Source organism: Microtus pennsylvanicus, chromosome 10, assembly GCF_037038515.1.
Source record: "Microtus pennsylvanicus isolate mMicPen1 chromosome 10, mMicPen1.hap1, whole genome shotgun sequence".
NCBI classification, from domain to species: domain Eukaryota; kingdom Metazoa; phylum Chordata; class Mammalia; order Rodentia; family Cricetidae; genus Microtus; species Microtus pennsylvanicus.
Window position 1 is genome coordinate 23,159,690 of NC_134588.1, and position 114,465 is coordinate 23,274,154.

Genomic DNA, 114,465 nt, shown 5'->3' on the forward strand with positions numbered 1-114,465 from the left:
TCATCTTAAGTCAAAATGAAAGGAATGTTAAAAATATAAATAAAACTACCTCTAGGCAAGGTAGACAGGCAGACAGACACCCTATTGTTTGTATGTATAAAGGTTGGATATACAAGCATATATGTACACGTATATGCAAATGTCATTTAAAAGGGTATGTATGCATATGCCTACTTGTCTGTATATGTATCATGTATGTTCAGGTGCTCAAAAAGGCCAGAAGAGGGTATCAGAGTGCCAGGAGTTGGAATTCGAGGCAATCATGAGCCACCTGATAATGGATGCTGGGAACTGCAAAAAGGACAGATGTTCTTAATCTCCAAGCCATCTCTCCAGCTCTAAAATATGGCATAATGTTTTTAAATACAAAACACTGCTGATCTTTAGCAATTGGACAAAAGCTACTCAGTCTGTATACTCAATATTATTTACCCTCTAAATTTCTCAAAGTCAAAGTGAATACAGTGGATTCAAGGAAGCTCAGTTAATATCTCAGTACTTAGCCCTATGTTCTCTCTTGAGCAGAGCAGAGCAGAGCAAGTTTATATGCATGTAAATATATATTTCTTAGTTCTTAGTTCTCCAGATGCATATACATGACTAGCATACAAATATAGTTGTATATTGTGTACAAGATACGGTTTCTCTATATATTTCAAACTGGCTTCAAAATTGCTGTCATGTAGCATTTGAAGTGCTAGGATTATAGATAGGCACCCACAACTCTTATTTTATACATGTGTGTTATAAAATGGGATGCATCATATAGTATTATAAATATGTCGCATTAAATGATCTTATGTAAATCTGATTTATATAGTTATACATCATTTTGTTATATGATTTGCATATTTTCTGATGTGTTTATATGTCTACATGTAGCTAATATAAATCTCTAATTGTACATTTATATAATATGCATGCAGGAAATAAAAGTCAAGGTTTGTTAAGATTTATGTGGTAATTGTGAGGAGCCATGAACTCCTAAAATCATATGGTCTCTGAGTCTGCATGTGGGAGGAAACCCCTGTGCTAGTGCTATGGCAGACTAGAAAGCCCTTCGTTTTTAGTGAGGTTTTCTAAGAATTTGTTGTGGTCTAAATTGCTACTTTATCTGGTCTGTTAATTGGTGCTTACTTAGTCTGTTATTTTTAACTTTTATTGTTTACTTATTTTCAAATACTCCAAGTAATGTGTGGCTGATGTCTACACACTAGCAGACACTCCCACAGATGCTACACACTGTGATTTCCAGGTGGTTTTTGTTGTTGTTCACCAAAACAGGGTCTCATATAGTCCAGATGGAACTTGAGCTCTGTGTGTAGTTGAAAGTGACTTTCAACTTCTGATTTTCCTTCCTCCCCCTCACAGCCACACCTGTGTCTGGGTATGGAATGCTGTCTACCAACTGAGTTACATCCCCAGCCCAGACTTGTCTTCAGAATAAACAGTGACCTACAATAACTGAGCATATGATATCTTAGATTTCCACACAGGGTGACCCGGGGGAAGTAACAGAGCATTGTATTGTCCTAGTACTTTTATAGTACTGCAGACATGAGCAACAACAAAAATTGAACAGTGAATGAAAGTTATAGTACAAAAGAAATTTACTAAGTATTGACTACAAAACGAGGCATAGCTAGAAATATGAAGTGAAGTCTTTTTAAAAATTGAAACATTACACCCTTTCCATTCGTTCAGCTTGCAGCCCTAGGAAGCTGAGCCAATATGGCAGCTCAGTTTTTCTTGTGGTGATGAATCTCTGGATACAGCAAGCAGCTGAGGATTGTTTGTGTTAAGCAGCAGCCCCTCACGTACTTTATAGGGTTGGTAATGGCTGTTTTGAAACTATTTGTTACTAAAATCTAAACTGCTCTTTTGTTTTGTTTTCAAGACAGGGTTTCTCTGTAGCTTTGGAGTCTGTCCTGGAACTAGGACTTGTAAACCACCAGGCTGGCCTCAAACTCACAGAGATCCTCCTACCTCTACCACCGCCCCACCAGTAAACTGCTCTTTTACCAAAAGGAGAAACAAAACCTTTTGAGTCCCCCACCTAGTGTGATCCTTAGAGATGCTGCCTTGAGCAAGGGCTTTGTTTTTATTTTTTTAGAAAAAATGTAGTTGACAATTTAAGTAAAGGTAGCAGCACATTAAAAGTTATAAAACAGAGTGTTTGCCAGTTGTTGCATATTTGATAATTTTATAAAAGAAACTTGATGCATGAGAAAAGGAATATCTTTACTCTCCTCTTCATTTCATCCTTTTGTTCTAGTCTGTCCATCTTTCCATAACTGTATATTCTATTTCCCCTTCCTCGGGAGAGCCTCAGCTCTTACCTAGACCTTTATTCACCTAACCGCCATGATTATATGGATTATAGCACGCCTATCGAAGAATTAAGAACTAACATCTATATTTAAGGGAATATATACTATATTTCTCTTTCTGTGTCTAGGTTGCCTCTCATGTGGTTTTTTTTCCTAGCTCCATTCATTTACCTGCAAATTTCATGATTTTGTGGGATTTTTGTGTGTGTGTGTTTTTGTTTTTGAAACAGGGTTTCTCTGTGTAATAGCCCTAGATGTCCTGGAACCCACTTTGTAGATGATGCTGGCCTTGAACTCAGAGCAATCCACCTGCCTCTGCCTCCCAAGTGCTGGGATTAAACACACGCACCACCACTGCCCAGGAGGTTTATTGTTTTTAATGACTGAATTATATTCCATTGTGTAAATTACCACATTTTCTTTATTCATTTATTTGCTGATCCATATATGTCTAGGAGTTTCTGGCTATTATGACTGAAGAGAGCACCAATGAACATGGATGAGGGAGTGTCTGTGTAGTACAATGTAGAGTCCTTTGGGGTTCCAAGGGTGGTATAGTTGGGTCTTGAGGTAGCTCTATTCCTAGCTTCCTGAATAACTGCTATATGACTTCTATAGTGACTGTACAAGTTTGTACTTTTACCAGCAATGGAAGAGTGTTCCAATTACCCTACATTGTTGTCAGCAGGAGCTGTCATTTGTCCTATTGATCTTGGCCATTCTGGCTGATGTATAATGAAATTTCAGGGTAATTTTGGTTTGCATAAATGCTTCTTTTTGAAGAGTTTGTATAAGATGTAAATTGTTATGTCATGCATGCACAACTGTGTTACCATTAGTGCTCTTTGTATTAGATCTCATTGTGCTCAGTTGTTTTACCTAAAATTATATTATTCTTTGTATCTGAGTATTGTTAAAGGAAATTGGAAGAGCCATGTGATCTTTTTCAGTGTTCTTTTCTTGCTTAATAACTTTCACTTGCACCAAACAAAATAAAACTGACTTTAAAAATACATGGGAGCCCACACTGGAGCACTGGACTGAGCTCCCAAGGTCCCAATGAGGGGCAGAAGGAGGGAGAAGATGAGCAAGGAAGTCAGGACCACGAGGGGTACACCCACCCACTGAGACAATGGGGCTGATCTATTGGGACCTCACCAAGGCTAGCTGGACTGTGACTGAAAAAGTATGGGATAAAACCGGACTCTCTGAACATGGCGAACAATGAGGACTGATGAGAAGCCAAGGACAATGGCACGGAGTTTTGACCCTACTTCATGTTCTGGCTTTGTGGGAGCCTAGCCAGTTTGGATGTTCACCTTCCTAGACATGGACGGAGGGGGGCGGACCTTGGACTTTCCACAGGGCAGGGAACCCTGACTGCTCTTTGGACTGGAGAGGAAGGGGAAGAGGAGTTTGGGGTAGGGGGAGAAGGGTGGGAGGAGGGGGAGGGAAATGGGAGGCTGGGAGGAGGCGGATACTTTTTTTTTCCTTTTCTCAATAAAAAAAAAAAAGAAAGAAAAAAATACATGGGAGGGCTGGTGAGATGTAAAGTGAGTAAAGGCAGGAAGCCTGGCAACCCCTGGAACTCACCTGGAGGAAAGAGATACCCTGTTCCTGCAGTTGTCCTCTGATCTCTGGAGGTGTGTGCCGCGCCACACATTACAATCACCACTATCCTAAATAATTTTTAAAAATGTTTTAAATACAATATGGTGAGAATTTTGGGTATTGATTTTTTATAGATGTCACTAAAACTCATTCCACCCTTTATATATACATTTTCTTTTATCAGGCACAATGGAATTCTTTGGGAACGTTAAGTGGATTATTACAACTTTCTTTTTTTAAAGCTCCAAGATATACTATTGTTATCCTGAATTACAGTCTTGGATCCGTAGTTAGAGTTGTAGGTGAAAGCCGAGCTCTTGGACTTACAGTGACTGATAAAGTAGGGCTGCCGTCCTCCCTGCTGCACGAACCATGTTGTGTACTTGTTGCTTCCTCTTCTCTCCCCTCTGCCTTTTAGATCAGCTCTGTTGTCTCCGATGACTTCTTCCTTATACCTCAGAATTAGTCATAAACATTCTGACCCTGGTTTAGAAAGTAATGTGATCTTCAACAATAGCTTTTTAATTTCTAAGTAACTGTAGAGTGTTCCATGTTCCTGTCCTGTTTGTTTATTTATTTTAGTTTTTTAATGTTTTTTGTTTTTCTTGTAGGCCACTGGAAGGTATGATATATTTGATCCAAGACAGTCCATTTCAGCCCAGGAATCTACAGTGGTGACAAGGACATGGGACTCCTCTCGCGAGATTACTGTTGGTTCAATACAATTGACATCCTGGCTGACAACTGTGAAAAGGAACATTGGGCTATTTTATTTTATTTTTGTGGAACACCACAATCCCAGATCCATAGGACACATCAGGTAATGTTCTTCTATGTCTTTGGGTAGCCTGTATTCTTTACAGTTCATTCAGAAGGAAATGAAGGGCTTGAATATCTTTCTTAGCCAATTTACCTTCTCTCTACTTTGCAACCTGAATTGTTTTCAGAATGAGCTAATGAACTTCTGGTTTGGGATCAAATTACAGATGACATTTTGGTTGCTTGTTTGCTTGCTGGCTTGTTAGAGTACCCCAAAATATTGCCAAACTTATCTTACTACAGGTGAGTCAGCCCCTCCCTCTCACAGGTGCTGCACTGCAACCCTGTCTAAATAAGATGCGGCTTTGTTTTTATTTTTCTAATTCAGTTAGTCTATGATTTTATGAATTATTATTTCTTTTTCAGTTTTCAAATGTATTTATCTGTTAAGGCTTTTGTTGGGGGGGGGGGGCTTTTAGTTTTCCAGTTTGTTAAAGAGAAGACAAATTTACTGAAGTTTTTTTTTTTTTTGGTCGTGACTTAATTATAAAAACTGTCAAAATTATAATACAAAAAAATAATTACAGTGTGTCTCATAAACCAACCATTCCTTTGTTTTGTAGTTGACCGTTTCCATACCAGTTTCACCCCATTTTCCATGTGTCTCTGCCTCTAGTTTTTGCTTAATCTCTGATGCATTCCTGTTCCTGATATCTGGGATGAAATTCCGACTTTTTCTCTTAGATTCACCAGTTACATGAAATATGCTAATGTCTGTGTCTGATCTCTCAGAAAGCTCATTTCTTTCCTTTTTATTTTCTCATATATTACATCCTGTTTGCAGTTTCCCCTCCCTTTCCTACCCAACTTTCCATTGCCCCTACCTCTCCACCTCCTCCCTCTGTCTCTGCTCAGAAAAGAACAGGTCCCCCCAGGGACAGCAACCAAACATGACATAATATACTACAATAAAACCGGGCTGGATGAAGTAACTCACTAGGAGGAAAACAGTTCCATAAGTAGACAAAAGAGTAAGCTACCTCCCCTGTTCCCACTGTTCCATTAGAACATCAAACTCTTCAGCCATAACAAATATGCAGAGGACCTAGGTCAGACCCCTACAGGCTCACCATCTCTGCCTGCCTCCATGAGTCCCAGTCACTTGATTCTCAGGAAGTTCATTTTCTAGAGTGTATGATTATACATGTTTTTTGGCATTGAATCACATGAATCAAAAGACATTAATGCTTTGTTTACATTATAAAACAGAATTGTTAGCCCAGACTCACAAATGTGTTTTATATAGAATATTTGCTTTTCATTTTTATGATTAAATCAGGGCAGTTTTTTTTCCTTTTTGTTTTGTTTGTTTTTTGATACAGGGTTTCTTTGTGGCTATCTTTGAACTGCTCTGTAGACCAGGTTAGCTTTGAACTCACAGGATCTGCTTGCCTCTGCACCACTGCTGCCTGACCAGGAAAATTTTTAAAGCTTGCAATTTTAGGAATCAAGGTGTAAACTGTGACGGGAAAATGCATTTACTATATGGGAATAGTGAATACTCAGAGTAGAGGAGGATGTGGGGAAATGTTGATAGTATTTCTTAAGGAAGGATACTTTAATGTTATCTAAGTATATTTAAGTAATCATTTCAGCCACTTCTCATCTTGATCTAGCTCAGGTCTCTTCTCACTGTATTGTAACATTTTTAAGGAATATCTACCTTGAAGGTAGGAATTTTGCTTTTGCTTCTGTGCATTCAGCATTGTTCTTGGAAATCAGAAGTCTTTAGTTAATATTATGTAGTAACTGAATATAAAGAATGTTTCAAACTAAATTAAGATTACTTTTCTTTTTTGCCAAGGCTTCAAGTTCCCTGTAGAATTCTAAAATAACCTTTGCTAATGAGGATGTCTGATATTGTTATTATAAAAGATGAAACTGAAACAATGAAGGATTTGGAGGCAGAAGTGAAAGATACAACCAGAGTTGAAAATCTTATTAAATCAGAAAACTATGGGAAGATTTTGGCAGAGAAGAATGAACATTGTATTGACAACAATATTGATTTGCAGGTAAACAGAGTTTTCTCCATGGCTAAAATTACCTAATATTCATTGTATAGTGTGCTTCTTTTTGTATCGAACTCACTTTTCACATCCTTTTTTTTTTTCCTCTTTTGGTTTCTCGAGACAGAATTTCTCTGTGTAGCTCTGCCTGTACTGGATGGAACTAGCTCTGTAGACCAGGCTGACCTCGATTTCTGAGATCAGTCTGCCTCTGCCTTCTGAGTTAAGGTGTGGGCCACCACTCCCTGGCCACTTTTAACAATTCTAAAAGGGCCAGTTCACTCTTCAGCTGACATATTTACTAGCTTATTTTTTGAGTTATCTTGACAGCTTGCTGAGTCTTAGGTCTTTGATTAGCTTATATGTTTCACATGGTATGATTCTTTACATTCGTGTGTAGCCAGTATGTTTTCATTGGCTTTCTACGTTCGCACTTCACTTCTCTTCCTGTGCTGTAATTGATCAGAATTTAACCTAAGAACTCTTAGAGGAGAGAGAAACATAGTGATCAAACCTGCAGAAGATTTACTCTGAGTAAAGAAGCTTGTGGGGAAGGGGCAGATTTTACCTAATGGTTTTGTTGCTGTGCATGCATGATAATTTAGAACCAACCGTTGAGAAGGTTTTTATTTTCAGGTAGAGACTAAAAATTTAAGTTTGAGGAAATACTCCTCTGATTTTTTTTTGCTTAACCTTTCTCTTTCCTTTTTTATTATCTGTTATTTATTTTTGAGCGTTCATTACTCACCTCTCTACTTATAGTATAATTTTTTTGTGGGGTCCCTCAACATACTGTACACCTGGCTACGCTTTTGTGTGTTTTGGAGTTCACCTCTTGCCCCACGTTGGGTACCATATGTCGGGGACCAGCCTCAACAAAAACACTTCTTGCCAGGATAAGGGTATGGGGATTTAGAAATATTAGTAAGGAATATAAAGACAAGTGAAAAATAATAAAACAAAAACCGTAGAATAGTACTGGGAGGGCATTCCAATGAATACTGAATTGTCTGCATTTAAGTTTCCATGTGCTTTTATACCTCATTATAAAAAAGGGTGAGAAAAGGCAACCAAAATATTTCTTTAACATGGTACAAAGGACAAAGTGTTAATGCTTTAACACTTTAAGGCATCAAGTCATTAGCATTCTGTTATTTAGGCAGTAAAGCCACTCTAGACCAAGTGTCCTAAAGGAAGCCATTCCCCAGGTAACCCCATATTACAAAAAAAGGAACAAAAGTACATTTGCATATCCTGACTGTCTGTCGGGATGGAATGGATTTACTTGTATGAGCCATCAAAAACAAAACAAAACAACAACAACAAAAAAAAACCAAAACCACATCCTGAGTCAGAATGTGTAGCTACACTTGTCAGCCATTTTGAGCAACCTCCAAACCCTCTGACCATCAGATAAGGTAAAAATAGGCTCACATTTTTGGGCCTCTACCATTAAAGTTGAAAGTTAAGATTAATCATCAGGAGCTGGGGAAATTGCTCAATTGGTTAAGTGTCTCTTGCACAAATTGAGGTCCTGGACCTGAGTTCATGTCTTCAGCACCATTGTAGAAGCCAAGTGTGGAGGCAGTGTGGAAGCAAACAAGAAAACCGCTAGAGCTTGCTGGCCAGCCAGTTTATCCAGTTCATTGAGAGATCCTGACTCAAAATGTAAGATGGAAAGTATAGAGCACCTGACATTCATATGTGCGCACATGCAGTACACGCACAGAGGTACTCATCATACTTATGAATAGGGTATCCTACTTGAGAAAATACTGTCATTTGTATGTGTGTCCATGATGTATGTGGGCAGGTATGCCACTATGCACTAGTGTAGTTCAGAGGATAACCTTTTAGTCTTTGTTCTCTCTGTCCACCTTCATGTGGGCTCTAGGTATTCAACTCAGGTCGCCAGACTTTAGAAACAAACTGGGACATCTTTCCAGCTCTATTCTGTCATTCTTAAAATAACCAGAGGACTTTAGCCAAATGCAGTTTCATGTGCCAATTATGCCAGCATTTGGGAGACTGAGGTAGGATGGTAAGTTCTAGGGTAGCCTGGGCAACATTCTGATATCCTGTCTCAAAACAATGAAAAATCATGAACACATCAAAGAAAAACAGACCTTGACGGCTACTTGCCAAAGGTTATTGTTTCACTTCATTTCTGTTATTGCTCAGTAAAGTTCCTTTAAAGGGTGCCTCATTCTTGTGTTTCTTCATTCATTCTTAAGTTTTGTATTTCATACCACATGTCTGACACCAAGGTAGACAATGATGTTAATGCCTACGGCTTTAAAAAACATTTAGGGTTTTAAACTGTTTTCCATTAAGTATAATCAAAGGGTAATCTTTTTCTCTTTTTCCTTCTTCCTCCTACCCCTCTTTTTCTCCCTGCCCTCCCCCCCCCCCCGTTTGTTTTAAGATATCAAGTCACGTAGTCTAAGCAAGGCTTAAATTCACTGTGGCCCAGTCTGCCCGTTAATTCCTGACCCTTCCTCTGCCTCTAAGTGGCACCATGCCTAGCTTAAATGGTAATGTTCTAAGAAATCAGGAGACGCTACATTTTTCCCATTTTTAAACTCTTTAAAACAAGAAAATTACCTTCTCTAATCAGTATGCTCTTTAGCAGTGCGCCACTATTCTGATTTCATTAGAAGAAAGTTTACAAAAAAGCTTTTGCAATTGGGATTAAAATAATAAGGATTTGGCCTGGGAAGATGACACTTGCTGCTTTTCCAGAGACCTGAGGTTCTGTTCCCAGTACCCAAATGGTTGCTCACAACAGGATATTTGTCAGTCTTTCTAGCCTCTGTAAGTACCAGGGATGCACATGGTACATACCTGCATATAGGCAAAACATACATACATACACATAACTTTTTAATTAAATAATGTCTTTAGTACAGTCTCTGTTCTGCATCTTATATGCATTCTCATGCTTATCCTTATCAGTAAGTCTGAGTAATCAGCTCAGACTACTGCATTCTACCGTGTCTCTGCTTGCTCTGAGAAATAATCTCAGGAACATTCCTGAATAACACCAAGGCTCAGTTAGACTTCAAGAAAAACCTATGGTTTTGTATGTACTAGGCAAGCACTCTACCACCTCCAAACCAATACAAGTATTTATTAAAAGACTACTTATTCTTTGTACTGAATGAACATGTTCTTTACCATATGTACTACATAGTTTATTGACTGTAAAGAGGAAAGTATACATGGAATTCATTTTATTTTAATCCACCAAAGTCTCTATAAACCATGTCTTCAAATGTTTTCTTAGAAGTTATTCTATATAAGAATACTGACCTTTTTTTTTTTAACTTTTAAGACCAGGTACCTGACAAAAAACTTATTACAGTTGAAATAACTTGTACAGAAAATACATAAGTAGTAGGAACACTAGAAAGTAATCTATCCTGTTTATATTAAGTATCAGTAAGAAATAATGGCTCTGTTTTAAGAAGAGTGATTGGGCTGGAGAGAGGACACAGCTACTAAAGTCTAGCTCACAACCAAAAAGCTAAGAATAGTGGTTAATTGTCTATCTTAAGATGATCACAATAAAAAAAATAGCCTAAACTATACAGTGAGACCTGTCTTAAAATAATAGTGTGGCTATTTCCATATTTTGTTAGTAACTATTATGGGGTAAAAGAGAATGGTTTTTGTTAACACATGGTATTTTGGTACCTGAAGAGAAAAACTCCTTAAAAGCCTGAATAAGTCAGTATCTGATGGGACTGTACCAAGCAGACTAGGGGGAAGTATCCTTAGCTTCACTTGGTTTGAGTTCTTTTTTTTTTTTAAGATTTATTTAGTTAGTAGTATGACTACAATGTTTTGCCTGCATATATGCTTGCACACCAAAAGAAGGCATATTTCATTATACTCATTATAGATGGTTGTGAGCCACCTTGTGGTTGCTGGGAATTGAACTCTGGACCTCTGGAAGAGCAGCCAGTGCTCTTAACCTCTGAGCCATCTCTTCAGCACCTGGTTTAGTTTTTAAGAGCAAAAAAAAAAATTGCTTTTAGTTTTTAAAGGCACTTGTGACATATACAGAAAAGCAGCTTTGGCGGTCTTCAACAAACAAACATTGTTTACAGAAGCAGCAAGATAGTAGTTAGTCAAACAGTTAACCTTAATGTAGAGTCACATTGTATAGGAGTTTAGGGCTGTTCCAGAGACCAGTTTTATCCAAGGTAGTTTTAGCACTTAAAGTCTTTTTGGAACATTTTCATGAGATGGCATAACTATAGTTCATACTACAATTGACCTGTTTTCAGGGTACATAAATTTTTATCTGATGTGTATGATTTTTTCCCACACATAGTATCAATTAAACTAGGTAGTTAGTATAGTTTACTTCTAGTAAACCATTTGATGAGACTCCGACATTGTACTTCTGAATTACTTGCAATGCTTTCCTTCAAAGGGGATTGAGGGAATAGAAGCCATTCTGAAGTAGGAGGATGTGCTGGTCCATGTCATCTTGGTTACATTTGAAGTTCAAGTCTATTATAGGGTAATCCTATATTGGGGGTGGTGGAGAAAGTAAAACACATCAGGGCATGCCTGAGAGTGGTTGAATAGGCAACAGATTTCTTAACTGATAAAACAAATGCAAAGTATAGTATTTGTCTGATCAAGTCCAAAAGAAACTGGCTATCTGTGGTACCTATTAGTGTACCAAAGCTTGTACTAACCTTCAGTACTACTTTGATTTCTTCTGTGGACTATTCCACTTGCCTCTGGCTCATATCTATAAGAAAAACCTTACCCTTAACCGTAGCTCAGTTTATACAATATTATCTTTATAATCTTGCTATTATCAATTACTAAAAACACAACTACACAGTTTCTCAAATTTCTCCCTTCCTTGTCATACAAGATAGTTTCTTCTTCAACAATAAAGCTTGTTTTTTAACACCTTCCCAAAATTGCAATTTCAACACAACTTTAGTCTTTTGGTTTTTCGAGACAGGGTTTCTCTGTGGTTTTGGAGCCTGTCCTGGAACTAGCTCTTGTAGACCAGGCTGGTCTCGAACTCACAGAGATCCGCCTGCCTCTACCTCCCAAGTGCTGGGATTAAAGGCGTGCGCCACCACCGACCGGCACAACTTTAGTCTTTTAAGCCTATTTATCGGTTTGCTTTTATTGAATTTTATAAACATTAAATAAGTTTAACAACTTTGAAAACTTAGAATTCACTTTCCAAAACAATACATTATTATTTAAAATTATTTCTAGAATTTGTCATTCTCAATTGATCTTGAGTCATATACAAATAATGGTGATGGCATTTATAAGCATGGAGATAAAGAAATACTTGAGTATAGTTTTTTACATTGAATAATTTTTGTATATTCACCGTTATAATGGAGAATTCTTGTCTTCATTTAAGATGTGGAATAATTATGTGACTGTGATGAGTTTTCTTGGGACTTGTTTAAATATCTAAGATAGACCTTTGGATTTTAACCTCATAGTCTATGGCTGAAAGGATTAAGTGGTAACATTAAATTGGTGATTGCATTTGGCTTGTTGATTTATTGACTTTCTTTTTCCATCTCTCTTAAGAAAACATTGTTTTCATTTTGATAGGAATTGTCAGCCTGGCATTGGTTGTTTTCACTCCTATTTTTATCTTTAGCTAAGTACTGAATTCATTCTATTCTTTCACATAATTACTCTTAATCCTTACTGTTGTACAGAAATGCAGTGCAAATTAGTAACCTGCAAGGTGTGGTCTGTCTTAGTAAAAACGTTTCAAATATTACAGTTCATTTTGTTAATTGAATGAAAAAATAAAAAGGAAAGGACATGGCTGCTTCTAGGTATGATGGAGGAGAAAGCTAATGGAAATGTAAGAGAGCACAGTCAGAGGCAGGGACATCTGCGAGAGTTCAGAGTGGGCGTGACCTGAGTGAGCTGGGCCACGTGGGAAAGGGGGGAGGGAGAGGAAGAGGCGAGAGGGGAACCAGGTGCAGCAGATTATGTAGGGAAGGGAACAGTTAGGGACTGGGGGAAGTTGGGAGAACCTGGCAGCCAGGTCTGCTTTGATATGTTAAGTAGGCACCTCAGCCATTTGTCCTGGGTTTGAACCTAACAATAAAATTACTGGTTATAAATAAGAATGACTCCCTTCATGAAATAAGTTGGATTTCCTCTAAATTGAATGATACTGGATTGGCAAATAGTCTGTGCTAGCACACAGTATAAACATGAAGATTACTTGGATCTTCCTCAGTTTATCTCCAAACTCTAGTAACTGGTGTCTCTGCCAGTGTGTTATCAGTTTAAAACTAAGACTTCATTAAGAATGTTCTATAGTATGTACCCATTTGTTGATTTAGTTTCTGTTTGTTCTTTGTTATAAACAAGATAAACTATATAAATTGGGGCTTGCCCTTCAGCTTTCTAAATTCTAATTCACTCAGTATTTCTCACTGCTAGTAAGAGACTTAAAAGAGTTGCTATATTTTTACTGTCAAAATAAGGTTCTACTAAAAGTGAAACATGTGCTCCAAATAAATAAAATCCACGTTACAAAATGATTGTAAATCAAACTGTAAGAATTGCTATTCAAAGCCAAGTCAAACTGGCAGCAGAATAAAAATAAATAAATGAGGAACGTCTACTTTTATAAGCAGAAATTATTTTCTCTGCTCTATTGTGCGTGCTGGTGCATATGGCAGATTTTCTAGTATATTTTATACAGTATGTATCTTCTATTTGAGATGGAAAGAAATAAATAATTTTATGTAATAATGCCTCTTTGGCACTTTACTTACATTATTAGTATATTTGTTTCCTCTTGCTGCATATCAGAACCTTAGAGACTCACGGTGACTCCCCATTAGGAGTGTACAGTAGATTATATCCGGGTTTTCTGCTTAAAGTTTTACAGAGCCAAAGTCAAGAGCCACCCTGATTCTCTTTGGAAGGGTTTGGGAAGAATAGGCATCAAGGTACATTCCTTTTTCAGCAGACCTCAGTTCCAAAGTTGGTATAAGGTTTATGTTTCCTGGGTAGGCTTTTTATCTTCAAAGCAACAGTGCATTTGAATCTTTTAAATCTCTCAGACTTGACAGTTTTATCTCAACCAAAGAAAACTCTTTTAAGAGGCTCACTGATGGGTTAGAGCTACTTCAGTTGTGACTTGGCGATCAACTACTTCTGTAAAATCCCTTCACAGCAGAGCCCAGCTTTGCATATCCTTTAATTATCAAAAGGATGGGAAATCATTCTTGGGAAATGTCTTTGGATTTCTATCTCCCGTATCTGTATATTTGTCACATACGTGTATAGGTGGAATGTGAGGTTACTATACTGAGATTCAGAAGCACTTAGGTTGAGTTTAACTAATTTGTAACTGTTTCTGGACTGTGAGACCTTAAGAGCAGGCAGGAACTGTGTCTTTCTTATTTCCATGTGACTAACTAAAAGTCCACTCTTCACTCTCTGTTAGTCACATGGAAATAAAGGGAAGAGGAGACCAAGTTGAAATTAATACATCGATGCTAGGTTCCTCTTAGGGCAGTACTTTCCTGTGCAAACATGTTCAGACTGCTTTTCCTACATAAGCAGTAGGTCTTTTTTCTTTTCTCTGTCTCTTCAGTCTTGGTTTTCTGTTTCTTAGGTTTTATTGTTAACTTGATGGTCTAGAGTCAAAATTTTAGGAATATGGTGTTTTAATCTTTTAAAGGCCTTAAGATCCAAAATAGAGGTTTTAACATTTTCATACTCTGGCCTGTATTTCTATTGGCCTCACGAACCAGTCTTTTGGGATGTTCGTACACAAAATGTCTTTCTCCATTTTTTAAAATGTAAAGCTTACTATCCTGAGGATTAGCTTGAAGATGTATTGTGTTTGATGCCTAATTGGCTCCCTACTACTATTGAGAATAGATGTTTGGTCCCTGCCCTGTGGGGAGCCAGGTGTGAAATGATGGATAGGAAGGAGGCAGAAGGAAGGAGTTTAAAATTTGTCTGGTTTTGAGTTACACTATAGGTTCTGAGTTACACTATAAGCTTTATAGGCTCAAGCACAGACTACAGCTAGTGCTTCTGTGAGCTCTCTGATGGTGTGACTAATGATCTGACTATTTTGCTAACTACCTTTATTGAAGTCGGCCTTCTTTCTTTCCTTCCGGGCTCATTGCCTTACCCAAAACCCAGTGAATAGCTTTCATTACTAAAACTGGTGGTGTGTTCTTCATGTTTACTGAAAAGGCTCAGCAGTTGAAAGATGAAAGCAATATAAACTCTGACTCTTTGGACTATTCAAACATTTTTGTTAGTGAGGTTGAACCTTTCTAATTTCAACTAATAGAAGTTGCTGAATGGTTTGGTCTGTCCACTTACCGCAACAATAATAAAATACTGAAGAAACGTACTTTATTTTGCTATGAAAAAGTCACCTTCAAAGTTCCGTATAATGTTCATTTAATACAAAAATTTGCTGATTTAAAGAAAATGCCAGTCCACAGAGGGGTTTAGTAACTTTTCCCAGTGTGTGTCTGGAGGAATCAATACTTTTCCCCTGAATCATCTTTGATTTCCTCGTTTAGCAAATTCTGAGGTTTAGGTGTATGAATTAAGAAGCAATTTTTCTGTTTGAGTGTGAAATTTAATAAAATCTTTCTTATTGTATATTTAGCGGCCCCTGCAGTCATTTGGACAGACAGGAAAAAGGTCTAAGGTATAGTAACTAACTATTTGGTGTGCTGGCATGCGAAGGCCTTCCTTCATGCTTGATGAATTCTTGTTTTCATACAGCACTACATTCAGTTTAGTTTTTTTTTCATCTTTTGTTTGGGGCAGAAAGCTTCTTTTGTTTTATTTGGGTTTTTTTGTCTTGCCTAGTTGCTTTTGTGCATTGCTTTTAATTATCCTTGGTGGGGTTTTTGTTGTTGTTCTTTTTTTTAACTATAGAGGAAAAAGTGCTTTCTCACCATTTGTTGAATTTGAAATTGGAATTATTCTCGTTCTTGCTATTGCTATAATTTTTAAGACCAGTTGTTTATATTCACTTTCAGGGGTTTTAGTGCTATTTAATGATATATCTAACTTACACATTTCATCTACTTTTCATTCATGGCGGAAACTAAAAAGAAATTTAGACACTCTAAGGGGCTTTTGAATATGCCCTAATTCATGAAATGTAGTGTTAATTTTAAATACTTCTCTTTAGTCAAGCTCAAAGTTAAAGCTAGTTCGGAGCCTTGCAGTATGTGAAGAATCTCCACCACCCCCTGCAGCAGAGATTTCACAGGAGACCCAGGTAAACAACAATAAAGCAAAACAAAAATTATCTGGAGCCATTTTTTGATATAGGTCAATAAAAGTTGAGTGTGAATATATTCTTTCATTTCTAGTAAATGAAACTGATTTGATAATACTTGTTAATGAGAATCCAGATGAGTTAAGAAAATTCTTTAGTTCAGTGTGAGACTTACAGTAGACATTCTTCTTTTGGGAAACCCTTTGAGATTATATGATTATCTAGGAATGTGACTTTTAAGAAAGCTAGAGGGCGGTGGTGGTGCACACCTTTAATCCTAGCACTTTGGAGGCAGAGGCAGGCGGATCTGTGTGAGAAGGAGGCCAGCCTGGTCTACAAGAGCAAGTTCCAGGACAGCCAGGACTACATAGAAAGATTCTATCTTGAAATAAAGGAGGAGAAAGTTATAAGTTATTATTCAAAAGTATTCAGTAGTAAAGTACTTTCAGTGGTTATAATTATGATATAATTCCCCTTTCAATTTTGGGCTTGGGTGAGGAATTTGTTGTGTTATTGTTGCTTCTTTGGGAACTACCCTGACTTCTGCTTACTAATTTGGTTAGCTTGAGTACACAGTAAAGCCAGTATCCACTTTGTATGGGTCTTTAGTAGTTGTCTAATACTTTTCTGTTTGTTCTTATAAAACATAAGGTAGTGAGATTTAAGCAAACTACTGAGTTTGAAACCTATACTCTTTTTAATATTTTGATTTTTTTTAATATTAATCATAACTGCAGATGGGCTTTGAATAGTACTTTCAGCTTCGCTGATGATTATCAATGTGATAACTAGGGCTACCAGAGAATGGCTTCTATTTCATAAGAGGGTTTTAAGCAACTTAAAATTAAGTTTCTAAAGAAGCAAGACAACTGGTACTTATTTAAGAAACCAGGTGAATTTTTTTTTTAAAGAGAAGGTCATGACATACTGTACATCTTTTTTAAAATATGAAATGCCATGCAGGAGGAGTGGGATACACCTTTAATTCAAGCACCCTGGAGGCAGAAGCAGGTGGATCTTTTTGAGTAGGCTGCCCTGGTCTATATAGCAAGTTCCAGACCACCCAGGGATAAACAGTGAGTCCTGTCTCCAATTTAAAAAAAAAAAAACACAACACTTTTGCCTTTAAAAAAAAATGCTTTTGAAGCAAATGTCAGTTGTACAGTTGTTGATTCAAGCAAACCTTTTCTGCTTTCCCATGGCTTAAGCAATGGTCCTGAAGAAATAATGAAGATGCCTAATAAGCTAGTTTTGACATGCTTATACTGTGTCTTACGTTTACAAATTATTGTTATTATTATTATTATTATTATTTGGATTTTCGAGACAGGGTTTCTCTGTACTTTTCGGTGCCTGTCCTGGAACTAGCTCTTGTAGACCAGTCTGGCCTCGAGATCCGCCTGCCTCTGCCTCCCAAGTGCTAGGATTAAAGGCGTGTGCCACCACCGCCTGGCACGTTTACAAATTATTATATTTTATTTCTAAGATGCAAGAAAGGGGAAATTTTAAATAATTTGTAGGTAATAATAAACTTTAAAAAAAATTTGGTAGTTCAGATATTCAGAATTCATTTGATTTTTTTTTTTTTTTTACACAATGTAGTTGTTTTATATGAAGCATTCCATGGCTGATTGTTAGTAAAGCTAGTGAGTTATGGCATAATCTGGAAAGAAAAAAAAAAACAATAAAATTGTTCTTTGGAATAGCAGTTTTTAAAAGTTCTCTTATGGACTGGAAAAATAGCTCATCATTTAAGAGCACTGGCTGCTTTTCCAGGGAGGGGACCCATATTTGATTCCCAGTACCTACATGCAGCAAGCACATCTGTAACTCCAGTTCCAAGGGATCTGATACCTCTTCTGGTTTCCATGGCACCAGGCATGTATGTGGTACAGAGATGCACATCTAAAACACTCATACACTTAGAAATAAGTTAAACAAAGAAAAAAAAAATTTTTTTTTTTGAATTTTTGAGACAGGGTTTCTCTGTAGCTTTTTGGTTCCTGTCCTAGAACTAGCTCTTGTAGACCAGGCTGGCCTCGAACTCACAGAGATCCGCCTGTCTCTGCCTCCCCAGTGCTGGGATTAAAGGCGTGCGCCACCACTGCCCGGCAACAAAAATATTAAAGGAATTTCTTCTTTGCTGTTTTTTGTTTGGTTTGGTTTTGCTTTTTGCTGTTTTTTTTTTTTCAAGACAGGGTTTCCCTGTAGCTTTTGGAGCATGCCTTGGCACTCACTTTGAAGATCAATATGTGCTGGTCTCAGACTCAAGAGATCCACCTACCTCTACCTCCCGAGTGCTGGGATTAAAGTTGTGTGCCACCACTGCTCAGGTTGGAATTTTTTTTTAAGATTTATTTATTTATTATATACACAGTATTCAGCCTCCATGTATGCCTGCAGGCCAGAAGAGGGAACCAGTCTCATTACAGATGGATGTGAGCCACCAAATGGCTGCTGGGAATTAAACTCAGGACTTCCGGAAGAGCAGTCAGTGCTCTTAACCTCTGAGCCATCTCTCCAGCCCCCAGAAATTTCTTTTATAAGTTAGAAATGTATACCTTCTGAGAAAAACCATTGTAATCTTGGTTTTTTTTTTTTTTCGAGACAGGATTTCTCTGTGGCTTTGGAGCCTGTCCTGGAACTAGCTCTGTAGACCAGGCTGGTCTCGAACTCACAGAGATCCGCCTGTGAGATCCGCCTGCCTCTGCCTCCCAAGTGCTGGGATTAAAGGCGTGCGCCACCATCGCCTGGCCCTGTAATCTTGGTTTTTAATTTTCCATTTATTTTATGTTATGTGAAAAATGTTGGGGGCAGTGGGGATTGTCTTATACTACAGAAACCTACATAGTGAAAATTCTTTTGAAAAATATTTACTAGGATATGTGTCAGCTATTAGTATGTATATTGGTCATAGATAGTGTATTTTCAAAAGAGTTATACCATCTGTATAAGATGTTATTCAGAATTCAGTTATTCCACTTATTATGTTGTTTCTCAGTTTCTCTTAAACATAATCATTTTTGTTTGGATAATAATGCCTTTTGTCTCTCTGAATAAAAGATACTTTTTTAAAGTAGAAACCTTTTATTCATGCCTTAAATTGACTAAAATGCGCCTGAAAAGGAACTAGAAGATAAGTGTTCTGCTCTCTGTTCTCCTCCTTGATACAGTTTTCAACAATTTTTCCCATGGTGTAGTAATTTTTGATGATTTAATATGGCATAAAACTCGTAAAAAAAAAAGTTGAGAAACAATTACAAGAGAGATGTCACTTGTGTGATGAGAGTTTGTAATAGAAAAATGACCTTAATCACAGATGTTATAAATGTCATAGTAAAGAATAAGGTGATTGCAGTTTCTTGTGTACATGTTCCCATTATTTATAGTTAGAAGAGTTTACATTGCAACTCAGCATTCCAAAAGGGTTTTCTTTATTCATGCACTGAAAACAGAGTCAGCTGATGACAAGACACCAGCCTTCTCTACTAGAATTGCAAAATATAGTTTAACTTGATTAAGTAATTTAATATCTATAAACAGATATCTATGATTCAGAGAAAATAATTTAGAAGTGAAATCTGCTAGTCACTAGAAGCACATTTTAGTGAGGGTTTAAGAATTCAGTGTGGAGTCTTTTTCCCCTACATACATTTTACTGGACTATCCACCTGAGTAGTAAGAAGCTTCAAAGAAAAGCACTCCTAAATGTTCTCTTACAATATAATTCTATAACCATTTATAAATATCTGAAAAGTATGGTAAGAATAGAAACAGAAAAAGGCTTAAAAAATAAATCAAAGTCACAGTATGTACAACATCCTGTGTTTGGAAAGCAAGTTCTCATCATCCTCGTAGGAACTTGCAGTGGGTAGTGTTTGCTGTGTGTTCTGAGTATGATTGTGCCACTGAGCAGATCCCCAGGCCCTGAAATTGGAATACAGATGGAATGGAAGAAAAAACAAAAGAGAAGAAAACTTTAGCAAATTATGTTACTTAATATATGTATAATTCTGTACACATAACAAGTTCTAGTAACAGCCGTTTTGAAAATAATTTTATGTGTGGTGGAAAGAAGTTTAAAAGAAATTCTCTGGCAGTAAGTTTGAGAATCCTGATGTTTGTATACTCTGTATTGCTGACCACTTCTGCCACTACTGCCCAGAAAGGTTAAGTAATGTACAACAGTATAATTTAGTCTAAGAATGGGCCACACTTTTATCTTTTGTTGATATGGCCTGGAGTTTATTGTATATTTCTTGTAATTTTGCCTGAATAAACATAGCTCAACGTAATCTTTGCCTTTCAGGGTATGTAAGTTAATTTCCTAGTAATCTCTGCTGGCTCTAAAATTGCTTTAATGACATTATTTTCAACATAAGTATTCTCCATTTTGATTTGAGATGGTATTACTACTTTATAGTTCTTACATATCAGGAAGAAACAATGTTATTTGATATCTTTCTAAAACAGCTGTGTGATAATTAAAGGAGGCACAGTGATACATAAACCTCAAGTGAGAAAACAGGTACCACAATTTTGAAAACTTTTCTGCTTACATTTTTCTCTTTCAAGAGAAAGAATGGAGTGTGCTTATATGGGATACTCAAAAAACTAAACCTGGGCTAGGGATGTAGCTCAGTTTGTAAAGTGCTTGTAGCATTCACAAAACCCTGGATTCCATCCCTAGCACCATATGAATTAGATGTAGTTTGCACACTTGTAATCCCAGCACTTGGGAGCTGGAGGCAAAAAAATGAGACATTCAGGGTCATTCTCGTCTATATAGCAAACCCGAAGTGAGCCTAGCATGCATTAGATACCATCTCAAAAAGAAGCTGAATTTTCTTAATTATTTTCCTGATACCAACATATTTCTGTTGTCATGGTTGATAATTGTGAGCATCTCCACTGGAACAATAATAGGTCAAGAAGACCTGAGTTCTGACCTCTAGGGTGTTTGTAAATAAATGTACTAAAACTGTAATGGTAAACATTTCTTTTCTCCAAAACAATTATAAAGGTCTGCTTTAATTGATACCTTCAGATGAACATATTAGGTGTAGTTTTGGTATTGTGCACCACCATCCCTGACTGAACAAACTGTTTTAACCTTTTTCTCAAGACATTTTTTAAGTGTCTTTTTTTTTGTTTGTTTGTTTTGAGGTGGGGTTTCACAGTGTTGACCAAGCTGGCCTTGAATTCACAGTATTCATAGATTTGCCTATCTCTGCCTGTGAGTGCTGATATTAAAGGCCTGTACCACCTTTTTCTTCTCCTTTTTGTCCTTCATACAGTTTTGAGTTAACTCGGGAAATACCAATAATTATTTTGAATTAGTTTTTATAATTTCATGGAGTAACTAATTTTTTCTTCCAACAGGAAAAAATTCAAATCCAGTTAACACAATCATTTGAAAAAGAGGAAAAGCCCTCAAAAGATGAAACAGATAAAGAAAAAGCCAGTGATAAGTTGCCCAAAAAAATGTTATCAAGAGGTTAGTAATTTATTTTTTTTTTAGTTTTTAAATAAAAGTTTAGTTTCATTATTAATAATTCTTTGCCCCTTGAATAATGTGTCACATAAATATATTGAAAATGCCATAACTGACTGGAGAAATAAAGTCATATTTAGTCATCTGGTTTATCGTGGTTATGTATAATATTAAGATTCTCCAGGCAAAAATTATAACATAAATCTCAGTTACTAAAGAATATAGTCATCAAAGTCAGTTCAAGTCTCACTCATATTCAAATGCCAGAATCATAGTTTGTGTTATATTATTCATTACAAGAAATCGGTATTATATTAAGAATATTGTTGAAAACCCCAGAATATTTGTCTTCGTAAAAAGTTTTGAGGATTTTCATTATTGAATACAAGAGTTCAATAAAAATGTTAAGCTTATAAATTCTGTCATGTTGACCATTATTACCAGGACATTCCATTTATGGGGATAAATACACATGAGTATTTGTAAAATATTTTTAAAGCAAACCTTTGGCACTGAATTTCAAGAATCTTGAATAAATAATGTTAGAACTAAAAATTTTTCCAAAGTACTGTTTCTGCTCATATACATTCAGATGAATTGAACTCTTTAAATTTGCTACAATAGAAATACTTATCAAAATCATTCTTTTTTTTTTCATCTAAGAAAACATGTTTGAACATGAGAATATGATGAGTACATGAGGATCATTAAGGAAATCAGGATAAGTTTAGTCTGACATTAAATTTAAGAATGTGTATGTACATTTGTACATGCAGTTAGATTAACCCATGTCTTGAAAAATGCATGCAAGTTGAAAAATAGTAAGCATCTGCCTTCTTCATAAATTTCCTTTTCTTACTTTGTCATTTTTTTTTCTCTTTTTCTTGGGGCATCTCATTTTATTTAAGATAGATAGAATATATAAAAGGGAAAGGGATTTGTGTTCAAACAACTTTATGCTGGTTTTTGTGTTGTTTTTTAGATTCCAGTCAAGAATACACTGATTCAACTGGCATAGATCTACATGAATTTTTAGTGAATACATTAAAAAACAATCCCAGGTAAAAATTAAACTTATAAGATTTACATTGTTTCTAGTACCATAATCTCGCTATATATGTTTTCATTATTGAATTTGAGTTTTAAGGTAAGATTATAGCTATATGCATTATAACAAAAACACTTTAGTTTCTTAGGACTAAGATGTTGTTCTTCTAAATGCAGATATATAAATATCTTTGCATTATGCATGTTATAATAATATGCAGATCATTCCTATTCTTTAGGAATTTCTAGAAGTACAGGTCACCAATATATTTAGACTCTGAATTGGGATTAAGAGAGAGATTTATTCATGCGTGTCTTTCCATAATATCCTCCATCCACGTAAGAACTCTATAACTTATTATGTGTAAATCTTGTTCTTTCTTGCTTAGTTTATAAACTTCCAATCAAAAGCCTTTTACACTGTTCATTTGAGTCAATACTTAAATTGTGAAATCTATTTTGCCTAACGTAGAAGGTGATTGATTACTTTTAAATTTCTGGCAGGGACCTTTAAAGACCCACAAAAAGGCTATATATACACAGTGCACTTCAGCAGCACTTTCATGGGGAAAATGTACCAAGGCTGAGAACCTTTCCTCCAGTTATTAGCTTCACAATGTGGTAGTCACATAACCATGGAATAAAGATGAGACTGTCAGTAGGAAGGAGCAGCTGGGAGGTGATGTGAGTAGTGTCTTTAGTGTCTCTGGGACTTTGTTCAATTGTGCTCCAGCATGATTGTTGACTATTGCTCTCATTCAAATTTGCTATGTCTACTACTCACTTAATTTTCAGTTTTGTACTTAGCCTCTGAAGGAGATCTACCACAACCAAAGATGGTCTCCTTTGCTATGAATTTGAAAGAAAACAAGGAAGGCTATAAAGGAAAGATTGAATGGAGGAAAGGGAAGGAGGAAATGATGTAATTATATTACTATCAAAAAAATAAATTTTTTTTTAAATATTTATTTATTTATTTATTTACTATGTATACAGCTAGCCAGAAGAGGGTACCAGATCTCATTACAGATGGTTGTGAGCCACCATGTGGTTGCTGGGAATCGAACTCAGGACCTTTGGAAGAGCAGGCAATGCTCTTAACCACTGAGCCATCTCTCCAGCCCCCCAAAAAAATAATTTTTAAAGAATGGTCTTATGGGATTGTGCAGGGGGGTTCACACCTTTAATCCCAGTATGAGGTAGAGACAGGGGGATGTCTGAGTTCAAGGCCAACCTGGTCTACAAGAGCTAGTTCCAGGCCAGCCAGGACTTTTATAGAGAGAAACTCTATGTCTTGAAAAACCAAACGGGGGGCGGGGGGGGGGGGGAGAAAGAAAGAAAGAAAGAAAGAAAGAAAGAAAGAAAGAAAGAAAGAAGAAAAGAAAAGAGGTCTTATTTCAATGATGAGACCTGAAGGACTATAGGTCTGAAGTGATCAAGAAATTTTGTGAAGGAGGTTGCTTCGGCTGCTATAAAAAACAAAGGGAGGGGTTAGGGAATGGCTCAGCTGTTAAGAGCACTTGCTCCTCTTCCAGAGGACCCAAGTTCGGTTCCCAGTACCCACCCTCATCAGGCAGCTCACAACTGCCTGTAATGTAACTCTTGCTTCTAGGGATCTGACATCCTCTTCTGACCTCCATGGGCACCCACATTTATGATATATACACAATCATACACACATACATATATAATAAAATAAAAATCTTAAGCAGGGCATTGTCATTGACATACACTTGTTTGTTTGGTTTTGTTCTTCTATACATAGGATTTTTCCTTGCAGTCCTGGCCATCTGAAACTCAACTCTGTAGAGTAGGCTGACCTTGAACTCAAAGATCCAACTGCCTCTGCTCCCTGGATGCTGAAATTAAAGGCGTGTGTTACCTCTGCATGTTCAACACTTTAAGACTGAAGAAGGAGGATTACTGAAAGTTACAGGGCTACAAAATATCCTGTCTCAAAATATAAAATGAAACACAAACAAACAGCAAAGGACCCAACCTGTGGTTTTTTGTGTGTTGTTGTTGTTTGTTTGCTTGTTTGTATGTCCCAGTAGGCCATCAGGGGTGTTTAAAGAGACCTGTGAACATAATAGTGATCAATGAAAACTGTCCTCCTTGAATGCCAGTTATGTGAATTGCTGAAGAATTACTTAGTATGGCATGCTAACTTGAGTAATTGCCATATTTTAAACAGAATAATACCATATAATGAGATTGGTTTTCTTTTTTTAAGAACTTTGGGGGGGGGGGCATTTAGAGAGATTTCTCTGTCACAAAATATCATAAAGAAAGAAAGTGGCTAGAAATCAGCAAATAGAGAGGTACTACCAGGCTTGCTAGTACAGTTCTGGAGGTCTCAGCTACCCTGGAGACTGAGATCCATAGACCATAAGTTCAAAGCTATCTGGGAAGCCTTAAAATCTCAATATAAAGAAAAAAGGGGCTGGGAGTATAACTCAGTTTTAGAATACTTGACTAATATATATAAGGCCCAAGTTTCAATGCCTAGTATGAGGTTAGAGACAGGGAAGCAAGTTTGAAAGATACTCAAAAAATAACCATGTTAGTAATTGATTATTTGAATATGGAATGCTACTGAGACTAGCAGGTAGGTTCCTGACAGAGCTAATAGCCAGTCTCACGACTGAGTTACGAGGCAGGCAAGAATAGGACAGGATGGACAATTTAAAGGCTCCAGTTATCAAGGCCATGAGTCAACATTGAGTTACAGATTGTGAAGTCCTCAGTAAAGATAAAGCTTAATTGGGGGTGAGTTTACCAAGGGGTAAACAGATGATAAGGACAGAATTTTCTTAAAATGCTAAGTTTAAAGGGTAGACATGAAGGGAAGGACTTGATCTCAAAAACTGACAGAAGAATCCTGAGGGTATTTGGTTTAGGTGTCAGCCAGAGTGTTATAGAAATAATCTGCCTTCCCAGTGAGAAATCACTTAGAGACGAATAAAGGAAACCTCTTTACTGAAAAAGCTGTCTGGCTGTGGCTAATGCCCAAAGAAGTTGGCCTTGAATAGAAGCTTTTGCTAACTTATATACGGTTAGACTAATGCATTTACATATACTGTCATCCTTACATCTCTTAGGTCTCGACCCCAGGTTACACTTTAAACAGCTTAAACCGAGACAGGAGATTCCATGTCTGGCCACTAGATTTACACAGCACAGATAATGCCAGAATTATGTTTTAAGTACACCAGTGTTGTTCTTTTAAAATAGTTATTACCTGGGGTCAACTTACCCATCTGGCAGAATTTTGCTTTTCTCAAGAAGAGAAATGGGGCCTTTATGGCAGGACAGGACTTAACAGTGGCATCCTTGTGCTGCCCCCTTGAGCTTCCTGTTAGATCAGTAGTTCTCAACCTTTCTGATGTTGCAGCCTTTTAATACAGATCTTCATGTTGTGGTGACAACTATTTTCGTTGCTACTAAATAAATGTAATTTTGCTACCATTATCGTTCATAATGTAAATATCTGATATGTGGTATCTGATATGTGACATCTGTGAAGGAATCATTCTACCCCAAAGGGGTTGCAACCCACAGGTTGAAAGCCATTGTTAGAAGTATGCATGCTCTTTGAGGACTGGAGCATCTCCATCCTGCCATTGTAAATTTTGCTTATCTAACAGACTACTTACCTTTGGGATGTTTGGAGGGATGGCTAGCTACATTTTACTTTGTGTGAGTTAATGTCTCCTAAGTAAATTTATTGGTACATCCTTTATTATGTTAATTATATTATTTTTAGTTTCTTCTACATCAAGAGAACAGTTTCACAGAAGATAAAACAACAAAGAGCCAAATAGATGTACCCAAAGTATCCCATTGGAATAGGAAATTAGAAAGCTACTGACTACTTCAGCATGTTTTTCTTGAGGAACTGAGTGGTTCCAGGAATAAATGAGAAAATAGGAGATTCTTAGCTAGTCTGAGTAAGATCCAAATGGGTAAAACTTTCCTCTTAGTCTTTATCAAGTACAACCAAACAAAACCCAGCAAGCGACATTTTCTGTTCTGTGATTCTGTTTCTGTTTACAAATATAATAGCTTTTTAATTATCTTCTTGTCCTTTATAATGTGTGACTTAATGCTTTTAGTATATCCACAGGTATTTGTTGCTGTAAAAGAAAGTTTTGAGAGCTTTTTGTTGACATCTTTTTATAAAAACAACCGTTAGCTGTCAATGTGCTTTCTGGACCTATGTTTTTTCCTCCTCTGGACCATCATTTTAATCATCTTACCAAATACATGGGTCTGTAGCACAATTAATGAAAACCCAGAGACAAATATTGGGGTTCAACCTGAAGCCCAGAAAAGCAAAGCAGTCAGCTACTAGCTCTTACTTTTACCTCAGTCCCAAAATGGTGATCCTGCCTCCAGGAATTCTCAGAATGGAACCTGTTTTATATTCCTCTCTAGTGCTGGGATTAAAGGCATTCACCACTATACCCAGTTTCTATGGCAAACTAATGTGGCTACTGGGATTAAAGGTGTCTGCCACCACAGCCTGGTCTGTATCGCTGATCAGTGCAACTGTTTTACTTTCTGATCTTCATGGCAAGCTTTATTTTATTAACATACAAATGAAATATCACTACAGTGGTCTTCATTTAGTACTTTGTCCATTGCTCACCCATTGCAGCTTTATCAGTGTGTTATTTCTTCTGTGTATGTAGTTCTATTTAAGCTAACAAATGGGTGAATAATTCATTTAATGCCTGGTATATAAATTATTACTAATGTCATTGTGTTGTAGGGATTTAATTTTTTGCTAAATCACTGAACTCTCAAGCAGATGATTATTACTTGATACACAATTAAGTACAGATGATTTTTACTAAAGGTTTCAGGATTTGGTATGTCCTAGAGAATTCTACTAGATGCCAAATATATTTGTCCAATTATTACATTTATTAATACATTTGTTTATTCATTTTGAGTGCGTGTATGTGGGTGGGTGTGCCTTCCATTGTGACTATGTATAGGTCACAGGACAACTTTTCCAAGTATGTGCTCTGCCTCCACCACAGGGATCCGACCAGGTCATTCGACTTGTCAGCAAGCTCTTTCACCTACTGAGCTATTTCACTAGCACTATACTTTTAGATTGAACAGTGGGCCTCATGCGTACTAAGCTGACTTATAGCCCCAACCTTTTGATTTTGTTCCTTTATATCGTTAAATCTTTGTTTTAATTCTCAGATTATTAAACTTAATTTGAAATCGTAAATAATGAAATATTTAGAATTTCTGTTTGCAAGAAATATTTTCTATGTGTTTGACAGAGTTACATATACTGACATAATCTTACACCTTGTTGGTTTTATAGCTTAAGTTTAATTTTTTTATTTTATTTCATGTGCATTGGTGTTTTGCCTGCATTTATTTCTACATGGAGTCCGACCTCCTGGAACTGGAGTTACAATTGTGAGCCGCCATGTGGGTGCTGGGAATTGAACCTGGGTCCTGTGGAAGAGCAACCTGTCTGTCTGTCTTTCTTTCTTTCTTTTGGGGTTTTTCAAGGCAGAGTTTGTCTGTAACTTGCAAGCCTGCCCTGGAACTTGCTCCATAGACCAGGCTGGCCTTGAACTCACAGAGATCCATCTGTGCTGTGATTAAAGGCACGCGCCACCACTGCCTGGCCAAGCAGCCAATATTCTTAACTACTGAACCAGCCCCCAATATTTGAATTTAATAGGTAGAAAAGTGTTACAAGTAGCTATATTGTGTAAAATAGTGGAGGAAGAAGCAAGACCATGGATTAATCGTGGTAATTTTTTTAATTAATATTTTTTAAATAATTTAGGCTTGCTCATATTTAGCTATGTGTTTTTGTAAAATACACCTAAAAATTACTTTGATTGGAGTAATGTTACATCACTGTTACAAGCCCCTCTGCACTGCATCAAGCCTGGGCATAGTATCCCATCATAGGGAATAGGTTCCAAAAAGCCAGCTCATGTAACAGGGATAAATCCTGGTCCCTCTTCCAGGGGCCCCTCAAACAGACTAAGCTACACAGCTGTCAACACATGCAGAAGGCCTACTTTGGCCCCATGCAGGCTCCCCAGCTGTCAGTCCACAGTCCATGAACTCCCAGCTCGGGTCAGCCGTCTCTGTGTTTCCCTGTCTTGATCTTGACCCCCTCCTCCCAATTCATATTATCCCTCCTCCTCCTCCTCTTCAACTGGACTTCAGCAGCCCGGACCAGTGCTTAACTGTGGATCTCTGAATCTGCTTCCATCTGTAAATGGATGAAGGTTCTGTTGACAGACAGCTGGGACTGCTGAAAACCCACATATTATTGCTCCTTTATTTAAGTAGTTTTATGTCATTTTGATTGAAATCCTTGATTTTATGTGTTTAATGATAGCATATATTAGTTCATTTTTTTAGCTTATGTCTATTATTAAAATATTTATAACCTTGCTTATAGATGTGAAAACTTAGGATCTTAGACTACCACAGTGATTAAAAAGTCAAGTGTGTAGACTTAAGATCTTAGGAAACTTACTGCTCCTTATGTTTCTAGTACATTCTACTAACAATGGGGAAAATTATTTAAAATGATTAGGTATGATAATGATAGAAAAATCGCCTGCAATCAGTAGGTTACAGTTTTAGGTAAGAAACACCTGACTTTCTATCGTGGCTGATAGAATCACATTCAACACAAAGAACATTTGAAATATCTTTCATCAGCGATTTATATCCTATACAGAAAACCAATTTAAGTGCACTGCTCTCTGTGAATTCTATTAAATAAAGTGCTGCTTCATAGTTTCTTATTCAATAAGAGTTTATAAAACTGGAAAAATTGGTGAAAATTATATCGTCTCAATTTGACCCCAAAAGTTCGTATGGAAAAGATCTAGGGTCTGGAATGATGCCTCATTGCTTAAAAACAAGCCTTCCCTAACTCCAGTTCCACAGGATTTGATGACGCCTGTCCTCCACAGGTTCCAGGCACACCTGCACAGATACATACAGGCAAAACACTTGCATCAAATAAAGTAAATAAGTCTAAAAGTACAAAGAAATTTAAAGAAAAATAAGACCTAACCTTTAAGAGGATAAATCTGTTTCATGGGGCAGATTCTATGGAAGAAAAAGTTCTTTATCTTTTCCAAAATTTAATGGAAGAAGATTATGTAAGGACTTTATGAAATAGTTTTATTTATCCCATGCAAAACGTAACTTGTTTAGAACCTTTATATTATATATAATCCATATATTTATATAATGATAACTATGATATATGCTTTTAAAATACGAACGAATTTTAAGAGAATATAAAAGGCTGTTCTGGGCAAACAGCTTAAGGAACAAGGTAGTCCAAAAGTTCCATAGGGAACTAGAACAGAGGTAGTCCCGATGATGAGACTTTTGTGAGTTCTAAAAATGAAGCTTAGCTTGTAGGAACATTACAGAATTTGACTTCTTTTTTTTTTTTTTTAAAGAGTTTGTTTATTTATTATGTATACAACGTTCTGTCTCCATGTGTGCCCACATGCCAGGAGAGGGCGCCAGATCTCAGTACAGATGGTTGTGAGCCACCATGTGGGTGCTGGGAATTGAACTCGGGACCTCTGGAAGAGCAGCCAGTGCTCTTAACCACTGAGCCATCTCTCCAGCCCCCAGAATTTGACTTCTAAGAGCAATGGGAAACCTCTCACAGATTCAACCAAAGGAATGCTGTGATTACATAAGTACTTTTACAAGACTATTATGCATGTTCCACATAGAACAGGTTAGACCATCACAAGAAAAATGTTGAAATCCTGATTGCTGGGACACAGGAGCATTGCAGTAAAACCAAAGAAGGTAGATAAAATTTGCAGCAATAGTTAACTCAATAGGAGAATTACCTTGAGGATTGTGTGGGATGTGATGATGTGTACCTTTAGTCTGAGAATTCAGGAGGCCAAGGTAAGAGACTTAAATTTGAAGGAAGACAGGATTACATAACAAGACTATGTTTAAAAACAAAACCACAAGAAAAAATTGGGGCCTAATGATTCTGCAGTAGCACCTACTCAGAGGGCTGAGAGGCAGGAAAATCACAAATTCAGTAATTTTCTGGATCTCATCTTGAGTTCAAGGCCAGCCTGGACAAGTCATTAAGATCTTGTCTTTTAAAAAGAATGAAAGAAATCTGTAGGAAAAAAAATGGGACTGGAGAGATTGATTGCTCAGTAGGAAAAGTATTTGTCACACAGATATGATGATCGACATTTAGATCCCAGCATTCATATGAAAAGCTAAGCTTAGGCGCTGCAGTAACAGCACCATGTAACCTTGTCTATCTTTGATCTCGCTCTGTAGACCAGGCTGGTCTTGAACTCACAGAAATCCACCTGCCTCTACCTCCTGGGTGCTGGGTTAAAGGCGTGTACCACCATGTCTGGAATAAAATCTTTTAAAAATAAAAGCTGGGCATGCCTATAGTCTCAGTGCTGAGAGATGGATACAGGATAATTTTAGGGGCTCAGTAGCCAGCCAGTCTAACAAGTCTGAGTTTCAGGTTCAGTGAAAGACCCTGTCTTTAAAAACGGAAATAATACAGAAAGTCATCAAGAAAGACAACCCAGCTTAAACTCACTCTGCATGTTTATATGTATGTGCATGCCCACATGAACAAATACACATACTCTCATGCTTCCCTGTCATACACAGACACAAAGGATGTAATTAACATAAAATTCTTGTTCTGTCATATCACAGTAAATAGAAGGTGGTACCATTTATTAAGATGACAAATAGCAAAAAAGAATCAGGTCAGAGGGGGCAAAATTGAATGTTACTAGAATTTGCATTAAAATGTACTCTTGTTTTTGGATTTGGGTTTGAAATTGTTGAAGCATAATTTTCTCTTTTTGTACATATTGTAAATATATACAGTAACTTTTTGTTGAATAAATGAATAAACTAAAAGGTATTCTGTTTGTGGGGCTTGTTTTGCAGTGCATGGGGAGTGTCAAACACAGTATTTATGCACAGACTTTTAGGTGACTCAAGAATCAACTCCAGCTCTTGTGTTAAATTTTAGGAGTTTCTTCTCTGTAGTGTTTATTTTAGAGAACTTTTTGGGCCATACTATTCGTGAACTTAAAATCTTTAGAAAACAATCTGTAAAGCTATTTCTAACTTTAAGTTTCTCTGAGGTTTTTTGTTTTGTTTCCCACATTATCATGAAATCTGCAGTGAGTAGAGGAAAGCCGTAGAGCCATATTTTCAATGTATATGAACCAAGAGGAGACGGGCAGTGGTGGCACATGCCTTTAATCCAAGTAGGCAGAGGCAGGCGGATCTCTGTAAATTTAAAATCTGCCTGCTTGGTCTATTGAGTGAGTTCCAGGACATCCAGGGCTGTTAAACAGAGAAACCCTGTCTCAAAACAAAACAAAAGAACCAAGAGGAATGACTCCATTGACTTTTAGAGCCTAAATGCCCTGCGTAGGACCCTAGTCATCTAAAGGGGCACATGCAGAAACTCACTTGAGACTGATTCATTTTAGATGGTGGATGTATTTGCTTCATTTTGTGAGGAATTTTCTCAAGATCTTAGATACACATAGTAGCAGCTTACAGAATGAGAAGTAAGAGCATTGACTTGCCATAAGTGTGTTTGTTACTATGAACAGAATCCCATGTTCTTTAGAGCATTGTTTCTGAGGAGCTAAAGATAACATAGTTGGGCTCTTAGAGTGTACCCCGTCCTGTCTATATTTTTTTTTTTTTTTGTGTGTGTGTGTGTGTGTGTGTGTGTGTGAGAGAGAGAGAGAGAGAGAGAGAGAGAGAGAGAGAGAGAGAGAGAGAGAGAGAGAGAGAGAGAAACTACCTTAAAAAGTTACACCAAAAAATTTTTTTCATTCTCTTAACTCTTCTTTTTTAGGGAGCTTATAAATACACTAGCATCAAGCTTGTACTATCTCTGAGCGTGTTCTTTTTAGGGGGGAATTAGTAAATTTCATAACCTGTTGACATTTATGATTACTTCCGTGCTAAGTTTACATGTAAGGGTCTCCATCCTTTCTTTCAGGGACAGAATGATGCTGCTGAAATTGGAACAAGAAATTTTAGATTTCATTGGTAATAATGAGTAAGTTCTGACATTTAACAAGAAAAGGAATTGTCATTGTAGTTCTCCTTGAGTTATTAAATTAGCTATTCTCTTCCTTCAGGTCCCCACGTAAGAAGTTTCCCCCAATGACATCTTACCACAGGATGCTGTTACACAGAGTGGCTGCCTACTTTGGATTAGACCACAATGTTGATCAGAGTGGAAAGTCTGTCATAGTGAACAAAACTAGCAACACAAGAATGTAAGTGTTCAGTTATACTGTCTGTGAACTAATACTTGCCTTCCTACAGCACCTTCCATTTGTGGTAAATTCCATAATAACTTTGTGTGATGAAGCCAAAAAGTACATTTATCTCGCTGTGAACAAAATGCAAACCTGGATTCAGATGAGGAAGATGAGCCTTGCTTAGGTACAGCTACAACAAACACCTTGGAGAACATATTATCAACCTTGTTTGACAGCTACTCTCTTAATGAATTTTTAAAGTTAATTTAGGTGTCCATGGCCACCATTAGGCGATTTGTTTAAATAATTTAAAAAAAGAAAAAGCGTTTCAGATTTTGCCATCCTCACATCGTCTACCACTTTGTTATTTCCAAAATCTTGTTTCATTTTGTTGGTTTGTTTTGGTTTTTTTCCTTTTTCTGTGTCAAATATGAAGAAACTGAAACTCCAGTCTTCCATACTGCTATGTTGTTTCTTGGGCCATATCTAATTTACTGAGGAAAGTTTTTAAATGGTTAAAAGGAACCCTTTGCTTTAAAAGTAATTGCTTTTTGAAAGCCCTTTAAAAGGCTGGGCTTACAGCTCAAAGGTACAACACATGACTATGCTCAAGGATCTGCACTCAATCCCTTGAATTATAAAAAAGTCCTCTAGTCTCATTCTCTGTAGCACTGGGATTATAGGTCTGTGCCAGCATACATGGTGCAATAGTATTCTCTTTATCATTTTCAATAATGGTAGAAAGAGACTTAAGACCTAAGTAGCAATCAATTTCAAGTGCCATGAATAATGTTCTTCACTTCATTATTTTTTCTGCTTTTCCTCAGGTCAAATAACTCCCAGAGTCTTATCTGTACCATTCATTTTTACATGGTTATATTTAATTCATCTAGTCCCTTCAATTACCATAGTCTTTGCCAGTATAGGTGCCATATTGCTTGATGAAGCAAAATTAGGGCTCCTCAATTTCAGATAGTCTTTATCAACTAGATAGGTGTATTTCATATTTTAAATGACTATTCCTACAACAAAAAATAATAAATTGCCTTGGGCAGAAAGTCCTTATTAATTTCTGGGGATTATTAGAAAATACAAATCTGATTTAGTTTCATCATGTCTATTCATTAATCTTATTGAAACAGCTTTTATCAGTTAATCTTTTTCCAGTTAATTATATAATGACTAAAACAGGATAGTATTTAGTAAGATGTAGGTGAATTGAAAGTGCTAGAAATTACTCTCTTTAACCAGTACCCTTCAACCTTACTTAGAGCTGCTGGATGCCCAAACACATGAACATTAGCAGGCATTTTGACTAACATTTTGACTGACAACTCTCTAAGGTTTTCAATACAGTGTAACTTCAGTTATTTGAATTCTATAAATGATGTCAGAAAAGTTTTTAGGGTTCTATTTGTAAAAAAGTAATCAAAAATTTAGTTAAGCAGAGATATTTACAAAGTATGGGTTAATGTAATTATAACTGTTTCAGATCATTGAAGTTACACTGTATTCTTACTGGGATCTGAAGAAGGTTGTAAATCAGAAAACCTTAGAGATCTGCTCCACATTGAATAAAAACAAACTTACCTTTTCCTCATAGGGAGATTACCCGCTCCAGCCTTGAACCAGTGGTGTTGTGGATGTCAACAACCGGGTGTCCACTGGGGTGTCTCAATGGAGCGGGAAGTTGCCGATTGCAGGGCAGTAAATTCAGGCATCTTTAAAAGAAAGAGGTAAGACAGTCTTAAGGTTAGCTGAAATGCCTGCCATATTTTGTGTGGGAATCCAGCTGTTCTTAGAAAAGTTGCCAGGGCCTTGGTTAAACTGTAGAGCTCACTTTAGAATAAGAGTCTCTCATTCAAATACAGATGCCTCAAGTAAGAACATGTGACTTTACACAGCTACAGCTATAGGTAATAATAGTAAACACATCAGTTCTGTGACAAACGGCGTACCATCATGGTCAGTACTAAATACATGACTTTTAAAACTCGGAAGGAAACGGACTCTCATCATTTGGTCATGAAGCGTTGTACTCTCACCTTTTTTACTTTGATATGGATTTTTTTTTTAACTGCTCTGTTTCATTCGTCATTTTACAATACAATTTTTTCATCTTGTCTAGATAATTTTCATCTTTAATTCTCCCTTTGTGTAATGTAGAGGAGTCAACTACAGTGTTTTATTAAAAATTGGTGAATTGATCTGAGTGTGGTGGCACATGACTTTAATCGTAGGTCTTACTGAGTAGAGGCAGGGGAATCTCTGCCTTTCTGGTCAGCCTGGTTTACATAGCAAGTTCCAGACCAGTGAGACCCTATCAGAAAAACAAAAATTAGTCGCTAAACTGAAACAAATGTTTATGCATGTGTTTTGGATTCTATTTATAATGAAATGTCTGGTCTTGGTTTGCTGAAACGTCATTGCTTGAGTTTATGATTAAAATTTACTGATTGCTAGGCATGGTGATGCACACCTTTAATCCCAGCACTTAGGAAGCAGAGACAGGTAGACTCTGGGAGTTAAGGTCAGCCTGGTCTACAAAGCAAGTTCTGGGCTAACCAGAGCTACACAGTGAGACACCGTCTCAAAGAAATGAAATTTTATTCATGGTGTTCTCGTATTGCTTATATTATATATATACATGTAGATATGTATTTGAACTATATAGAAAATATATATTGTATTGTTTATGTAACTGTATAGGGAATTTATTAGATTTTCTTTAAATATATTAAAATGTTTAGTGTTATATTTCAAAACAGTAATTACAATGTAAAATGGTAATAAGTTGTACAATATTAGTTGAATTAACTTGTTGGAGCTCAGAATATATTGTCAGAGGTCAATTTTAACATAAGTTGAATGTCTAAGGCCCATGATTATTTATCTGTCTTCCAGGTTTATTGAAGCTTCTAACATTCCTAATCTGGAAAAACTATTATGTTACAGAAGTCGTACTAAACTCCACAGTCATTGCTTTGGTTTCCAGTGTTAATCTCTACATAAGAGCTTACCTTTTCTAACCTGTTTAAGTTAGTGCAAAACAAAGTTATGCTCTGATGTAATTTAGAATTTTGGGCAACTTGAAAACATTTTCAAGTAGTTTCTTAGGTTTTTAGTTAATTCAGTACAAGATCCTTGATTGCTTTCATTCTATGGCATGAAGACTGTAGGAGTATAATGCGTGTGATACAGTACTTAGCTTTTTTTTTTGTCTGTGCATAGACAACATAGTCAGGATCTCAGCCTGGGAGTGTGGTCCCATGTGCTCCACCTGTGGCATTGTCATGTGCTTACCTGACTTCCACAGGTGCTTTACCCTCTTGAAGCCCAGTTTTCTCAGGGTTTATTATAATGACAAGTTCTTCTGGGTGCTCTTTCTTTACTGTTCATTTCAACTTAGAACAACCCTGTAAAGTAGATAAATGCATTATATAATTCTCGTCTTACATTTGAGAAAATGGGAATAAAATATTTAATAATTATGCATATCTTAAAGCCAGTACTATGTTCAAAAGCTAGACTTGAACCCAAACTGTATGACCCCAGAACCTCTGCTGTTTTTGAAAAGCCTCTACACTCTCCCGTAGAGTGGCGTTTACTCAGAGGAGTCTTACTATGATGAACTGAGGTAATAGTGGTGTGTCTTAAGCAGCACTGATAAATAACAATATTACTTTTTTATTAACTTGCATATATTGCTTTACTTTTTTGTAAATACAGTGCATTAAATTTTTTGTTCCTTTGTCTTGTTTCTTTTTTTCAGACCTGATCAGAAATTTAATGAACACATTAAGGATGATAGGGGTGAAGACTTTCAGAAACGATACATCCTTAAGAGAGATAACTCTAGCTTTGACAAAGATGATAGCCAGGTAATCTTGAGAAAAATGCTACATTCTTTTTAAGTGCGAGCTTTAATTATATCAACAGTTTATTTTCCTAATAATCATTTTTGCCTCTTTAGATGAGAATACGTTTAAGAGATGACAGAAGAAGCAAATCTATAGAAGAAAGAGAAGAAGAATACCAGAGAGCTAGAGATCGAATATTTTCCCAAGATGTATGTGCAAACTTACCCTTAGGACTTTATCTAACAACATTATAGCCCCCCCCCCAAGCTATTGATCACATTATTTTTAACCATATCATATCAGGTCGTGTTTTTGAAGTAAGCATATTATTCCTCTTAATTTGATATAGTACAGTGGAACAATACTATAAAGTTTTGCCAATATTGAAAACAGGTGGACTACAGGACTCAATAGAGGATGGGAATGAGTTGGCTATTTTTATAACTTTTTTAAAGCTTATAACAAATGAGGTTTTTACAACATCAGTAACTATAAATCTTACATTGTTTGCAGTGTCTTTAATCTTAATAAATAATTAAATAAGGAAACCAAGGCAACAGAAAGCTATGCAAAGTAGCCAGAATAAAAATACTTAGAAAATGGCTAAGTAGGAATTTTAATCCAAATCTGCTGAACTCAACATCTATATTAGATTAATGATTTTCAGTATTTTATAAGTTCGATGGCATACTGCTGTTGACAGGTTGACAGGTAATACGGTGTATGAATCACGGAGACACGTGAAAGTGTAATACAGTCACAGTAGACAGAGAAGTACTACAAAGTTGAACTGGGGAGGAGATAGGAAAGTAAGCTTCTGAGAGCCCAAAGTTCAAGTAGGAAATCAGTATTTGCAGAGGCTCACAGGAAGAATCGAATGATTTAGAGTAGCCAGAACATAGCCTGGCAGGCAGCATAAATAAGGAAGTTTTAGACTGGAGAATATCAGGAACTCGGCCCTAAACCTTTAATATGGCAGCTGAACTTCAGGTGTGGGTTTTGTTTTGTTTTTCTATAAAAGGCCATGTGATCGATATTTTAGGCATCTTGAGCCACACATGTATATCTGGCAAAACTGACTCTGATATGACAGCCACCATAATACACAGTCATGGTTGTGTTCCATTAAATCTTTATTCATTGAAACAGGTGGTTGGCCATGTTCCTGATCCTTGTACCAAGGAGCCATGAAAGATGGAAGAATTACATTTTAGAGAGCTTGCTTTGGCTGATCTATAAAGTGAATGAGTAGGGCAAGTTTAGAAGACTGTCGCAATAATGCAAACAGAAGTGACTCAGAGTGACAGCACTGGAGAAATTTGGCTAGAGGTGCTTGAGACCTGTCTGCTTATTCTCTGCTTTATCCATATTTGCTGTGTGTTAACTACTTCCACAAAGAGAAACGGCCACTGTGTTACAGTGAATTAATTAGCCTTTGCTTTTTACATTTATTATTTGTATGTGTATACACGTGCATGAGAAAGAAGGTCAGAAGACAGCTAAGTCATAACTAAGGTCATAAGTTCTTTTACCATGTGGCTTGAACTGAGGCCTTCTGGCTTGGCATCAGGTGTCTTTACTTTTAGAACCATTTTCCTAGGCCCTCTATTAGCTTTTGATTACTGCTAATCAAATAATTTGTGAATAAGAGAGAATCTGTAGACTTTAAATATATAAGTGAAACTTGAATTCACCCCCATTTAAGAAGACTTTTATTTAAATTTCAAATCCATTTTGACAATAAATGACTTCTAAGATAGGTATCTATTAAAAATAATCATCATATCTCCAAGTCATGATAAATTCCATTATCATTTATTGGATCTTTTTGGAGGTATACTCTTATATTTTTAGTTGTAAGCCTAGCCTTTAGCTGCTAAGCCATCTCTCCAGCCCTTGGGTATACTCTTAAGTTACTGTATATGATTTTTGTTGTTACCATTAATATACAAAAGACCATGTATTTGACAAACTTTATGCCTTTCTTTCTTTCCAGTCCCTGTGTTCCCAAGAAAACTATATTATTGACAAAAGGTAAGGAAATCTTTAATATCTCTTCTGGTTGTTATCTAATGGAAGCTAATAACAATTTGCGTGTCTTATTAAAATGCCAACAGAATCCAAGATGAGGACACTAGTGGTACCCAGCAGAGGCGCCAGATATTTAGGTATTGGAATGTTTTCCAGTCAGTGCTAAAAAAAATTGCATATTTTTTCTTTTTCCCCCTATTAGCTTTTCAATGTTTTATTTCTAAATTACAGAGTTAATAAAGATGCTTCAGGAAGATCAACCAATAGCCATCAGAGCAGCACTGAAAATGAGTTGAAATACTCAGAGCCACGACCCTGGAGCAGCACAGATTCAGACAGCTCCTTCCGGAACCTGAAACCTGCTGTAACCAAAGCCAGCAGCTTTAGTGGAATCTCGGTCCTGACAAGAGGTGATAGTTCTGGAAGCAGCAGAAGCATAGGCAGGCTTTCAAAAACAGGTATAAGTATCTACCTAGAACTGTACAGTCAAAATGTTACTTTGGGTATAAGTATCTACCGAGAACTGTAGAGTCAAAATGTTACTTTGCCTAAAGTCTTAGCTTCTCATCACATGATGCTGATTATCCCACAATGAAATGTTACCTTTAGCTTAGTTACCTACAAAGCACAGAAGGAGTGATGGCCACAGCGACTTTAAGATTCATTTGTTCCTGGAGATAAAAATTACAAACTGAAGTAAAGCACCTTGGCTGTTGCTATATAAACTTAATCTCATAGTTAAGGGATTTATTTCTTGTGTAGAGGAGGGGACATGGCTTCTCACCCAGGATTGTTTGACATTAGGTGTTTCTCATACTGCCAAATGTTGATTGCACTCTTCATGACTTACCCTATAACAAATGAATAAGATTGCTGAGAAATTTTTGAGGAACTTTAAAACCAAAGGAAAATAATGTATCTACAACTATTATAAATAGAAATTTAAATAATCTGTTGATTCTTTTGACTGCTTTGTACTTTTATCTTGTACAGAATTTATTGTGTCTTAGGACTTTTGTATATCTTTATTTATTTATTTTATCTCAAAATAAAGATGGAAGAGAGAAATGGCCATTTCTCCCTAACCTGTTTAGATTAGGTTAAACATACAGTTAGTTTGGGCAACTACTTTTGGAAGGTATATTAAGGCAGCAAAAATTTTTAATATAATATATGCTTTAAATTGCTAATATATGTGAATTACAGTTCTAGCCTTAAAATATAAATCTATTGAAAACTTCCTAGTGGATATGATAACATTGCTAAAGACAATAAATTTTTTGAATGTTTTTGAAATTTGTATACTTATCTGTGTATACTGCAATTTGGTCATAACTGAAGGAAAATAAATCTCTATTGTGAGAAAGTCATTTAGAGAGTGCAAAATTCAAGCTTCTGCCTTCTGGGTGCTGGGATTAAAGATGTATACCCCCATGCCTGGCCTAATTTAAAACATTTTAATAACTTGGGACCACTGAGGTTGCCCAGTCAGTCAGTATACTGTACAAATCTGATGGCCTGAGTTTAGATACCCTAGTAGAACTAATTCTCGAAAGTTGTTTTCTGAGCTCCACATGTTACACACATGTGTGCACACACACACACACAAATAAGGAAAAACTAAAAATAACTTGTGCTATCTTATTTTAAGAGACAATGTATGTTTTAATCCTTTAATAGGTAAAAGTGATAGTGTGTCATCCCCTCACACACACACACACACACACACACACACACACACACACACACACACACCCAGTAGTGCACACCTTCAATCCCAGCACTCTGGAGGCAGAGGCAGGTTGATCTCTGAATTCCAGGACAACCAGTGCTACATAAGAGAAACCCTGTCTCGTAAAAAGAGAAAAAGAAAGAAAGCAAAGTGGTAAAGTTCACATGTCATTTTTATATGACTTGTTCTTCAGAAGGCAGTCTGTATAGTGTATCATAATTATTCATTACATTCATTAGAACCTTCATCCCAGAGTCAGCTCCCGTAGTAACAACCTAACTAAACTACAAGTACTGTCTGAATCTGTATATTTCGTTGTCTCATTGTCCACCTCAGTCATTGTGCTTTAAATGTGAGTAACAGTTTCAACCCTGTCCCTGTGAAATAGACTGTAGGCTTGAAAGTAGCTAAAATTAAAGTTTTAAATAAAGTAAGAAATAAATTTTAAGGTGGTCCTAACATAAATACTTGGGATGCTTTTCATACTGTTTATGTCACTAATTAAAAGAGAAAGGTAGTTGAGTTTTTATTATAGGAGGATGCTGATTTTCAAGATGAAATTGTATAGTAAAACAGCGTTGCTTCTTTCAGCAGATAATTTATTATTTATATTGTTTCCCATACCATTCTTAATCTTTCTGTGTTCTTATAGATATAGATACGTGAGGTTTGGGACATTTGACTGTGCTAAATTCCTTTTCCTGGGGAAATTGTAATCTGTATATTCTTAAGTGTTAAAACGTGTCCTTTTGAAAGTGTCAGTAGTACACTTTGTTGGCTGTCTGTGACTTGTGTTACTGTAAACTTGGTAAATTGCATGATTCGGCTATGACTTTTCTGACAATTTCTGTTATGCTACTTGTTGCACTAAACATTTAGGAGGATAAGCAAAAGGAACCACTAGTCAGTAAATCGTAATAGCTATTGCTGTTATGTTGTAAGTGCATGTTGTAGAATATGAATTGTACTATTGGGTTTTAAACCTGTACTTTCCTATTAAAAGTTGTTTTTGTTTTTTTTTTTTAATTCCATGTTTTTCATTATTCTCCCTCTAGGATCTGAGTCTTCAGGTAGCGTAGGGTCCTCTACAGGCTCTCTTTCTCACACCCAGCAGCCTCTCCCAGGTTCAGCTCTTAGCCAACCTTCTCATGGCGCACCTGTCATCTACCCAGCAGCCAGCACTCACAGTTCTCTTTCCTTTGATGGTGGCCTCAGTGGTCAAGGTGCATCTCCTAGCACTAGCTTCCTTTTGCTTCCCTTGGAAGCAACTGGCATACCACCTGGCAGTATTCTGATCAACCCACAGACAGGTGGGTATCCAGAGGGAGAGTTTATTTCAGTTGACGTAGCAGGAAATATCTGTAAATTAGAGTACCTTTTAAAATGAGTTATTTAAAAGTACATATGTTAGCTTTTTAATTTTGATAAATAAGTGCCATTGTCTTGACCACTTTAATAAAGATGTTTAGGCTGTAAAATGTTAAAAGTTTTAATCATATTGAAATAATTCTTCCTATTTGACATCTATGTATAAACTAGATAAATAGCCTGACTATAATTAAACAATTCATGCCATTGAAATGAGTCAGTTACCTTTGAGAGAGCTTTATGTGATATAGCATTTTTATTCTGTAGCCAATAATATGTTCTTTATGAAGACATAAGTAAATAAAAAATATATAATGTTCTTGAAAATATGGTAATTGCTTTCTACGTAAGAAATAGAGACATTTGTTTTTTAAAAAGGTAGTTATAATTTAATATTGACAATATATGTTTTTAGTCCTTGACATAAACTAATAATAATTAATTTTATTGGACTTTTACTTTAGACCATATCCAGTTTGATAGGGTATTGCTCCAGACCCTACTGAGCTCATTATAATCAAAATATTTTCTGAGGGCCGGAGAGGTGACTCAGTCATTTAAAAGCTCTGGCTTCTCTTTCTGAGGACCCAGGTTCAGTTCCTATCAACCACATATTCATACTTTAAATTCTTCATTAATGGCCTTTTTAATGCCCCTTTAGGTAGCGAAAAACCCCATTTACAGCAGGGAAATTGAAGTATGTATATAAAGATAAGGTTGTTATATAATGTTGTGCTATGCACAATCTATTGCTATTAAGCTGATTTCATAATTACAAGTTTTAAGCTGTCAGTTATCTACATTTTCAACCTATTTTTTTTAAGTTGAATATATTCAGTGTAGACGACAACCTTGATTATTTCCCGTCCCCTTGAAAATTTCTGAATGGTTTCCTGGTATCTTAGAATCGGGTGTTTCTTTTGAGCTGAAATGCATACAAATCCTAATGACCATGGTAAGGCTGGCCAAGGGTGCGAGTGCATGGTAAGGCTAGCCAAGGGTGGGAGTGCTGGGTCTTTTGGATGTCGCTGACCCTTCTCCTCTGTTTATAGTAACTGAATGCCTGGAGTAGAATGATATCCGAAACTCAAACTTTTTAGAAAATATTTCTTTCAAGATTGTTTTTATTTTTATGTTTTGTTGGAGTATATGTTTATGCACCATATGAGTGCCATGTCTGCAGAAACCAGAAGAGGGCATTAGATCCCCTGGAACTAGAGTTATAGATGGTTGTGAGTTGCCATGTGGCTGATGGGAACCAAACTTGGGTCCTCAGGAAGGGCAGTCAATGCTCTTTAACTGCTAAGCCATCTCTCCAGTCCTTCAGAACCTATTTTGATTATCCACTGAGTTCAATGGGGTCTGAAACAACACCCTGTCCCCCCTACAACTAGTAACATTTGAATATTTATACTAAGGAAAAAAAAATAAAGATTGTTAATAACTTCATTTCAAATCAAGATACTTGCCAAGCTAAGAAAAACTTTTGGCTTAAGGACCTGGGAGTTGTGGTTTGTGCATAAGGAATTTATGGATGTGTTTTATAAATCAGCAGTGACAGTTTTATTTTCAAACCCTGCTGTATATTGGCTTTTTTCTCTTTTTTCACCTTTTCAGGTCAGCCTTTCATAAATCCAGATGGAAGTCCAGTTGTGTACAATCCTCCTATGACTCAACAGCCAGTTCGAACCCAAGTGCCTGGTCCTCCACAGCCACCTCTGCCACCCCCACCACCTCAACAGCCAGCAGCCAGTCACATTTTCTCACAGGTGCACAAATCCATGATTATGTAATGCTAAGTTCACCTGCCTTTGCACATGTAGGGCTAATGACTGAGATAGCCATGTAAGTATCTCTTACAGCTTTAATATTATGCCCCATGACGTCACATTCAGTAGGCACAGGAAGAAAATGGTAAAAGTAAACACTTTCAACTAATAAATACTGATAATATATTAGAAAAATTATCATGAGTCATTTTATCTCATGAGCTTAACTAGTAAGTAATTTATCCCTGTTTTACAGCAAGAAGTAGACAAGGCAGAATAACTACAGATTGCTCTTTGGCCTAGTGAGTAAAGTGCGCTATTAAGATTGAATAGATTCAGCAGAAGAAACTGCACTAGGTTGCTCAAGCCATGCAGAGTATTCTATTGCAAGGGTGAAGTGGGGTGGGTGGGTATTCTGAGAGACAATTCTTTTTTTTTTTATGATTAAATGAATATACACTGTATGTGTGTGTGTGCACATGTGCATGTTTGGGCATGTGTGTGTTTATGTTTGTTCCACAACATGCATTTACTTGATCAAAGAAGAGCTTACAGAGAACAGTTGATTCTTTCCTTCTATCAGAACTCAGGTTTTCAGGCTTGTCAGCAAATACTTTTGCCTCTTGGACCATCTCTTGTATTTGCTTTTATTGTCTTTACACTGCTATGTGTTTTACCAGGAGTTTTATAGGACTGACTGCCACTTTTACTTAATTTGATCGAAATAAGGTTAGTACAGCTTTTGAGATTTCAAAGATTTTTTTTTTATAGATTATTGTCTCAAATTGTTATCTCTTAGGAATAATTTTGCCTACCAATCCTCAGACTTGAGGTTATGATCAAGTGTAGAAATAGCTTTGTCCCATGTAGTTATGAGGACGTCCTGGATGAAGGAATAGAGAGTAGTTTGGAAACAGATTCATGAAAGAGCTAAATTTCAGGTGTTGAGGTAAATATCCAACATTCTGATTGATTTAACTTGGACATTTTTTGAAAGTGTTGCTGTTAGATCCTCAAAGAAACAAAAAATCATTAACTAAATGATACCCAGTTTCTATCCTTCACATATTCTGAGATAATGATTTGTACAATCTCACATAACCAAACGCACTAAATGTGGGAATTCCAAATATAGCCCCTTCTATTTCCTGAACATACAGCATAAAACCAGCCACTACATGGATGTTATTTTGCAGCCACAGTTGAAGTAGGAAAAGGAGATGCAAAGACTTTTCCTTGTCAGCGTTGTCAGTGTGGCGTCAGGGTTTTCCTTTCCAACCACTCTTCTAATTTCCAGTTTGCTCTACCATGTAGCACTCTTGGATACATTCACTTAAACCATAGCTTCTCATCTCAGATTCCTTCTGTTCCCCAGCAGATCTAAGTTTTTGTTCATCTGACACTTGAGTTGGTCAGACTGACTGACTGAAGAAAGATCATGTCTTACTGTTTATTTGAGTTAGTGCATCAAGTAGCCAGTGGTAGGATTTAGGATCAATTACACCTCGTTAGTGTGCTTTAGCTTCCTCCGCTAGTGATTCATAGTCCATTAGCAGTTCTACAGATCACTCGGCTTTTACTTCTCTCCTGCTGTTCTTCTACACCTCTTTTTTCTTTTATTGCCTCTAAGCTGATCTAAACCTGTTGTACTTTTAGATTATTCTGTTAATTTGTGGTTTTTAAAAAAAAAAAAGTCTGTGATCACTGTAAATCTTAGTTTTTACAAATGGTTTTCTTTGTTTATTCCCTGGACAGTTTTACTGTTACTTGCATTTTAAGATTATTCTTTTTGGGAATTTTTTTCCAGTGCAGGATTCATTTGTAAATACATATTTTAACCAAATGAGTTTTTAACCACATAAGAATTACCTGTGTTGTTCTTCTGCTTGCTTATCTGGCATAGTAAAAGTCACTTTATCTTACTGTGATTTTTTTTTCATTTATAAAGTAGATTACAGTAGATAATCACCTAGTTTCTTGTACCTTTGGAAAGCATTTTTTTTCCTGAAACAGAAGAATATTTGGTTAAAGATTTCTGATATCTAATTTCTCATGTCCTACCATGAATTCTTTTAATTAAAATGCATTTAGCAACAAAGAAAGGTTTTATTTTTTTCTTCATAAAAGATGTGTGTTTGTGTGTATGTAGATATGTTTCATCCTGATGTGGTTATTAAGATTTATTTATCTTATGTGTATGTGTGTTTAAATTGCATATATATATATACATATATACATGTATATATGTGTATATATATATACATATATACATGTATATATGTGTATATATATATATATATATATGTACTGTGTGAGTGTGTGTTGCTTGTGGAGGTCAAAAGAGGGCATCAGATCCCCTAGAACTAGAGTAACATATTATGAGCCAGCACGTGGGCCCTGGGGACATGTTCTGAACCACTGAGACAGCCCTCCAATCCCTGAGGTATTCTGAACCACTGAGACACCCCTCCAGTCCCTGAGGTATTATTCTGAGCAGGTTTTCTCACAAAACACTTAAATTTTAGGAACATTGTCTCTGAGAATTTAAACATGTTTTATCAAATAGAAGAGTTGGTACAAATACTATGTAAATTTATAAGATTTTTGTTTATAATGTAGTAGTATAGAGCAGCATAAACATAGGACAGCCCCTTCATAAAAAAATCAAGAAATAATAGTAAGTTTTGTTTTTATTGTCATAACTCTGATAATAAGATTTGAAATGGCTGATTACCAGTTTCTATTAATCTGCACATAGTTACATTTATGACATAAAAGTCATTATTCTCATTATGACATCAACTTGAGCCTAGGTTTGTTCTTGTTGTGTAGAGTTCTTCTTTGGATACTGTTTTTCTTGTTGATTCTCTTGTATTTTTTCAATGACTTTATAAGTGTTAAAGTTGTTGCCCCAAAGTGCACATTTCCATGCTATGCAATTCTTGTAACATTTTCTTCTGACATTAACTGTTTGTCCACCTGTTATTCCTAGCCTGTTGGTCCTCTGCAGTCCTCTCCTCAGCCTGCTCAGTGCTCTCCAGCCCCCTACCCATCCCCGCTCCTGCCAGTCTCACCCACCCAGCAGTACTCTGTGGTACTGTATCTCTTTTCACCTCATTGTTACAGTGTGTAATGAATGCTTCAGATTGTGGTCAGTGTGATATGCTCTTTTTTTTTTATTACAGGCAGGTGCATAAGTAAACAAAGGTGTTTTCAATCCATATTAATAATAACTTATTCCTTTTAATAAGACAGTGAGTATATCCGGTATCATGGTGCCTGTTTAAAGGATAATAGTCCTGATCTTTCTAAAGGGTAACTTTCAAGATGACTGTTCTGAAATAAAAATATTCTTAGATATTTTAGTTGCTTTTCTTTACTGATGCCAGTTTTGAATCTATGTAGTCCTGGAATGGCACTGTCATAGGGTTTCTGTTGCTCTAATGAAAACATCATGGCTAAGAGCAACTTGGTGAGGAAAGGGTTTATTTCATTTTACAACTCTCAGGCCACACTGTCTCTGTGGGAAGTTGGAGCGTGAACTCAAAGCATGAATCTATAGGCCAGAACTGAAGCAGAGGCCATGAAGGGGTGCTACTCACTGGCTTGCTCCTCATAGCTTGCTCAGCCTGATCTGTTATACAACCCAAGACCACCTGCCCAGTGGTGGCACCACCCACAATGGGGTGGGCTTTCCAACATCTATCACCACAGACTTGCCTCCCAGTCAGTCTTCCCAAGTGACTCTGTATATGTTGAGTTGATATAAAGCTAGCCAGGACAGGCAGCTTTCCTCTTGTTCATATTAAGTATTCTTTGCCCAGTGCTGGTCAGAACCAGTTAATTTAGATGAATTGTAGCTTGTACTAAAAAGGACTTTGTCTGATTTTATTATCACTTGACGATTTCTGACTCTAAAATTATACCCTTAATCTAAAGTGTGTGCTGAATTCTAACTGTAAGCCTCTGTAATAGCTCAGGCTGTCACCCTGAAACATTGTGTCTTTTTTCATAACTCCATACTTGAAGTAGCTTTTACATTTAAACAAAATTACTTTCTTTAAAGTGAACTTCCTAATGGCTTGCTTGCTTTTACTAGGGACAGTCTATGTTGCTGCCATTGACTATTCCATATTGAAACTGTTTCAAATCGGATTATAAACTATAGCTGAAAAACCATTCTCAGTGCTTTTTGGAAATTGCTCTGTGGAGGGTGCTTTCCTTTTGAACTGGGCAGCCTTATTTACCAGATTCATCTCTGAATGATTTTCTCAAATAACTTTCTGTCTACACAAAAGAAATAATACTTTTTGTGAGTGACTCTTGACAATAGTATGTATATACATTACCTCTTGTAAAAATATTTAGCCGTATTACTTTGTAATTTAGAACTATTAGGTATTTTAATGTTTAGAAACCATTTTCATATGCTGTTGCTTCCTGAGAGTGAGCATTCCATTTTCCCTCTGTACTGTCATTTGAGGGACCAATAAGAACTAATACTTACGCTGTCAAGTTAGGAACTATGTATGTCATACGACCCATACATTTTAAATCCTGCCTTGGCTGGATACCACTAGTTGCTGACCAATGATCCAGAAACAGGACACTTTGATTTATAGTGTTCTGCTCTTTTAACTTGCATGACAGGCTGAGAAACACTAAGAATAGAAGTTATTAAAGAAAAGGAATGACTGGTTGGAGATAAGAAAGGCATAGAACCTGAACCCTGCTTTTTAGAAAGAGTTATTTAAAAGTAACTCCTTTCAGATTATATTGATTATATAATATAAAAGTGTCCAGTTTTACTTCTGAACCCAAGTCAGCATTTGAAGTTCATTAAATACATGTAGTTTTTTTTTTTAACTGAAGTTGCACCCTAATCTTTTCGTCATTCTATGATTTCCATTAGGTATATATTCTAAATAATATGTAATGATAGCATTATTGCATACCTTCCTCCTCCTGCATTGGAATTCTCATTTTCTTGAACCTGTTCTCTCATATCTTACCTATTTTACATACGTATGATGTCCATACATATACTGCTACAGCTTGCTTAGTAATGTGTAAAGTATAGGGCCTGGGGGATATAGCTTAGTTTGGTGAAGTACTTGCCTTGGACAGAGTCTTGGGTTCGATCATAAGTACACCACAAATCAGACATTGTGGTTTACACCTGTAATCCCATCACTCAAGAAGTGGAGACAGAAGGACCAGAAATTCATGTCATCTTCAGCCACATGAGTTTGAGGCTAGTCTAGGCTACATGAGATACTCAAATGAAATAGTGTGTGTGTGTGTGTGTGTGTGTGTGTGTGTGTGTGTGTGTGTGTGTGTGTGTCAGTGTGTGTGTGTCACTTTTCATTGGTAAATGTGATCCATGAATGAAAGACTACTGATGGCCAACTTCTTTTCAACAGGATAACCTTGGCTCTCAGTTCAGCCAAATGAGTCTTGCCCGCCAGCCATCAGCTGATGGTTCCGACCCGCATGCCACCATGTTCCAGTCTACTGTCGTTCTTCAGTCTCCACAACAGTCTGGTTACATTGTTACGACAGCACCCCCACATCCTCCCCCGCCTCCTCCACCACCTCCCCCTCCTTCCCTGCCTCCTGCGCAGTCAGTCCCCACTGCCAGTTTCTCTGCCTCTGGACATCCTGTCAGTCAGCCTTTGCTCCAGCAGCAGGGGTATGTTCCTCAGCCCTCACCACAGGTGCGTTGCTTTTGCATGTTCTCTCTCTCTCTCTCTCTCTCTCTCTCTCTCTCTCTCTCTCTCTCTCTCTCTCTCTCTCTGTCTCTGGAACTTGGGAACAATTTATGAGATAGTATAAGTAAAGCGCTTGTTACCTCTGTAGATTGTCAAGTACCGGGGGAACAGCCACATGACAGGTAACTACGATTTAGTTAGGTGGCTTAAAGTATGTGTCCTTGCAGGGTCGTGGTGGCACACATCTTTAATCCCAACACTGAGTAGGCAGAGGCAGGTGGATCTCTGTGAGTTTGAGACCAGCCTGGTGTACAAGAGCTAGTTCCAGGCCAGGCTCAAAAAAACATACATACATACATACATACATACATACATACATACATACATACATACATATGAAGAGGTATGCGTTCTTTGAATTTCCCTCTGACTCTGGTGAGTTTTGTTTAATTATCTTAGGAAAACAGAATAAGTGTGTGTTATTTAGGGTTACTATTCTGGTAAAGCACGACCAAAAGCAAGTTGGGCAGGAATGAGTTTATTTATTTATTCCAAATCACAAATTCATAATTGAAAGAAGTCAGAGCAGGAATTTAAATCAAGGTAAGAACCTTGAGGCAAGAGCTGATGCAGAGGTCATGGAGGGATGCAGTTAACTGGCTTGTTCATCATGGCCTGCTCAGCCTGCTTTCATACATAAGCTAGGATTCTTTGCCCAGGGTACCACCCATAATGTGCTGGACCCTTTTTCTATTGATTACTAATTAAGAAAAGTCCCTACAGCTGGATGTTATAGCAGCAGTTTTCTCAATTGAGGTTTCCTCTTTTCAGATGACTCCGCCTGTGTCAAGTTGGCATAAAACTAGCCAGCACAGTGTAAAAGGACTGGAAAGTATATATGACAGCGTTTCAAGAATACACCAGGTTGAATAGAAGTAGCATCATAGGATCAACTTTTCAGTTCAGGAAAAAATTCTTGTTGCTTCTATCTTAATTTTTCTCAGTGTGTTTTGCAGTTCTTTTTGCGGTCGGGAGGGCAGCAGTGAATTGGAGATAGGGTTTCTCTGTGTAGCACTGGCTATCCTGGACTTTTCTCTGTAGACCGAGCTGGCCTCGAACTCAAGAGATCTGCCTGTCTCTGCCTCCCGAGTGCTGGGAGTAAAAGTGTGCACCACTATGCCTAGCTATTTTGCCCTTTTCATTAGATAGATATTCCACATTTTATTAAGAATACTTGAAACATTTAATGTTTTAGTTGCTTCTATAAATGGGGCTTTTTAAATACATGTTTTTATTGATATTTATTGAGCTCGACATTTTTCTCTGCTTCCCTCCCGGCTTCTCCCCTCCTCCCTTCATTCCTCCCTCAAGGTCCCCATGCTCCCAATTTACTCAGGAGATCTTGTCTTTTTCTACTTTCTAATTCCCATGTAAATTAGATCTCTATGTAAGTTTCTCTTAGTGTCCTCATTGTTGTCTAAATTCTCTGGGATTGTGGTTTGTAACCTGGCTTTCTTTGCTTTATGCTTAAAAACCACCTATGAGTAAGTACATGTGATAATTGTCTTTCTGTGTCTGGGATACCTCACTCAAAATGATGTTTTCTAGCTCCATCCATTTTCCTGCAAAATTGAAGCTGTCATTTTTTTTCTGCTGTGTAGTACTCCATTGTGTAAATGTACCACATTTTTCTTATCCATTCTTCGATCGAGGGGCGTTTAGGTTGTTTCCAGGTTCTGGCTATGACAAACAAACCTGCTATGAATGTAGTTGAACACAAGTTCTTGTGGCACGATTGAGCATCCTTTGGATATATACCCAAAAGTGGTATTACTGGGTCTTGAGAAAAGTTGTTTTCTAATTTTCTGAGAAAGCGCCACACTGACATCCGAAGGGGTTGTACCAGCTTGCATTTCTACCAGCAATGCAGAAGTGTTCCCTTTTCCCCACAAGCTCTTCAGCATAAGTTGTCATCAGTGTTTTTGATATTGGCCATTTTTACAGGTGTAAGATGGAATCTCAGAGTTGTTTTGATTTGCATTTCTTTGATGAGTAAGGATGTTGAACATTTCCTCAAGTGTCTTTCAGCCATTTTAGATTCCTCTGTTGAGAATTCTCAGTTTAGGTCTGTACTCTATTTTATTTAATTGGATTATGTGATCTTTTGATGTCCAATTTCTTTAATTCTTTGTATATTTTGGAGATCAGACCTGTCTGATGTGGGGTTAGTGAAGATCTTTTCCCATTCTATAGGTTGTCGTTTTGTCTTGTTGACTGTGTCCTTTGCTTTACAGAAGCTTTTGAATTTTAGAAGGTCCCATTTATTGATTGTTTCTCTCAGTGTCTGTGCTGCTGGGGTTATATTTAGGAAGTGGTTCTCTGTGCTAATGTGTTCATGTGTACTTCCCACTATCTCTTCTATAAGGTTCAGTGTGGCTGGCTTTATGTTGAGGTCTTTGATCCATTTAGACTTGAGTTTTGTGCATGGTGATAGATACGGGTCTATTTTCATTCTTCTGCATGTTGATATCCAGTTATGCCAACACCACTTGTTAAATATGCTTTTTTTCTTTTATTTATTTATTTATTCATTATGTATACAATATTCTGTCTGTGTGTATGCCTACACAGACCCCATTACAGATGGTTGTGAGCCACCATGTTGTTGCTGGGAATTGAACTCAGGACCTTTGGAAGAGCAGGCAGTGCTCTTAACCTCTGAGCCATCTCTCCAGCACAATATGCTTTTTTCCCCCATTTGATATTTTTTTACTTCTTTGTCAAAAATCATGTGTTTGAAGATGTGTGGATCGATATCCCAGTCTTCTATTCTGTTCCATTGTCCTCCTGTCTGTTCCTATGCCAATAAGATACCAGGCTGTTTTCAGTACTGTAGCTCTGTAGTAGAATTTGAAGTCAGGGATTGTGATGCCACCAGAAGTTCTATTATTGTACAGGATTGTTTTGGTTATCCTGGATTTTTTGCTTTTCCATATGAAGTTGAATACCGTTCTTTCAAGGTCTTTGAAGAATTTTGCTGGGATTTTAATGGGCATTGAATAATGGGACTGTTTTTAAATTTTACTTTTTTATCTGTTCACGATAAAAGAATTTGAGCATATTGATCTTATATCCTGTGGATTTTCTCCCTCCCCTGTTGTTTAGCTTTTTTGTCTGAATTGAAGCATTCCCTCTTGATGGGAGGAAGGAAGCTTATACACTGAGGAAACTTACCAAGCTTCTAAAACTAAGAAGACTTACAAAGGCCTCCCTGATGTTATAGTAACGTGCTGAGGGAGGAGCCTGTGGTCCTTCCCAGGGAGTTCCAGTGATATGGTTTTCATGAGTTGTCACCCTTGCTTCAGTGGAATTTTCAGTGGTACAAAATCACTTCTAGTCATCCAGTAAACTCCTTGGGTTCACTAAGCTAGTTGGTGGACTCATTTCTTTGGTCTGTCTGTGTCTTCCTGGGTATCTGGGGTAAGTAGGCATTTGTTCCCATCTCCCTGCCGGGAAAGAATCACACAACACTTTCCCATGGATGTTCATTTTCATAGTATATTTAAATTCTTTGTTCATTCTTTGTTGTTGTTGTGTTTTTATTGTTTCTGCGGGTTAATTTGTTTTGTATTTGCCTTTCCTTTAAACAGCCATTTTTAATCCAATCAATGATTTTACACATAGTAAGGAAATACCCTGCTATTAAAATACAGCAGCCTTTCTGTAGCCTTTTTATTGAGTTATTGTAGTGAGGATTTTGGTTTTATACGCTGCTTAGAACTAAGTATGTGACAGATTATTTCTCCATACAAGATTGTTTCCAATGCATTTTATTTTTTTCCTCATTGCAACTAAACTAGGTCAGGTTAACTTAAGAAATTTATACTGGATATGATGGCACCTACTTTTAATGCCAGCTCTCAGGAGACAGAGGCAGATGGATCTCTGAATTCAAAGCCAGCCTGATCTACATACAGAGTTCCAGACCAACCACAGCTACATCATGAGACCCTATGTCAAAAAAAAGTAAAGAAAAAGAAGTGTGTAATATCTAAACGTGCTATCAAGGCAGTGTCCTGGTCCTCTGGTTCTTCTTACAATCTTTCCACTCACTCTCTTCAATGATTTTCTTTAAACCTAAGATGTAGGGGGGAAAATGTTTCAATTGGGCATGTTCACTCCATGGATACTTACTCTCTACATTTTAATCATTTGTTTATCTGTGGATATAAGGGTAAACAGAGTACAGCTAGAAATGATATTAGTTTAGTAAAATGTTAGTCATGGGTTCTTCATAGGGTCTTATAATCTCTCCAGACGCAGGTAGTTGGCTAGGTTTACTACACCAAGCATGAACTCCCTCCTACTGAGTGGGCATTGTTAAGTCTAATTAGATAATTTCTGGTATTCACAAGACAAAAGTGCTGCTAGTGTAGCATTAGCGATATTTTTCAAGGCTGTCATTGTTGTGATTTGTAGGGTTTACAGGTGGATAAGGCAATTATTGATTACTTTTCTTCCTCAGCAGCTTACATGGCACCTTTTGATAGTATGTGAGCTCGTCCTCAGGGATGAGGTTTCCAAATCAGTTCCAACTCAATTCCTCCCAGTCCTAGGTCTAAAGTATATGTTGTAAGGTCTTGTCTTCAAGGTCTGGTAGGCAACCAAGGACAAGAGCAGTTCTCAGTAGTTTTTCAGCAAAGCAAACTTTGTTTTATAAAGAGAAGTGTGAAACTAATACAGCTATAAAATTAACATCTAAATGGGATTGGTGGGCACAGCGGTAAATGTACTTTGTTCTTTTTTGTTTGATTTTGGGGGTTGGTTTGGTTAGGTTTGGATTTTGGAGACAGGGTCTCTGCATAGCTCTGGCAGGCCTGGAAATCACTATGCAGACCAGGCTGGCCTCAAACTCACAAAGAACCACCTGCCTTGCTTTACAGATGCTAGAATTAAAGGTGTTTTCCACCATGCCTAGAGGGCCTTGCTTTACAGATGCTAGAATTAAAGGTGTTTTCCATCATGCCTAGAGGAGGATATCTTTTTAAAGAAATCTTCTATCTGGACTTTATAGTTTTAAATTTAGTTAAATATAGTAGATTTTACAATTCAGTTGGTTTGCAAAGGGTTGGTACTAAAATTATTGCTCATTGCATTCTTGTGTGCCTCACGGAAAAATTACTCTTCCAAGTAAAACTAATTTATGTCCTCAATGCTTATGATTGTAGATGCCAGCCTGTTACTGTGCTCCAGGCCACTATCACTCCAGCCAGCCCCAGTACCGCCCTGTCCCTTCTGTCCATTACAGTTCACATCTAAACCAGCCACTGCCACAGCCTGCACAGCAGACAGGTGAGTTATGTTCTGATGCCAGGATTTTTAGCTATGGACATTACTATTTCCAAATAGTCTTTACAGTAAGATATTATCATGCTCAGTCTTTGAAGATATCAGATATATGTGTGAGTGTGTAAGCCAGTTACATTTAAAGGAGTGGAAAGTCGTACATTCTTCAGAAATTCTACACAGATTTGTTTGATAAAGGGTTGAATAGGAAGGTTCTGGCTGGCCAACAGTCTTGGAAGTAGCTGTTGGAACCCCGCTGCCATGGTAGTAGGAGCCCTCTTTGCATCCTATTCCCCAAATAGAAATGGCTGGGAGACCTTATGCAACTAATCAGAATCAAAGCCTGCTAAATTTGATTCATTTGAAATTTTAGCTAAAGGATGACACTTTAATGTAAAAGATACTTGTTTGATGATCTGTATTCTTACACATACTTCTGTCTCATTATCAGTTTGATAATTATTTGGTGAAAAAGAAATAAGTAGAATCTAATACTAGACATAATTTTAAAAATCTTATTTCATTTTTTGCCATTTTCTTCAAGAATTCATTGACTTGAACCCCAATCTCATTTTTAAATGAGTAATAACTTAGCATATAGAATGAGTGCTTTGCAAACTTGGGCATTTGCGGTTGGTCCCCATCACATAGCAACAGGCAGAGGCTAATACTTGTAATAGAGCACTGGCAAGGCAGAGACAAATGGGTTCCCGGAACTTAATTCCCAGCCAGCCTGGCTTACTTGATGTATTCAGAATAGTGAGAGACCTGTTTTAAGAAAAAAGAGTAGACAACTCTTGAGGAACCATACTCAAAGACAAACTCTGGTTTGTACACACATGTGCACTCATAAATGCAATTCCACAGACATATAGAAAACTGTCTTACTGACTCTGTTTCCATCTTGGTTTCATCTTGTTACAAATATTTAATAAGGTGGTTAGCTAAAGCCTTGTTTTACATAAATTGGATAATTGAATTTAGATTTTATTACCAATTTTTATAGAGCATTTTGAGCTATTTGTTATTGTTGGAGGTACGGGTTTTGTGCAGAGGCATTTGAACTCTACCTCCATGAGGGAGTCTGCTGCTTCAGTACTATCTGTGAACTCTTGAGAATTACTTCTGGGCTGGCCCTTCCAGTAAAAGTACTCTTCCTTCTTGTGCTTGTGCAGTCATCAACTTCCGCTATCAGACAAGAGTTATCGTTACCACAACTCTGCAGCCAAGCTTTCATGTCCTTAACCTGTTAGACCTGGAAGTTTTCTTGTTCTTAGTATGCAGGCTCTTTTCTTCTTTGTATGGAGTAGCCCCTACATTGTGTGTACAACAGATGTGTTTTTCTAATGGATTTTGGCCATCATCTAACCATTTTAGCTAAGCTATAATTTGTTTGGTTTTAAATTTAACTCCTTTCAATATCAGATTTCCCTGAAGCCTAGTAATATAACTCATGTCAAAAATATAAACAGTATATAATCTTAGTTCAAAAGACATCAAAAGTTGTTCCTCGCTAGCTCAGCAGGTAAAGGTGCTTTCTGTGCAAGCCTGACATTCTGAATTTGATGCCCATAACTTTTATAATGGTAGAGGAAGAAAGAACAAATTCCACAAAGTTGTCTCTGACTTCCACACATGTGTTGTGACACGTAATGTAACATTCCTCCCTCTCTTTACACATATGCACACATCTTAACAGTAATAAATTACAACTTCTTAAAAATGTTTTTACAATGGTTCATCCTGACGCCAGATGTGGTGGTACACGCCTTTAATCCCAGTGCTCAGAAGATAGGGGCAGGTGGATCTCTGAATTCGAGGCCAACCTAGTCTACAGAGAGAGTTCCAAGACATCCAGAGCTGTTACACAGAAAAACCCTGTCTCAGAAAACAAACAAAAAATTGTGCATCATTAGGAACATTGATCATAACATTGCTCATTTAAAGTCACATATTGTTTTCTAATAAAAATGGTATTCTGGCTGGAACCAGTGACATATGCTTCCAATCTCAGCACTCTGTAGGCTAAGATTAGGACAGTCACAGAGTTATATGGTACACTTGGGCTACAAAGCAGCACCCTGTTGCAAAAATTAAAGCAAAAATAATAGTAAAGAAAGCATTTTTATGTGATTTCTAGGCCTGAAAATAATTGACTTATATTATTTATATCTGGTTTTTAAAATTATAACATGTGGTTTGATTTTAGTTATATTTTTTTTTTCTCCTGTGGTTCTGGAAATGGGACTCAGGGCTTTGTCTATGCTAGGCAGACATTTACTGCCTAGTGGCATCCCTAACTGTGATGGCTCAATAATTTTATAAAAAGTAAATTGAGTTTTGGAGAGATGACTTAGAAGTCAAGAGCACTTGCTGCTCTTTCAATTCTCAGCACCCACACAAAGGCTTAAAATCATCTGTTAGCTCCAGATCCAAGGAATCCATCCAGTGCTCTCTTCTGACCTCTGCAGGCACCAAACATGTGTGTGGTACACATACATGCAGACACACACTTAGATACATCAAATAATAAAATAATCCAAAAATTGTTTAATAGAAAAAAGTAAATTGACCTTCATGCTATTCGTTGAAGTCCCTTTTATGTGACTTTCTGTTTTAACAAACCCTGGTAATAAAGCAACAAAGATCATCTGCTATGTATTTATGAAAGCTTTTGTCTTTTTTTTTTTTTGGTAAAATTTATTTCTTCCCATAATCAGACTATCTTCAAAATAAGGCCTTAACCACGAGTTGGGACTGAGGTGCTAGTTCAGTTCCATCTCTGCCCACAGATATTCCCACTTAATGGGAAATAATTAAAAAGGCCAAATAGGCAAAATATCTATGTAGTAGGTGTTTATCACTTGTGAGAGTTTGTGGGTTTTCTGCTGTTGGTCACAATGAGAGAGAACAGAACAGTAAACCAGACTGCGTCCAGACAACACAGGTGCAAAAGAGGACAGCTGTTTCTGTCACTTACTGACACCTTGGTGTTAGCCACTAAATCATTATGATGAAAGCCCACTCTTCCCCATATTCTCTGCGTTATCGTAGTAATGTATAGCTTGATTCAGTTATGCCTCATTCTGTTTAAAGAATAAAAGGGAAATCCTTAAACATTCTTATCTGAAATGACAGATGATTTTTTTGTGCCTATAAGTGTAATAGAAAATAGAAAAGTTCCCTTTAAGGAAATGTTCAACTGCCAGAATCAGTGATGTGTTGGTAATTATATTAGCCTCTTCATAGAACTGGTAGGAATTTGAATTTGAACTCTTTTTAACAAAGTTGGAATTTTGGGGGGGGGGTTGTTTTTTAAGACAGAGTTTCACTGTGTAGCCTTGGCTGTCCTGGATCTCCCTCTGTAGACCAGACTGGGTTTGAACTCTGAGAGATCTGCCTGCCATTGCCTCCAGAGTGCTGGGATTAAAGGCATGTGCCATCACATCTGGCTCAAAGTTGTATTCTTAAAACTCAGTTTCCTAGATTTTCTTATACCCTAGCTTTGTATCTGAATCCTAATATAATAACAAAGAACTAGCCGAGTAGTAGAGGCAGGTGGATCTCTGTGAGCTAGTTCCACAACAGCTACAGCTGTTAAACATAGAAATCCTGTCTCAAGGGGAATAAAAAATAGAATTAGGCAATTTCTGTTTCTATTTTTTTTTTGTTTCGTTTATTGATTTCTGCCCCAACTTTCATATGTAAACATAGTTTCTGTTTTTTCTTTTAATATGTTTTATTTCCTTATTTTTTTACCATCACAATTGATTAAATATAAACTTTACCAGTTTTTTTTGGTTCTTGTCAACCATGCTTATGTATTCAAAAAGAACTCACAAAGGTTGTTACTATTTTTTTGATTTCAAAAGAGAATGGACTAATCATTGAGACAAATAATGAAAAATTGCAGCACATTTTTTTTGGCCTGGCACCATTAATACTTGAATGCTTTTATATGAATTTAAAGAACATTTCCCCTAAATTAACAAAGTCAACTGAGTTGAGTTAGGCGGTGGTGGTGCACACCTTTAAACCCAGCACTCTGGAGGCAGAGGCAGGTGGATCTCGGTGAATTCAAGGCTAGCCTGGTCTACAGAACGAGTTCCAGGACAACCAGGGCTGTTACACAGAGAAACCCTGTCTCGGGGTTGGGGGAGAGTATTCTTCTGAAACCACATAGACAATGGAAATAATAGGTTTACTGTTATTTTCCTCTTTGTGGAATAAACATCGGGAAATTCTTTTTAGAATTTCTAAAATTCTAAAGTTCTAGCCTTGTCTGTGCCAATATTGATCCCTTTGAGAAATTCCATCTACTATGGGACCCCAACTATAGCAATATTAGCATAGAGGAGTGTATGATCTTGTTTTCTGTTGTGAGTGTGAAATTACTGACTGTGGTCATTCAAAATAAGATCGAGTCAGCACATGTCGACAGACACTCTAATTTTTTTCTTACGGAGGCTGTACTGGAACTTAATCTGTAGACCAGGCTGTCCTTGAGCTCACAGAGGTCCGCCTGCCTCTGCCTCCCAAGTGCTGGGATTAAAGATGTGCGCCACCACCACTCAGCAGTTAACAGACTAGTTTTGTTTGTTTTTTGGTTTGTTTGTTTTACATGTATGTGTGTCTGTGAATTACATTCATGCAGTACCCAAAGAGGCCAGTAGAGTTCCCTAGGACTGGAGTTACAGACAGTTGTGAGCCATCGTCAGTGAGTGGATGCTGGGAATAGAACCTACCCCCCCTACAAGGGCAGCCATCTCTTAACTCAGTCATCTCTCCAGCCCCCACAGTCGTTTTTAACTCGTAGCAGTTATATTACTTATAAAGCCTGGGGCTTTTGGTTTGCTCCCTTATAAAATTAGGGTTTGTTATTTATTGTCTAGCCTCTGTGGACAATAATAATTGGAGGATTTTGTGTCTCTTTTTAGTCATTTCCTGTTTAAAAGGTGAACATCAGGTGGACAATAGTGACACACTTTTAATCCCAGCACTCGGGCGGGTGGGGGTGGTGCAGAGGCAGGCAGATCTCTGTGTTTGAGGCCAGCCCAGTTTACAGAACTAGTTCAAGAGCAGTCAGAACTACACAGAGGAACCTTGTCTCGATAAACTAAAAAGAAAGGTGAACATCAGAACTTAAAATGGCTTAGTGTCTTAATGTTCTTAATAACTGCTGTTATGCAAGCAGCTATTTCAAAAGATCAGTTTGCAATACTACAAATTTATTATTTTAACCCTTAGTGTAAAAGGTGCACCATGGATATTATACAGTATAATGGACATATTATAAGGAGTGAGTGTAAAGAAATGAACCCACAGGTAGTGACTGTAACAAAACTTGAGGTTCTGGCTCTATGATACATAGCTGCTTTCATTCTTAGGACTCTTTTGAAAAGTATGCAGCTTAACCATATGTATGTGTTTAATATTTTACAATAATTGGCCTTGTCCTGAGCTGTTGGATTCGGGGCCGTAGCACTGTCTGAGAGGTGTACATTTCTCACAGTGAACCGGTCTCTTTTTCAGCTGCTTCCTGGCTTCTTTTTACTCAGGGTTTCACTGCTTTTTGCTTTTTTTTTGTCTTTTTAAAATTTATTTATTTTTGTGCTATATTAAGTTACTGATGTTTGTTTATTTTCCTTTAACTGTAATTGTTTTTTAATTTTATATCATACTAAGAAATAATGGTTTGAATTTAAATGGCAGCTTCATTTACCTTATAAAAATTCAGAAATTCAAGAGAGCTATTGCTTTCATTTCTTTTCCAAAGCTTTTTTGGATGGCAGATTCAGTTTGGTTTGCAGCTTACCTATAAAGTTTAATGTCTTAAACATTCCAAACTCACTAGTGGATGTCAAATTTGACTATTTCCTTCTTGTTATACAACTTCTTAGGAGAATAATTACTCATTTAAACATGGACCAAATGGACCAAAGGCATGCATTTTAAGTTGATTGAGCCCTTACTAAGATTTTTAATTCTATTTCTCCCAGAAATGTTATTAGTGCATGCCTATGAGAAACAAAATAATTCTCTGAAACTTAATCCAATTTTAGTTTTATAGCCAGCTGGTACATTTAAATATCATTGAGTTATATCTTTAATCGTAATTTTTCAAGTAACTCAAAACCATGTGATTATACATTACAGCAAACTGAGAGCATAATGGTGAACTACACTGCGTAAGGAACACTTCAGAATGAGCAGGAACACATAATGGTGAACTACACTGCGTAAGGAACACTTTAGAATGAGCAGGAACACATAATGGTGAACTACACTGCGAAGGAACACTTTAGAATGAGCAGGAACACATAATGGTGAACTACACTGCGTAAGGAACACTTTAGAATGAGCAGGAACACATAATGGTGAACTACACTGCGAAGGAACACTTTAGAATGAGCAGGAACACATAATGGTGAACTACACTGCGAAGGAACACTTTAGAATGAGCAGGAACACATAATGGTGAACTACACTGCGAAGGAACACTTTAGAATGAGCAGGAACACATAATGGTGAACTACACTGCGAAGGAACACTTTAGAATGAGCAGGAACACATAATGGTGAAGTACACTGCGTAAGGAACACTTTAGAATGAGCAGGAACACATAATGGTGAACTACACGGCGAAGGAACACTTTAGAATGAGCAGGAACACATAATGGTGAAGTACACTGCGTAAGGAACACTTTAGAATGAGCAGGAACACATAATGGTGAAGTACACTGCGTAAGGAACACTTCAGAATGAGCAGGAACACATAATGGTGAACTACACTGCGAAGGAACACTTTAGAATGAGCAGGAACACATAATGGTGAAGTACACTGCGTAAGGAACACTTTAGAATGAGCAGGAACACATAATGGTGAAGTACACTGCGTAAGGAACACTTTAGAATGAGCAGGAACACATAATGGTGAACTACACTGCGAAGGAACACTTTAGAATGAGCAGGAACACATAATGGTGAAGTACACTGCGTAAGGAACACTTTAGAATGAGCAGGAACACATAATGGTGAACTACACTGCGAAGGAACACTTTAGAATGAGCAGGAACACATAATGGTGAAGTACACTGCGTAAGGAACACTTCAGAATGAGCAGGAACACATAATGGTGAAGTACACTGCGAAGGAACACTTCAGAATGAGCAGGAACACATAATGGTGAACTACACTGCGAAGGAACACTTTAGAATGAGCAGGAACACATAATGGTGAACTACACTGCGAAGGAACACTTTAGAATGAGCAGGAACACATAATGGTGAACTACACTGCGAAGGAACACTTTAGAATGAGCAGGAACACATAATGGTGAAGTACACTGCGTAAGGAACACTTCAGAATGAGCAGGAACACATAATGGTGAAGTACACTGCGAAGGAACACTTCAGAATGAGCAGGAACACATAATGGTGAAGTACACTGCGAAGGAACACTTTAGAATGAGCAGGAACACATAATGGTGAACTACACTGCGTAAGGAACACTTCAGAATGAGCAGGATTTCCGGTGTGCAAAGAACAGGAGTGGGAAACATATAGACACACACATAGGGTCAGAATTGCAGGCCACAGATTAGGAAGTACCTGGGGATTGAGGGGAACTGGGAATGAAGCCCTGGTTTCCATCTCCAGCACTACATACACTGCATGTTGTAGGTGGTGTCTTATTCCCAGTATGTAGGAGGTAGAAGTAAGAAGGGCGAGGTCATTCTTTTCTACACAGAGAGTTTGAAGCTAGCATGAGATAATTAAAGCCGTGTCTTAAACTGTAATAATGAAAATAAATAAATAAAAGTAACTAGGATGTGAAAAACTAGGAAGAGTCTATCTACACTGTGGGTAGACAGAAGCAGATCATACTGATAAGAGGTTCAGTTAGTCACACAGGGACTGTAAGAACAGAACTGATCATTTCTCTGTTGATAATTTTTGGCCTGTATAATAGGAATCTTGTGTTCTAGGTGATGGCCCTGATTTTACTTAGTTTTTTTTATTGATTCTGTGAGCATTTCTTAGTTTTGCATGAGCTACATAAATTCAGAAATTGTATAATAAGTACAATTCCACCTATTTCCCTTTCCCCTCTCCATTAAATCTGCTGCCACTGAAATATGGAGCAAATGTATTTGGTAAGTACTTACAGGTTTCCTTGAGTTGTTTAGGGTAGTTATTTAAACAACTAAGAGCTGTAACATCTTTGTGGCTGATTATCCAGGCTAACTTTTGCCAACCTTTCCGTTGAGTGAAGCGTGAGAGGAGAAAGATTGGCAGAGGAGAAACACTAATGAAGCTGTGTTGGCAACTGTGTCTCTACCCAAATACAAGTGAGAATTGGCTTTGATTGAACTTGCCCATATACCAAATAGTACCAGACAAAAGACATGCCTGGCTTATAAATTTAAGATTCTTCTAAATTACCATATCAACACCTAGCTCAAATAAATTTTAGATTCAGCAAAAATACTTTTTAAAAGCTTAACTTCCTTCACAGTGCTTCTTTTGTGCAAGTCTAATCTGGAAAAATTGTTAGTACTGGTAAGGAAAATACACTTAGATTCCTAGTGATGGTCATGTTGATGAAGGATTTCTTCAGTTTGTCTTGCTATCTGATAATGGCTAATCTGTTTTGAAGGATGCTTTCTATTAACACAAATTCTAGTACCGGTCACCTATGATAAAGTAAATCTAGCTTGTTAGTCTAGATAGCACTTTTCTGCTGAGCACTGTTTCCTTCTTCCTTCTGTTGAAATGAGAGAGAGTTAAAAATAGAGTATTCTTTGTCTTCTTCCAGGGTCATTCTTGAACCATTAATTCATATTGCCCTTGTTCTCTCAGCTTGCAAAATTGTTGGTGCTTTCTTCAGAAAGTCTTGGCAGAAGTGGAATAATACTGCAGCAGTATAGTTTTTTAACAAAGAACAGTAGTGGTTAAAAAAAACTAACTGGATGTTAGTTAATGCTGTTTGCAATCACCCACTATCGGTGTTGTTTTTCCACCAGATTGACAAATTCCTATAAAAGATACCTTACTTTTCTCTAATTTTCTAATTATTTCTAAATAAGTCACAAAGAAATTTAAAAAAAAATGTTTAAATCTCTCATACTGAAACTATACTTTTTATAAAAAATAATTTCTGTTGTATTGGGGGTCTGGTGTATTGTATCAGGATACTAGAAATGCTCTCAGCACTTTTTTAACCCAATGGTCCTTTTCTTTCTCTAGGAATCCACTTCTCCTTCCTTATCCTCAGTTTCATACTTGGCAATCTTCAGACTATATTTTTGAAATTATTGAAACGATGTACCCCTTCCTCTTGTCTGAGATTAGATAAGGAACTTGAACCACAGAGCCGGTTGTCATAGGCAATACTCCCTCATTATCCAGTATTATCCAGGCTTAGTACTGTAAAACTCCTTTGTTTAAACAGAAGTTCTGAGAAAATTTCCAGAAGTTTGAACACTTTTTTAAGAATATGAATTTTGTTCAACATATGCATATAAACTGAGACGTGTGTCATTAATGTCATGGGGTACTAAGTGATTAGTGACTTTTGGCTTCCATAAATAACAGAAGGTTTGTTTTCTGTATTTGAAATACAGTATTATGCCTCTCCCCCATGGTTTTAGTCTTTCCGTGTTTCTAACTTTCTTTACAGTTATAGTAAACTTTGGCCAACAGGTCCCACAGTTATCTTCCATTATGGAAAGCTCAATAGTCTTTTAATATCCTGCTCTTTAGAAAGTATAATTCAAAGTTACATACTTGTTAGCCATTTCTTGGGTATTGAAATTACTGGAATGTAGGATCAAACATTTCATTATGGTTTAAAAAAACAAATCAAATATCTTTCCTCATAACATTAAAATTTCCCTCCTAAATATTAGTTTTAGAGAGGATATGTTAAATGATGGTTTTAGTTGTGATAGTCTTTAAAAAGTTCCATTGTAAATGTTCCCGATGTCTCTCCTACCAGTGTGGTTCAAACCTGGTATGTTTTCCTGCCTTGATGCCAAAATAAATAGAAAGCAACTCTTTTGATGGTGAGAGAGGTCATTGCTTCAGACAACCCCTGCATATGGGGTGTCCTAATTAAAGCAGGGTAGGCTCCACTGAGTAAGTCTTACATTGTGGAGAAGACAGCCTGCATCTGTGAGAATCTTCTATAGACTCATTCAGAATATGGCAGCACAGTCTTTTTAAGCCAGAGCAACCTCAAACAAAACTATAAAGCTGAGTCCTCAAGATAATGGCTGTAGATTAAAAGAGGGAAGCACTCAGAATTAGAGACACCAAGCTGCAGGGAACAGCCCGGGATACATTATCCTTTGGGCTTCCTCTCCCTTTCCTGATTTTTTTCTACGGAGAAATCTAGTCTGATAATGAGGCAAAAGCATAGCTTTGAAGTACACAGATCACAGGCCATGCCAAGATAGTGGGGAGAACGATGAGGAAAGCGTGGGATAGTCGTAAAACCTTTATTCTGGGTGACTTTTTAACCCCCAAGTCCATGTAGCTGCTTTCTGGACTAACTACTTACTCTATTTTTGATAATTATGCTTGTTCTCACAAATACTCATTAATTCTCATGAACAATTAGTTGTCTGGCTGGTTTACTTCATTTATAATAATTATGTTTTCTAGCCAGGCATGGTGGCACATACCTTTCATCCCAGCACTTGGGAGAAGACAAAGACAGGCAGAGGCCAAATTGGTCTACAATAATGAGTTCCATCAAGGCCAGGTAGGGCTACACAGTCTCTATCTCAAAAGAAAAAAAAATAATGATAATAGTTGAACAATAAAAGAAAAATGAATTCTAGATTTTTCTGCAAGTAAACTACCTAGAAACTTAGGTGTGTTAAACTAGAGTAGATGTCTTCTCTAACCAAAAGTCTCAGAAAATCAAAGATCACAGATCCTACTTATTTGAGTATTTCTGTAGTACTCACTCTACTTCAGCACTTGTTCTTGGGGAAGGTAAATCTTACATGCAGATCTCAGCTATATACTGACCGGCTTGTGACCTTGGACTAAGGTATGAAATTTTCTGTGCCTTTGTTTCCTCACCTGAAGATGAGGATAATTGTGTCGGTTTAAAATAATTGTATCTATGAATGTGGAATGAGTTACTTCATGTGCACAGAGCAGTGCTGACATGTAATGAACTTATGAGTGTCAGCTGTTAATACTATCTTTGGATAGCTATGAGGCAGTGATACTTACCTGATATTCTAAATGAAAAGGCATAAGAGTTTTGGACTAAATTTAATGCTAAGGGCAAGAATAGCACAGTTTCCTGAAGTAGTGAGTCTTTTTAGCTTCTTAGTACATGCTTTCATCCTTAAAGTATGTTAGAGATCAACTGAGTCACTTTCTTACCCTTTAGTTGTTATACTTAAGAGTGTTTTGTTTTATGTTGTGTTGTATTGTTTTGTTTTGGGATCAGGGCTCACAGTATCACCTTGGCTGGCCTAGAACTCACTCTTTAGATAAGGAAAGCTGGTCTCAGACTCACCAAGATGTGTCACGATAACCTCTGCCTCTTGAGTGCTGGGAGCAATGACATGTACCACTACTCCTGGCCTAATCATGTCTTAAGATATTTTTTAGGGGCTAGAGAGATTAAGAGCACTTGCAGAGAACCTGTGTTGGGTTGACAGCACTACATGAAAGCTCACCACATGCTAACAAGCTGTGCGTTCAGTCCCAGGGCTCCTGATGCCCTCTTCTGACCTCCTTGAGCACTTCATGCACATGTGTACATACATTTAAGCAAAATGCCTGTGCACATAAAACAAATAAATCTCAGGAAAGAGACTGTCATTTCAAAATAAATAAATCTAATGTTTTAGTTTTAAAAAAGAAAATTTATTTAAATATTTCCCACTACATTGTAAAGTTAAAATTTCTCTTAATCAGATTTAGAAACATTAAAGAAAAGGCAAAGTTAACCACACAGAAACAGTAAATAGTGATTATAGATAAATGTTTTGCAAGTTTTTTTTTCTTAATTTTCTACCACGAGTATCTTTTATCATCACCTGATTATCATATTTGTTTCAGAAATGTTAAAATAATTCTTTCAAAATTTGCATATTAGATACAAATTGAAACAACTTCATAGTCTTTCTGATCAATTCAGTACTTTGTGATTAATTACATACAGTTTGTGTCTCTGTTGCTAGATAGTTTCCTAAAAGACGTTTAATGCACTAGTGAGCCATAAACTCAGATTGATGGAATTTGCATTTATGGAATTACCAGTTTAGTGAAAGAGACTAAATAGACTCAACTTCATAAATTTAAATGTTATATTAAAACTTAAACTGTGAGGCTGGAGAGATGGCTCAGCGGTTAAGAGATCTGACCACTCTTCCAAAGGTCCTGAGTCCAATTCACAGCAACCACACTGTGACTCACCACCAATTGTAATGATATCTGACGCCTTCTTCTGCCTGCGGCTATATATGGAGAAAGAACACTGTAAACATAACAAATAAATAAATCTTAAAAAATAAATTAAACTTTTGCCATCAGAAAGAATTCACTAAAATGCGTTGTGAGAAACTGGCCTTTCAGCACATAGTAAGTCTGGATTTGTGTAGGAGAATGTTTTGTTTCTACTCTAAAATGTGTTTTTCACCATTATTTTAAGTATACATGTTGAATGTCTGCATTTTACCTGAGTGATAGTTAATATTAATTACTTTGTTCTGAAAGGGCAATGATGGCTGTAACATTTCTATCCATTTCCTTTTTTGAACAGTATACACAAACCATAACCATGAAAGGAAGAATTAGAAAGAACAAGTCCATGTTACCAGTAATTTTGGGGGGATGGTCTATAAGGCAATAGACAGTATTGACACAAGAGAGCATCTTAAGGAAAAGGCATTTTCTTTTAAAGTACCTATCATTTTTATTTTCAATAAACCCCACTGTTGGTCAAGGGTACATTCACAGTCTGTACTGCTTGTGAATGAAGTATTAATGTAAAAATGCATCCTCATCAGTCAGTGGGGCATTTAATGAATTTCAATCCAAAGGAAGTGGTTCACAGCACAGCCATAACATCCTACTCCCACGGAATCTTCTCTGATCTCAGAAAGAGAAAAGTGTGAGGCTCAAACTTGATTATCAACTTGACTAGGTAGAGAAACACTTAGAAAGTTTGTGAAGTGTTCCTACCTTGCTCCTTCTCCCTCTACATCTGTGTGTACCTGTAGGGGTCTTTCCAGATACGATTAAATGGAGAAGACCTAGCCTGTATGTGATTGAAAGGCTGGGGGTTTAGAAAGGAAGGGGGAATGAGGGAACAGAAAGCCTGCTAACTCGGGCATTCTTTTTCTCTGCTCTTTGGCCACCTGTGTGAGCTGCTCTGCTCTGCCCTTCCCTGCATGATGGACTGAAACTTCTGAAACCCTGAGCCAAATAAACCCTTCCTGCCTCAAGACAGAAGTGTAACTCTTTTCATACAGTATTTCTTCACTGGATTCTTTTTTACCTTTATTGTGGGCCATTCAGTCCACGCTCTGTATCTAACACTTTCCACCCATCAAACACAGTAAATTTCCCCTTTATTCCAGCCCTTTACTTTTTGTCGGAATATTCTTTTTCTTTAAACCAAATCACAGACATTAATACCAGTATAAATTCCTCTCCCTCTTTCATAGAATTCTGTAGTTTTGTGGTTTTGTTGTCTCAGAATCGTCATTTCTTAGAGATGGTCTCATTCTCGTTGTTCATGTCACCCTGCTGGCAGTACAATACAAGTTCTTCTCTACAAATGATGACTAGGCTGGGTCAGGTGTTTGAGATATCCTGTTACTTTGTTTCCCAATGTTAATGATGTTAGTTTATGTTTTAGTATGTGGCAATTAGTAAACATAGAAATGGGAATTTAGTGATGCAAATTCTGTAATGTACTATCCAAGTGATCCTACATTAAACCCTGCCACGTGGTCTCTGTAGCTCTTCGCTTGAAAGCCTTCTATATCAGTGTATTTTCAAAATAGTTTTAGGAAAGATGCCACAAAGACGGGTCTCCAAAACTTGAAAAGTATAAATAAGGCTTGTTTTGTTTTGTTTAAAGAACTGCATTTGCAATGTAGACTGGCTTTCCCCCTTACATACCTTTTTTTCCCCCTTAAATAGGCAGTCTTGATCTTTTTTAATAAAATGTAAAGATCACATTCTGACTAGGAGTTTAGTTCAGTGGTTCATACATTACATTGCATGAGAGAGGTCATGTGTTTGATTCTCCTGCACTACTCCAAAAAAAAAAAGTTAATGTACAGAACACTTGTTCTTTATTGGGGAAATATGACTATTTAGTTTAAAATACTTATAAAGTTAAATTATATTACAGTCAATTCTGCCAGGTAGGGTATGCATATGTGTGTGTGTGTGTGTGTGTGTGTTCTGAAAAGTGGCATCTCAGACATAATGTCTCATGGTCGTTTCCCATTTTTGTTTCTGTCTTAATTGTTTTTAAGGATGAAAATGTGTTAGTGTACTTGTATTGATAGTGCTTGTGATTTATAAATTTGTGTATGAATTTGAAGTACTTATCATTTGATGAACTGAAGATAGGATTGAATACTGTTAGACCAAAATGTTTTTCAACTCTTCTGACCATGTCCAAACTTAAGCAGTATAGGAAATGCATAAGAGAGGAGATAAGACAACATAGTCTATTTTTACAGAGAAGAATCTAGAATATGTATTTTTATGAAAATTAGAATGCCATGAAGTCAACTATATTGATGCTTCTGTTTACAATCAATGCCTGAGGTTTTGATATAGTTCTTCTCGCTTTAAAGTTAAATGAAGATGAAAGTTAAAATTTATTTAACAAAAATATGGTGCAATCGGGGACACAACACAATTTCACCAAGCCTTTACCTGTTGACATTTGCATTCTCAGCACTGGTGTTCTTTGTAAAAACTTTTTTCAGTGCCCTGCGGCCAAATAATGACTTGTTTTCAATCAGGTTTTCTTTTTATTTTTTTTTTATTTTTTTAATGAAAGCACTTTTTGGTAATGTTTAGAAATCTTTCTTGTGCTAATTGACATTCACAAAAGAGTGTTCTTAGACTCGGGAAACAATATAAATCGATATTCAAAGCTTATTCATCATTGTAGATTCGTGTAAGTCAAAAGTAAGCATGTTCTTACTACTTACGTTAGTAATCAAGCTTAATCTTAATGATCGGATTCTCCGTCAGCTGAAATTAGTAATATAGTGAGATCCCTAAAAATGAACTGAATGGCTCCATTCACCCTATATTTCTGAAATACTCCTAAAGAGATTTGGTGTGGTTTGTTGTTAAAAACAAACAAACAAAAACTTTGAACCTTTCTTAAAACCTGGCCTTTATATGTGCATAGTCTTTTTTGTTTCCCAGCAGGGACACTGATGACATGCACCTTACACAGGTGCATTGGTATGCATCCATTACATCTTTAATGTTCTGCTCTTACTAAATGAAATTCTTAATATTTTTTAAAGGAGTGGTGCATATTTCCTTCTTAGACAGGGCTCTAACAAATGATGGAAGGCATTCCAATTCCCAGAGACTAATTGTCAATAAGCATTGTGATACAAACTAAATATGCTTGTTCTTTGTTAAAACAAGGCTGTGACCCAGTAAATTTCTTAAGCGTAGAAGGAATCTTTACATATATATATATATTTGAATAGAGTTGGGGGAGGGTCAAATTTTATTTCATGGTAAACCTTATAAATCTTAAATAATCTTGGTTATTTGCTGATTAAGTAAAATGACATTTTGAGTCATACAGAGCTTGCTTTAAAATACAGAATTACACTATTATTTACAATGAACTCAAAACAAGATTTAACTCGTTTTGCCATTACAGGTTATCAAGTTATGCCCAACCAGCAACAAAACTACCAAGGAATGGTTGGAGTTCAGCCACCCCAAAGTCAGAGCCTCGTGGGAGGCCAGCCAAACAGCACTGGAACTCATATCCAAGGAGTGGTCATCCCCTACCCTTCAGTGCCATCATATCAGGTATGTTTTCTCTCACTTTCTTTAAAGATAGATAATTTCTGATCAGCTAAATCTATAGCTACGGTAAGGTCACGCCTATAATCCTGCACTTGAAACGCGGAGGCCAGAATATTGTTGGTTTAAAGCCAAGTCTGGGTTTAGAAAGCTCCATGACAGCCTGGCTAGCCAGAGGGTTCCTGTTTCAAAAAATAAAAAAGCATGACTATAGTATATTATTTCTGTTCTTTTGTGTCTTTGCTTGTTTTTAATTTTTGGTTTTGGTTTGAATTTTTGAGAAAGAGTTTTATTACTGTAGCCTAGGCCAGCTTTGAGTTCACTGTGCAGCCTCAGCTATATTCAAGCTTATGGTTCTCCACAGGCATATGCTATCACACTCAGTTACTCTCTTCCTTTAATGTTAGGAAAGTGCTTTTGTGAGACGGACAGCATTATCTTCTTAAGAGTTGTGATTTCAACTTCATTTACCTATATTGCTTTATTCATTTGCTTTATTAATATTTAGAATATTTGAACCACATTGATAATGGCCTATAAGTTTTACCTGGTACTGTGTTTCCAACTATACAGCGATATAAGCAAATGTCCTGCTAAATTGTTCACTTCCCTAGAAAGCCTATTGTGGGAAGAAAGATAGGCAGGAAAATAGAAGTGATAAATGTTTGATATAATAAGATGGGTATGTCCACAACAAATCCATATTTGTAGAATTTGTATTTATGTGCAGTTTTCCAAACAAGACTACTGTTTACTTCAGTCCCAAAATGGTACGATTTATTGTGTATTTAAAATGCCATGGTAGGCTAGTTATGGTGACACACACCTTTAATCCGAGTACTCAGAAGGCAGAGGCAAGTGAACCTCTGTGAGTTCAAGGCCAACCTGGTCTGTGTAGTGAGTTTCAGGACAGCCAGAGCTATATTGTCAGACCCTGACTCAAAAACAAAAACAAGAAAAGCCATGGAAGACCGGACATGGTGGTACACATATGTAATCCCAACACTTGGGTGATAAGGTTAAACAGGTGTGTGTGAGTGAATTCAAAGCTAGCCTGGTCTATATAGTGAGTCAGTCAGAGCTACATAGTGAGACTTCGTCTCAAATAAATAAAATTAAAATGTTTGTTTTGTAGATCTAGAACAGAAATATTTGTTTCCCAAATAAATAGACTTCTTTCCTGTTTTTGTTTTGTTGTTTTTGAACATGGGATTTGTCTTTGTAGCCCTGACTGTCCTGAACTGAATCTGCAGACCAGGCTGGCCCCAAACTCAGAGATCTGCCTGTCTCTTTCTGCCTCCTGAGTGCTGGGATTAAAGGCGTGTGCCACACCTGACCTAAATAGATATCTTTGTTATATGACATTTTTGGAAGTTTGCTTTTCCTCCCTTCTTCAGGGAGTGTCCTAGTTTACTTTCTATTCCAGTGATAAACACTGTAACCTAAAGCAGCTCGCAGAGAAAAGGATTTTTTCATTTTACAGCTTATAGGCCATTTATCGGAGAGAGCACTCCAGCAGTGTGGGAACTTAAAGCAGAAGTCATGAAGGAATACTTCTTTCTAGCATGCTCCTAGGCTTACCTGCATGCCTATCTGTCTTATGCAATCCAGACCCACCTGTCCACAGAGGTTGGGTTCTCATACATCAATAAGTTTATTCAAAAAAATGCCACCATACAGCCCTGCCGTCTGATGGATGCAATTCTTCATTTTAAGTTCCTCTTCCCCATATATCAAATTGACAATAGAAACTAAACCAGTATAGGAAGTAATTTGTAAGTGGGTTGAATCTATTAGCCTACCGGTTTTCCATAGCTAAGCAATGGAATATTAAGAAGAGTCCAAAGGTCATTGTTATTGAAATAAAAATTTAAACTTACTGAGAATACTGTATACATAATAAGTAAATAAATCTTTAAAAATGTGCATAGATTATATCTAAACATAGGTAAGCAAATTGGTTATCTTGTTGAACAGACTAGTAACAGAGAAACTACAAGTGAAGCAGTGAGCATGTGAAAGGCCTACTGCCAAAGACTGGGAAGTTAGGTGTTAGGGTTCTGTGCAGGAGAGAGCTCTTGGCGGGAGAGTCTAAACCATGTCAGGTGAGAGACAGACATGCCATGCAGACAGAGCTTACTTGGGAAGTTTGAGTGAGAGAAAGGGAATGGAAAGGGAAAAAAGTGAGGAAAGAGACCGGCCTCTGGGGATAGGAGCTGTGGAAAAGGAGGGAGAAAGGGAAAGAAGGAGATACAAAGAGAGGAAAAAGACAGGGAAGTAGGTGGTTTCTCCTTTTAAAGGGACAGGGGTGTTAGGTCCTCGAGGGCCAGGGCCAGGTGTACGTGGATGCTAATATTAGGAACCTTCAGCTAGTGGTTGATCATGGTGGTGCATGACTCAGAAGGCAGAGGTGGATGTCTATGAGTTCAAGACTAGTCTGATCTACATAGTTCCAGTCTAGCCAGGGTTACACAGAGAGATCTTATTTAAAAATAACCTTCAAATATTTTTACAAGAAAAGTCCAGGCATAAATTAGTTGTAAAGATATTCAAAGGATGGAGCAGGATGTAAGCGATTATGTAAGCATATTCCTTATAGTTCCAGAAAAGTTAAGTATTTGCAATGTGGAATTGTGCAGGAATTTTGATGAAGTAGTTTGGAGTATCTGGCTTTGCAGCTTATTAGTAATATATAGGGATCGAAAAACAAACACCATTAAAGTAGTTTCACCTCTTTTTTTCTCCCTTATGTCCTCTGTGCCTTTTATAAAACCATCCATTCTTGACTTAGTCACATAATCCTTCCATCCCTAGCCAGAACCACTGCCTTCTACAGTTAATCCAGAGCATCAAGCACTCTCGTCTGATTCTAAATATTCAGGGAAAAGAGATTTACCCTTAGTTTTTAGAGACTCAGTCTATTTTCAAGAAATGTTATTTTGGGCTGGAGAGATGGCTCAGCAGTTAAGAGCATTGCCTGAGTTCAATTCCCAGCAACCACATGGTGGCTCACAACCATCTGTAATGAGGTCTGGTGCCCTCTTCTGGCCTTCAGGCATACACACAGACAGAATATTGTATACATAATAAATAAATAAATATTTTTTAAAAAATGTTATTTTAAATAAGGTATAGCTTTGTTAGTATAGTTTTTTGTTGTTGTTATTTTATTTTTTGTTTTTCAAGACAAAGTTTCTGTATGTAGCTGTCCTGAAAGTCACTCTGCGGACCAGGCTGGCTTTGAATTTAGAGATTTGTCTGCCTCTGCCTCCTAGGTGCCAGGATTAAAGGTTCGTGAGCTGCCACCACCCAGTCGGTATAATAATTTTTAAATGGAGCTAGATGTTGAAAATAGTTCTATGTTTTGTTTTTGGAGAGAAACATTGGTTTTGTAGTTCTGGAGTTTAAAACATTAAGCTTGTACTATATCATGTCTTTGTTTACAAGTTGTATATCAAGCAATCCTCACACTGGGTAAATATGAAAGTAAATGATAAAGTGTTGTGGCCGTCTGTGAATGGAAGCTTTCTTTGTCATGTTTCTACCATTTTGAGTAGATGAGTACAACAGTGATAAACTATCATCTGAAAAACAGGCCACGCGAATGATTTGTCCTTAACAGTGTGTTCTTGTGAACGGAGATTGCGCTTTAGTTTCCCGGCTGCCCAGACCCGAGTAATTCCACAAAAACTATATTAATTCCCACACTGTTTGGCCAGCGCCTTAGGTGTATTCCTACCTAACTCTTCTAGCTTAAATTAACACATTTCTATTCATCTGTGTATCGTCACTAGGCTGTGACTTACTGGTAAGGTTCTGGCATTTTTCTCCTTTGGCAGCTATATGGCATCTCTTTGATTCGGCCTACTCTTCTATATATATATCTCTGTTCAGATTTCCTACCTGTCTTTACTCTGCTAAGCCATTAGCCAAAAGAACTTTTTTCATCAACCAATAAAAGCAACCCATATACAGAAGGACATCCCACATCATGTTCTGAAGCCACACTTTTTGGATTTTACATCATATATCCTGATTCTACTCACCTCCCTGTCCCCTTGCCTCTGGCATCTGTCTGTTTGACCTCCCCCACCCACCCCCTCACAAAAAAATTTAAAAGTATAGTGTCAAAACAAAGACAAAGGAAAAAAAGGAAATCTCTGCATGGAAGCCATAGTGTTCCCCATGAGTCATACAGTATACCCCTTAGTCCATACATCTTGTAAGTGTTCTTTGCAATGGTGCATTGATCTGGTTCGATACCTCTGGCTTCTGCTGTTCTACCAATACTATTGTTCAAATATTTGAATTGTTAATATTCCTCCTTGGGACTCCTCCTAGATATGTATTGTATAGCCCAAATTCTAATTGGTCTTGATAAATAAAACCCAGACTCAGATATTAGGGAGTGAAAGCTGAAGGACCAGAGAAACAGTGCGGCCAGCCACTAGAGAAACATTTTACCTCTACCAGTGCTCAGACAGAAGGGGAGATCCTGTCCTCAGACTGCAACTTAAATCTTGTACCACACTGAGTTCCTGTCTCCTCTCACCTTATATTCCTCTCTCCTCCCAGCCATATCACTCCTGTCTCCACCTCCCTAGTGCTGGGATTAAAGGTGTGTGGTTCCCAAGTGCTCTGATCACCTTTGTGTGAGCTCTCTTTCTCTTTTAGACAGATTCAATCTTAATATAGCCATGATGGCCTTGAATCAACAGAGATCCCTCTGCCTCTGTCTCCTGAGTACTGGGACTAAAGGTATGTGCCACCACTCCCTGGTCACTAGTAGCTTAGTGCTGCACTCTGATCTTCAGGCAAGCTTTATTTGTTAAAACATGAACAAAATATCCCTACATTCCCCCTTTTATAAAAGGAAAATTCTAAAATAAAAAGGCTATAACTAACATAAGAAAAATTATATATAATAAGTACAATAACTGTATAAAATATATACAGACAGATCAACATTATGTAGTCCGTTTGCATTTGACAAATTCAGAGAAAATACTCCATTATCTGTCCTATTTTAGTGAGTTCAAAGTCTTGTACCTAATTTACTTTCTATCATAACTTGCATTACCATCCAAAACTATCTTTTGATGCCTCCCAACATAGTAAATTTCTTTTCTGCAGCTGGTAAACAATGAAACTATAACCATCTAGTCTATCTAGTCTTCAGCTCCCTCAGAGACCTGGAAAAGGAAACATCATTAACTGAGTAAGCAGGAAGTACAAGTAAGCGACTTCAAAAAAAAAATTCTCCTTTTTCTTCAGATGTCTCATTTGTCCGGTGTTCTTTGGATTCCTTGGCTGGGTACCTTTATTCTCCTGAAAAGACAGAAACAAAACCATACCCCAACCCTAATTTGGGGGAGATTCTCTTTTGGCAAGTTAATTTTGATGAAATGAAAAGCATTTGTTAGTGTTATAGGTTAGTTTAGATTAAACAGCCATGCTGTTTGATGAACTATCATCTCTTCTAACTAAGAGGTGTCTCTTGTTCAAATCATATCTTTATCCATCTTGATTGTATCCATAGCTTTTCTTCTCCTGTGAAAACAAAAGCAAAACCTTCCCCAACATAATACATGTCCTGGTTTTCCATTCTGAAGTCAATAAATCTTTAAAGTTTACTGGCTGATTTAATGCCTTAGTTTTTTTTAAGTATCCAATGTCTTCTGCAGGTATAGTTGCTTTCTCATTGGTATTTAGAAAATTCGAAGTTAATAAAGCATTATGCAGTCTATTTCTGGGGGTATTTATCATCCCTTTCTGTTTATTTAACATATCTTTTAGAGTTTGATTTGATTTTTTTATAACCTCCTGCCCTGTAGAGTTGTGTGGTACATGTGTAATATACTTCATATTAAATAAGCAAAAATGTGTTTCATTTTCTTAGAGACATGTGCTGGAGTATTGTCTGTCTTTATTTATAGGTATACCCATGATGGCCATAACTTCTAGAAAATGTATGATTACTGAAATTAGCCTTTTCCAAACTCAAAGCAGTTGCCCATTGAAAACCTGAATAGGAGCTGGGCAGTCCTGGCAAGTGCCTTTTATCCCAGCACTCAGGAGGCAGAGTCAGGAGGATCTCTGTGAGTTCGAGGCCAGCCTGGTTGGTCTACAAGAGCTAGTTCCAGGACAGGCTCCAAAGCTACAGAGAAACCCTGTCTCGAAAAACAAAACAAACAAACAAAAAGAATAAAAGAAAGTCTGAATAGGTATCAATGGTATAGTGTACATATTTTAGTTTTTCAAATTCTACAAAATGGAACACATATGCCAGATTTCATTCCTTTGAGTACCCTTTGGGTTGTTACTTCCTGCAGGTAGTGTGTTTGATTGTTTAAAGAACAAGTAGGACATTTCCATATAATTTTAGTGGCTTGTTGCCAGGTGATGGAAGAGTCTTTTTTTAAAACCTTTGGTATTGACATGATTTTTTTATGAAATTCTGGATCCTTCAAGACATTTCCCATCAATAATCTAATCTCCTTTGTTTAGCTTTTTCCTGACCATTTTCCATAATAACTTGCAATCATCACTCTAAATAAAGACAAACATCCATAATCTGGTTTGGGGGTTTCTTTGTTTTTTGTTTTTTGAGGGATGGGGAGGGATGTGAGCATAGTTTTCTAGGCTATTTCCTGCTGATTGGAAGTACTGATAATCTTTGGGGGACCCTGAGAAAATTTAGGAGTATGATAAATCCTGACTGGAGTATTCTGTGAGGCTGAATCACCTCAACTAGTCACTTTGAAGTCGTTATGGATGTAGAACTTGGGGAACTGCAGCAGAGGCACTCCAAGAAGTTGGATCATCTGGGCAGTCTGTTCCTATTGGAAATTTTTAAGGGGAGGGCGTCTTCCTTGATCAAACCTGATTTTTCTTATCCCAGAATGAATCCACAGCCTCTCATTTCTTATGCATATAAAAGCAGAACCTCTTTGCCAAAGTAACATACCTTTTGACTTAAATTTTGAAGTCGAGATATTTTTAAAATAAATAGGTTGGTTTAATCCAACACTTTTTATAAACAAATGTCTTTAGCAGCTGTTGCTCCTTCCTCAGCAGTCAAACAATTCAACGATAACACATTAACATACAGTATTCAGACTCTGTACTTTCTATCTTTACTAGGCTTTTTTAATTATTCTATCTCTTTTTAAAGGACTTTCTCCATCCTTTTTCTTTTCTTTCCCAAGCCTACATATATTTTTAAACACACAGTTAACTGCTCAGGTGAGGTGCAGTGCCAGTTTTCCCACTCTTATGACTTTATGACCCCAGACCCAGCTCTCCCACCCACCACAGTTAACAAGGGTTTGGGGAGAAGAGAGGTCTTCTCTCCCTTGCCCACTTAACTCTATGGCAAATGAGGGATGGAACTTGAACTCCCATGCGCTATCACCAGGTCTGATCACCTGCACCTGTGTCAACAACCTCTACTATGCTGCCCAGACTAGGTGTAGAGCCCACTCTACTGAGTGCTCAAGCCAGTGAGGGGCCAGATCAGCTCTCCCACTCTCATGACCCTGAGACCAGCTTTTCCCATGTGATGTAGGTTGGGAAGGGGAATCTTTCCATTGCCAACATCACTGCATGACAGATAGTGGGGCTAGCTCTGCCACTCTCAAGCCTTCAGGGTTGGCTCACTTGCATCCATACTGTGTTGCCCAGGTGAGGTACAGGACCCACTCTCCCAAATGCTGCAGTTGGTGACAGGTAGGAGGACCAGTTCTCCCTAGAGCTGCAGCCAGTGAGGGGCATGGCCAACTCTGCAGCTCTGTCCTCACTGCTTTCTGTGGCAAACCTCATCACTGACTTGGACTATGTCAGGGTCATGGACCCACACATAGCCTCCCACAGCAACCCATGCCAGGGCAACACCATGTTCCTGGGTGGCAATGCAGACTACTCAGATCTATATGGTCCTGCAGATGCTCAGTCCTTGGGCATTAAAATGGCCCTAGGTGGCAGCCCAGACCCCTGACATCCACATGGCTCTTGGTGGCAATACCAGCCATGAATATCCACACAGACCCTAGCTGCTCTTGGACCATGGATCCAGACATGGTCCTTTGCAGCAGCCTGGACCTGGATGGCACTATGGCTCCAGTTAGCAGTGCTGGCCACTCAAACTGGCATGGACCTAGAGGTAGTGGATACCACATAATCTTAAGCAGAATCCAACTATGTAGGTCTGGCTTTATAGGTCACACTATGTACAATTCACTATGAAGACCAGGTTGGCCTTGAACTCACACAGAGATCTACCTGCCTCTGCCTCCCAAGTGCTGAAATTAAAGGCATTCGCCACCATTTCTGGCAAGTGTTTTCCTTGTTAAAAAATACATTTGAGTGCTAGAGAAATGGCTCAGTCCTTACTACTGCTTCTTGTGTAATTATCAGGACCTGAGGTCCATCTTTAGCATCCACAAAACAAGGGGCAGCAGTACACACCTGTGATTTCAGTGTTGGGTAGATGGAAACATGAGGGCTCTGGTCCAGCCAGCCTACTGGAATTGGTGAGCTTCAAGTTCAGTGAGAAATTTTGTCTAAAAATACAAGGAGAGTGACTGAGGTACACACAGTGTCACCTTGTGTCTTCAGTGTACAATATATGTACACACAAAGTCAACTAGATAAAGCTTTCCTTTTTAACTTTAACTTATTCAACTGGAAATAATCTCAAAACATTATATACCTCCTTAGTAAACAGAAAGACATTTCAGTTATATTTTACAAAGATGGATAAATCAGACAAAATTATTTGTTTGATTAATTTGGAATAATTGCACCAAAGGGAAAGTAATTAACAGTTTTGTATTTTGAGATGATTGGTTACAAGTTGTATTTTAGAGATAAGACTTAAACTTAATTTTAAGTCTTTTTTTTCAAAAGACTAGGTTTTACTGTGTGATGCTGACTAGCCTAGAATGATAGTAAACTATAGAGAAATTATGTAAGTACAGTCAATTTACTAAAACAGAGATGTTGCCCATAATGGTTGCACAACACCTGTTGGATTTATTTAATAAAATCACTACAACCCACTATAATTTTATGGTACATTTATAAATCAGGATACCTTATTATGCCTGTGTGGTTTATGATTTAGAAGCTGGAGAACTGAAGTAGAGTGTTAAGATCTAACATGACCATCCAGTTGCTTTTAGTGATTTGAAAATCCACTTCCCAGATGCTTGCTGTACTCATTCCTTTAGATGTTCTTTCTCTGCTCAGAGCAGTTTCCAGAGTCACTTCCAGCTTTTCTGATGTGGAACTGAGGGCCCTTAGTGTCTCTTAAGTAGTCAAATGAGGAGATGGGGCCTCTTTTGGACAATCAAAGCTCCATAGCTCTCACTTTGACCTAGTGTGCTTCACTGATATGCTCCCTGAATCCTTGTCAACTTTGCCTGAGGTAAATTGGATGTCTCTTCCTTGTCACATGATCATCTTTTTGCTCAGGGCTTCTTTTTCTAAATAACTTTTAAAAGAATAAATCATGTTTTTCAAAAATTGAATACACTTAGCCTATTATATTAGTCCAAAACAGCTGGTCCAAGGACACATAAACTGTTAGGGTAGTATTGTGGTGAGCTTCTATCTACCAGTGCTTTACAAGTTCATAGGAACTGGACATGAACATCTGCAAGGTTTAGAAAAACATTTTTGTATTTAATTGTCTTCCAATTTTAGGTTTCACTGCCTCAAGGTTCCCAAGGAATTGCCCATCAGACTTACCAACAGCCTGTTGTGTTCCCTAACCAGTCTAATCAAGGATCTCTGCCCACAACAGGAATGCCAGTCTACTACAGTGTCATTCCACCTGGCCAACAAAGTAATTTAAGGTGAGTGTGACTACAAAACCTCCCGTGCACAGGAGTGTGGTGTGCTGCACCAGAGGCCTACAGTTGACTAAATTACTAAAATAATTTTCTATTATAAAGCAAAAAATGTATGATGCTATTTATCTGGTAATTTTTTAGATTTATTTATTTTTATTTTATATATGTGTGTATGTTTTTCTGCATGTACGTAAGTGCAACACATGTATGCGATGCCCAGGAGGAAAAGAGGGCATTGGATCCCCCAGAACTGAAGTTACTGGTGGTTGTGACCCGTCATGTGGGTACTGGGTACTGAACTTAGATCCTCTGTAAGAAAAGCTGTGCTCTTAACTACTGAACCATTCTCAAGCCCCTTTTCTAATAATTTCTAAAGATTTATATAAACTAATTTTCCAGCCCTTTGAAAATAGAAATTAATGTGGTTTTAAAATCTCTGAAAATGGAGCCTGGAAAGATGGCATTACAGTAAAGAGTTCTTGGTGGCTTACAACACCATCTTTGGGGGACCTAATGCCTCTGGCCCACACAGGCTCCTGCATTCATGTGCAGTTATTTACCTATATGCCAACACCCACACCTGATTAAAAATGAGAGTAGGGACTGGAGAAACATCTCAGCAGTTAAGAACTGTTGCTCTTCTAGAGAGCCTGAGTTTGGTTCTTAGCACCACCCACTTCTTGCAGCTAACAGTTGCTTACAACTCTGGCTGACTTACACATAAATAAATCTCTTAAAAAGTAATTGTGTGGGGCTGGAGAGATGGCTCAGCAGTTAAGAGCACTGACTCTTGTTCCAGAGCTCCTGAGTTCAGTTCCTAGCAACCACATGGTGGCTCAACCATCTTTCATGAGATCTGGTGCCCTCTTCAGGGGCAGGTACACATGCAGGCAGAGTATTTTATTCAAAATATATATATATTTTTTTTTAAAGTAATTGTGTGGAACTAAAGAGATGGCTCACAGATTAATAGTATTGACTGCTCTTCCAGAGTTCCTGAGTTCAATTCCCAGCAACCACATGGTGGCTCACAACCATCTGTAATTAGATCTGGTGCTCTCTTCTGTCATGCAGACAGAACACTATATACATGATAAATAAATAATATCCTTTTATAAAAAGTAATTGTTTAAAGGTCTCACTATGTAGTCGTACTTGGCCAAGAACTTACTGTCTAGATTTGCCTCAACATCAGCGATTTACCCACCTTGGCCTCTCAAGTGCTAGGATTAAAGGCCTGACCTGGCATGTTATTTCCTCATGTACTTCCTGTTACCAGGTACTGAGGAGCCCTCACTAGGCTTCTCCCACATTTTGGGACATTCCTGAACCTTTCATGACTAATGCTAATTTTTTGCTTGTCCCTCTCTTTGACAATACATGGTGGGGTTCAGCTTTAGGGCTGAGGTACCAGCAAACTGACTAAGGCTGAGTGACTCAGGCAAATGGATTAAAGGCTCTAGTCTCAAATCGCTGGGTCAGACATGGTCTGAGAGTTTGAAGAATGACATATAGCACTGACGAAGGAGGCTAAGAAGCAGGCTCTGAAACCTCATCATTTATTACCATAGCTAGTTCTAATTGTCAGCTAGGTTGTTACCTCGGAATCTCTTTGGAAGAGAGTCTTAATGAGGGAATACCTAGCTCAGACTGGCCTTGGACATGCCTATGGGTAAGGGTATTGTTGTCTAGCTCACCTCAATTGATGTGGGAAGATTTACCTAAAAGGGGCCCACACTATTCCTGGGTCCTGAATTGTTTTCTTTGTTTTTTTTTTTTTTTGATTCTTGGTTTTGTTTGGTTTTTTTCAAGACAGGCTTTCTGTATGTAGCCCTGGCTGTCCTGGAACTCACTCTATAGACCAGGCTGGCCTAAAACTCAGATATTTGCCTCCTTCTGCCTCTTGAGTGCTAGGAGTAAAGATATGTGCCACCTCTGCCCAGCTTACTACATTTTTCAAGAAACAACATTTCTTTTCTGAGTCACATTATTGTCAAATTGTCCATTCTTTTTTTTTTTTTTAGATTATAACTTAATTGCATTTCTCCCTTCCCTTTGTGCCTTCCAAATCTTCCCAAATGCCCCTCCCCACTACCCATCGTAATCACGTTCTCTTTTGTGTACTTCATGAACTCCAGTTACATCACTTTTTTATTTTATAAATTAGTGATTTCTTTTTTGTTGTTGTTTTGGGGTTTTTGTTTTTTTTCTTTTCCAGACAGGATTTCACTGTGCAACCCTAGCTGTCCTGGACCTTGATCTGTAAACCAGGCTATCCTTGAACTCACAGATATCTGCCTGTTTCTGCTTCCCAAGTGCTGGGATTAAGAGAAAATATTGAACCACCACTATGTAGCGTGACTTCTTTTTTTAAATCACTACTTGATCACTACAATAGAAATGTTAGAATCATCGTAAAATTTGCAGTATATTGGTCAGTGCTGTGAATGTAAAGTGGTTTTTACTGAGTGATCACAGAACAAAGAGTTAAATGAGGTTTGACTCCTGCCTGCCAGTTTGAAAAATACATCTATTTAAATACATTTGAAGGAATTTTATTTCAGACTTTTTAATTATCTTCATTTCATTGTACTGTTTTCTGTGTTTGGTGTTTTACCCTGTAGCTCTGCAGTTGGTTACTTACAGCATCCAGGGTCAGAACAAGTACAGTTTCCTCGAACCACATCACCATGCAGTTCTCAGCAGCTCCAAGGCCATCAGTGTGCAGGTATGCCTAACAGCTGACATAGATTCGCGTTCATTCATTTGAGGGTAGTTGACTGCTGACATGCACTCAGATGACTCATGTACTGTGCTGAGTCAGGATAGCATGTGCAGGTCATGTCTAACATCTGGCTTTAACTCCAGTTCTAAGGGATCTATTCTCCTCTTCTGAAGTCCTCAGATACTGCATGCATATAGTGCACTCACATACATCCACACAGACAAAGCACCATACATATAACATAAAAACAAACTCAAATATACTGCCCTTTTCCCTTCCTCACTAGCAAGCCTCCCAGTTACACAGGCATGCTCAGATGCACAGAACCTAATTTCTTACTACAACTGCATGTTTTTTTCTTTTTTTACTCCCTTTTGAGACTGTGTCTTTCTTTAAAACCAAACTAGCCTACAGCTCATTCTGCCTCAGACTTGCCTCAAATTCAAGGCTAATTTCCTTTCTCAGCCTCTTGGGGGCTGCAAAATGCAATTTTTCACACCAGAAGTACTTATTTTACTGTTTTTCCATCTAGGAAAGACTATCCCCCAGATCCTCTCTTTGTCAAATGTTTCTCCAAGTCTTTGAAAAGCTCTAATGCCTCTCTCTGCTTGTATACAAATCTTTAGCATTACACTGCATTTTCCCGTGATAGTTTGTTGACAGATAAACAGTAAATGACTAACTGTGGCTGTATCCAGCCTGGGCCACTTTCAGTTCACACTTAGGAGACCTTGAGACATCCTGCCCAGTCAAGCTGGTTTTATATGTAGGGAACTGTAACCACCATTGGGATTACTATAGTACCAACTAAGGTCCTTAATCGGGGCATAGATTTATATTATAGATTATAGATATCTGGTAAAGCACATACTTGCTACTAAAATGGGACCTAGGATATGACTCAGTGGGTAAAGGCACTAGCCACCTAAGCCTGGCAATCCAGGCTTGATCCGTGGAACATACATTTAATAAAATAAAAGATGTGGTAGTGCACACTTTTAATCAGAGGTAACCAAATCTCTGACTTCAAGGCCAGGCAGGTCACATTTTATAAGACCCTGTCTCAACCACCACCACCCCGCCATGCACCCACAAAAAAACAAAAGAAGCAAACAAAAAGGCTGGATGTAGTGGCACACGTGTGATCCCAGTACTTCTATGCTAAATTAAAGGCAGAGTCACTGGGAAGCTCAAGGGCCACGAAGCTTGGAGTATGCAGCACAGCTGAAGACCTTGCCTCAACAAGGTAGAAGTTGTCCTATCTCCTTACATGTGCCATGACTCAGTGCATGTACCCTTGTACACACAGGGTACATATATACACACAAAAAATAAGTATAATTTTAAATGCAGTAGCAGTAGTATCTATGCAAGAGAAATAAGAAGGTACCCCTGTTTATTTATCTTCTGAACAGTTAGTAAAGTGTTTATTAGGAATGTCTGTCTAACTCTATGATAAGCATGTGAAAGTCAGAGAGCGACCAACTTTCAGGAGTTGTCTGCCTCCCCCATGTAGGTCCTAGAGATCAAATTCAGGTTATCTAGCTTGGCGACAGGCACCTTTACTCACTGAGCAATATGGTCAGCCCTCAGCAAGGTATTTTTACATATATACAACTTTTCCAACTCTATAAAGTCAACCTTATTAGTCTTGGCTAACCTCCTTTTTCAAGTGAGAAAGCAAACTAAAAGAGGTGAAATTATTTTCTGGGGCAGATTTTTTCAGAGTACTAAAATTGGGCTCTCTGACCCCTGGGCGATATTTTCTCTGCTAGTTCACCCTGTACAAGTGTAACTTTTCCTCTTAATTTTGGTTTTATTTTCCTGTTGGTTTAGTTTAGTTTGGTTTTTTTGAGATAGGGTTTATCACTGTAAATAGCCCTGGCTGTCTTAGAACTCTATGTAGACCATGCTGTTCTCAAACTCACAAAAATCTGTGTGCCTCTTTTGGGATTAAAAGTATGCACCACCATGACTGGCCTGGCCCTTATTTTTGGCAAAATACTCATAAAATTTGTTTTTATTTGGAAAACATCTACTTTAAAAATTAGGAGCATTTATAAAGTATATATTTTATGCTGTTTTCTACTAGGTTCTTTCAGATGTTTAGGTCTAAAGAATTCCTGCCTTTTTTATTTTGGTTTTTTTATTGTTTTGAAGTGGGGTTTTTTTGTTTTTTTAACATACCACTTATGTGTAGCAGGCTACATGAGAGCTTGAATCTGGCTTATATACATAGTTCTAGAATCTGATTCAGAAATTTGAAGATCATGTTGTTTTCCTAGTGTTAAACACGCTGATTTCAGTGTGCCAATTCTCCTGATTTCCAGCTGTGCCACAGCAGCCCCCTGGTGGAGGAATGGTGATGATGCAGCTCAACCTACCAAACAATCCACAGTCCCGGGCGCACTCACCCCCACAGTGGAAACAAAACAAATACTACTGTGACCATCAGAGAGGGCAGAAGTGTTTGGAATTTAGCAACATAGATAATGTTGTTCAGGTAAGATATGTGTTCATTATCTATTTGTTGTTTGTTTTTGAGTCAGTCTCATTGTGTAGTCCTGTGACCTGGAAATTGCTCTATTTGCCTCTGCTTCTGAGATTAAAGCTCTAAGTGACTTGGTTTGTTAGTTAGAAACAACCCTTTCATCACATTTGAAATCCTCCTAAAATTAATAGAGACATTTGAACAGTCCTTACTCCAGACATTTATATCAGTATCCGAATACTATTTTCCAAGTTTTAAAATAAGGTCTTCTGTAGCCTAGCCTGGCCTCACTCGTGATCTCTATACCTCACTTTTATTTGCCAACTTATTTATGTTCAAAATAAATTTGACCTAAAATATATCAAAAGAGAACTGGGTATACTTGTTCATGTCTTTAAATTTGCAGCATTCAGAAAGCTGAAGCAGAATTTCAAGTTTGGCAAAGAAGAAGATTGAAGCGCCAGGTGTCTTTGTTACTTTTCTATTGCTATGAAAAGGCACGATGACCAAGGCAACTTATAAATCATTTATTGGGACTGCTGTCCCAGAGGGTTAGAGTCCGTGATGACAGGCAGGCATGGTGGTAGAGCAGTGTCTTAGTGCTTTCATTCACAGTCACAAGGCAGAGAGGACGGACAAACTGGGAATGCTGTGAACCTCCAGTGACACGCCTATCTCCTAATCCTTCCCAAACAGTTATATGGATTAGGGATCAAACTTTAAAAAGTGAGCCTATGGGAACATTCTTATTTAAACCATCACACCAGGCATGGTGTTACTCACCTATAATCCCAGCACCTGGAAGCTGGAACAGGAAAACAAGGAGTACAAAGTTGTCTTAGCTATATAGTGAGTTTGGCCTTCAGACCCTGTCAACAAAGAACAAGTAAAAATTGTCAGCATGCTAAAACCATTAAATAAAAATGTTAATGGGACCTTTAAAGTAGACAGATTAGGCAAATAACTTTGACCCTAGTGAACAGTTGTACTCATCAGTTGTCACAATCACTAAAGGTGACTCAAATATTTATCTTTTAATGTGATATGTGAGGAAGTACAAGTCACCTAAAATGTGCTTTTGTCAAAAGAAAAGAGAGAGAGAGAGAGAAGAAAAAGGAAAGTAAAAATCGAACCTAGTCTCTGAAAGCAGAGGCAGGCAGATATCTGAGTTCAAGGTCAATCTAGTCTTTCTGGAGAGTTTCAGGCCAGCTCAGGGGTAGGTACATAGTGAGACCTCTCAAAAAACAAACAAACAAAAACAAATCTAAATACCTTTTGAACCTAAATTTAACCAATACTTTAGGCCCAGAGGATGGTGTATAGATGTCTAAAAAGCAACTTATGTGGTTTAAATGGGATATTTAGTAGAGAAATTAACCTTTTTACAAAAAGTCTTTATCTTTTAATTACTTGTTTATTTTATGTGTATTTATATCTACACGCCTGGTGCACTTGGAAGCCAGAGGAGGGTGCCAGATTGCCTAAAATTGGAGTTACAGGTGAATGTTAGTCACCGTCTGGGTGTTGAAAATCAAGATCGCCTAAAACTGGAGTTACAGATGAATGTTAGTCACTGTCTGGGTGTTGAAAATCAAATCCAGGTGTTCTGGAAGAACAGCAAGTGCTCTTAATTGTTGAGCCATCTCTCCAACCTATTCGTGGTTTAGGTTTTTTTGCTATTAGCTTTTTTTTTTTGGGGGGGGGGTTTTCGAGACAGGGTTTCTCTGTGGTTTTGGAGCCTGTCCTGGAACTAGCTCTTGTAGACCAGGCTGGTCTGGAACTCACAGAGATCCGCCTGCCTCTGCCTCCCGAGTGCTGGGATTAAAGGCGTGCGCCACCACCGCCCGGCTGTTGGCATTTTTTTTTAATTTACATAATTTTCTCCCTCCAACTCTCCTTCCATGCCCCTTCTACTCCCTCTTCAGTGCACCTCATCAAATTATTTAGTTATTATTTTTACATATATTCCAAACCTGGATCCTATGCGAGAGCAGTAGCATTCTTACCTGCTGAGCCAACTCTTCATGCTCCATCGCTCTTTTTTGATAGTGTGTGTTCTTGTTTTTTTCTAAGACAACATTTTCTAAGGCTCATATTTAATATATGATCTCTGAAGCCTTCTTGATGTAGGGCACTCAGGGGTATAAATTTTTCTCTCGGAACTGCTTTTTATTATATCCATAAATTTTGGTATGTTGTGGAGTTTTTTGTTATTTTGGTTTGGTTTGGTTTTTGGTTTCTCGAGACAGGGTTTCTCTGTGTAGCCCTGGCTATCCCGGAACTCATTCTTTTGCCCAGGTTGGCCTCGAACTCACAGAGATTCACCTGCCTCTACCTCCTGGGTGCTGACATTACAAGTTTGTACCACCATTGCCCAACATTTAACTTTTTTCTTGATTTTTCCCTTAAACTAATTTTCATTCACAAGTGGGTTATTTAGTTTCTATGAGTTTATGTACTTTCTGCAGTTTTTGTTGCTGTGATTCCCAGCTTTATTCCTTTGTAGTCCAAAAGAAGACAGGATGTTATTTCAGTTTCCCTAAATTTGTTGAGACTTGCTTTGTGTCCTAATATATGGCTAATTTTGGAGAAAGTTCCACTGGCTGCTAAAAAAAAAAGTATGTTCTTTAATGTTTGATGGAAGTTTGTGTAAATGCATTTGATATATAGTGTCATTTGGCAACCGATTTTTATTTGGTTTTTGTCTGAATGACCTGTCTATTGGGTTCAGTTCCCAGCACCCATATGGCAGCTCACAACTGCCTGTATCTTGTTCTAGGGGATCTGGCTCCCTCACATGGACATACCTGCAGGCAAAACACCGATGCATATAAGATAATAGTAAATTATTTTTCAAAAGAAAAGAATTGACATGTCTTCTGGAGGGTTTTGCTTTAATCGCTATGAAAGTCCTTCCCTGCCTCTTATTGGTTATGGTTTGAGGTCTACTTTGTCAGATATTAGAATAACTATCCTTTCTTGTTTCTTACTTAAATTTGTTTGGAATCCCACCCCCCCTTTGATTTCTTTGAGATGGGGTTTTTTCTGTGCATCCCTGACTGTCCAGGAACTCACTCTGTACACTAGGCTGGCCCTGAACTCACAGAATTCTGCCTGCCTCTGCCTCCCTAGTGCTAGGATTAAAGGCATGAGTCACTAATGCCCAACAGGAAATACCTTTTTCTATCCTTCAACCCAAGTTGGTGTATATTTTTGATAGTGAGGTATGTTTCTTGGAGGCAGCAAAAAGAAAAAAAAAATGGGTCCTGTTTTCTAATCCAGTCTGCTAATCTGTCTTTTTATTTGGGGGATTTATGTCATTGATACTGAGAGTTATTATGAACATGCTTATTAATTCCTGTTACTTTGTTATGGTATTTTCTTGGGCCTCTTTTGATCATCAACTGTTGTAGAGTTGTTGATTTACTACTTGTGCCTTCTCAGGTCTATCAGTCTTCTCTTCAGACTGCAGTATTCCTCAGTACCTCTGTACAGCAGGGGTGGGTTATTCTAAAGGGCCTGTCTTTATATGTAACTTGGTATTTCTCTCTTAGAATATCATTTATTTGTTTTGAAACAGATTCTTGCTATGTAGTTGCTGGCCTACAACTCACAATTCATGCCAGGCTGCTGGCCTTGAAATTTTCTGACTTTGCCTCCAAATGCTAAGATTATAAACACCACACTTATATAGGATTTTTTTCTTTTAATTTTTTTAGATTTATTTGTTTATTTGATTTGATGTGTATAAGTGTTATGAGTGTTTTGCCTACATGTATGTCTGTACACAACACAGGTCAGAAGATGTCTTATTTACTGGAACTGTGCTTACAGGTAGTTGTATACCACCTTGTACACTAGGAACCAAATCTAGATAATCTGCAAGAACAGCAAATCGTCTTACCTTCTGAGCCATTTGTCCACCTAGACACTAGAACTTTTTAAAAGACCAAGTAGGAGAAAAATAATTTTTAGTACATTTGATGATATCATAGCTAAGTAAACACGGATGGTTTATGTATAGATTTGCTAACAAACTGTAAATGGCCAGTGACCATTAAACAATTAAACTATGTTTACTTGGTTTGGGGGTTTGGTGTGTGTGTGTGTGTGTGTGTGTGTGTGTGTGTGTGTTTGCTGAGGAATAGGCCCAGGGCCACATGCATGTTGGGCAAGTACTCTGACACTGAGCTTCATTCTGATCTTAAAGTTCTTCATATGTCAAATTGGGAAAGTTCAGTGAAACATAATCTAAAATGTTCGCAAACACCTAGCTTTAAGCTCACTTAGAGTTTCTGAGTTGTAGTATAAATTAATACAACTCTTTTTGGAATGCCAATTGGTGACATTTCCCCATTTTCTAAAACACAAGGTACAAAGTCTAGTTACAAATCCACTTTTGGGATTTTGTCCAGTAAAAAATGGTACAGCAAGCCAGGTACAGTGGTGATACATGCCTATAATTTCAGTTCTTAGAGCTCTAAAATAGGATAATCATGAGTTCAAGGCCAACCTGAGCTTGAGCCCCTATATCAGGGAGAAAAAACAAAAATCAAAATACACTTTAGAAACGAGTCCTCAAAGATGTCAGCTCTCTGAAAGAGAATGTGTGGATCAGAGAGTGCAGAAGCAGCATAGTAGCTCCAGCTCAGGACAGCTCTGGTTCTAGTCTGAATTCCAGAAATGTAGGGGACTCTACTGCTTCTCTGTTACTAGAAAGGACATTATTCGGGCCTTTGTCAAAATTTGAAAGAACTCTGTAGTTTGGGTCGTAGTATTATACTATTCATCTCTTAGTGGTGGTCCTATAAGGTTTTATAAGAAATAGCTATGGACTGGAGAGATGGCTGTTCAGTTAAGAGCACTGGCTGCTCTTCCAGAGCGCCTGGATTTGATTCTCAACCCCCCACATGGCAACTCACACCTGTCTGTAACTCCAATTCTAAGGGATCTGATGCCCTCTTCTGACCTCCATTGGCACCAGGCATGCACATAGTACTACCTTATGTACATGCGGACAAGATACCCACACATATAAAATAATAAAGTAGAAAGTGTCATATTTAGAGACTAGACACTTATTAATTTCTCCTAAAGGAGTATCATGAGCTGCTCAATCAAATTATTTTCAAGAAAAAAAATAACATGCATATGTTGTTTTCCACATCATCATTTCAATCAGTAAGTAGTATAAACATTGGTCAAGAGCATAACAGTCAGCTGTGGATGTAGCTAACTGGTAGAGTCCTAGCCTAGCATGTTTGAGGTCCTAGGTTCAAGTCATTGCCCTCAAAGAAAATAGATTATAATGGAAGTGAAAAATTCCTGTCATCTTGCACCATTGCAATGATCTTGTAAGTGCACTTTACTGATTACATAAGGTGGTATATTGGCATATATATCAGAAGGTTCTCAAATCACAAAGTCATATAATTGTAAGAGAGAAAGCAAATGAATATAAAGAAGATGTAACCTGGGTATGGCAGCACATGCCTGAAACCCAGGCAGAGTTGGGAAGATCAGAAATGAGTTTGAGGCTAGCTTGGTCTACATATTGAATTTGAGGCGAACCAGGGCTATACAGTAAGACTGAAAAAAAAAAATCACCATTTAGGAAACTTAGGAATCCTTTGCATTATACTCTTATTTTCCAAGGATGAAATTATTTTGAAATAAAATTTTGTAAACATTTAATTTAGAAAAGATTGAGATAGATATATATTCTTACAAAAGCAGCAACATCATTGCCAAGTTACAAAGCAAGTTTCAACAATATAATAGTCTGTTCTCATTTTTGTAACGATGATGTGTAAACACAAATGCATAGGGATAATCTGTTGCTAGTGTTTGAAGGTGAAGATTATTCATAATGATTGAACTTTTTAAATAGGTATCAATTTATTATTCAGTGAATAAAACATTTGTCCAAATGGGAATTTTTCAACAGCCTGCCCACTGCCTAATTTCCCTCTCTACTGTGATTGCAGCACAGCCCTCAGCTTAGCAGCCCCATCATTTCGCCAGTGCAGTCACCAGCACCAGCTCAGCTGTCAACACTGAAGACCATCCGTCCCTCAGGACCGCCACTTTCCATCATGTCCCAGTTTGCTAGACCTTTTGTTCCTGCGCAGGGTAAGTGTTCCTGAATCTTGTCACAGGTTCAGAGAACGGTAAACCATCCTCATGATACCTGTCACTCTTCTCTGTATAACTGTATACATTTGTTTAGTTTGCATGACTGTGTGCTACATGTGAAAATCGGGAGTTTGTTCTAGGGATCAAACTTATGTTATCAGTCTTGGTGCTAATACTTAATTAGAAACTTAGTAATTCCCTCATAGTAATGTACACGATGTTTTATATTTGTTCTGTGTTTATAGTTTGCTTGTTAAGAAATTGATTTAGTAAGCATTTATACAAAATTTGATGTGTCCCCACTTTATGAATAAAGAAAATTCGTCATTGTCACTGTACCTCGATGTGCTTACAGGAACAGATAGGCAGGGGGATGATTAATAGCTACTGTGGAAATCATTTACCTAGGGCCCAAAAAAAGAAAAAGGTGAAAACTTACATGTCCATCGGAAAGAAATAGGTACATTATAATTTGTCCATTTGGTACACTGTTTCTATATTAGAACCATGCTTTGAAAATTTTTGTTTTAAATGATGTATTAGGGTATGTGTTTGTTTGTGAGTGCAGGTACCCAGAGAAACCAAAAGTTTCAGAGAGTCCCTGAGTTACAGATGATTTTGAGTTGCCTGCCATGGGCATCAGGAACCAAACTCGGGTACTTTAGAAAAGCAGCAGATGCTAATCCCTGAACCATTTGTTTATCATTTATGGGACTGGAGAGAATGTTCATGTATATCACTTCTTTTACAGAAGACCTGAGGTTTTCTAGTACCCACATTAGGTGGCTTACAGCCACCCACACTTCCAGTTCCAGGGTGTCCAACCCCTCTTTCTGGCCTCTTCAGGCATGCACTCATACACAGATTCAAACACACATTTGCCCATAATTTTTTATAAAAAAAAAAAAGAATTCTTAAATGGGGAAGCATTCACCATATGATTTTTGTAAAGCAGGTTAAACAGGCATTTCAAAAACCAGTATACAGATTTCTATCAAGCCCTTGATAAGTTAATCAACAAAGCCAATTGCTAAAGAAATTTATATTAAAACAAGAACGAGCCCTTATTTTATGCCCACTAGAATAAGTATGACGAAAAAGGCTGTCAACACCAAAAGTTGAAAATACAGAGAAAGCAACTTTCTCATTTTAGTGATGAGACTATAATAGAATATAAACACTTTGCAGAAAGTGGAAGCGGTTTCTTTTTTTTTTCTTTTTTTTTTTTTTTTACACAGGAAGAGTTCTTTATTGTACATTGGAGAAATAGCCCTGTGTGCGGGTTCAAGGTGCAACATACAGAATGTGGAAAAAATATGAACTTGAACGCTTCACGAATTTGCGTGTCATGACAAGCGGTTTCTTATAGTTAACAGCATGCCACACAGCTCAGCCATTCCACTCCTAGCTGGAAGGAAAAATGAACTATGTTCACAAGAACATTTATAAACAGGGTGTGGTGACACACACATTTAATCCCAGCACTCCAGGGGCAGGCGACTCTCTGTGAAATTAAAGCCAGCCTGGTCTTCAAGGCAAGTTCCAGGACAGCTAGGACTGTTATACAAAGAAACCCTGTCAAGAAACAAACAACAAAAATAAGATTTATAAATATCCCAAACTGGACACGACTTAAGCATCTATCACTCAGAATGAATTATGTGTATAAAAATACTGCTTAGCAGAAAAACCTTGTGTCATAAGGAATACATAGTATGACAGTATCTTTAAAAATAAATAAGTGAGCAAAGCAACCACATATATAAGTCTTATTCATTGTTTTGAACAAAAATCGAGACTTTTAAGGAGGTGTACTGTATGGTTCTAATTATATGAAATTTGCCTAATAAATTAATCTAATCTGTATATTAGAAATCAGAAAGTGAAAATGAAATGTAGAAGTAACTGGTAAGGAAATAATAGGGTAACTATTTGGAGAATGTAAATATCCTTTGCTCTTGGTAGTCATGGTTATATAGACTTCCTACTGTCAGAATTTATCAAACTACCCTTCAAATATCCATTTTTCTCGTATGTTAGTTCTACCTCACTTTTTAAAGGAACTATATATTATACACACAGTAGACATGAGCACACAACCTGGCGGTGGTAGCACACTCCTTTAATCCCAGTACTCTGGAGGCAGAGGCAGGCAGATATCTGAATTCAAGGCCAGCCTGGTCCACAGAGCAAGTTCCAGGACAGCCAAGACTGTTACATAGAGAAACCCTGTCTCTGAGAAAAAAAAAAAAAGAGCACACTTGTATAATAGAACAAAGACTGAAAACATACATACCAGAATATCAGAATTGATAGAATTTCCCGAATGGCTTGTATTTTCTCCTTTTTGAAAAATCTTTTTTCATTATTAATATTTTATTTCATGAATATGGATATTTTACCTGCATGTATGCCTGGTGCCTGTAGAAGCCAGAAAGAAGATGGTGTCAGGTCCCCTGGAACAACATGGTTGTGAGTGAGTCACTGTGTGGGTGCTAGGAATTAAACCTAGGTTCTCTGGAAGAGCAGCCAGTACTCTTCTAGTAAGTGATTTCTCCAGCATGATTTTCACCTTTATAATTCTGTATTCCTAAATTTTTTATAGTTCAGTTACTTTATTTCTTAATTTTATTACGTAGTTTTATTACTGTACATGTATGCCATGGTGGTGAGCACACATGAGCCACAGCTTATGTGTAAAAGTCATAGAACAACTTTGTGAAACAATTCTCCTTTTACCTTTATATGGGTTCTGGGAATCAAACTCAGATCATTTGCACAACAGGCACTTATATTATTGAGCCACCTAGCCAGCCCATCAATTACAATAATCCGAAACAAGAATGCTTGTTATAAAAACGTAAGAGAGAGATGGCACATGTCCAAGTAGTGATGGTGCACACCTTTATTCCTGGCACTCGGGAGGCAGAGGCAGGTAAATCTCTTAGTTCGAGGCCAGCTTGGCCTCTAAAGTGAGTTCTAGGACAACCAGGGTTATACAGAGAAACCCTAAAGCAAGAGAGAGGAGGGGGACAGAGAAAGACAGGACCCCTTAAACACACATATATGCTTGGTCACCACAGAGTGGAACTCTTTGATAGGATATGAAGGATTAGGAGGTATAACCTTGTTAGAGGTAGTTTGTCCCTGCTACTGCTCCAACAGTGGGTGCCATTATGTTCCCCACCATGGTAATAATGGGCTAAGCCTCTGAAACTCTAAGAAAGCCCACAATTAAATGTTTTCCTCTGTAACAACTGCCTTGGTCTTGGTTCAATCACTAGCTGCTCTTCCAGAGGATCCCAGGTCCATTCCTAGCACTCAAATGGCAGTTTATAATTTTCTGTAACTCTAGTTTCAGGGAATTTTGTGTTCTCTTTGGACCTCCATAGTACTACATGCATGTGGTACACAGACATATATGCAGACAAAGCATCCATACACATAAAAAAAAGTGTGTTGGTGATTTTGTTTTCTGTTTTTGTTTGTTTGTTTAGTTTTTGTTTTTTAAGAGTGCATATTGTTCTCGTAGATGAACAGTTCAGTTCCCAGTTCCCAAAACTCACATCAGGCAACTAACAATGACTTCCAAATTAGTGCCATGAAATCCAGCACCTCTGGGCTCCTGCACTTGTTTGTATATACACGTGTAGATATATGTATATCATGCATACTCATGATATTTTACATATTTTTAAAATAGAAAATAAATGAATTAAAATGGTGAAGAGCCCCTAACCCAACCCAGTCTTAATCTTAACCTATTGGGAATAAATTCTGTCATATACAGTCAAATCTAAGGTGTCATAATTTTTAAGCAACTTGCTGTATATTGTAAGTTTGCTTTGTTTTAATTTCATCATTGTGGCATACTTAACTCTAGTTGTTTATAGCTGTTGTGGTTTTGTTTCTTCACACTGTACATTGTGTCTGAGATTAGTTGGAGAGCTGAGGGATGGTGAAAAGCCAAGTCATTCTCTCTAAGCAAGTACACATGCTAAAAACACATAAAAAACTGGGCGGGGGGCGCTCACACCTTTAATCACAGCACTTGGGAAGCAGAGGCAGACAGATCTCTGAGCTCAGGGCCAGACTGGTCTACCAAGTTCCAGGACAGCCAGGGCAACATAGATAAACCCTGTCTCTAAAAATGAGAAATAAATAAATAAGAACACATATAGAAGCACATATTTCATTGAAAGGGAAATGAGAATAGATTCCAGACCTAGAATGTAAATGTACCTATTGTTGAAAGTGTAGAAATGCTGGGAGGCATGCATGGTGGCAAGTACCTTTAGTCCCAACACTTGTGGGGCAGAGTCAGTCAGATCTCTGAGTTGGAGACCCCATGGTGTACATTGTAAGTAACAGGCAGGGTTACATAGATCTTGCCTCAGTAAACAAAAAAAGAAAAAAATCTATGATTTATTAAGAGTGAATTTGAGGATCTATAAAACTTAATGTACAGATCCAACACAATGCCCCCATCAAAATCCTAGCAAAATTCTTCAAAGACCTCAAAAGAACGGTACTCAACTTCATATAGAAAAGCAAAAAACCGAAGATAGCCAAAACAATCCTGTACAATAAAAGAACTTCTGGAGGCATCACAATCCCTGACTTCAAACTCTACTACAGAGCTACAGTACTGAAAACAACCTGGTATTGGCATAAGAACAGACAGGAGAAACAATGGAACCAAATAGAAGACCTGGATATCAATCCACACACCTTCGAACACTGAATATTTGACAAAGAAGCATAAAAAGATGAAATGGAAAAAAGAAAGCATATTTAACAAGTGGTGCTGGCATAACTGGATATCAACATACAGAGGAATGAAAATAGACCCACATCTATCACCATGCACAAAACTCAAGTCCAAATGGATCAAAGACCTCAACATAAAGCCAGCCACACTGAACCTATAAAAGAGAAGGTGGGAAGTACACTTGAACGCAGTGGCACAGGGAACCACTTCCTAAGTATGACCCCAGCAACACAGACACTGAGAGAATCAATTAATGAATGAGACCTCCTGAAACTGAAAAGCTTCTGTAAAGCAAAGGACACAGTCAACAAGACATTACAACAGCCTACAGAATGGGAAAAAATCTTTACTAACCCCACATCTGATCTCCAAAATATACAAAGACAGGTCTGATCTCCAAAATATACAAAGAACTCAAGAAATTAGACACCGAAAGAACACATAATCCAATAAAAAAAAGAGAACTCTCAACAGAGGAATCTAAAATGGCTGAAAGACACTTGAGGAAATGTTCAACATCCTTAGTCATCAGAGAAATGCAAATCAAAACAACTCTGAGATTCCATCTTACAGCTGTAAGAATGGCCAAGATCAAAAACACTGATGACAACTTATGCTGGAGAGGTTATGGGGAAAAGGGAACACTTCTGCATTGCTGGTGGGAATGCAAGCTGGTACAACCCCTTTGGATGTCAGTGTGGATTTCTCAGAAAATTAGGAAACAACCTTCCTCAAGACCCAGTAATACCACTTTGAGGTATATATCCAAAGGATGCTCAATCATGCCACAAGAACATGTGCTCAACTATGTTCATAGCAGGTTTGTTTGTCATAGCCAGAACCTGGAAACAACCTAAATGCCCCTCTATCGAAGAATGGATAAGGAAAATGTGGTTCATCTAAACAATGGAGTACTACACAACAGAAAAAAATAACGACATCTTGAATTTTGCAGGAAAATGGATGGAGCTATAAAACATCATTTTGAGTGAGGTAACCCAGACACAGAAAGACAATTATCACATGTACTCACTCATAGGTGGTTTTTAAGCATAAAGCAAAGAAAGCCAGGCTACAAACCACAATCCCAGAGAACTTAGACAACAATGAGGACACTAAGAGAAACTTACATAGATCTAATTTACATGGGAATTAGAAAGTAGAAAAAGACAAGATCTCCTGAGTAAATTGGAAGCATGGGGACCTTGGGGGAGAAATGAAGGGGAGCGGGTAGAGGCAGGGAGGAGAGCAGAGAAAAATGTATAGCTCAATAAACATCAATAAAAAAATTTTAAAAAACTTAATGTATCTATTTTTTTAATTTTATTCTTATATTTATTTAATACTATTTCGTGTGTATGGGTATTTTGCCTACATATATGTCTATGTGCATTGGTGCCTGTGAAGGTCAGAAGAGGGAATAGGGCCCCTTAGAATTGGAGTTACAGATGGGTATGAGCCACTATGTGAGTTCTGGGAACCAAAAGCAGCTCTTTCTGTTAACTGCTGAGTCATCTCTCTGGCCCTCAAACTGACTGCAAACTGGTGCGGGAGAATTGTCTGTATTCTGTCAATCATTTTTTAAATAAACTTTGATTGGCCAGGCAGGAAGTATAGGCGGGAATATCAGACAGGAAATAGAAATGATGCGATGAGAACAGGGAAATTCTGGGAAGGAGGAAGTTGATTCCTCCCACTCCTGCCCAGACTCCGAAGAGGCAAGATGTGAGCTGCCCACTGAGAATGGTACCAAACCATGTGGCTAGCATAGATAAGAACAATGGGTTAATATAAGCTTCAAAAGCTAATAAGTAGCCTGAGCTAATGGGCCAATCAGCTTTATAACTCATAGAGATCTCTGTGTGATTTTCTTTGGGGCTTGCCAGCTGTTGGGTACCGGGCAGGACAGAAACCCCAACAAGCAGGCCCCCTTCATGTTACAGCAAACTCAGAGATCTGCCTGCCTCTGCCTCCCAAGTTCTGGGCAAGGGCATGTGCCACCACCACCCTACTAAAATTTATCTTTTAATAAGTAATACATTGCCATGGTTCAGAAGTAAATGGAAAGATGTCTCAGTGGTTCTTCTGCTCTTACAGAAAATGAGTTTGGTTCCAAACACCCAAATCAGCTAGCTCACAACTGCCTGTAAGTCTATTTCCAAGGGAATGCAACACCTCTGGTTTCCTGGGACACTTGGCTTCCTATCCACTGAAGGAGACACACAGGCACATAGAAACACTAAGGAAAGTCTGGCAAATGGTTGGCTTATAAGGACACTTGACTTGGCTGCCAAGCCTGACAGCCTGAGTTTGATTTCCCAGGACCCACCTGATGGAAAGAGAGAACTGAGTCCTGCAGTTGTCCTCAGACCTCCACTCTTGTGTTATGAGAAGTGCATGCCCACACGCAATAAATAGTAAAATAAATAAATAAATAAATGAACTTTGTTTTTAAGTAAATGATGGAACTAGAGAGATGGCTTCTCGGTTATGAGAGAATACTGCTATTGTTGAGGACCTGAATTTGGTTCCCAGTTGGTCAGCTCATAACCCCCTTAACTCCAGCTCTAAAAGATATGATACCCTCTTCCAGCCTCCCTGGGCACCTGCACTCATGTACACAGACACATACACAGAACTAAAAAGTTGGCTGTTTTCTGGTGTATACTTTTAATACCAACTCTTTGGAAGCAAAGACAGTTGGGTTTCTTTGAGCTTGAGGCCAACGTGATCTACGTATATAGTTAAAAATAAAAAAACCTTCAAAAACTTTTTTATAATAAATGCATAGTTTCAGGGCACATAGTGCAATTTCTCCATCCCTTCTCCTATTCCCCTGTCCTTTCTACTCAGGTGTTACCCTGCCGACTGTAACTCTTCTCCTTTCAGAAGCTTACACTTGCTTGAAGAAGTTAAAGAATATTTTCATTTAGAAACACAAAAAAAAGTACGTCTGGTTCAGTAAGATGGCTCAGCAATTGAAAAATTAAAGGAACTTGCCTCCAGTTCTAATGACCCCAAGTTCAATTCCCAGTAACCACATACTAGAAGGAAAAAACTAACTTCTACAGGTTGTTCTCTGGCTTCCATACTCCCTCATAATTTATTTAGCATGCACACACATACAGACACTCAAATAAATTTTAAAAATACATTTATTATCAATACCTCTTTCCCACCAAACATGTTTTCTGTGTTTATCTTTTTTCTGAACAGTTTACAAACTCTGGTAAGTACATTATAGTCAAGAAGAGGGAACCATGAAAAGTTTTTTGGGTTTGTGTGTATGTGTGTGTGTTTTGGTTTTTTTGTTTGTTTGTTTGTTTGGGGTTTTTTGTTTGTTTGATTTTTCAAGACAGGGTTTCTCGGTGTAGCCTTGGAACCTGTTCTGGAACTCTCTCTGTAGACCAAGCTGGCCTCAAACTCGGGGTGCTAGGATTAAAGGCATGCACCACCACTGCTCGGCCTTGAAATGTGTTTTTAATGACTTTCAGGAGATGCCAGGTATCCACTACTTGGCCAACCCCTGCAGTACAACCCTCCTACTCTTCTGCATGGACACATTCCACACCAACAGGTATGACAAGCAGTTCCTACTCCACACACTTGGTTGTCAAGCATCCTAACTGTTTTTGAGAATGTCAGAGGTGCTAGGGCCAGCTGTCTGCACTGGCTGAGTTCTGTGATACTTGTTAGCACTGGCCCTATGTAGAACAGAGCAAGGGACAAGGTGGCAGCTGCACGGCTAAGTGTTGCTTCGCGACTGATCCCAGAAAATGGTGGTAGCCACAGGTACAGTGTCTGCAGGGGAGGACCTAGTGAGCTGCGCAGTAGAGGCCCAATGTTATAAAGCAGATCCAGCCTGGGACTAGTTTAATCTCTCCTCAAGTACAAAACCCAATGTTTGCTTAGCTGCTATGCTTTCAAATATCACAACTTACTTTGCAACTCTTCCTTGTTTTCTAGGGTCAGTCTGGCAGCAGGCATGGAAACCGAGGACGCAGACAAGCTAAGAAAGCTGCATCCACTGACCTTGGAGCTGGCGAAGCAGGTGTGTCAGTAGATGTTGGTCTGAATATTCATCCCACCACACCACAAAAATGGGCTCCGTTTTTCTAGAGTTCTTAAACAAGTTCCTCGAAATTACTCCACCTTCAGGTTCTTAGATGTGATGTAAGGGTATACACTGTAAGGTCTTGGCAGTTAGCTTTAGAAGCAGAAAAGAGGGCTACAGGAAAAGGTATCAGAGTAGCAAGGAAACAAAGGGCACATTTTCACCAGTGGAGAACAGTGAGAAGTTATCGTCTTTCTGTGCTTTTGCCTTTTATTTGAGTTCTGCCGAGCAGTGATGGGTGCTGAGGCAGGTGCTCTTCTCTTTATTTCTCCCTGGGAGTGGGAAGCTCAGAAAAGATTTGCCTAGTGACCTGCTCTAGAGAACACCACTGGTTAATGCTATACTTTATCAGGTGAAGACTGAAATCAGTAGCATAGCACTTAATGCTGAGTTGTAATTATTTTACAGAGAAAAGGAGATTTTGTGAGTTTATATAATGTCAGAACATTGTTTTCTGTGTCCTTAGGACAACAACACTCTTGATCCAACGTCTCTGGTGATAGGTATGCATTAACTCTCACCCTTTCCATGCTAGTTGTTGGCAAGGTCTTGGAAATCACAGAACTACCAGATGGAATAACTCGAATGGAAGCTGAGAAACTTTTTGGGGAACTCTTTAAAATTGGCGCCAAGATCCGATGGCTCCGCGACCCCCAGTCTCAACCCCAGCTACGTCGTCATCCTCTCTGCTGTGGCAGTGGGGATAGCACTGTCAACCCCGAGCGCTCTAAACCCAGTGACCTGGCCTCTACGTACACTGTCTTAGCCACGTTCCCCTCCATTTCAGCAGCACAGAGTGCACTGAAGAAGCAGATCCACTCAGTGAACAAGTTTAAGCTGAAAATGAGCAAGAAGCACTACGACTTCCACATTTTGGAAAGGGCAAGTTCTCAGTAAACCAGCCACTTTTGGACCCCTCTGTAGTTCCCCTGCCCTCTCCCATCTGATTGGCTTAATATGTGGAGCAGATGTTAATATAGAGACTCCTGGGATGTGTGGCCACATGTTACAGCTTTTGGAAAAAGGCCAGGGACCCAGTTAAGGAAGGGGGATATACCTATTTCACCCCAGTGACTATAGGAACCCACACAGGAATGATACAGAGTTGGCAGCTTTTCTAAGGAAATGCTGTTCAGATGCCTCCTAACTTTTATAGTTATTTTGTTTTATATTTCTGAATTCTTGTATCAGATCCAAAGCTCTATGTACAGCAAATTATTCTTCAAAGTGATTATAACCAGTTGCAACCTGTATTTCTTTTTGCAGCCAGCACAGTGTGAACCAACTCAGACTTTGGGAGAAAAAGAATGCAGGAGTGGAATAACCGAGTCAAAACCATGTCAAAACTATCCTTTGGGGGCTGCTGAGGGTGCTAAGGAGACCCACAAATAGATGATTATTCCTCCACTGAATTGCTAAACACAGAAAAGTTTTCCAGGAAATCCAGAACTCCCTAACAGGGTCCTTCCTTCTTCATTTAGGTAGTATGGCCATTAAGTGTAAGGTAATTATGTTCTCAATGCCTCTTAATCAAACCACTTAGATTAAAAAGAAATAGGAATCATCCTAGGCAGGAAAATTATTCCACTTTTTTTTAAGTGTCCTTCCAATAACTCAATGCCACTCATCTGCATTCTCCTATGTGGATATTTTATCTCCTGAGGGAAATGCACTTGACGAGTACTGAAAACTTCTTAAGTGGTTTAAGTTTTGTTTTCATTGTTTGCAGCAGATTACTGGACATCAAAGATTTATTGCACAAGGAACATATGAACAAGGAACCTTATTTTTAATTTCTGTGTAATTTTGCAAGGCTGTACAATGTGCTGATGCAAGCCTTTTTCAGTTCAAGAGAATAAATGTTTACAAATGTAGACTCACTTTGTCTTTTTTTAATCGGAAACATCTCTAGGGGCTGGTAAGGTGGCTTATCAGATGAAAGGACTTGTTGCATATCAATCTCTAGAACCCTTAAAGGGAGAAGGAGAGAACCCACCCCACAAAGTTGTCTTGTGGCGCCAGTGTGTTTTCCCGTGATGCCAAAAGCAGTAAGAAAATAATTAGTCACAGCTGACAACAAAATAGGATCTATACTTTCATTCAGGCCAAGGAAAGTTAGTTTTCTTGATCCCACCAATGAGGGATCTGTGTCCTGTGAACAGTCAAAATAGACCTCAGAATAAAAACCCACCATTCTTGTGTGCTTTGATGTAAGTCGAGGCAGCATATCCACACAATGCTGCACAAAGCAGCTAAGTAAGACCTGAGCAGAGGCCAGCCAGGGGGTCTTTGTGAAGGTGGTCTGAACCTTGCATCCCAGCAGTATTCGTGGTCCAGTACCCAGCTACTCAGAGTTGGCCCTGTGTCTGTGATTCTTGAAGCTTTGAGAACTGACCCTGAAAGAAAACCTAAGGCATTGAACCCATCAGCCTTCACCAGCATAAAACATTGTGGCTGCATTGTTTCTGACTTATTTCTTTTTTGGTGGGGTGGGTTTCAAGACAGGGTCTCTCTGTATAATAGCTCTGTCTGTCATGGAACTCTCTTCATAAACCAGGCTGGCCTCAAATTCACAGAGATTGCCTGTCTCTGCCTCCTGAGTGCTGGCCCTAGGTTTGTTCCCCAGCACCACTTAAATCAGGTGTGATGGTACTCATGAAATCTCAGAACTAGGGAGGTGGAAGCAGAAGAATCAAAAGGTCATCTTTGGCAAGTTTGAAGACAGCCTGGGCTAAATGAGACCCTGAACCACCAACCTGAAATTGTTGCTGGTCTGACTTGGCTCAAGTCTTCTTTTTTTTTTTATGTGGGGGGTGAGGGGGCTGGTCATATGCTTTCTGAAGATAGGGATAAAGATGTTGTCCTCAAGAAAGCCTCCATAGACTAAAATACAGGGGTCACAAGGTGAAAGGATGAACACTGAACAGGTAGAAGCCTCTAACCCCTATTTACACGTTTCACTTGAGCCTATAATCCCAGCACTTAGGATACAAGCATGATAATGGTTGAAAGTTCTCTACCAGCCTGGTCTACATAGTAAGACTGTCTCAGATAATAATAATGATGATGTTCCTGGACCAGAAAGATAACCAATCGAGAAAAGACACCTGCCACCATGTCTGATTACTGAGTTCACTCTGCAGAAACCACATAGAACAAACTTCTGAAAGTCATCCTCTGGCTTCCATGTGAATACCATGGTAGGCATGCACCCCTTATTACACATACATACATAACACACATGAAGAAATAAATATAATGTAAAAATAATAAATCATTAATGTGTCACTAAGCTATATTCCAATGAAGCTTGAACAAATTAAACAAAATATGGCCAAGACAGCACAGACCTATAATCCAGCACTCGAGAGATGAAAGCACAAAGAATCAGAATTAAGATTTTCCTCCTCTGCTATACAGTTTATCATGAGACTCTGAAAAACCAGATTTAACATAAAATTAGCCATGGGTCATGTCTAGAACAATAGAAACTGGTTTATATATGATATAATATACTTGGATTTGATTGTAAACAATAATCTCTAATTTCACTTCCTATAGTTTTAGCCACCTGTATTCTAAAAATATATAGAAAATTTTATTAAAAAGCAATTTGTGTCTTTTAATTTAGCACCATTCTGAACACATGATTTGTGATGAAACCTTGTCCCATCCTGCTGTTATTTTTAGTAATCATACCTTTCTGTACAGACTACCCACACCACTGTGCAACCCACCTGTAAGTCACCACATAGCTATCTCTAATAAGCACAGCTGTCAAAGTATTTGAAAGCTTGTGTTCAAGTTCCTCTTTCATTGCCTGATATTGGCTCTGCAGTTCAAGAGTAATGATCCTGGGGACTGCCAGAGATGTAGTTCAGTTGGTAGAGAGAAAGCTTGCCCAGTGTGCATAGAGCTCCAGGCTCCGTCCACAGCACTGCATAAGTGAAATGTAATAACACATACCCATAATCCCAGCACTTGAGAAATGAAGGATCAGAAATTCAAGGTCATCTTCACTACAGCGTACCTTAGATATATGCATACACCCCAGCACAGAACTTTTGAGAATTACTTACATTTGAGGTAGAGGGACCTGTGTAGGTTCTCTTCTACCATGTGTTCTGGTGCTGACACAGGTTCTCGGGCTTAAAGGCAGGCTTCTTTACCCACTGAGCTATCTTGCCCCGGGACTAAAATTCTAAGTGGTGTCAGGCAGTATGACCCTAGAAAACTGGGGTAAGGCCCTCTATCTTTACAACATTATCTCCTGCACAGTACATGTTGAGTAATCAGTCTCAAATGTAGTGAAAATCAAATGTAGATTCCCGATATAAAAGTTTTTTAAAATGCAGATCAAGAGCTGGAGTGCTTAGCTTGTCATCTTACCACGTCTAGTGTTGTTGGAAGAGGCTAGACAATGGCACGAGGGTCCCCAGGGGTTGCCCTCAGTACCCTCACCAGCCACTCTCCACACTCAGGCTGAACTTTGCAGCAGTATAAATCTTATATATGATAACTCCATCAACACAAATCATCTAAGGGGGCTATAGAGATTGCTCAGTCATTAAGAGTGTTTGCTGCTCTGTCAAAAGAACTGGAATTCAGTTCCCAGTACCCATGCCTGACAGCTCATAAACACTTGTAACTTCGGCTCCAAGAGTTGTGTTTTGGGTTTGTTATTTTTTAAGATCAATTTTGGGGCTGGGGATTTAGTTCCGTGGTAGAGCACTTACCTAGCAAGCACACAACAGATTTGAGGGAGAAAGTTATTTCTATGTGCAGGTACCCACAGAGGTCAGAAGATGTTGGATTCCTTGGCTAGAAGTAGAGATAACAGATGGTGGTATGCTGCCTGATGTAGGTGCTAGAAATCAAACTGGCTCTCTGCAAGAAAGAAAGCATTCCTAATCACTAGACCCATCTCTCGAACCCCACCCCAATGCTACTTTTTGAGATAGGCTGTATGTAGTCCTGATTGGGCTTAAACTATGTAGACCAGACTTGTTTTGAATGCATAGAGATTCACCTCAAGTAATGGGATTATGTCCAGTGCTCCAAGGGAATGTATAGTCCTCATCCGAACTTTGTGGGCACTTAACGCATACCCCCCAAAACACAAGCACATACATTATTTTAAAAATTTTTAAACAAATCCTCCTAGGTCTTGCCAGCTAGGGCCCTTGCTCCCCTCCTGACCTTTTGTTGCTATTTTTGATACTGTTTCATGAAACCTAGGCTGGCCTTGATGTCATGTAGCTAAGGATAACTGGACTCCCAGTATTTCTGTCTCTACTTCCCAAGTACAGGTGTTAAAGATGTGCACCACCATGCTGGGTTTTGCTTTCCTGGTCTGGTACGTGCCCTCTTCCTGCTAAGGCTTTGTTTAAACTGAATTATGCCATGTTCCCCATGTTTTGCATGACATTTTCTGTCTCCAGGGTTCTATACAGTGGTATCTGCTTGAAACTGGAATTCTAGTTTGTGGCAGAGGTTTTTTTTTCTACGCCAAACTGAGATATACTGTGGCCTTTAAATTCTAGCACATGGCCAGACTGTTCTAATCTCATGCAACTAGGTGAGATGCTTCCAAATTTCTCTGGGCCACTGGTAAAAGTGGAGGTGGAAACTAGTAATTATTAGTGCCATTTGAGGGTCTCACACAGTGCAGAATCCCAAGCCATTGTAGATTGACTTTTTACATTGCTCCCAAGGTCTCCAGGCCCTCAGAAGAAGTAGCAAGTCACAGGTAGGCAGCTAATAGGCATTTACAGAACACTACAAAAGTGGGAAATCCTGAGTTCTTAACTGAATGTATGGAGCAGAGCCCCTTGTATCAACACCCCTTTTCACTCATCTGTTGCATTCATCTGTAGAGTAGGAAAACTGCACCTTTGGCAGGTTGGCGAAATAGTGCATAAAGTGTTTTTGCTGTACAAGCATAATGAACTGAATTTGACCCCCAGAACCCATTTTAATCCCAGCAGAGGCAGAAGGATCTTTGTGAGTGTGGTCTACAGAGAGATTTCCAGGACAGCCAGAGCTTCACAGGGAAAAACTGTTGGAGGCCGTGGAAATATACAGCATATGGCAATTGATACTTTAGATGTCAACCCACCAGAAGAGTGACTCTGATGGAAGCTAATCCTGTCGAGGCAGGGACTGCAGGACCATCAATTCTGAAACTGTCACTTTTGCTAAATCAGCTTGGTATCTCCCAATACCTGCACTGTAGTGTGTAATTTCATGTGATGTGTATATGTATTCTCATGATTACATCTCAGTCTTATGGGCACATATATCTGTGGACGGTCAGGAAGATGACTTTTAGCTATATAATCTTGATATATAGAATATATACAATGACATGCTTCATAAGTACATCTATTTGTCCCATTAGGACTGTAAACACTCAAAAGCCTTTTTTGTTACTTTTACTCAAACTAATTGCACACAATTAGCTCACTTTCACCTCAGAGCAAGTTCAAACTAGATTAATGATGTTTTGTAAATAAATCATAAGTTTAAATTTATGTTCTGCCGTGGCACTGACTACCACGAGGAACAACCATCTGAACCTTGGCTTCACTGGCACCTAGAAGATTAATCACCAGAGTCACAGACAGCCCCGACCACACCAATTAGAAAAAAAGATGAATAGACAAGGTAAGAACACACACAACACCACAAAGAGCAACACGACACCAGTAAAATCTAGAGACCCTACAATAGTAAGACTTGAACAACCAAGTATAGATGAAGCAGAAGAAAATGACCTAAAAAAAAATAACTTAAGGAGAATGTTTGAGACCCTTAAAGAGGAAATGAGAAATTCCCTCAAAGAAATGGAGGAAAAGACCAAAAAAAATTGGAAGACATCAGTAAATCCCTTAAAGAAAATAAAAAAAAAGCAATGAAACATATGAAAGAAACTATTCAAGACCTGAAAACTGAAATATAGACAATAAAGAAAACACAAGCTGAGGGAATTATAGAAACAGAAATCATGAGAAAATGATCAGGAAACAAAAATGCAAACATAAACAACAGAATACAAGAGGTGGAAGAGATAATCTCAAGTGCTAAAGATACAATAGAGAAAACAGATTCATCAGTCAAAGCATTAAATCTAACAAAAGCTTAAAACAAAATATTTTGGAAATATGGGAAACCATGAAAAGATCAAACCTAAGAATAATAAGAATAGAAGAAGTTCAACTCAAAAGCACAGAAAATATATTTAACAAAATCATAGAAGAAAATTTTCCCAACTTAAAGAAAGATATGCCTATGAAACTACAAGACTCATAAAGAACACTAAATAGACTGGATTGGGAAAAAAAGTCCTCTCACCACATAATAATCAAAACACTAAACATACAGAAGAAAAAGAATATTGAGAGCTGCAAAGGAAAAAGGCCAAGTAACATATAATGGCAGACCTATCAGAATTATACCTGACTTCTCATTGGAGACAATGAAAACCGGAAGGTTGTGATCAACTGTTATGCAAACATTAAGAGACCACGGTTGTCAGCCCAGACTACTATACCCAGAAAAACTTTTAATCAACATAAAAGGACAAAACAAGATATTTCATGACAAAACCAGATTTAACCAGTACCTGGACACAAACCCAGCCCTACACAAAGTAATAGAAGAAAAACTCCAACCCAAGGAAGTTGACTACATCAACAAAAACACAGACAATTGATGATCTCCAGCAGCAAATCCAGAAGAAGGGAAGAACACAAATTAACATCACCAACAATGAAAACTAAATAAACAGGAGATAGCAATCAAGGGCCATTAATATCCCTTAATATAAATGGACTCAACTCAGCTATAAAAAAAAACAGACTAACAGATGGGATACAAGAACAGAATCCATCCTTCTTCTGCATATAAGAAACATACCGCAACCTCAAAGACAGACATTACCTCAGAGTCAAGAGTTGGGGAAAAATTTCCAATCAAATGGACCTAAGAAACAAGTAGGTGTAGTTATCCTAATATCTAACAAAATAGACTTTAAACTAAAATCAATCAAAAGAGACAAAGAAGGAGATTTCATATTAGTCACAGGAAAAATCCATCAAGAAAAGAAATCTCAGTGCTGAACATCTATGCTCCAAATACAAGGGCACCTTCATATGTCAAAGAAACACTTCTAAAGCTTAAATAATATTAAACTCCACACACTAACAGTGGGAGAATTCAATACTCAACTCTCACCACAGGTCAGTAAGACCAAAAATTAACAGAGAAATAAGGATAGTTATGACTCAAATGGACTTAACAAACATCTTTAGGATATTCATTCCAAACAGAAAAAAATATACCTTCTTCTCAGCGCCTCATGGAACCTTCTTGAAAAATGACCACATACTCAGTAACAAAACAAACCTCAAAAGATACAAAAGAAATTGGAATAACCCAATGTATTTTATCAGATCACCATGGTTTAAAACTAGATTTCAATAGCAATACTAATTCCAGAAAGCCCACAAACACATGGAAATTAAATAATGCTTGCCTGAATCATCAATGGGTTAAAGAAGAAATAAAGGGAGAGATTAAATACTTTCTAAAATTCAATGAAAATGGCCACACAACATACCCAAATTTATAGGACACAATGAAAGCAGTGTTAAGAGGAAAGTTCATAACAGTAAATGCCTACATAAAGAAGCTGGGAAAAAAATCCCACACTAGTGAATTAACAGAACATTTGAAAACTTTAGAACAAAAAGAAGCAAACTCACCTAAGAGAACCAGATGGCAGGAAATAATCAAATCGAGAGCAGAAATCAACAAAATAGAAACAACACAAGACAAAGAATCAATGAGACAAAGAGTTGGTTCTTCTAGAAAATCAACAAAATAGACAAACCTTTATCCAAACTAACCAAACGGCAGAGAGAGAATATCCAAATTAACAAAACCAGAAATGAAAAGGGGCACAAAACAGACACAGAGAAAATAGAATCATCAGGTCATATTTCAAAAACCTGTACTCCACAAACTTGGAAAAGTTAAAGAAAATGGACAACTTTCTGGATAAATATCACTTACCAAGCTAAATCAAGACCAGGTAAGCAAAATAAACAGACCTATAACTGCTAAAGAAATAGAAGCAGTCCTCAAAAGTCTCCCAACCAAAAGAAGCCCAGGATCAGATGTTTTCAGCTCAGAATTATACAAGATTTTCAAAGAAGAACTAATACCAGTACTCAAATTGTGCCTCACAATAGGAACAGAAGGAACATTGCCAAGCTCTCTTTATAAGGCTACAATTACCTTGATATCCAAACCACAGAAAGACATTACTAAGAAAGAGAATTACAGACCAATCTCACTCATGAACTTTGATGTAAAAATGCTAAATAAAATACTGGCAAATCAAATTCAAGAATGCTTTATAACCATCATCCACCATGATCAAGTTGGCTTCATCCCAGAGATGCAGTGTTGTAGGAGCTGTGGGCTATGTTCCTGTAGCATGGCTCTCAGCCACCTGGCTAGCTTATGCCCCCGAAATAACAACACATAAACTGTATTCATATAAACACTGCTTGGCCCATTAGCTCCAGCCTCCTACTGGCCAACTCTCACGTCCTTATCAACCCACCTCCATTAATATGTGTAACACCACGAGGTGGTGACCCTCCAGGAAGATTCTAGCGTACGTCCATCTTGGGCTGGAACTTCATTGCGTCTGCTCTGGAGAAGAGAGGCATGGCGTCTGCCTCACTTCCTCCCAGATTCTGTTCTGTTTACTCCGCCTACCTAATTTTTTGTCCTATCAAGGGCCAAGGTAGTTTCTTTATTAACCAATGAAAACAACTCAAAACAGAAGACTCCCACATCAATGCAGGGATGGTTCAACATAAGAAAATCTATCAACATAATCCACCATATACACAAACTGAAAAATAAAATCCACATGATCATCGTATTAGATGCTGAAAAAGCTTCTTACAAAATACAACATTCCTTCATGATAAAGGTCTTGGAGAGAGCAGGAGTACACGGAACATACCTAAACATAATAAATGCAATCTAGAGTAAGCCAACAGCCAACATCAAACTAAATGGAGAGAAACTCCTAGTGATTCCACTGAAATCAGGGACAAGGCAAGCTTGCCCACTCTCCATATCTGTTCAATATAGTTCTTGAGGTCCTAGCAAGAGCAATAAGACACTAAAAGGAGATCAAGAAGATACAAGTTAGAAAAGAAATCAAACTCTCACTATTTGCTGATGATATGATAGTTTACATAAGTGATCCCAAAAATTCTACCAAGGAAGTGCTACAACTCACAAACACTTTCAGCAATGTAGCAGGATACAAGATTAACTCAAAAATATCAGTATCCCTCCTGTACACAGATGATAAAAGAGCTGGGAAAGAAATCAAAGAAACAACACCCTTCACAATAGATACAAATAACATAAAATATCTCTGAGTAACTCTAACCAAACAAGTGGTTTGACTTGTATGACAAGACTTTAAATATTTAAAGAAATTGAAGAAAACAGCAAAAAATGGAAAGATCTCCCATGCTGTTGTTTAGGCAGAATTAACATAGTAAAAATGGCAGTCTTACAAAAAGCAATCTACAGATTTAATGCAATGCCCATCAGAATCCCAGCAAAAAAAAATTTTTTTTTTGGATTTTCGAGACAGGGCTTCTCTGTAGCATTTGGTTCCTGTCCTGGAACTAGCTCTTGTAGACCAGGCTGGCCTCGAACTCCCAGAGATCTGCCTGCCTCTGCCTCCCAAGTGCTGGGATTAAAGGCGTGTGCCACCACCGCCTGGCCCAGCAAAATTTTTCATAGTCCTCAAAAGAACAACACTCAACTTCATATGGAAAAGCAAAACATCCAGAATACCCAAAACAATCCTGTACAATAAAAGAACTTCTGGAGGCATCACAATCTCTGACTTCAAACTCTACTACAGAGCTATAATATTGAAAACAGCCTGGTATTGGCATAAGAACAGACAGGAGGATCAATGGAACTGAATTGAAGACCTGGATATTAATGCACACACCTTCGAACTCCTGATTTTTGACAAAGAAGCAAAAAATATTAAACGGAAAAAGAAAGGATATTTAACAAATGGTGCTTGCATAACTGGATATCAACATGTAGAAGAATGAAAATAGACCCATATCTATCACCATGCACAAAACTCAAGCCCAAATGGATCCAAGACTTCAACATAAAGCCAGCCACACCCAACCTTATAAAAGAGAAGTACACTTGAACACATTGACACAGGAGACCACTTCCTAACTATAACCCTAGCAGCACAGACACTGAGAAAAACAATAAATGGGATCTCTCTGAAACTGAAAAGCTTCTGTAAAGCAAAGGACATAGTCAACAAGACAAAATGACAGCCTACTGAATGGGGACAAGATCTTCATTAACCTTACATCAGATAGGTCTGATCTACAAAATATACAAAGAACTCAAGAAATTGGTCATTAAAAGAACAAATAATCCAATAAAAAAATGGAGTACAGACCTAAACAGAGAACTCTCAACAGAGGAATCTAAAGTGGCTGAAAGACACTTAAGAAAATGTTCAACATCCTTAGTCATCAGAGAAATGCAAATCAAAACAACTCTGAGATTCCATCTTACATCTGTAAGAATGGCCATGATCAAAAACACTGATGACAACTTATGTTTGTTGTGGGATAAAGGGAACACTTCTGCATTGCTGGTGGGAGTGCAAACTGGTATAACACCGTTGGACATCAGTGTGGTGATTTCTCACAAAATTAGGAAACAACCCTCCTCAAGACCTAGTAATACCACTTTTGGGTATATATCCAAAGGATGCTCAATCATGCCACAAAGACATGTGCTCAACTATGTTCATAGAAGCATTGTTTGCCATAGCCAGAACCTGGAAACAACTAAATGCCTCTCCACCGAAGAATGAATAAGGAAAATATGGTACATTTACACAATGGAGTACTACACAACAGAAAAAAAATAGTGACATCTTGGAATTTGCAGGCAAATGGATGGAGCTAGAGAACATCATTTTGAGTGAGGTATCCCAGACCCAGAAAGACAATTTTCATATGTACTCACTCATAAGTGTTTTTTAAACATAAAGCAAAGAAAACCAGCCTACAAACCACAATCCCAGAGAAGCTAGACAATAACGAAGACACTAAGAGAAAGTTATATAGATCTAATCTACATAGGAAGTAGAATAGACAAGATCTCCTGAGTAAATTGGGAGCCATGGAGACCTTGGGGAGGATTGAAGGTGATGGAAATGGCAGGGAGTGGAGCAGAGAAAGATGCAGAACTCAATAAAAATCAATTTAAAAAAGTTTTTATGTTCTGGTGGAAGCTCCATCCCGGCCCTTGGCATTCATATACCCAAAGAGTCTGAAATGTTTTGGTAGAAGCTCCACCCTAAACCTACTCTCCCATCTCTTTCCAAAGCTTGCCTCATCTCAGAAATCCCACCAAATGATGACTCATCCCCTAGAGATGCTCAAGACTACTCCCACAGAGTATTTAAACTGTTCCCCAGAAAGTAGACAATGTGGTTTTTTGTCTCTCTTTTCTGTCTCTTCTGGGGGGGGGGGGTGCTGGTGCTGGAAAATCATCTGGGAGACATCTTTTTAGTCATTAAGCCTTGACCTTTTTTTTTTCCAAATCATCTTTTTGTTTTGGTTTGGTTTTTGAGATAGGCTTTCTTTGTAGCTTTGGAGCCTGTCCTGGGACTCATTTTGTGGACCAGGTTGGCCTTGAACTAACAGAAATCTGCCTGTCTCTGCCCCCGAGTGCTGCGATTAAAGTGTACCACTACTATCATCAACCTGGGCTTTTTCCAAATCCTGATTGATTTAGCCTTATTTGTATTGCTGCTTCGGCAAAGAGGCTTTTTGGAGTGCAGAAACTTTCCACGTTACAGCTAGCTATGCACAAGGTCAGAGTCCTGATGTCTAACCAGGTTGCTACACAAAGCACCCTAAGAAAAGCATCCCAATTCTTTACTTGCCAAGTTTGCTGACAATAGACCTATGCTTCAAAGTTTGTCACTGGGCATTGTACCTTACTCCCTCCCTGGTCTGGAAACCCTTATGTTGCCACAGTAAATGGCCTGGATCCTTATTCGCTTACCCTAGGAATGAACTTTTGACCAATGAGAGGTAACTCTTGCAAATTTTTATTATTGCTTCAAAGCCTTCTGGAAGAAAGAAAGTTTGAAGGCTAAAGGAGAAGCTAGGAGAAATTAAAATTAGGACAGGCGAATTAGAATAAAAGTAGACCAATAAGGAGACCAATCCAGAAAAGCACAGGGTGAAAGAATTTGTTTGTTTAACCTTAGCTAACCTAAGGGGGAAAAAGTTCATTTCATTTGTTGTAGCATCCAGTCCGAACCCTGAAGAGGGTCTTAAGGCTAGACCCCAAAGGTTCTTGATAAAAAAAAAAAAACCTGACTGAGGTGGGGATGGCAAGCAAACAAGCAAGCAAAACACTGATGATTTGTAATGCCAGTACTGGGGAGGCTGAGACAGGCAGATAGA

General features: G+C 37.9%; 1 protein-coding gene across 9 annotated transcripts; it reads left to right on the forward strand.

The window, feature by feature from the left end:
• The first annotated feature begins 4,622 nt into the window (after nt 1–4,622).
• Nucleotides 4,623–102,455, forward strand: R3hdm1 (R3H domain containing 1). Of its 9 annotated transcripts, XM_075987799.1 has the most exons (27): nt 4,623–4,761; nt 6,565–6,775; nt 15,438–15,479; nt 15,972–16,061; nt 21,444–21,558; nt 22,538–22,616; nt 32,663–32,722; nt 32,805–32,945; nt 36,703–36,811; nt 36,904–36,999; nt 38,787–38,824; nt 38,908–38,958; nt 39,053–39,279; nt 41,609–41,863; nt 43,539–43,690; nt 46,683–46,784; nt 49,114–49,407; nt 54,630–54,753; nt 70,656–70,810; nt 80,510–80,661; nt 83,283–83,386; nt 85,714–85,886; nt 91,862–92,006; nt 100,275–100,357; nt 100,747–100,831; nt 101,430–101,780; nt 102,165–102,455. In XM_075987799.1, the coding sequence occupies exons 2-27, from the start codon at nt 6,605–6,607 to the stop codon at nt 102,284–102,286; spliced, it is 3,516 nt and encodes a 1,171-aa protein (XP_075843914.1). In that variant the 5' UTR covers nt 4,623–4,761; nt 6,565–6,604; the 3' UTR covers nt 102,287–102,455. The 9 variants fall into 9 exon arrangements, with proteins under 9 accessions (XP_075843914.1, XP_075843916.1, XP_075843915.1 ...); XM_075987801.1 differs by having other exon boundaries at nt 101,430–102,455; XM_075987800.1 differs by lacking the exon at nt 46,683–46,784.
• The last annotated feature ends 12,010 nt before the right edge of the window (nt 102,456–114,465 follow it).

Bases quoted from the DNA above. Each gene is read 5' to 3' on its own strand.
- R3hdm1 (XM_075987799.1), top strand. From the start codon at position 6,605: ATGAGGATGTCTGATATTGTTATTATAAAAGATGAAACTGAAACAATG. The intron at 37,000-38,786 runs GTATGTGCAAAC...CTTTCTTTCCAG, and splicing joins ATCGAATATTTTCCCAAGAT to TCCCTGTGTTCCCAAGAAAA. The intron at 100,832-101,429 runs GTGTGTCAGTAG...TTTCCATGCTAG, and splicing joins CCTTGGAGCTGGCGAAGCAG to TTGTTGGCAAGGTCTTGGAA.